The sequence below is a fragment of the Chelmon rostratus genome, chromosome 1 (assembly GCF_017976325.1).
Source record: "Chelmon rostratus isolate fCheRos1 chromosome 1, fCheRos1.pri, whole genome shotgun sequence".
Taxonomy (NCBI): domain Eukaryota; kingdom Metazoa; phylum Chordata; class Actinopteri; order Chaetodontiformes; family Chaetodontidae; genus Chelmon; species Chelmon rostratus.
In genome coordinates this window covers 24,918,667-25,040,201 of record NC_055658.1, presented here as the reverse complement: position 1 = coordinate 25,040,201, position 121,535 = coordinate 24,918,667, and the positions used below count along the sequence as shown (strand labels likewise).

Here is a 121,535-nt window from a genome sequence, read left to right as displayed (position 1 = left end):
TTCACCGTTTGTACATTTGAGCATCAGTAAAACCCTGCAGACACTTTGACGACTGTGTCCTAAATTGTATCTTCGAAACGGTTTTCCAGGAACCAGCAGGGCAAGGGTCTGGATGAAAAGAATTTCTCATAAACCTTCAAACACTTTCAATACTAAAAGTAACAATAACAATAATCATCTCTGGCCAGGAGAGTCTGAGGACATTCACATGAGATGGTCGATCGCAGACTGAGAGCACGAGGTTTCTAACAGAACAGAGGCTGAAATCAAAGGTGCTTCGTCTGACGCCTCCTCTTATAAACTCATAATATTCAGGTGTTGTAAAGACTGTCACAGGTGTTCATTCATTGCAGAGCATGTACTTTGAGGTGCTGATGCAGTGAGTTGTGATTTAGAAGTTGTTTTCTACCAAATGAAATGACTGCAGAATCCACTGCATCTGTCCTTCTGTATATTTGTCCTTCTAGAGCTCCTTCCAGACTACGACGTGATAAGTTGCTGCTCATTTCACACAGAGCCTGGCAGAAGCAGCACAGGAAAACAAATGGGACTCTCTTCACAATCACAAATTCTCCCATCTTCCACGCTGCAACTGTCATTGTGAGCCTCTGTGAGAGCTTGCTCATACATGTAGCACACAGACAACAAAATGATCATTCATTGGTAAACAGTATATATACCAAACCTAACAAATGATTTACAGTTGTTTAAAGGCTGAAGAAGGGAGCAGTCATCAGTAGATCAAAATGAAGCACTAATGGCTAACGTGCAGATCTGGAAGATTAGGCTGTGACCTGTACTTGTGGGGTCATCAGCAGGTCAGTTTGGCTCCTTCCACAGAAAGCCAGACACAACCAATCACCTCAGGGATCAGTCAGCCTCCTGTTTGGATCCGTATGTGCACACACCTGACCCGACACAAAGTCTGTATGCAAGCTTCTTCTGTAAAAATGATTAAGCGATTTATGACAGCTGTGAAGTGAACTATGTGAAACCAAAACTATGAGCTAAAAGAGGCTAAATAGCATGTAGCGCTGCCGAGTTGGTGATCATTCTCCTTTGAGTCGTAGCAGACTCCTTCAACATTACTGTTATTTGTCTGTACGAAAATTCGATTGTCAGGCCTGTTAATGCTGATGCATGGGCCTAATGTGTTTTCAGCTCAAGATGACTGAAGAGCACAGCTGCATTTGTGATTATGATTTACAGTAGTTGCCAATACATGCAGGAGAAGAGTCAGAAGTAACATGTTTGCTTACCAGCTCAGAAGCTTCAAAAATGACCACTGGGGGGAGCAACCTGCACATTTCTGAGCCTCACCACAGTGATACTGTGGAGTCGCCTGAGTCCACCAAGAGCCAGTTAAAAAGACAGGCACAACATTGCTTTATTGAAGTACTATAGTGGTCATTCATTATTAAACACATGCAACTCTTACAAAAGTCAGAAAACCAACTGTTTACATGTACAAAGATCATTTTTTCCCCCAGAACAGATAATAAAAATAGGCTTGATGTGTTCATAAAAAACATCTCAAAACTTCAATTTACAATGTAGGCCTTTAAAGGTTGACTCATCTCACCCAAATTTAAACATTTTGTGATTTTCATTTCACTTACATTGGTCAAGTATAAGGCAGCAGCAGTCTGTACAAAGAGCAACCGGTTTAAACAATATCCACACGATCCTTTGTCTTTTCCCAACTTCTGATATCTTCTGATTTTACATAGAAAAATAAATAAATACACTTTGTGCTTTTGGTCCAGAACAACTGTGAGAGTCTGACCCTTGACCCTGAGCGAGGGGCGGCGGGCAGGTCAGACCATGTCGGCGTGTCCGAACATGGGCTGGTCGCGGCCGGGCGGGAACTGCTGCGTCCAGTCGATGATGGCCGGTTTGAAGAGGCCACAACAACGCAGCTGGAAGAAGGAAACCAGGTTCCGCACGACGCCCAAACTGCAGACAGACAAGCAGAGACCATTCAGAACTCTTTTCCTAAATGAGCAATGTAAATGAGTTTCCTTTTTTTGTCTAATTGTTGTTTATGTGGGATGTGGGTATTGTGGGAAAGAGTGTTTATATATCTGCTTGCCTCAACCTGCCAGTTGGGGGATAGATTCAGACAAATACTGAGATGGGTTAATGGAAATTAAATGAGGACTTGACCACTGAGGATTCACTACCAGAAATTTGAAATGTGCACAATTTATTTTCCGATAAGTGAATAATTTCATTCATAACCACTCTTGCAGCCCAGGAAAGTAGAATCAAAACCTTGACGTCATCGACGCCTGATGGACTTTCTTTCACCTGAAGTCCACGTCCCAGACAGAGCCCTGTCAGTTCAATTCCCTGCAAACTAATAAGCTAATAAAAACTGTATCACCTCCAGTCAATGCTCAAAGAACTCCTTTGACTCACTGCAACTGTTTTCAAGTCAACCCTAAGAAATACAGTTTTTCAAAGCTGCCATTCTGGGACTCCAAGTCCTGATCTCCAAGGCCCCATTCCTCTTTCAAAGGGCATCATTTATTGCAGAATGCAATGAAATCTGAGAACTAGCTCATATTCATGTAAATGAGCCACTTTCAGATCCTTGCACATTCACAAACCTCTCAGTGGACGTTAGCAAACAGCAGCTTAAATATGTTCAAGATGATTTAAGTCAGGGTTTTCCATAGAGACTAATATGAGGTTTGGCACAGAGGTATCGGTAATAAATCAGGATAATGCACAACGAGCCGCTCATTAATGCACAAGACCATGACTGAAAAGCATAAAGCTCCCCCTGCATCATAATTACAACACAGCCATTAAGTAAAGACATTAATACTCTGACATCAAATATTGATTGAGCAGCTGACATTAAGACAAAGCATTATAGAGCTGCACCGATGTGCAGAATAAACTGTGATGTGAAAAGAAGCTTGCAGTCAGGCAACAACTTGGATGCCAATAAAGACAAAAAACTTCTTGACCAAATATTCAGAAGTAACACACTAAATAACCACGTCACTGATATCAACTCACTTGTAAGGATTCTGTCTCAGGGAGGTGGATTGTCGGAGTTTCCTTTGGTGGAGTATCAGGTTCATGCGCTCTGCTGTGGTCAGTCCCAGGAAGGCGATCTGCTCCGACACAAAGGAAACACATCCGTCAGCACGAGGACAGGTAGGACGCTCGAGTGTGCATGAACACAGCACATCAATGGACCGTAAACAGAATGAGACTTCATGAACTGGCTCGACAGGTCTGGCCTCTGCGGCCGCTTCCAGCCTGACTCTCACATAAAATGAGCAGGTGGAGTTCCATGATCGGACAAGTTAGGGGATGAAAACTAAGCTGTGATTACAGTTTGGTTGAATTAAAACAATTTCTTATGTTTAATGTAGCAAAAGTAGAGAGAAAGTCTTTTGAGACATCTAGAATTCTGCATAATTTCCTCAAAGGACCCATAATGAGAGCTCTGGAAAGTGGTTCACAGACTCCGAGCAGCCGGTCACCTGGTAGAGCTGCACCACCAGGGTCAAGCCGGACCAGGAGGTGTGATAGAAGGCCATCAGGAAGACGCTGAGCAGCCAGGGAGAGCAGCTGACCAGGGCGGAGACCATGCCCCACAGGCCCTGCTCCTCATAATGCAGCACCCTGCGAGTGGACCAGTCTGAGAACACACACAGCACAGACATGTGAATCCAGTGTCAACGTAAAACTGCTTCGGATTCTGTTCTTGAATCTGATGGCAAGCCACTCACACACAAGACAACCGTAGAACATCCAGGCTCCCATCAGCATGAGGGAGAACAGGAAGAGGATGAAGTAGTGGTGGTTCCTCGCACCTGGAAGACAACGAACATGTCTGATGAAAGGCGCTGTCTAGCATCAGTGTTTGCTTTGTTCATTCTGACCTACTATAGAAACATGGCGGACTCTGTGGAGGCAGACTTGCTCCCTCTGTATACATACACACTTATTCTAAGGTAAAGAACAGTGCTTATTTTAGGTGATTAAACACTAATGAAAATAGAACTATGAATATAATTTTCCATTTCTGCCAATATATCCCCCACATGCTACACACTGGATCTTTAAATAAAAATAACCTATAAAACACAGGCCCTGGCCCAGTCTCACCACTATGTGTATTTTGATGATGAAACATTTTCAGCTGTTAATCAAATGACAAATTTTGAGGGCCATCTGCTGTCGAACGAGACAGAAGTTTCAGGTTTTTCCTGCTCAATCTGTCGTACCGATGCAGCCGTTGGTCCACACAGAGTGGTGGTCCTGCTTGGCCACACAGGCATCACAGGAGAAGCAGTGGTTCGTTCTCACCGGTTTCTTTGTCTGTGAACAAAGCAGTTCATAAAGGTATTGTTTGCAGCTGTCTGTGTTAACGTAACAGTGCTGTAAAAAGTGAAGGTTTCGTTTGAACCTCACCATACAAGACGTGCAGAATATTCTGGGGTCCAGACAGCCGGCTTCAGCCAACACCAACACATTCTGGTGACACAAACAAATCTCTGCTCATTTCTGCATAAACAGGTACATGGAAGATAATCTTATTTATCTTGGTTAACTGTTAACGGTCCACCCACCATTTTCTTCTCTTCCTCGGTCGCCTTGACGAAGCCTGGGTCAGTCCTGCAGGCGCGGAGGTAGTAGTAGAGCAGAGCAGTGGCATTTAGAGTGAACAGGACCTGCACTGTGGCGCTGTGCCCATGTGGGGTCGAAGGTTAAGAAACTCTTCCTTCATCGGATCAAAGGCTAACATATCAAACATGACACCGAAGGAGCTGCTATGTTTACTGGCTAGTGATCACAGTGAATGCGTCACTGCACTTAAATCCAACAGGGTTCGTTCAGCGGTCACATGTCTTTATTGGTTCCTGTTTCTCAGATAATGATGACACACCTTTCTCTCAATCTGAACAATTAAACTCTGTCTCTGCCTTCATCTAACAGAGACGTTCTACACTTCCCTCTAAAACAAATCCTAATCATAAACTTGCCTTTTTCAAATAAAAGCATGAATATGAATTGAAATATAGCAAACTAACCATGAATGCATTCTGCAGTCTGGTCTATTTTACTCCTGTGAATGTAGAATAAGGCCTCTGAGCCTCTTCTCCAATGTTACAGACAGAATCTGATCCACTGGCCTGATGTATCACGGACAAAGGATCACTGATGTGTTTTTTTCCTCAAATCAGTCCTCTAGAAGTGAGAGAAACGGCCAGCCTACGACCAGACAAACCCTGATGTGCAGTGAACATCCGACATAACTGTCTCGTTTCCTTTGAAGACGAAAGGATATCTGGCAGGAACCAGAGGCACCAGGTGACGAGCATCCAGAAGACTGAAGCCATGAGAGCTGTAGCAGGTAGGAGAGACTGAAAGGCTGGATTTGGCAAGTTCCTGTTCGGACACAAACATGTATTATTAAATGGCTATTGAATGGAGAACATCAAGAGAACAGCTCAGGGGGAATGCGTCCTCACCTTGAGGCCACATTGATCACAACTATCACACAGGCCAGCAGGATCCCTTTGAGCAACCAGGACTCTGAGTTCATATCAACTATGGCGCCCACACTTCCAAACATGGCAGTGCAGAGCAAAAACTGCAGAAAGACCTGGAAAATGCGAACAGGATGGTGATTCTAGAGATCGCTGGAGACTTTTTGTGTGTGACTAGGAGTTTTAAGCTGGTCTCTGATATGCGCATACCCTGTATCTGTTGACGATCCGCAGGCAGCGAGAGTTGGAGCGAATCCTCGCCTGTTTGACGTGGTTGAGCATGTGGATGAGCAGAGGGCTGTGCACCTGGTGGGCCAAGTCGATAGGCGTGTGACCCTGAAGAAGAAGCATTAAAAGCACCATGAAGACAAGCACTATTACTGATCCAATTCAAAATGTAAGGCAAAAACAAGTGTTTATGATTGCGTTCCATTTAAACACACTGCGATTAACTGCACAGATGGGTCTTTTCATATGCAGAGAAACTCTCAGATTTAACCTGCATCAAGGTCTCTAATCAAAGATCTCCTCCAGGCATGTTTTAAAATGTGTAAAAATAAACTGCTCTGAATAACAATATCTGATATGTTTCTTCAACTCCCTCTTCCTTAATGAAAAATGCAGAAGTTCTGAACATGTTGCCAAGACGTCTCCTACTTCACTGAATGTGCGTATGTGCCCTGGGAGTTTCCACATCACACATTTAAGCTGCATTCAGAAGCACGATTAGAGAGTTGTCATAGGTGTTAAACTAAGATTTAAGGTAAGCACAGAGGAACGTGTGAACTGCAGCAGCTTCGGCAGCGTGAAAACAGCCTTGTAGTGTCAAACTCTGCACAGTGAGGCTCAAACATCCAAGTGAAGCAACAACAAGACAAACTCGTTGGTGGAGGAGTGGAGGACTTTTTAGCTACTTTTTATCTCTTTCACCCCAACTGTCAAAGCTGTAAAATTAAACCAACGCTTTTGAGATAAAGATTCCAGCAAGAACTTCAAATAAATGCAGAAAACCAAGAGCAACATAACAGATTCACGGTTGATGCCAGATGTCACACGAGTACAGCGACAGCCACCTTTTCAGACTTATTGCTTTGGCAGCAGGAATTTTGTGACGCTCACATTTATGTTTTCTGCGTCCACGCTGGCCCCGGCCTCCAGCAGGATGTGGGCGGCGTCTACGTTTCCTGCCAGCACAGCGCAGTGCAGCGGAGTGTTCCTGTTCACTTTGTCCACGGCATTCACGGAGGCGTTATTTTTGATCAAGAAGTTTGTGGGTTCGGGCCTACAAAAGAAGAACAGCATGTGCTGCTTATCTCTTGACCTCATCTCTAGACACTGAGGGAGGAGGCTGCGAATTAACTTCAAGTTTGTATTAGATACTTAAGCCCGTCTACACACTAACAGACTCCTCATGCCTCAAACCAGGATTAAAATGTCATTCTGGATTGTTCAAACGTTGTGCTGTACTGTTTCTTGTATTTCCGGCAATTTGTTTTTAATAAATACACAAAAACATTAAAGAAAGCTGAGACACATCACATCACGACACATCATTTACAATTTGTATAGGCTTGTCCTGAATTTAACACTCTTTCAAATTCTTACATTTAAATGCCATTTTTCTCTAATCAAGACAAATAAGAGTCAAGAGATGCATCCCAAGAAAAGTAAAAGACCCTGTTCTCTTAATACAATAAAAATGACTTTATTTGTAATGTAGATTTCTCTTTGGAGATTAATAAAGTATCTATCTATCTATCTATCTATGATGGAAAATACAATTTACATATACTAATTATACAACACAATGATTTCAGGTAAAACATGTAGACAGACAACAGACATGTCTTCCAGTCAGTGTCAATATTCAAAAATATATTTACTTACCCAATGATCTTCTGGGCTGCTAACATCAGCGGCGTCTGTCCGTTGCAGTCAGGCCCATCCACTTCCTGCAGGCAAAGATGCAAATGTGAGGATTACCAACCAGGAAAGTAAAAAAAGAAAGAAAAATAAAGTTGCACAGAGTGAAAGGGACTTGCACAGATGCAATGAGGAAAGACTGTTGCAACCAATGAAGGTGTTATAGAGAGAGAGAGAGTGTGTGTGGAGTCTGACCTGCCCCTTAGCCATAAGATAAGCTGCTATGGCCATGTGCTGGAAGAGGATGGCCAGGTGGAGCGCACGGTATCCTTCTCCATCTGCGATGGAGGAATCTGCTCCGTATCTCATCAGCTGGATCACCATGGGGAGGTGGCCCTGCCTCATCATTGACAAAAGCCACCGACAGCTTTATAGAGGAAGCACTGAACTAGCCACGTTTCAAAACAAGTCTACATACAGTACAACCCTGTACAAAGCGCTTCGGCCAATCAGAAACCAGATGCATGACTCGTCTTATGTTTCATTTTCATTGACACAGTTGAGATTATTTGTCCTGAATGTACTTTTTAATAAAATATAATGATGAAATACCTGCTCATTTATAAACGTTTTTAGCCTAAAGCTGACAATAAAGGTGATGTTTGGTTTTAGCATTTCTCTTGACAGGTAAATGAAGTGTAAACAACGGAACCAGGATTTATCAAAATGTGAAAAAGCAAAGCAAAACAAACTCGAGCAACGAATCCCTTTCCGGTCATTCAGTCACCTTATGGCCCAGTGAAGAGGAGTAGAGTTCAGGTCTCCTCCAAGCTGATCCACTATCGCCCCTTTCGAAATATAATACCTGTCAGGAAACATCAGGGAAGATACAGACAGCAAATCAGTGTCAGCTGCTCCGAACACTGTGTGCTGGAGCTTGTCCTATTTCAGTTCAGTTGTCTCTATTACTTTTCTGGGTGTTTTTGATGAGGCTGTTTATTATTGATCAAAGTACTGTGCTTCTTCCAACAATGAAAAATAAAATAAATGAAGTGAAGGAGAAGGACTGACTCTACTGAAGCTGCTTGATTTTAATATGATGTTCAACTGACAGCAGCAACACCGATTTATTTACTTTTATTTTACTTTGTGACTCTAAATTCATGTCATCTTTGTTAACTTACAGTACAGATTTTGACTTGAAAGCAGTTCATATGAAACATTTTTAATATAAGGGCCCTGTATGTATGAACAAATTACATTAATTTTGAGTGTTTTGCCAAATTTCACCTAAACTGCAAGAAGGATCTCCAGAAATGACTGAAACTTCATAAGAGTGGATACATAACAACGTCTGCAGAGGAGATACACAAGTCTCCAGAATTTACACATAAAATCAACAAAAACAACATCCTCACATTATTGACATACTGACTGAGAGAGGACTACAACTCAGACCGCCTCTGTGTCTAAATATGGTGAGAAACCTGCAGTGGAATGTTTCTATGTTCACATAACAGGTTCTTCATGTCTCTCTGGTGAGTCAGTAGAGATATGTGCAGGTCTTACTTGACCAGCTCTGATCGGTTGTTGATGGCCGCCCAGTGCAGCAGAGTGACGTTCTCTTTGTCTGGCTGCCTGACGTCATATCCTGCTTCCACCAGCTCCTTACAGCGCTCGAGGATACCGAATCTGACAAGATAGCACAAAGAAAAACACTTTATGAACACACCTTAGTAATAACTAGCTGACTCATGCCTTAAGGTGCTCCAGTAAATAAAACGGAACCCTGAATAAAATGAACAAAAGTACAGCCAAAGCAAGGACGAATCAATGAAATAAAAAGCCAGCTGACAAATAGTAAAGTCAACTGTTGATTAATGTAGAAAATCAAGCTCAGTGTCAGACTGTGTTCAGAAAATTATGGTGACATGAATAGACAGATAGGAGCGGCTCTGCAGATTATTTTCCTTTGTTCCTGTTTGACCTTCGATCTGCTGCACCTCAGCTCACTGATCCAATGGCAAAAGCAGCCAGTAGTTCCGTCACCTTTAAGTACTTTTTTTTTATCATGACTGACTGACTGACTGCTTATTAAACACAGAGCTCTGAAAGCCTTGGCACATTGCTTGAGTTTTGTTGTGCAAATATACTGGTCAAACACTTGTCACTGCCAGGTATTCGCATGAAGAAAGAAGGTGTGTAGTTACTACTACGCCACATAGTTGTGGTATATTTGAAATGTACATCATCCTACAACACAGTAAGAATTGTGTCACTATTTTACACTTTTGAAAACACTGTACAGGCCTCAGTGATTGGCTGAAGAGCTGCAGCACAAAACTTACCGAAAAATAATCAAGGAAAGAGACATACTGTCCACTGTGGTTGTCGTAGCCGCAGTGGTGAAATTTAGCATGCTATATCTGAAGTATATCTTGTTATACCACTAACTAGCTTGCTGTTTGGGAATCAATCAACCAGCCAACGCCATGATGCAATCAAAGCTATACCCATACTGCACAGCCAGGCCATAGCCAGTTTAGGCTACAGTTAGCCAGTTGGCCTCCCCTGCCTTCCATCACTCGTGGCTCGTAGAGAGTAAATGTTATTTATACAACTTTGATTTGTACCATTATATCATTTATTGTTGCCTAAATTCAACATTATTTGTCATGATACATCTCAGCACCATGGATCAGCGGGTGAAGTAATTTGGCAAGCTAGCCAACTAACACTTCCATTCAGAAAAACAAGCTGAAGCTAGCTAGTCGCTGTAACTTAGCTATACTGCACGGATCTGGCGTTGGCTGCATCATAATGTTTGCTGTAAAGTAATTTACAAATGGAAAACTAGCCAATTTAGCAGCCAGATCACCCCAGGAGTCTGGATTAATTAGCTGAAGTAATCCACATATCAAATCATTACATTAGGTTGCACAACACACTGTGTAAAGATACTATCATGGTTATGAAATATATCAAACATTAAAGGAAAAATCTAGTAATTACTATTTATTTATTTTTGTAGGTTGGGCCATAATTTAAATCAGTGATAATAACATTTTCCTCACTAAGTTAATTTCTCAGATCTGGAAACACATCTGAAAAGAAGCCACATGGGGGGAGATGACTTGCAACTGCCCAAGGAGAGATTACAGTAATTTAAAGCAATCACAGAATATTATTTTACTGCCTATTTACCTTCTTTGACAATTGTAGCATTGAATGAAATCGAAGTACACACTGAAACGTCCACCAGCTGACACACTTACTGCGACGCCTTGACGATGTCCCAACTGCTGCTGTCATCCATGTGCGAGCGTTTCTTCGGCTGCTGACTGAGGTTCATCCCCTGATCCGTGCTTTTTCCAAACTGTCCGTGAAAACCTGTCATGAAGGGGTGCGCCGCTCTCGGCCCGTGACTGTGAGAATGACCTGCATGTCCGTGGTGACAGCCGTCATGCATGTGACCCTGCGACGCATACACAAGGAAAACACACAGATTTGGTCCAAAATGGTCCGTGTGAAAACCTTAAATTGGCTGAGAACAGTAGCATCAGTCATGCAATCAGACTCCCGGGGCTTTGAAGGGATGACAGCTGGTTTAGTGACTTGTGGAAATTGATGAGTTTATTCGAGGAAGCATGAGGATGCACAACATCACCGCATCAAGACCAGCCAAAGACCATTGTTACATGTCTTCCCCATGTCTACATTACTTCCCTGTCATTTCCTGACACCTCTCAACTGCCTGCTATCTAATAACAACTAACATCCCCCAAATCACTTAAACGCACCAACACCAGATGGCCAGGTATTTGAGATCTTAAACTATAAAGAAAAAAAAAAAAAAAACAAGACCATCAAATACACAGCGAGTGTCTGCAACAGCTACAAAACATCTGGACTAGGCAATATGACAACCGTAGGGTGATATTACCAACCATAAGGAAAATGTGCAGCATCATAATATATCAATACTGTGATATAAAATTTAGTGCTGGAAAGATTAGTGGACTGACTGTTTGATAATTGATTAAGTGGTTTATTGAGCAAAGATGCCATACTTTCTGCATTATACACTGTAAATTGTGGAATCTCAATGGGCTTTAGGAAAATGTAAAGACCATTTTTCACCTTTTCTGACATTTTACAAACTGAACAAATAATTCATTAGAATAAACAATAGAAAGATGAATTGATTATGACAATAATCATAAATTGCAGTCCTAAGACAACTGAACATACTGTGACACACACTCTTAGTGAACTGACTGTGGGAAATACTCCACATTATATTGGAGATGTAAATAAAATCATGTAATAGTTCAAGCAGGCTTGTATTAGACTACTTGAGGTCTATTTCTGTGTTTGGTGGTTCAACGAATTTCAATGGAAATCTTACAGCCATGCATGTGAATTGAGAGGCTAATCTTGTATTTTGGGGTGGATTACTCCTTTACCACGACAGCATCTGGCTGCTGTCCTCCATCCTCTGGGATAGATATCCTGGAGCCTTTTTTTCCAGCCTGGCTGTTGATGCTGATGGTCATACTCGGGCTACGCTGCCTCGATCCGGACAGATGGCTAACTCAACAACATATGGCAAAAGCTAACCGCTGTCTGGCTGTGATGAGTATAAAAACATGTGGATTTGGATGAACACATGCAGCTAATGACTTGCTATCAGGATAAAGCGAGTTAAGCTCAGAGTTGAGCTCTGAGAGAGAATTAACGTTACACTTTGGTTTTAATACGCGTGGATAACAAAGATAACTGCGCCACGAAATGGTGAAACACACGTTGGCTGTCAATGCATCACCATGTCAATCACACTTATCAAACAGACTTTCCATTACGTGGACATCAAGACCTTAAAGCTACACGAAGAACATTAGCAAAACCACACCGTTGAGTAAGAAGAGAGATTAATTAGCCAGCACTGTTTCACACCAGGTAACTAGCAGCAGGCTAGCTACGCCCACTGAGGCTAACAGACTACCTGACAGTTGATTAGTCAGTGTCGATCAGTGCGGACAGGTTATTCCGCGTTACAACAACCTACCGACATGCTAAAATTAAACATTAAGCTAGCTAGTGACTGCTAACAACCTGCTATGCTAATATTAGAATAAACTATGTCAACCAGATCTCCATCAGATGATACAGTAACGCCACAACACAGGCGAAAGAGGAAGCTAACGAACATAACGCCGACTTACACTATCGTCCTCACTCCAGTCCATCTTGTTCTGAAGGAACGAAGCGAAAGTTCCTGCTGCCGGACAGGCCAGAATCAACGTACAACTTCCGCTACTGGGTTTTCAAAGTAAGAGTCGCGATGAATCACTTAACAGGAAACAGTTGATGGTGAAAGTACAGGAAGTTCAAATTCATAGATTATTTAGAAGCTAATCAAAAATTAATCCCCGCTGTATTTCTGTGCATTTTCTTCTGTTTTCTAGTGGTGTGTGTCCATATATGTGCTGCAGGTCTAGCTTTGTATAGTCCAACATTTGTAACTTGAGTTGTGAGTGGGTCTGCTATTTGTATTTGTGCAGTCTGTGCAGAAGAGTGGATGCAGTTGTTGCATCAGATTGATGCCCATGGTTGTACTAAAAAATAAGATATCCACTGCTTTTCTCATTATAATAGTAAAGAGCTGATATATTATTTTGAAGGCAAAAGCGTTGAACAGGAAATGTTGTTTCTGGCCATTTTTATTTCCTTGATGTGTTTATCTTACTCCTTTCTTCTTCCTGGAAATTAAACAGTGCTTCTCATTGGACCATTGTTTCACTCGCGCCTCCAGGCCTCTCCTGATGTTCTGCATTATTCAACAATGAAAATCATTTTTTAAAGCTTCAATGTCCAAGTGGAAATACAGGGGAAACCAAGGTTTGTTTTTGTTAGAAGAAACAAAACATTTGTGTTCAATAAAGAAAACTCAAGCATAATATGATAAACTCATCAGACATGTTGGATTTTATACTGTCCTACAACAAACCGGTCTGTGAATAAAGACTTCGCTTGCATCATCATCACTTTCTGTTTGTAAAATCACAACTTCCTACACTGGGCGCCAAGAAACAGAAACTTTGAACGGAATAAACTGAAATGCATAGTGATAAATGTTCACAGTTTTATGGTTATGAAGGAGACTTTTAATACAACTGTTAGTTAGAGTTACACGATCAAAAACAAACCAACTGAGGTGCCTTAAAACGTAAAGCACCTCATTTTCATAGACAAAAATCTGTTAGTCATTCAGTGCTACTGTGAGTGCAACCCTCTTCTAATGTCATTCAAACCTTCATCATTATACTCCAAATTTTAGTCAAGATATCAAAATGACCAAAGTCAGGGTGAATTTTAGGGAAATGCATATAAAACAATCGAAACCTTGAGTGCCCTGTTTTTATTTACATTTGTACAAATTGTAAGATCAGGAAGAAGCTGACGTCTGTGGTGAGTGAGCAGACGGAGCTGCAGTCAAAGTCATGTAGTCACTTTAATATTATCACCCAGGAAGTCAACTACATTTTTACATGAAAGCCAACTGCAAAGAGTCCCAGTTGGCTTTCTATTAACTGTTAGATATGATATATTAAATACGTACCTAAAAACTGCATTTAAGTACAGCACTTGAGTAAATGTACTTAGTTACATTCCACCAGTGTACAGTTTACTTAACAAATGACCAGACTCATAGCTTTGGCATCGAGCAGGTCTTGCACTTCCAGATGAGATGCAGTAGATGGCGCCATTGTTCAATCCACGTCGTGTTGTCAGTCTCCATCCTGACACGATCATGCACAAGTCATCTTAGTTTCTATTCTGTGGTGTGACAAATAAAGACACAGATAATCCATCACAGTGAACATCAGATCTGCTTTTACTGTCTTGTTATTGTTGCATGGGGATGCAGACTGATTTGAGATGTCTGCACTGTGTTACCATCCAGTTTTAAGCCCCTAAAACTCAAATTCTGTACCAGACATGACTGGAACTAACACCTGCCTGAAGGGAAAAGGTAAACATTAAAATATCATAGTGAGCTTTGTAGTAGATGCTGGTATTGTCTAACAAAAAGCTATGCAAACAGGTAAAACACACACGTTTCAGTGTGTGTGCTGCCCTCAATGCCAAAGCGTCATAATTTAAAGAGATTTATTCTCAATGTGACTAACCTGTTTAAATAAACTGGTGAAATAAGATGCAACCTGTCACGTGTACTGCCATCTTCTTTAATCGTCCACTTGAGTATTATCGGCCATCTTGGTGATGATCCTGCCCAGAGTTTGTCACTGAGTATTATTTTTTGGAGACACTCAGTTTTTCAGGAACAAACTGATCTCAATCACATGGTTAGACACTGACAAGTTGAGCTCTTTCCAGTCAGATACATCCTGGAATCAAACTGGCAACCTTTTATTCATGAGTCGAAATGTTGATGGAAACATTTACATCAGGTCAAACCTAAAAAAACTGCAGGACTTAATAACCCTGCTACTGATGCAGCTACTGGGTTTCATGCATCTCAGTGTGGGTGTATTTGATAGATGAAAAATAACAATACATTTAAAAATATAACTTGCATGTAATGTGCATCACTCTGACACGAGTCTTGTGAGATCAGAGGACATGTGCTTGTTGGACTTTCAGCTTCTTTTGTGATTGACTTTTAATTAAAGCTTGCCACATTTTTTTCTGTTGTTTTTTCTCTTTGTAAAGTCTTCTGAAACCTGCTCTCCACATTAGGTGCTCTTCATTTTTAATTAGACAATGATGCCAGTCATCTGTCAAATGTTAGTTTTGTTGTTTTTTTTTGTTTAATTCTAATGGCATAAAATTCGATTTTCGATTGATTTGTGCTACTCTGATCATTCATTTTGGATCCTTTTTTCCAACTTTGAAAAAAAAGTAAATTTCTATTCATTTAATTTTCAACTAAAATCCGTGAAATACATGCGGCGTATGTCTAGATAGCAGAGAGCAGCTTGAGTGCATGTGCCAAGCAGAAGTAATTGAGCTGTCAGGAGGAAGTTATAACAGTGTAGAGGACTAAGGGTCAAGATTAGACGTGAGAGCAGGAGCTAAATGAAAAGGAATTACAGCGTTTTTATGAAAGGAAAAGGAGGATTGGACATCGTCATCAACGCATTCGGCTTTCACCTTCAGTATGAGTTCATGTTCTTCAACCAGCAGACACCGGGGTCACGGAAAATGGAGTGATTAAGGAAGCAGGGCCATCCAATGAAAACATGTAGAGGATGTGTGTTTCACAGCTGATAGAGCAGCAGAGCGAGCTGTATGAGTGGACTGTGCTCCCATTAAAGCCTTTGTGGAATAATACTGATGTGTGAAAACTTCATTACTCCGCTTTGCTGTATTTTGCTCTTTACATCTACAGAGGGCTCAGGTTCATGTTTCTATGGCAGCCTAAACCAAACACTGATTCTAGAAACTGCCTTTTGTTTTTTTACCGGCCAACGTAGGTTCTCCTACATGCTTGCATGGTAGGGCGAGGAGTTTTCAGTTGGTTGCAGTCTGCAACCTCTCCAGAAGATGCCATTAAATCCTACACACTGGACCTTTGATGCCTGGAGATGCATATTATATCTTTGAGTGGGGAGTGTGAAATGATCCTGCAGTTGTGGATCATCACATGAATATTCTGTCTTTTCGATTTATGTAAATATCTTAAAAGTTGTATTGACTGATATGTTGGCCAGTGTGGGAGCAGCAAGGGTTTGCACCACAAAAATCAATTCCATTGTATTCAGTTAATTCAGTTTTCAATGTCAGAATTCAGACCAGGAGCCTCCTCAGTGAGCGACAGTCCTTCAGTTTCATGGTTGAATCCTTTCAACTGTCATCAATGAGCCTCCCGAGAACAGGTGCTACCACAGGTGTCCTCAGACCTGCCTCACAAGAAACACCTTCCCAGTATTAAATCCCACAAGTCTATCAACTAAGAGCAATACTATACAATCGATCACAACACATATACAAGCAAACACAGCTTTCTAAACTACCACCTCAACAACAAATGACAAAGCTCTTACAGCCAACAGACGATTGCCCGTCTACACACCCATTGGAGTGATGTTTGTGTCCACCTGATGAACCTAAGGAACATTCAGTCTACTGAAACAGCTGCTTGATGATAGCAGTGACACTGAGCCTGAAACACAATGAGCTGAAAGAGGCTAAAACGCTCTGTGGCGCTGAGGGGAACAGTCACTCTCTGTGAGTTCAGCACTACCATTCATACCTTTCACATTACATAGTGATTTGGTTCATTGTTAATACAGAAATATTGCTTGGCGCAGGCTGAAGGAGACAAAGCTCACTGCTGTTTCCCCGGATGAGACAAAAATTGAATTGGATTGAAGGGATTTGTCACTTTTCAAGAAGGATCCCCGTTACTCGAGAACGCTTCTCGTCCTGAACCCGACACCAGACTGTTTTCTCATAATGAGAACGAATAAATCAGCGATATGCTGAGCAACCTGCTGTGTTCGCACTGAGCTTTGCTCAGACTCTCCAGAGATACTTGCAGATATGAAAGTGAGAAGACCCCAGCTGATGGAAGTTAATTATGGTAATAAAGTGCGGTGGCCGGTGGGACTGAACAATGCAGCTCTGTCTGTTGTGGCTGTCAGACTCTCTGTTTGTTGCCTCGTAAAACAAAGGAGGAAGAAGCATCTCAATGTGTTCATTCGTTGTTTGAGATTATGAGATTGTGGAAGAACATCCAAAAATCTGTAAAACTGAACCAGGACTACACTCACTTTTTTCAGGATGAGTTTAAGTTATATTAAGGGAAAATCCGCTTCACAATATGTTCTGAAAACAGCTTTTGGTTGTAAGTGATGTGAGACATTTAAAGCATCCATAGTATACCAGAAAACTCTCAGCAATGTCTAACATCAATCCGGTTTTTGTGTCAGTCGCTCCAAATCCAAAAGATCAAGGTCTCGAGAACTTCTCCGAAACTCCAAAAACTGTTGAACCAGATCGTGCAACACCCAGAGCTACTGTATGTCACCATAAATTAGCTTATTTATTTCTAGTGCCAAATTGGCTTCAATTTTACGAACAGACTCACATTGCTTAATAAGCATGGTTGTGTAATTAGTGAATTTGTATTCAAACAAATTCATTAAGATTAGAGAGACTTTCTAACAGAAATTAGTCTCTAACCAAGAGGATGTTGTTTACAGTATTACATTCTGGACAACAAGTACGAACCCTTTATACACAATTAAATTGTTTTGTCAGTTTTGTTTTAATGGGAAATGTAATTGCAACCTGAATTATGTCCACTGGCTACAGCATTTCCAGAGAAAAAGGTGGCATGTTTTCGTAAGGAGGTGGTTGAGGTGTATGTTGGTGCAGGACTGTGATGTGATAGATAGTTCACATCCTGAGTCAAGTCAGTTTTATCTATATGACCCAATATTAACAATCTGTGCAGCAACAGCCTCTATCTGAAGATTTCTGACCTGGTTCAGTGGGGGTAAAAGCAGGAAACCACAGGAGGAGCAACAGAGGAGGGATGCAAGAGATGGAAAATCATGATGAAAATGTTACAGTTAGATTACAAACACAGATGAAGAATATGTAGGACATCAAGCATCCCCCAATGCTGCCACTCAGGTATACAAATATCAGCATAAACCTTGCAGGAAAAATGTAGCTGGAACTAACTTCATTTTCTTTCCTGCATCTCGTCACCAGAGAACGATAGTCTGCTTCTTAACAAAGAGAGAAAGAAAGAAAGAAGGAAAGAAAGCGTTGGGTTCATCCAGTTTTGGCACGGTGGTGACGATGATGATGATGATGATGATGATGATGATGATGGCGTGCTCCCCCTGGCAGCATGTTTGAACAGTGTGTAGGATCATAACGTTTTCGAACAAACGCTCATTTCATACAGAAATAATTTGAACGATAATTTGATTCCCTCTCAGAAATATACGACACTGGTTCAAATGACATATTTTCATGACCGACTAACTCCTGGAATGCACTGAACTGAACCGACTGATTATTCCGGTCTTTTTTAGAGGAAGACTGGTTGTGCTGAAGAGGTCTGCACACATTTCACCTCCTCACATTGCCCTTTAAAACCTTCCCAGGTATGCTGTCAAATACACACAGTAAATATCTGACACGTCTGCTGACTAAACGCACATTTAGACAGCATCACTGTGGAACAATGAGAGCAGCAGCGGAAGCAAGAGGTACTGTAGTCTACTCCTCTCACCCTGCCCCCCACCTCACTGCCACTCCCCCCTCTGGGAGTTCAACGACTGGGTCACGGTCTGCATTTGAACCCGAGGAGCAGCGGTATTCAGGGTCAAAGGTCGGCCCCGAACACTGCCGACTATAAGAGCGAAGGTCACTAACTAAAACCCTGCTTGACCCGTCTCGCGCCCTGCATGGTAATACTGATAGAGGGCTGGAGGTTGGGTGCTTGTGATGTTTAAAATGAGCCTGTTTTAAAAGACAGTTACAGACACATACAGGAGTAAATCAGTGCGAACGTGGGCCGTTATATGCGCGTGGAATGAAAGATTTACAAGGCCAGAGTCGATAAATGAAGCCAGAAAATCAAGACACTTAAGAGCGACACTGGGTGGAAGATACTCAGGGTGTCGGTCAGGGTTCAGGAGCTTAGTTTTGCTGCTTCGCTCTCTGAGTTCAGGGACAGAGTCAAGCAGCAACATTACATGACGGGCATGATGGGATAGGATAGGTCAGGGAGCGACACTCGACAGAGGCTCCAGGCTGCATTAAAACAAAGGTTGTTGCAGCTAAATCAGATGTGTAATAGCATATATGCAAAGGTTAATACATTCCAACAGATTAAAGAAAGATGCACGATGATATGCTGTTTAATGAGCTGTCGATGATCTCTGTGCTGTGCCTTCAGCAGCGGAGAACCGGTTCCTTCTGCAGCTCTCAACCTATTGCATGGTCTTCATCCGCACATGGAGTCTGATCACCTGTCATGGAATAGCTGATGATCATATTTGCCTTCATTTCTGAGCGGACTTCTTGTCCGTGCTGGACTGAGCAAACTCCATCTGCTGATGAAGATCACGTCATATGATCAGAACAGCTGCTGAACAGACCCGGCGGTGAGTTTGTTTTCTCAACCAGTAACTGTATTTTGCTGCTATGTTTGCGTTCTGAAAGATATTTGGTGATAGTCATACCATCTGTGAGAAAAAAAAGGCACAAGAAAACCTAAAAAAAATATGAACTCATCTTGAATTTCTTTACTTTTCACTCCGCTAACAAGGTTGCGTTTAAACCCTTTTAGTCAGTTTATCTCTCTGGCAGCAGGATATCTGAAACATCTGAAATTTGCAGGAAAGTTGGCAGGCAGATCGGCCTCCTGCCAGCAAACCGACGATTTGATTTTGGACCTGTGATTTCTGCCATGATTATGAAAGCAACATGATAGAGACTTGACTGCGAATCCTGAGAGGACGTCTGCAGATCGGAGCAATCGATTCAAATCTGAAAATAAAAGTAATGGGACTCGGTTCGGGTGTAGCAGGAGGCTGAATTTGGTCATTGCTGGTGAAGATTTGTCCTTACCTTCAGTTACATTAGTGATATGAACTTATTCTGTGTTGTTGCTGCCAGTAAGATAAACCCTTTTTAAAAAATTGCATATTCACGCAGACCTCAAAGCTTAAAAAAATTTTCTCTGCCTCCTTCTCATCTCATCTCGCCTCTGTGGTTACGTTTTCGATTTTTCCAGGAAATTGCTGAACGCCAGTGGCTTTAACCTGGATTCACCTCATCATGTCCTTCATTAAAGAGAGAAAACACCTCCATTGTTGGGTACAGTCGGTGTGTGTTTGGCTGAATTTGTGTGTGCTGTGAAAGTGGGCTGCTGAGGGGAGGTTTTCTGCTTTCAGCTCGCCAGTGGATGGCCTCTCTGTAGCAGTGCCAGGGCCGGACGGGCGGGTGAGGAGGTGAGAGGAGGGGATGCCGGGGGAGGGGTCGAGTTGGCGAGGGACGGACATCAAAACAACAAAGGGCAGCGGGGGGTGATAATCCCACCTAATGCCCCCTGTCTGCCCCATGTCTGCAGTGGCTCTCTAGTGAGTGGCAGATTGAGTGCACTCATGCAAAAGGTTACTTGGGTGATCAAGTGCTCTTCTCAGGGGTGGGGGCAACACAGTCTGCATGTCTTCAGCGGCCGCCGTGGGCCCTCGTACGCTCAGAGCAGCAGCGGCGGCGTTTTTCTGCCGCTGATTCAGCAGAGCTCGGCCCGCCGTGTCGCCGGTGGTCATGCATTATGTAACAGGCCTGTGCTGTCTGGACAGTAAACGCTCGGGACGGTCAGGGATGAGACTGTAGTGGGACTGTGGTCCAGTTTACAGAATTATTGATCCTTTAGCTCGAAGCGTTCTCTGTCTTCACTCCAGAAGTCCTGCTGTCACATCAGAAAAGGACCTATTACTCACAGCTGGGATCTCAGCAATCTGCATCACTGCTGTCTGTTATTGGATTTTGAGAACTATTTAGAGAATATATATTTGTAGATGCAAAGAAAAAAAAAATTAAATAGTTCCGTATTTCATGTTATAACAATACTTCATGGTTGTTTGGTCGCCATCGAATGTGCCAGCTCAGTTTGTGGCATGAGGAGGATTATCACTTCAATATTTTTCTATAAATATTTCCCTTTTTTTTCCCAAAATATCTTTTGGGAAAAAAAAGATTTTGCTATTTTTATCATACAGCTCTACTTATTCTCATTTCTCAATAGTTTAGTATTCAGCATAATTCAAGACATCAAGATGGTAGAAAACAGATTTTTAATGTGTAGAAACAAAGGGAAAACATTTATAACCAGCCCGACACAAAAAAAACTGTGTCTGTGTCTTCTGCTTTTTGTGTAGCACTGATGATATCTAGTGGTTAGTGAAAGGTATTGTGGGAAATGTAGAACATCAGCAGGGTGAAACAGACGTTGCAGGCTGAGTGAAGGTGGGTGCAAATAAAATGAAACACGTCTCTTTAAAAAACCTCTGGGTTAACCTGTCTTCATTCCCAGGTCGCCAAAAAGTGACATTTTGTCACGTCGCTCGGCGTCTCATGCAGACAAACAGGTGCCCTTTAGCATCTGCGGCCTTTCCGCCGGAAAGCCCTTCTAACACCTCGGTAACACTGTGAAACGTGTTTGTTTATGTACGCGAGGTAAGTTAAGAACGTTACAGAAAGCCTGGTTCTGGTTTCAAACTGGACACAAACATCTGAGTTTTATTCGTCTATCCACAAGTTCTTCTTTAGGGTACGACCACACCTGCATGAAATTACAGAGGCATGTGAGCAAATTCGCATCTTTGCTGTGCCTGGAGTTCAATGTGCGACTGTATGCTGATGCACATGGATTTACACTGGAGGTAGCTGTTCTCACATCGATGCTACAGAGTACCTTGTGCATCTGCATGAGTCGCTGAGGGATGTCTGACGACCCATGCACGAACCCCACACACCAGTAACAGTGTCAGATACCTGAACGCAAACTTCACCTGTTGCAGCAACCTCACAGTCTCCACATTTATGTGCTGATAAGCAGCTCGTATTAAGTCCAGAGGACGTGAACCCACTCAGCAAAGTAACAATTCCCTTTAGCACCCGAAGCAGCCAGAGATGCTGATCCATTGCTACCTCATCTGCTTGACTTGCTTTCATAACAAACATGTTTTTGTGGGTATGTAAATCCTCTGCAGCGGAGCAGGCTGTGCGCCGGCGTATGAGGTGAGCTCAACTCGACGGTTTTAAAATGCCTTCTGTGAGATAAAGGAATTTTTAGCTGAGGGATCTGAGTGAAGGGTTGGCAACTATCTTCACTGGGCGCCATTCAAGTTGTGTTTAATCTGCTCATGTGAACTCCGTCGCCGTGGCCATCTGCTCGCAGCCGCAAAAGCAGCGATGCGGTTCAGTGCAATATTCAAATTTCTCACATCAACACCAGTGGTTTCATGAAGTGGATGTTTTCTGTCATTATTCCCTCGCCCACACAAACATGGAGGCTTTGTTTTGGCAACTAAAGGAGAAATGAGCCAACACTCTTCATTTCAACGTAACACTGCCATTGTCGTGCAGAGAAAAGCAGGATTTTGTGAATAAGACTCACATGAGCAGAAGCAGTCGATGCTGTCAGGTTCAGCTGGAACTTTAAAGCAACATACAGGTAAAACTGTGTACTTGTAGTACTAATATTCACTTATATAACATCTCATGAGAGTTTCTTTGAATGTTTCTATATGAAAATGAATCAAAAGTTCTATCATAGTGGCCTCTAACAATCTGACTCCATCTAATAATTAAAAGCCAACAGAATAATGATGCACAATGAAAGTGTGTTTCTGAAACTCTCAGTAAGTTGAGCTTTATTCATGCTCGTAGTCGTATCATTATTTTTAGCCAACAGAAACAGAAACAGGGCAGAAATGAATAGACTCAGTTTGTTTCAGCTAACTCTTATTAATGGAAAGGTATCTCCACCAAAACAGCAGTGTCTTTTTTTAAGTTAGCTGGATAAAATGCAAAAAAATTAGCACCTTAGTCCTTAGTCCTAGCGCAGAATGAAAATGCAGTACGAGTACAAGAACCTCAAAATTGTACATAAGTAGAGTACTTGAGTGAATGTACTTAGTTACTTTCCACCACTGCTGCTGTCAAGCAAGGAAGCACTGAGTGACCAGTGATTGGCCCACCAGCGCCATGTGAGCTACTGACACGTCTTTTAACTTCAACCTAAAATATAAAACTTTTTATTTCGTTTTTTTTTTTTTTTTTTGCATTTTCTGTTGTATTCTCTCCACTTTGACTCCTGCGTAAACTCTGCTAATTCTTGGAGGTCTTGGAGACCTTGTGTGGTGGGGCGAGGCTGTGTTGAGTCAGCTGTAGATTCTCACTCCGGCCACGACTCTGCGACTTTGGGCCATAACTCCAGAAAACAGAGCAGCGAGAACATGGTCTCGACGTCTCGACCTTGATCGGTGGCTCGTCTCCACCCAGCGAGGCCCGCCGACCGGCACGCTGTGGCACTTTATGGCGGATCGAAGGTGCTCAAGTTTAATGTGTTTGTGGCTGTCGCAGCTCTGATAAAGGGTGCAATACATAACACAGGAGTAATAGAGGGGGACAAGCCAATCAATACCCAGAGAGGCTGTTTGACCCTCGCTTTAAAAAGACAAATCTCTAGCCTCGCATCACCGAGAGCGTCTCTGCTTTCAACGAGGAGGGACGGCGGGCAAAAACAACCAGAGTGGACAGGAAGAGGCATGCTTTCACTGGCACGCCTTACAGCGTGTGTGTGTGTGAGAGTGTGTGAGTGTGTGTGTAAAATCTCCATTTCAGGTTCAATCTGAAAAAGTCCAAACTGGCAGTAAGAGTCTTGTAAGTAAAGGCTGGGGCCTCACCTGTGAAAAGAGGCTTTTGTAGGAGCCGCCTCCTGTTTCCTGGCAGATAAAGCACATGTGCTTTAGCAGGAGATAACACCGTGCATACACTCACACATCCCCTCTCACACTCAAGCTCACCTTTTCTTTACCTTCCCTGCCCCCGCTCTCTGCTCTTCATTCATATCTATTTCTGTAATTCCTTCCTGCCGAAGCGCTCCCCTCGTTTTCTTTTCTCCCTCCTCCCCTCATTTCTTCTCCAGTCATCTCCCCGTGCAGCAGCCGCTCCTCTCCGCCGTCCTCTGCTCTGTTATAACATGTGTCGTGTCTCCTGTGGCAGCCGGTCCTGGAGATTACCCTGCCCTGTGTCAGGGGGCATCCAGATGAAGGCCTCAGAGGGAACTACATGCTGCTGTTTTACTCGCCGAATGAAACACGATTAGTTCAACTTCTAGAAAGCTAATAATGAATCTTTGGACCAAACCTGTTTGTCCTGTGATCAAACACAAAGAATTAATAACTTGCATTTATGAAACTTGATGTTGCTGTTGAAACTCTTCCTTTACCTTCAATCGGCTAAGAAAGAAAAATTCAGTCTTCAGTTATTTTGCACATTTTGTTCTGTTCCAGCTCTTTGTTTTTTGTTTTAGCACATTTCAAAGCAACATTTCCAATTTTCCTAATGCTAACATGAACTGCTTATGATAATGAGCATATCCACGAATGTGTGTGTGGAAACAATGAACACACCCTTTTGACATAAAACTACACCAGCTAGTGTAGCTAATGTTACCCATCCAAATACTGTGTGCTGCTGCAGCATCCCTGTTTCAGTCCAGCTAATCTTACTTAGCTTATTTAGATTTATCTTATTTGAACTGTGTCTTTCTTTGTGGTGAACTAAGTAACAAGACAGTTTTAAATCTCATCAGTGTGTTGTTTCAACTGCAAATACAGGAAATTACAGAATTAAGGCAGCAGCTGCTTCCTTGTGACATCAGTGCAACCACATACTGACACTTCCTGCTTGCAGGGTGGAGAGTTTTATCACTACATGATGAAGAAAATATGCTTCATCCATTCATCACTGCTGCAGTGCAACAGCAAACAAAAGAACAAAACAGCTCAAAACAAAGAAAAATGCCCCAAAAAACAATCACTCAATGAAATGTTTCCCAAAACTCAGCGATTCTCCTTTCAAACAGCACTGAGGTGTTTTGAGGATATCTACATAAGTTATCACTTGCAGCATGTGTAGAATTTTATCATCTAGTAATCAGGTAAAAGATATCGTCTCCGGTCTGATTTAAGAGAGCAAGAAGAACATGGCGGCCGCAGTAAATCCTCCTGAGCTGCAGCCACTCTGCAGGACATTTACTATCAAGCTCATTTTCCAAGAAATATCTTGTCGTGGATTCGTCCTGATGTAAAGCAGCAGCTCCTCTTTTTCTCCTGCAAAGTGAAAAAAAAAGCCTCCCCTCCCGCTCCTCCTCCTCGTCCTCCTGCTTTGTGTTCAGTATAGATTAAAGAGGGGAAATCAATAAGCTTTTACCTGGATTCACCTCATGTTGCACCATCTTGTATTTTAAAGTGCAGATTCAGTAATACCTCAAGGGTTTGGAAACTTCCGCTTCTTGGGAAAATTGGCCAATATTTCAGCTCACATACTTTAAGAAAGAGGAAAGACAAGAATATAATTATATACTTGGCGAGTTTAATATTCAGTTTTTCTGCTCGCTAACGTCTTAGGCTCATCGCATAGAGGTTTTTGCCATTTTGACACCAAAAATGAGGCAATAATGTGAAGGCTGTGACAGACATGGGGACTCAGTGGTTTATGAATTCAGAGGACGAGGCGACACCACAGTATGTCTGCTTTGATCGCACAGCGAGCATTTATAATTTGATTTCACAAGTGTTTGGAATATAGGTCAACCTTTTCTGCTAATGACGTAATGGAAGCATTTTCCATATTTTTCATACTTTCCTCTTCCTCCAGCAGTATGAATATTCTATATGTGCTTTCAAGTGAAGCTCATTGGGTTTGCGATGAAGTCTGGAGTCATTTTGGGGCACTTGATTTGATTTTTTTCGAGCACAGAATAATTTATGTTTTTCTAATATTGCCAGAATGATTTCACAGAGCAACATGTATCTAAAATTGATGGACTTCTTTCTCTTTTTTTTTTAATCTCAGCATGTTTCAAAATGAGAAATAAAGAAATTCTCTTTGCTTCGTCTGAGGAAGAAACTACAGCAGGGGACACAGAGGGACATGTCAGATAAAATAAACGCAGCATCAGAGCGTAACATTGATTCGACAAACAAGACAGAGGCACAGCCATTGATTAGAAAATCCACTATTAATGACTTTGGCTCAGCGCAGTACACAGTGTTATTGCTGCAGAATCACACAACGAATCAAATCGGACAAAAGCAAACACAGTCGGGTTTGAGTGACTTTCACTGTCAATAGATGCAGAAAGTGTACGTCCAGTCGTTTGGTGACTTACATGTTTGGAATAAAATCGGTACACAGGCTCGTGGGTGCTACACTTCATACTGGTGCTGTATGTAAATACGTCTCAGCGTAAATGCAGATACTGCAGGTTTCCTGGTGTGCAATGTTGTGATGAGGGATGGAGAGAGGGCGAAGTGTGAATAGGAGGGGGTTGAAGGTGGGATTGGGGCGGGGGTGAGGGGGCCGGTTGGAGAAGCTCATTCATCAAGTCATTACGGGAGGTGGCTCCTGTGGTATTTCAGCCTGTCCATCAGTGGAGGAGGAGGAGGATGGGGAGCGATTCCCAGAGGAGGACCGTGGCTCCGTCGTCCTTCCTCCATCTTCCTCCGCTCCCACCCCGTCCTCCCCCACGGACGTCCCTGCCCTGCTTCTCTTCTGACAGCTCACCTTCTGACTGCTATTACTCCCCCTTCTTCCTCTCCTCCATCACACGTCTTCCACTTGATCTGCCACCTCTATTACATCTCTCTCTCTCTCACACACACACACACACACACACCTCCTCCCTCCACATTCTCAGTACTTCCCTCACTCTCTTCCTTTTTACATTTCTCCCGGGAGGCAGCCCTTGACTCTCAGATGTCCCTCGCATGCCAAAAATTACTATTGACATTTCAATTCAGTGGGGTTTTTTCTCTCACTGCTCTCTGCTGATGCCTTATAGCAGGAGGACATTTACATGTCAATGGGCCAGACAAAAGCGAGGCAGAGTGTGCCCGCTCCCGTGTCCTTAACACAGTGCCTGTAACACTGAATTTGTGGCTTCTGCGGTGAAGAGGCTTTTTGTGCTGGATCTCTGCATTAGTAAATGGATTATTAATATAGAACTGGCCTACAGTGCCACATCATCAGCATTTTCTTGATGAATACTAGTTTTGCAATTTGTAGCTGTAAGTCAGTGAACCACATTTAGCAAAACATCAAACTTTCAGCAGGAAAAACAGAAGCGCGGCCTGGCAGCAAAAGTACAAACATAGCAATTAATTAATTAATTAATTCACATTCTTCCTTAAAAGATTAAGAGCAGGGGTGTCTGGGAGGCACGTTGCCAAAACTCTTTTTCACCACCATTTGTTTCAGAGTTTGCGGATGGGAAGACAGGGAGGGATCATGCTTTTTTTGCCATACCTCCGACTCCTGCAGGTTGGTCAGGCTGCTTGCACAGATGGATTAGGATCTGAGGGGAAAGTATTGACCTCCAGCACATCCACCTGCAGCCCCCCCAGCAGAACAGTACATTTGTGTTGGACCACTTGTTTAGCACACAATCCGACATTCACACCTATTTCATTGGTCAGCTGTGTGGAAGTGAGAAATTAAGCTCTTGTTCACTCTCTTTTCATTCATTACACAACTATTTCTGTCATTTTTCACACGAACAACTGAGTTGTTGACACTATGATGCCTTCCAGGGGAGCCTGCCACATTTATCCCCACGTTAAATGATGATAACATCTCCCGTGTCTCTATGACATCTGGTTTTTCACTACAGAAGAGCTATAAACACTAAAAAATGTTATCATCTGATCAACGCTCTGCACTCTTCCACACGGCACTCATGCAAACAGGAAATAAACAAACATGGCGGAGAATGAATGTGACACAGAACGGGTCACTTCGAATAATCTGGTACCGCAGGAGTGCTTGGACTGGGCTTAAGTAGCCAGCGCTGATTGGGCTGATTACTGTCAGGTGTGGTAGTTAGCTTCGCTCCTGAGGAAGACCGGCCCCGCCCCTGCTCATGCACCTGTGGGCAGAGGGAGAGAGAGAGAGAGTGAGCACAGGACAACAGGACAGATCGTAACATTACAGCCTTAATACCAATGGCAGCATTTCAAAGTGTAGACATTCAAAAAAATAATGATGGTTCCAGGTCAACATTCACACTGACCGTTGCAGAGACTTGGGGTCATGGATGAAGATGTGCCAAGGTCAACAAAGGTTTCTCACTTCCTGGTTTGGTTGTGTTGTGTTTGCTCCTGCTCAGCCAGTACATATATAAATAAATGCTCTAGACTCTGGGGGAGGTTTTAAAAATACTGTATAAAACCTTCACGTGATAAACCCCCCCCCCATCATATAAAGGGTAATAATTACCTTTTTGCAGTTCAAACGTCTCTTTAATAATGATGGTCTATGGGGAAAATCTTTTGTTGCGGTACTGTTGTTGGCCTTTAGGACAAAATGGCACCAAGGACTGACTCGCTGTTCCCAATCCAGTTTTCTTAATGCTTCGGGGTCCCCTCTGCCTCGGCAGGAATCCCAGTGTGAAGCCAGTTAGGGATCACTACCTTGCCGTTGCACGGGTGACTTCTTCTGGTTGGCTGGGGCATCTGGGGTATCTCCCATGCCCTCCTGGTAAGCTCCTGGCAGGCAAGAAAGCACCAGGGGACACAGTTGGACTATGCTTGTTGGGATTAAGACAAAAACATTAACAGCATGTCAATAGAAGAAAAAAAAACAAAAACATAAAGCTGAATAAATTACCTCCAAATCCATTTTACCTGGGGCACCATATGACTCATGTGGGGCAAGATAGGGATTGAAGATATTGATTGCTGGCTGAAGATGAGTCGGGGGTGGTGAGCTGGTTGTGTCTCTGCACCTCAAACATGTGAGGCATGATTGCACTTCTGGACTCATAATATGAGAAGTAGCCTGAAATGGGCTGCGTTCATATATGCAAGTGCGTGTGTTTGCGTGTTTCCAAATATGCACACACGCCCGAGTGTATTACCCTCATAAGAGGGATTTTCAGACATGCATCTTCATTTCTAAAGGCCCGTAAGGTATCACCACCTGACTGGTCCCGAGGCGCCCGAGGCTCCTGCCTTGCTGTGATTATCTTAAAGGAGATGCATTGCATATGTAAATGTCCTGTTTTGGAGAGAGCTGGCTGCTGCTCAAGTGAAGGAAAAAAAGCCCCTCAGCATTGATCTGCCCTTCTGCATTTAGTCTGGGTTAAGTGTTCAGCTTCCATTAGGACCAAATTCATGCAGGGGTTTGTATAATTATGCCAAAGTCAATCCCCATTACTCCTTAGCACTATCGAGCAGCTGCTTTCTTTAATAAAAACACATGTCAAATTCAGGGGGAAGAGCTGCTGCGTATATCTGTGTGTGTGTGTGTGTGTCTGTTCGCCAGCGTGTGTGCATATTCTTGTGTTTGCACATAATTTGAATCAATGCACACAGGAAGGAGGCATTAAAGCTACTAACCAGTTGCAGGCGGCACAGGCAGCAAACGGACCTCATGCACCAAATGTTCTGTCAACTCCACAATCCTTTCAATCAGTGCAACAAACAACTCTTTCAACGTTTGTTTCTTTCTCCCCCAGGACACGATTCCTCTTTTCTGTCTGCTTACTGGAGACCATCAATCTGTAGCTTCTCCCTGTTGCCCTTCTTTCATCATTCCAATTTTTTTTTTCCCTCCAATGAGAGCTTTCAAGCCCGACCTTTGTGCACTTGGGAAGGACCGCTGCGGGTAACAAAGACCGTCAGCCAATCACAGATCGGTCTGAGTGGCCTTGGGTATGTGAGCCTCATTCTTAATGACAGAAGAAAGCCTGAAATGTTTTTTAGGATAGCTGGTGATATTTCCGCACTTGCACTCACATGCAAGCACATGCTCAAATATACTTCGTAATAAGTCTTTTATTTCATAACTGACCGCATCATCTTCAGTTGATGTTAAGAATGGTTAACTTTCATTTGGACTTGCTGTCTCTTTGTTTTTGGCAGCAGCTCAATGCTTTTTTTTGTTTGACGGGAGCAATAAAGTATGTAACCAAAGAGCCATCACACAGGAAGTGACATGCAAGTCAACAGCAAAAGAGAGAATATTGATGGAAGAGTTTGACATTTTAGATCGTACATCAACAGTAAATGCAATTAAAACCATTTAACTATGAAGCCTGCTTGAAACAACGTTCTGTAGAAAACACAAGAAAAGAAGAAACGCCAGAAACATCGATCTGAGGCAGCACAAACACCAAAAGGCCAAAAACATTGCTCAAACGCAAGGTTGAATATAGGTTTCGAGGACTTTGCATGGTGGAACAGTTTAGGATGAAGGTTTGGTTAAATTTGAAATCACAGTATTCCTGATGACTATTAACATCATATTAGCTGTAATATAACCTGCATTCACTGTGTTACATTCAGTTTCTAACCAGTTAAATATCATTTCTTCGCCTTTAAGGCGAAGACGATAGTGATAACATCTAACATAGCTGTTAGCTGGCCTTCGGTTGTCTTTGCGGTGTGTTCGTGTGCAGCTTTTCAAAGGAAATGAAAGCGTTCAGTGTGCTCAAGCTGCCTCTGTCTGCCTGAGATCTTTAAGGATTTAGGTTTAAGAACTTTTTCAAAAGCATTCTGAACTCTTCGTCCACCTTCTGGGTTATAATATAATGCAGAGAAACAGAGGGACTGACAGTTTAGTATGTGCATATGTACGTGTTCAGGAGATTCTCTAGTGCAATGGCTGCCTGTGTGAGTGTCTTTGCCATTATTCTGATCCAGTGGAAGAGAGAACGAGCACTACTGCTGATGAGAGAGAAAATTCGGATGTTTTATACATGGAAGTGTGTGCAGAGGGGTTGCCAGGTGCAGCACATACAGAGTAGGTGGAGTTCAGTGAAGTATCCACGTGTGAGAGCGATCTTTGTGGTCTCATCCTTCCTCTCTGCCACTGGAGACCGAGCTGCAACCAGCTGCACTGACAGTCCGGTGCAGAGCGACTCACCTACGTTCATCAGAGGTTTGATGCCGCCGCCGATGATGATGATGCTGTTTCCTCTGAGAGTTTTAATTGCAGATTAAGTAAGATGAAGATGAATCGAGCATTTGTCATTGAAGAAGTCGATGCAATAAATCACGACCATCTGTCATTTGTGTTCTGTTATTAAGTCAGAGGCTTTTGGAGATTCTGTTGTTTCCTCGTCAGGAGAGTCGACTCTCTGCAGTTGCACATTCGCCACCAAAACCAGCATCTTTTGTCAGGCAAATTATTGGTTGAACACATTAATGTGAGGAGGTATAATTATTTCTAAAGTGTTGATTTGAATCTTTTAATCAGTTTTATGTGGAAGTCAGTAGACCAAATAGAAAGAGAGCAATTATCTCAGCGCTGTGTCAAATCTAGTGCCACGACAACAGACTAGAATTTCATTCAGTCGGTTCAGTTTGACATAAAAAGGATCGTGAAGAAAAGACTTCAAACCGAAAGTGGCTGACCAATCAAAAGCAGGGCTGAGCTCAGAAAAATGTTAATTGTTTTCTGATACTGTGCACGAGGTAACGTAGGTCAAATTTAACGCAGATGCAGCAAAATCTCAACAATAACCTCAGACCCTTATTTCACTTCCTCTTAACTGTCTTTATTTTTAACACCCTGATCCTCTTTGTTTCTTCAGGTTAGCTAGCTGAGGCTAATTAGTGAGTTGCATAGCAACAAGAACAATGATGAACGATCCTTCAGCCCTTTGAGCTCCTGCTCTCTCTTTTGCGAGTGAACCTCATGGCTGAGCTTTGTGAACGAGGTGGAAAAAACCCTCCGATCAAATCTCAGCCATCATGATGGTCATTACACACTCGGCCCATAACCCCGTGGCTCTGCTAAGTATGTGATGAATGTTGTCTGCACTCATATAGATCCATACTGCTCCTGAATCTCTCTTCATTTATTTTTTCATGACATTCTCTGCAGTGCCATAATTACTGGAGATTTAATTAGTCAGAGAACAAAGGCGACTTGACCTTCTCTGCAGGTTCAGGATAGTTGTGTACATCACACAGACAGGAAACACATGCCTCGTATTTTCCACCAGCTCATGTTCTTCCTCAAAAACTAGCTTTGTAATCCTGGACCAAACATACAGATTAGATACCTTAATGCAAGCTCACATCTGAGTTATAGCGCCTTGTTAACATGAGGAAAGACATGATTTGTGTTTCTGAGCATCACAGGTTTGCTCACCTTCTGTGAGTCTCAGAGGAGGAAGGGGGGGTATCTTTACTATCTCCCTCGTGCTCACAAAGACAGTAATTACACAGAAGGCCATTCAATTAAAGGAGGCCGTGCACCTACATGGCTTGTCAAAAAAAAAAAAAAAAAAAGAGAAAAAGAATCATGGCTAATTAAATGATTCAACCCTGGACTCAAGGCCACAGCACTGAGGGTGGAGACGCTGTGGGGGAGAGCCAACCTTCAGCTGAATACTCGAACGATCAGCACCTGAGAGACACAATGCGCAAAAAAGCAATTAAGAGATTTTTTCGACCTGTTATGCACAGAAAAGTGTGCGGGAAGTTTGATACCACCAACATTGTGTGGCATAATTAACAGGGCCAACAGGACTGTGGAGGCTGCAGGTGGATGATTATGATCACAGTAGCAGTCGTCTGTCAGCGTCTTCCAAAAAGTTTCACCTGACAGGTACAAAAACAAAGTCTGCCACTTCTACGAAAATTTGATGCCAAAAATAGAGATAAGAGTATGGATCCAGGAGGACATTGAGCTGCTTCAGGTGTCACCAGATAAGGAGAGCCTGAGTCACATGACCTCCCCTCAACCATGGAGGTATGGAAGGAGGAAAGGCCACACGAACAGAAGGAGGCAGCAGCATTCACACAGAGAGGAGAGAGAGAGACATGATAGCATCCAAACCAGAGAGAGAGGAAAGAGGAGGCAGAATAACTCCTGGTTTGTGTACATGCAGCATTTACTTGATAGAATAAAGAGCTACTCAAGAAAGACTCCTTCACTCACCTAATGGAGACTTCAAATACCTTCACATTCTCTGGTCAAACGTATTGAAATTCACCGCGCGTGTTGGAGAGCGGCTGGATAAACAACTGTGACACGGAGGTTATCATACTCAATTAAGCCGCCATCGGCGAGATAGAAACAGATCTTTTGTCATGAGAAGGCAGAGGGGCCGAGGGCGAGGCGGCGTCTCATGTCGAGTGGCTGCTGTTAACTCCCAGGGCAAACACAATTGACACTGTGTGCCAACTATAACAGCTGTAGTGTGTCTGAGTGAGTGTGTGTGTAAGTGTGTGTGTGTGTGTGTGTGTGTGTGTGCGTGCCACAGGTTTGCGTCATCGGGGTAAAGGAAGAAACACTGGCGCCAACTGACTGTTTCACAGGACAGAAGGAGAAATTCCACAGGATCCTGCTCAGATACTCTGAACACTGTTGCATCTCATCGAGTTTTGATGCCGTTTGCGGCAGTTTTCCGGAGAAGACGTGTCGTGTGCTGTCAGATATTTGCTTGTGTTTTAAATGTTTGTGTGTGCTGGACTGCTGCTGTGTTAGTGCACATTTTGTAAGAAGAGTTTTACTTTGACAGCTCCAGGATCAGTTTATTTAAGTACAAAAATGCTACTTGAACTCACCATATTGAAACCAAAAACTCACAAATTCCAATTAAAGGCTGTTTTTTTGGTGTACTTTGCCTCTTTTACATACTTTTTTAGCTTTAAGGAGCCCACAAACAATGGAAGTGAAAACTTGGATTAGATTTACAAAATGTAGCACTCAGATCCATTACTACAAGTAAAAATACTCCTAAGTCCTTACTTAAGGGAAAGTACAGTATAGTAAAAGTATTATTAGCTATATACACTTAGAGTATCAAAAGTTAAAGTACTCATTCTGCCGAACCATCAACTGTAAGTTATTATTAGATTAATGCTTAATCTATCTATCTATCAGTCTCTTCCAATTCAAATTCTAATCTTTTTTTTAAAATAATGCATTTTTTTTTTTACCACTTTTGACCTCAGTTATTTAAATGAAACATGTCTAGTTTAGAGGTGAACTAGCGACTCACAAACATGGTGAGTGGTGATGATGGAATGAACTGCAGGTGAGGAGTGGGCGGGGAAGGCCAGGTAACTGCAGGACTGATGAGAGGTGGGAACAGGTGTGTAGGTGAGGGAAGGAGGGAAAGTCATCTGGAGGAAAGGTGGAGGGTCTGTGGAGCACAGGCCTGGGAGAAGTGAGCAGAGGCTGGAGACGGGGAGCAGTGTGGAGGGCTGGTGATGCCTGTGCTCGGTTCATGATGCAGGCTGGGGGACACTTTTCATATCAAGTTTTTGCCAAACCTCCTGCCTCCCCCGGCCTCCCGTCTTGACCCTCCCAGTGCTGCGGTTGGCATCCTCGGCGCTGGCTGCATCCTCCCAGCCAAAGCAGCCATAATGCTCCCCCATATGGCAGCCAGCATCTCCCGCTGAGGGACTCCTTCACTTCTATTAATACGCACAGTGTAATAAAGGGCTCAATTGAATTAATCAGCTTGAAGACATTAATCAGACATTAATGAAGTATTGACCTCTGCACTGCACTGCTGTTCACGGTGTCTGCCTGCCTGTTTACGTCTGGAGTCGTATCGACCCGCTGAAAGGTTTGCTGATGATTGTTGAGAATCTTCTGCTTTCCACCAAACTTGAAAGCTGAAGCTGCTGCAGTGTTTTCTGTACGACCAACAATGGCTGCTGGAAGCAAACTAAAAACCAAGAGAATCCAGTAAAAGTTGATATATCTGCATTAACAAACAGACATTTTCAATGCATATAAAACCTTTTTTTGTTGAGCATGAAAACTTCAGTCTGAAAAAAGATTCTTAGCTCAAGATTAAAGTTTTGTCCTGAGCTTTTAACATGAAATGTGAGAAAATGAGTGAAAGCTCTAGAAAAAGCTAGTAAGTGTTCCTGAGGTGGAGGACACAGAGAAGGAGGTGCAGCAAAAACTCAAGATTGAGTTGAACATCAGTCAGACATCTGTCCTCTCACATTACGTCAGTCATTTGAATCAGCTGAGTTTCTGAGTTTGTGAACTCACATAGGTGGAGAATTTATCTGTAGAGGGTTTTCAAAGTAAAATATCTTTGCATTAAATTCACTGGTAGGAAGCTTTTAACATTTCTGATTCAGTTGTGATTGGATTTGACAAAAGCTTTATGGCCTCTCTTGGCTTCTATATGTATGAGATCACCTGGAGCAAATCTGGGAAGCACTGAAGTGTGAAGGATCCTGAACAAGAGCCTGACTGAACTGCACGTTTGTGAACACCAGACCAAAACCAGCCACAGCATCAACTGGGAAGGGGTCAACGTGATCGGCCAGGAGGTACTGGTCTCTGTTACGCCTCCTCCAGGTGTCTGCAGGGCCATTGTGAAGCTCAGTGACAGTGACTTCGGTGCCTGACCCTTGAAGAAACCTAACTGCTAGGTGTCACTCAAAGCAGCCATGCCTATAATCATGCATAACTTTCATCTTAAACTTCAAATATTAAACTTTTAATATAATTCAAACGAGTGAGCTGTATAAAAATTCACCCCTGCACAGTTGTCACGAATGGAGAAATCAGAAATAGAGACCAAAACCATTTTTCGTTCCAGGATATAAACTGCTGTAAAGTTGGGCATTTTAATATGGAGGTCTATGGGAACTGACTCACTTTTGGAGCCTCTAGTGGCCATTTGAGAAACTGCAGTTTTTAGTTCTTCCATGTTGGCTTCATGGAGAACCAGAGAAACATCAGTGAGAGCAGACACATCCAACACCAGGACCATCCTTTAACCGACTGCCCCCCCTGCACACACAATTGAGCTTTGAGTTGAGCTTATTTGGTCACACTTAAAACTCCTCTTTGCATTAATTTGAGTCTTTTCTGCCTATTATTTTAGTCCCAAATGTACATCTAAATAAGCATTTAACTGAACATTTTTTGTGGAATTTGGAACATAATGTGTTTAAAACCTCAATGTTCGCATCTAATTATCTGCTCCAGCGAAGTATTGTTGGTCACCAGTACTTCATGATTTTATTTATGTGGAGGTTTTACCATCAGGGGAAAAGCTACAGTGACATCCGATTGTCAAGGATTTTGATTGTCCATTGAGCAATGTTCTTGATTAGTGAATAATGGGGTAATGGTGCCCCATAACTGTAATTACGTTAATTTCCCCAACTCCACACAACTAATTAATGAGTCGCTTACAAATCAGCTGCAAGAAAAGAGAGAGACAGGAGAGTGAAAATCGTGAAGGAGGTAAATTATGTACCATCAGACAAATGTAGCTTTTGTCTCAGCGGCAATGTAAAGAAACAGCGGAGATACTAATCATCTCCCGCCATTCAGCCGATCCACTAGTGATAATCATGCATTGTTATCTGGGTTGGAAGGTCAATTCTCTTCCAGTTCAATCAGCTGTCAGAGATTATTTTAAAACTCCGAATGTAAAGAGAAATGACAGCATCAGTCGGCTCTGCAGGGGAAATAATTGTGTAGAAAAATAATTAGGAAAGCTCTATCATTAGCCAATGAACTTTCAATTTAATTCAATCAAGTTTTACATTTGGAACTGGCTAAATTAAAACTGAACCTGCCTGATTTGCATATGGCTGCGTGTATTCACAGTGTGCTCACATTTCTGTCAGAAAATGCTTAATTCCATTTAGATTTTACAAAAGCCTTCAGGACCTTTTTTTAAAAAAAACTCAATTTCCAAATATTTTCCTCAAATAATGTAAACTGTAATAATCAAATATTTGGTCTAAAAAAGATGTTAAGTGAGACCACATGGGAAAGATGAGCGCATGGAAAGCATGAGTCTGCATGACTCTGATTCAGAGAATTATTTCATAGCAACTGCACTTGTGCCAAATGAGCTCCAGATTACAATAATACCACTGGCGGGCAATTAAGTCCATATAAACAGTGCATGCAGCGTGCTGGCACCAGAGTAAGCCCCCCCCCCCCCCCCCCCCCCCCCCACACACACACACACACACACACACAGGTTGATATGGGTGCTCAGGCTCTGTCAGCCTTCACCGCGTCTTGCCCCGTATCCATCAGCGGCAGTCGAAGGCTAACCTGACAAACACCCAACACCAGCAGCAGCTGCCTGTGCAGGGATAATTAATACAGCCAGCAATGTGGCAGAGCTATAAACGTCCTGACACTGAGACATGAGAGGGTGACGGATGGCGAGACTATCACTAGCAGAGAGAGAGAGGAGCGCTGATAATCCACGAAGCATAACAGATTTCTTTGGGACGGACACACAGTCGCTAATAAAACCAACTGTCAAAGGAAAATTCCATAGTATACGAACATTAAAGTCTTCATGGTTGAATCATCAGAGAGAAAGATGCTATGTTAGCCAAAAGCCAGCGTACAGAAACATCTGTGTTATGTGTGTTAGCCTCTTCAGGTCTGGCTGCAGCATTTAAAATGCGTTCAGTTAGCATGCTTCACAGGTAGTAATCATTTAGCTTGTAAGCACTTAGCATTCTGATGTTTATTGAGTAGTTCACAATGTTAGCATACAAGTAAATTAAGATTAGTTTGGGTTAAGTTCAAGCTAACTCACATGCTAATCTTAACCAGTGTGAAATAAATGATCAATTATACATTGAGACTTACACAAATTACTAATTTTAAAAATGTCCCTTTGAAATTCCCTGAGATAATGTAATGTGATTACTCAATTTCAAATTGTAGTCCCACTACTCGCTACTGGAAAAAGTAATCACATTACTGTTGCTGCCCAAATTAACTAACATGCTAATGCTAACATGTGAACATTAGCATGTTAACATTTAGCATGCAATGTGTTAAGATTAAGATAAAATTTTACCTTATTAGTAGCATGTATCATATTACCATGCAGACTAGCATTTCCTGTTTCCTCGTTAGCATGTAATGTTGACATCTCTAGCATGTTAACATGTGTACAGCACGTGAACAGGAAGATGTTTTGCATATAACATTTAGCATGTATTAGCTGTTTGTTGCGCTGCAGAGACACACGAATTACTAATTTAAAAAATGTCCCTTTGAAATATCCTGAGATAATGTAATGTGATTACTCAATTTCAAATTGTAGTCCCACTACTTGCTACTGGAAGAAAATAATTATATTACTGTTGCTGCCCAAATTAACTAACATGCTAATGTTAACATGTGAACATTAGCATGTTAACATTTAGCATGCAATGTGTTAAGATTAAGATAAAATGTTATCTTATTAGTAGCATGTATCATATTACCATGCAGACTTTCCTGTTTCCTCGTTAGCATGTAATGTTGACATCTCTAGCATGTTAACATGTGTACAGCACGTGAACAGGAAGATGTTTTGCATATAACATTTAGCATGTATGGGCTGTTTGTTGCGCTGCAGAGACACACGAATTACTAATTTAAAAAATGTCCCTTTGAAATATCCTGAGATAATGTAATGTGATTACTCAATTTCAAATTGTAGTCCCACTACTTGCTACTGGAAGAAAATAATTATATTACTGTTGCTGCCCAAATTAACTAACATGCTAATGTTAACATGTGAACATTAGCATGTTAACATTTAGCATGCAATGTGTTAAGATTAAGATAAAATGTTATCTTATTAGTAGCATGTATCATATTACCATGCAGACTTTCCTGTTTCCTCGTTAGCATGTAATGTTGACATCTCTAGCATGTTAACATGTGTACAGCACGTGAACAGGAAGATGTTTTGCATATAACATTTAGCATGTATGGGCTGTTTGTTGCGCTGCAGAGACACAGCATGTGCAGCGCTAAAGTGGCTGCATGCATTCACACCCACACTAAGAGGTTGAGCGAACGCCGCAGAGCCAGAGCAGCCGTGTCTCCTCCTGCTCATCTGTGGCCTATGTTAATATGATTAGGCTGGATTATGGTAATGTGCAGGGGGATCTGGTGGGTGTGGGGCGATGCTTTGCTGCTCTCGTTTCGGGGAATAGTTAATTGGTTGGGTTGCTTTGATGTTGTGGTGATGAGAGAAGGGGGTTGGTGGGAAAGGCTGGCAAAGGCGCCCCACAACTCAAGCCCATTTTATTTTTGGCCTACGAGGGATCTGTGCTGGCGAGTGGTGAAAAGGAATGAAACCTGATGAAACCAATGAAAAATGCAGATCTGGAGGTGCAACATTGAGATAAGAAGTATGGGAGGAACACGAGACGTACATTTACTCTCTCATGCTGAGTTGAATCAACTGTTGATCTGCTCTCATTGAGCTTCATTTGTGATCTGTGTGATTCTTTGACTCTATATTGATTGGCACATTTACTGTGGACTAAAGTGTCCTCTTGTGAAAAGCTTGTCGGGTGCCACGCATCCTCTTTGACAATAAAAAATAAAGAGAAATTTCACACCGTATTCTTCTACATGTACAATAACAACACCCAGCACTGGATGCAACATCACCAGCATCTTCAGCTTTGCAGTAGTTCATATAAATAAACAGCAGCCTTCCACAGCTGTAGTTCTAACATCATCATTTAAATCATTTCAAATAGCCCTCACAGCTGGAGAGGTCAACAATGTGCAAAAACTTTTACATTTCACATTTCACAGTTTTCATCCACACTCACAGCGGGGTAACAAAGCCGCTCCGCTTTTATATTCAAGACTTTTAAACATGTTGCTCTTCTGGCCTCAATGCAATCAGGGCCAGCAGGTGTTCTGCCTGAAGAGGAAAAACACCTGCTGGGAAATCGGCCCATACAGACGAGCATACATTCATTTACTTTTTAAATATACATGTAAGAGGGGTTGATGTAAGAAAATTAATTGAGAAAAATGGAAGCGATGAAAATGCATATTAACTGAAAAATTCTCTGTATCTCTCTGACTCTGCATTCAACATATCACGACTTTTTTAATTAAATCGGCATTAGATTATTCAAATCACTTGATATTTTATTTCACAATTCACACATGCATGTTCATCACCTCCAGTCTCATCCGTTATCTTCTGCTACCTCCTCTCCTCATGCAAGTATACAAATGGATCTCATAAGTAGGCCAAGCCTGCTTGCAGCTGTGTGCACTGCTTGGTCCAAACCAACATCAATATTTACATTACGTGCTTACATGAATTTTAAATGTACTAGTGTAAAAAGAGCCAAATGTAAATGTGGTGGTTACTTGAAGTCAAACTAATCGTTTATTATTCTATTAGCGGGCGTCAGAAAGCCAGTTTGGCTTCCTTTACAGTGCAGCTATATGGAAGTGTATCAGCCAGCTTGGTCACATGACAATCATACATCAGCAGTGTTTTCCAGAGGTGTGGACTTGGACTCATGAATGTGATGACTAAATGAAAACATACTTGCGACCTCGTATTGACTTTAACACCAATGAATCATGACATCACCTGGACTTTAGCCGTCCGACTTGGAAACAAACCCGCTCAGCGAGCCAACGCGTCCTTTTCCCTACAATGGCTTGACCTGGAATCTGTACCCGACAGCAGCCAATCACGCTGTGCGAGTGGGAGGGAGAGGAGCGTTTGGCAGTACGGACCAGATAATACCTCAGGATGCCACAGTCAGATTTAAGGACTCTGCAGTGGTCAGCAAAAAACACAAGCGACATGCGAAACATGCCAGAAAGTACAAATGATTGTAATTTTGTTCACAGGATAAAACACCAAAGCGCAACTGAAAGGGGAAACGCCAAAACCCAGACGGTCCAAAAAATGTCCCACTGGGCCGAAAGCCCGCTGCACCGAAGGCCTGTTTTGATGAAAATACACACTAATATCTTTGTGTATTTGGACACGCAGGTTTGCAGTTTGGTTAAGTTTAGGCATCAAAACTATTTGTTGAGGTTAAAATATGTGCTTTAGTTATGTACATACATGTATTTTCAGAACAAAGGGGCTTCGGACCACTGGAGCAATTTGAACTTTTTTTTCCAGAGTAGTCGGCTGTCGGACAAATGGGCTTTTCGTCCAATGGGACACATGTCAGACTTCTGGAATACCGGGCCATCCGACACCATCTGATCATACTACTGCTAAATGCTATCAACTGTGAAACTGATGAAGACAAATTTGAAAAAGCAATTCTTCTCCTTGTGGAGTTACTGTTACCCAGTTTAAACATCTAAAAAAAGCATTGAATTTGGTGAAGGACACATAATGACTTGTGTAGGACTTAAGACTTATTTGTGACTTTGAAAACAGTTACTTTAGCCCTCCTTACTTCTTCTGCGGTGGCTTTGATGTGCAAAATGCAGCTTTTCTGAAAACCAAACGAAACACAGCAGCAACTCTTCTGTCGCTTTGTTTGTATTAAATAATGTTGTGTTTTGAACCCCACCTGATTTATTGTCTTTTGAGAATTTCACAATGCTCCATTTTCCATGACTGACATTCAGGACTCACCCTGGACTTGAGGAGTCATCTCACTTCAAAGATTAAATCGAAGACAGAGCTTGATAAGTAAAAATCTTGCAATTTTATTTGCATATAAAGGCAGCTAAATATATCACAATGAACTGAAAGAGAGAACTAACATTTCCATGAAGAGGGATACAATCAGAGAAAGAGCGAGAGAGGAAGAGAGCACGGAAAGAGCATTTACAGCGGCAAAGTTGAGACAACTATTGGCAACATTTTTTTTGTGCTAGCAAGATTGCATTTACACACAGTGCAAAATTAGAAAAAAAAAGCAATAAACACAAATACGATCAGATTTACACTTTAAAGGACAACTTAACCATGTTTAGGCAGGTGTGTTGTTGGGAACAACCAGCACCTGTTGGATTGTGACTGACAAATTTTCCTCTCTCATCCAAAATGAATGTCTACCCTACCGGGAGAGTCGATAGAAAAACATTAAAGAAACCTCTGAAGAGCATCTGATGGGAGCATTAAAGAAACATGTCAATCATACATCGGGTGCATACAGAAAAAAAAATGCACCAGATTTTCTTTTTTTCGTCAAACACAACTTTTAGTACAGATGTTTTACAACATGAATATATAATATATATATATATTTTATACATACATTTTCCAAATCAGATCAGAAATCCATAACGGGATGTTACAAAGTGAATTTTCCGGGGTTGTAATTTGAGAACTTTCTGTCCCTGCGTTAGTCAGGTGTTGTTTTGCGGGGATGATGGGTAATAAATAAGGACTTTTCTCTGAGCTTGCAGAGAGTGGGGCTCTAGCTGAGAACATTAAAGCTAGTTTAAGGCAGCGTCCCTGTCAGCCAATAAGAAAAGAGGAACTGACGAGAAAACAAACAAACAAACAAACAAAAAGACCTAAAGACAAAATATCAGATGATACAACATAAAACAATGGCATCCATTGTCTGGCCAATGCAAACCAAACATGAAGAAATTGTACAAATTCACAAAGCATCATTTATCTTACAGATCTGACCAATATTTATCAAGAGCAAGATTGTTTAACCACAAAATCCCTCTGAAAAAAGGAGAATACCGGCGCCACTCATAGCTCATTTTTACATTCCCCCCAGAATTTTGCATCGCAGACTGTACTTATTTATACTTTAAAACTTATTTTTCAAACTCTCAAAATAAGCTAAGACACGCAGATGTGATGTGCTAATGTACGGAAGGCCGGGGAGGACAATAAATATTCCTTGTTTGTTTTCCTGTGATCATGAAATTGCAGAAACTTTTGTTTTATTTTTTAATAATCACAAAAAAGGCTGCAAAATAACACCAAATATTTTCCTATAATAAAAAATGTGAACTCAAGAATATGAGCTTGCTGTTTTGAAAAGGCAACATATATTTGAGGGATTATTTCCTGGATGAGATTTCCATTTCTTTCCTGTGTCTGTCAGGTGATTAACAGGAAGTGGAGCATAACAATGAGTAGCACCGATATAAAAACTCTGCACGATGGAATCAGAAGAAGATCAGAAGTTTCTTCACGTTGTGGAAGCTGTTTGTCAGACTGAAGCCCTGATATCTGCAACTACGCTGACAAAACTCTGCGAGGGAAACCTGCATTGTTGGCACAAATAGAAAAAATAAAACACCGGTATTCTCCTTTAACCCTCCCAGACAAACTCCCCTCCCCAGCCCACGTCTCCAAACCTCCTCAATCTCAACAACAGCGTGGAGAAGACCAAAAGTTTTCAAAGAAACACTTAGAATTTTTTTTTTAAACTTGACATATTTATAGAAAAAAAGTAGTTTATCCTGCCCGTGACCCTCCCCACCCCCGTCCTCTGGTCTCAGGAGCTGGAGGGGTTGGGCAGGTCGAACACGATGGGGGGGTTGGTGGGCTGGAAGCTGACGGTGCAGGTCGACGCATTGATGAAAGTCGTGTAGCCGTCTGTCATGATCCCGTAGCCTGAGGGAGGAACAGGCGACAGTCAGTCACTATCGACGCTAGAAAAGTTTCTGATTAATTGTTCCCGTTCTCGTCTCAGCTCTGAATAGCTTGAGTTTAATAATAATTTACATTTTAGCTATTAAGCACAATATTGAGTCATCGATTTCTTTGACACGTGCACTCCTTCCCTGAACTTATCCAGACATCACCCGGAGGAGCTGCATGTGAGAACGCAACCGAATCAGCTGAACCGGACATTAAACAGACTTTATCCAGCCAGCTCCTGGGGACGACGTCCGTTTAATGTCTGACTGAGCACATGTGAATTAGAGCAGATCGTTGGTGAGGGTGAAAAGGAAGAGTCTGTTCCACAAAACACCAAAGAAAATGTCTACAAACTAACTAACTAACTGGAGAGATGACGAACTCCTGAACTACAATCGGTAAAGGGCACGACAAAATCACGAGTTCATGAGGAAACCTATGAATATATGTTTTTCTTCTACTGTGATACATTCATATTTATCTACTGTGCAATAAGGTGAATTTATCCATACCCACCCCGTGCAATTTTTCAAATCCGTTTGCAATTTTCTTTTCATATATTTTCCAAATATGTTTATTGGGTTCAGGAATTCGTTACCTGAAGGAGGTCGATTTTAAGTTGAAAACTTGTGGGTAAAAGATCCTTTTTCTGTACTTGTAAACCCCAAATCTATCATTCAGACTACAACTCCAATTCCAAAACAGTTGGGACATTGTGCAAAATGCAAATAAAAACAGAATTCAATCATTTGCGAATGAACTGTGTCTGGTCCGAAGTGGTCCCTCTGTATGTCAGTGTGAAGCTCTGACCCCTCCTGACCCCTGACTCTGGATTTCAGCCTCAGTACCTTCGTGAATGCCTCCGAAGGCATGAAGTTTGGGTCGCACCCTCTTCTGGACCGTGTTGAGCAGCTCCACACAGCCGACCCGCTGCAGCTCCTTAGGAACCCAGTCTCTGAAACCTACACAAACACACACATTCAGATCCTCAGTTCCTCTGTTATGCCTGATCAGTCGTGAGCGATGGATGTACACAACTTAACCACACGAACTAGATGAGTAAAATGAAGCAGCAGCAGAGAAACCCCACTGAGCATCAATGAGGTAAAACTGTGATGACCAAAGTAGTATCCAAACATCTGGATACTCTGTAATAGATCATGTCGATGAGCTGAGGTACAATACAGTTTAGCGACTCCAGTAACGTGTCGTCACCCTTTGTTAGCAATCATTGGAAGTTCAGACTTGCATAATATATGTAGGGAATGTAATAAAAGGTATTCAGTGTATTTGTTAGCGAAATGAAGGTTGTCCTTATATTATATACACGTATAATTCCAGTGAATATTTCCAGTAAGAAACATGCTGTCCTTACTTCAAGACAGCGTAAAGTGGACTGATAAAGAGACTACAAAATGAAAAACATGGCTGCTTCTCACACACATTCACCTAGCAGCACAGTTTCAAGGTGGACGCCCAAGATTAGTGCCACCAATTCAGTATCTGACCAAATGTGAAATATGGTCACAATCTGCCTTCTGTTCCTGAGTTATGCTGCTGAATAACGGCCAGAAAAACCTTATTGATGAATATTATGATGTTGACCTTTGACCTTTCGGATATAAAATGTCACCACTTCATTGTTTTATCCTGTGAGACATTAGTGTGTGAATTTTTGTCATGATTAGCAAACCAATTCCTGAGTTATGGCCAAAAATGCATCTTTTGAGGTCACAATGACCTTTACCACCAAATTGCAATCACTTCATCCTTGTGTCTAAGCGGACGTTTGTGACAGATGCCATGAAATTTCCTCATGGCCTTCCTGAGACATCGGGCTCACCAAAATGGGACGGCCGTACAACCCAAAAACATGATTCCTCCAGCAACAGCGCAGAGGATGGCACAGAGCCATAAAAAACGGTCTTTCTTTATATCATCTGCAGGAGAGGCTTTGTCATACTGGACTTCCTCCGAACTACTTCTGTGCAAAGATTATATTTTTGCTGCATCACTCAATACTTGACTTGACTGACCCTAACTCTTACTGTGGTCTGCCATATTGTGAACAAAGGCACAGTTTCTGATGACGTTACGGAGGAAAATCGAAAGAAAGATCATTTTCAGAACGTAAAAGGACATTTTTGAACACATTCCCAGCCCATATATCTTTGCAGCCTTTTCTAATTCAGAGCCAGTCTTGATACTGAACACAGTAAATAAGAGAAAACCTCACAAATGTTCATTTACTGCCTTTTCATCTGAGTTTAACAGCAATCGAAACACATTCTGACAGGTGAAACCTGTTGTTGATATTTCCTCTACAGTTGTGTGATTACAGACTCTTTTTTTTCCCCTTCCATTTTGTCTCCTCTAGTTTTGAGTAGCTACCTAAATCTTCAACTGCCCCCTCCCCCAAAGCCCTGCTCTACTCTCCCATGGTCTCTCTCCAATTGTTTGCAGCGTCTGTCACACTGGTGCAAAATCGAGTTTCCATGCAATCAAACGGCCACAGCGGCTGCCGCTGCAGCAACGGCGGCAGCAGCCCTCCGTAGGCGAGAGGGAAGGAAATCACTCAATACGGCCAGATGGAGAGCGCAAGAAAAAAAAAAAAAAAAAAACAAGCCGGGCGAAAACAACTGGGGCCCAAACAACTAGAAGGAAAACTGAATCAGTCAGTGGTGAAAAAAAACAACAAACAGTTACGTATTTTCTTTTTCATAAAGCCAAACACAAATATTGAATCATAGAGCGTGTTTGGGGTGTTTGCTCCGGATACTGTTGGATTTAGATGAAAACAGTGTTGACTATAGTGCACACACACATCTACACACACGGCCTGCTGCGACGCCTGCAGTGACTTCATACAGATTTTGAATAATGAGGCACAACCTCATTAGATATGGTGATGAGGGGGCTGTGATTGGTTAATTGGACTCACCGAGTGGAGGTCCGTGGGTCATCAGGATGTCGATGCCTTCAGGGACGAGGTTCCATTTATCCAGCAGAGACTGACCTCGAGGCAGGTTGAACCCCCAGCCGTTAAACCACGGAGTCCTGCAGAGACGGAGCGAGACAGAGGACGTTAACGCTGCTCAGAAGACGAGCTCCCCCATAATGATGACATTTAACTAAATCTGATATCAGAATTTTCTTTTTTTTCACTGAATTCAAGCACTTTTTCTCTAGCATGCTATTTCTTAAAAATCTGCAAAGGTGTCCTGTGTCCTTATCTACTAACTTCAATTCATTAACAGTTTTTACAGTTTCGTTCAATATCTGGTTTTAAACCAAATGACTGCAAACAAAACCAAAGTGTCTCCACATGACGGATGCTGATGCACGTTAACTAACAGGGTTTTACGACAAATTCATTAAAATAGCTTACATTTCTACATGAATAGTAAATTCAAAGGCTGTGCATGTGTCAAGCATCACAAAAACACAGGGCTGAAAGCTGTCAGAAAGCAGGCTCATACGACATTAATGCAAACTTCAAACTCGCTGCTGCTTCACTGTAAAAGGCTTCAAGGGAATGAAACTGGTTCCGGTTTTTACTGTAGAGAGCTGCAGGAAGTTTAAAGCCAGCCTCAAACATAACTTTGGTGAGTCCCTGTGTTGTTTATCTCAGCATTCGAACAAGCATCCACTCATGCAGATGATGCAATACATGTTCCTGCCAACGGCATCACGCTAATCCACTGGTGGCGGTAACACGCCAAGATATGAAGCAATGCGCCAACGAAGACAGGGAAGAAGAAGACTGCATGCTAGTAAACATGGATACAGGATTTAAAATACTTAAAAACTCAGTTTTATGAAAAAGGAAGAAAAAATGTAAACAAACAGGAAGTAAAAACCAGAAGTCAACATACATTCATCAGAAACAAAGCAACTTAGCATTCATGTAGCAAAGCTTTTCCACTGAAAACACTCACTACTGGAAACAAGGTTGATGGGAGACTGAACCAAAGCTCTAACGATGTAAAAACAAGAACTAAAACATGCTAAAAAGCGACATAAAGCTGAGGGGAACTGCAGAGTTTGGTACTAATTTTTACTACAAGCGAGCTCTTTCATATAATATATAGCTATTCAATCTGTTGCTAATATAAAAATATTGATTACTGTGGCTTTAAGGCTGTGAATGGCTGATGTGCTTGATACGTAACAAAGTTCACCAAATACATATTTTTTAATAAACATGAAAATGAAATAAGACAACACCACGACGGGATGCATTAAAATGAATGTTGCTGTGGTATGCTGCAGTACAATGGCTGAAACAGACACGTGTGATTGGTCAGGCTGTTTACCTGTAAATAGGCGCTTGGTTTGATGCACCAGAGCAGGCGCTTTAAATTCTAAGAGTCACAATCAAGTCTAATTAAATTTAGAAGCAAAACCTATATGGCTGACTGCTCAGCCCTACTAAAAAAGAAAAAAAAGTGAATTTCTAAACAGTAGGGAGCCACATCATGTGTCAACCCCCATTCCCTCTGCAACGCAGGCTGCAGATTGATTGACAGCAGCTGGGCCACCTCCGGCAGCCTGGATGGGAGTCTGCAGCTCCAGGGTGACAGGCAGCATCTCAGCCTTCCCCAGCAGACACAAAGAAAGCCTCGATCTGGCTGAGTGGGAATGAGGGAGGGAGGGATGGATGGATAGATGGATGGATGGATGCAGGGGGGTGAGAACAGATGAAGAAATAAAGCGAACCATGCAGAGGTTAGATGTAGGAGCGGGGGCGGGGAGACCGAGGGGAGAAGAAGAAATCGAGTAGGGCCTGGTTGATAAATTGAGCCTTCATTTATCACAATAGTGGTAATGGCAGAAGAAGGCTGACAACAGAGGAAAGGAAGATAGATTATCACCACATAATACCTCAGTATATAAGCTGACCTACTGCAACAAGGCTGGAAAAAATTCTTTTAATTTTAACTTGTGTTAAGCAGCACAGAGCTGCAGAGAGTTACTCATGAAAAGATGATTTTGGCTCTGTTATTCCCGGGTTACTTCGGGACAGACCGCTGACTTCGGCACAGCTTCCAGTCACTTAGCGATGATGCTGCATATGGTATCTGACCGAGGGGAAATCAGGGCTCCACAAACATCAATTGCTTTGTTACAGTGAGGGATGAAGCTCTGGCGCTAATCAATACTTACTGCTGGTCAGGCGGGCCGAGAGGGGCTAACCGGAGCCCGAGCGGACTCAAGATGTGTAAAACATGAGATCTGAATCTCTCCTGGTTCATTTTAAAAACACAGCCAAGCTCTTTAAGTATGTCTGCTGAAAATAAGCCACAAAAAAGATATCCTGTTAATTCAGCATGGTGAGAGACCAGGTCTAAGCACCAGCTCAGCCCGTTTGGGTCTGGTGCTTGAACAGTATCGAGTGCTTGTGTGCTCGGACAAAAAAGGCGGCGGCGGCGGCAGACCTGCAGCTCGCTCTTTGATTTGCTCGCTCAGTCGTTTCCTCGTTCTCTCGCTCGGTGGAGAGCTGAGAAATGAGGTTAAAAATGAAATGTGAGGAGCGTGCAGGGGAGTGAAGGCCACAGACTGAACTGATTAATTAGAACTAATCACACAAATCGGAGCTAATGGAAGTCTAATGGATTACTGGGAAGACGCGGCGCTTCTCAGATGGAAATAGCGCTGCAGAGGCGGCCGTGGAGAGGAGAAACTTCGAAAGCAGTGAATCAGAGAAGGGCTGGCCTGGTCGGCTGGCTGCACACTGAAAGCACTGGCAGGGTATTTGTCTGGCTCTAGTTTTGACTAATAGCGACATGGCCAAACTTTGAAAAATGGCCGAATGCATTTATTTTCCCCCCATTCAGAAAAATAAATCGTGGTTCCCCGCAGCAGAAATAAATAAACAGCTGGAACGTTGATTTTGCTCCGTGTTTCACATGTTTTCTCCCACATAAACACATTCATCTAGGAGATGAAACATAACCCCTGACATGAGGCGTGGATCCGGAGCCAAGCAAAAGGTCCTGACTGAACGCAGAGCAGGACGCCTCAGCTCGACGCCACAATGGCCCCATTGTCGGCTGTCTGCCTATGAAATATACCTTCCATGCAAGTGCATTTGTTAACCTCTGCCAAGATTAATGACATCCTGGTCACATAAAGGAGAGACTGTTTCCTGTGTGCCTGTGACACAGGTTTTATTATACTGTACTGCTGAGTGTGTGTGTGTGTGTGTGTGTGTGTGTGTGTGTGTGGTGGGTTGAGTGTCCACCAGCATCTGAGTAGGATGTGTGTCGAACAGAATGTACGTTGCCAGGGTCTCAGTCTGTTCTCAGTGTGTATATATGTAGACCAACGTGTGTGTGTGTGTGTGTATTGTGACAGGACTACATTCGGAGCCCAGTCCTGCCTTGACACTCGCCATCTGGAACACGTCGCCGTGGCAACAAAGGAGAAGCGTCTGGAGGCAGGCACAGTGGGAAGTAGAGCAACATCACAGAAATAGAAGCAGAAGTAAGAGAAAAAGGAAAAAAAAAGTAGGAAGGAGGTGACGATTAGAGTGAAGAAAGAAAGATAAAAGGGAGGAGGAGTTCTGCGGCGTATAATAAGGGAAGAGATGTCAGACATCACGTGTTTGTGTTAAATATCGCCAAAGCTCCCTGCAGCCAACAAGAAAATTTAATGGATGAAAGCGAAAAAATACCGTCTTTAACTCAAACATCAGCGGCTCCAAACGACGCCACCCCCACCCACAACCCCACCAGGGAATCAAACAGTGGAAACAGGTTAAAAATGTGCAGCTCGGGCCGGCAGCGGAGGTGAAGCAGACAGAAGCCATTTAGCCCTCATGTGCAGAACGTCAATATTCAATTAGGCCGGTGGACATCATTAGGACGGCGGCGCAGCGTCTCGCTGGGCCTGACACCGCTCTTAACCCCTCTGCTCCCCCGAACTGCTCTCTCTGGGTCCCTAGACAGACTAAGATACCCCCACCCAATACCACACACACACACAATGAACGCTCCACTCCTCTCATTACACCTTCTAATTGGACTCCTCCCTCACTTTATGGATTATTTTAACCATTTTTTACACCTCACTGAATTGAAGTTTTACTGGCTGATTTTGTGCTGCTGTTCCCAAAATTATTTCTTAGGCCTGAGCAATAATTCAGCATCCTATATTGATTTGCAGTGGAACCGTACTGATATGATCATATCGTGTTCTTGTTTTACCAGATTCTGTTGTTAAATTAAGATATTTGAAGACCCTTGAAATCGATAATTTCTCACAACTTTCTGTCATTTTATAGACCAAACAAACAATATTCTGCAGGTTTATCTTTAACCATCATAATTGTAGCCCTGGCTTGCAGAGAAGTCGTTCCTTTTGTTTAGTGACTTTCAGTTGAATCTAATCATATTGATTACACAATCATGGTGTTTGGACATATCATATCGTGATCGTTTTGCAAAATCCTCATGTTTACATCAATGATTCAGAGGAAAGTCTAATTAAAGCAGAATGAGTTTACAGGTGAAGAGGTCACTGGAAGTCAGCATGATCATTTAATGTGTGATTGTGCCAAAATGTACCATGTTGTGATATACACCAGTTACATAATCCCCATTTGCTAAAAGTATATGTAGTAGTATGCATGTGTTGCTTCTTTGGTATTCATGAACTGTTTCACCTACTCTTGGACATTTTCTAGTCCAGATATTTTCAGATTATTTAAATAATGCAGTTATGATCCCAAACCACTGGTTACTTAGCTGGGAGGCTCTGAGGTGAACAAACTCAGGTCAGCCTCGTTTATCCTGTTCTTGAATCAGCACACACACACACAGAGGTACCTTCGTTTACCCTGTGCAGAGCAGGATGTTTACCAAACACGGCGCAGACTCTCAGCCACCACTGGTTGGGTGTAATTCAACAGACAGCTGAAACTATATCACTACGATCAGATTTTAATGTGAAATTGGACTTTTAATTTTCTTTAGTGGATAGCTTGATGAAATTTTGACCTGATGTTGGCACTAAAAGGTCATCAAACGCATCAGGAAATATCCTCAGGAGACCATATCCTTAGGACACAATGAGTGTTTGATGGAAATCTGGCCATTGGTTGTGAAGATAAACTGCAGGAAAGTGTCGGACAGATGCATCAATGACTGCCAGCTCAAATAAATAACATCAACGTTCGGAGTTTGGTGTCAGACCCTCAGAAGCAAAGCCTATTTTTGAGCCTCCATTTGCAAGGTTGAACAATCATACAGGGAGAAACCCAGAGAACAGCCAGCAACCAGAATGGCAGGAAGTGGACCAGAAGGCAATGCAGCCAATTACAAGACAAACTTATATTAAGAGGCTTTGTCTCGACCATAGGTGGTTAGCTAATACATCACACTCACCAGTGAAAATGTTAATTATAATCCCAAAATGCATAGAAAAACTGCTATTTTATTTTCTCAATGTCTCACTGGTACCAAATCTGGGCAATGAAGGTGCTATAAAATGTTATTATCGATGGGAATTATGTCCAAATCTATGAAAATAAGAGCCAGAGTGTTAAAGAGGAAAAACACTAAAGCTGGACTAACCCTCAACTAGACCCTAAAAAAAGTGAGAACTGGCAATAATCCTCACATTAGAGGGATTCCCTCGTCCCTGTGAGCACATTTGGTCTGCAGAAGAAGAGCAAAAGAACAAACACACACACACACACACACGCACACACGCACACACACACACACACACACACACACACACACACACACACGTCCCTGCAGGGCGAGACAGAGCACTGTGTATGTGTGTGTGTTTTGGCCGTGTTGAGAGCAGAGATAAGATCGAAACATGTCTCAGGTAAAGTATGATCCTCCACCTAAAAGCTGGAGAACAACTGCACCCTGGGATATCAGCCCGGCGCTGAACACATGGTGGGACGAACAAGCTGCACCGTGACCAGCCCACAGATAATAGGAGAGGGAGGGAGGGAGTTGAGAGTGTGTGTGCAGGTCCAGCGATCCATCGTGTCTGACCTCTGAGTCACAGTGGCCCCGGGGTCGGGGGGGGGGGGGGGGCTAATTGATCAACCTGTCAGAACCAATGAGGAGGGCCATGTTAATGGGACTTTTATAAGCCCCGCGGGACGCACCACCTGACACTCAGAGCTGTATGAGTATGTGCATAGCAGAGTGCATGCCCTGCATGTGTGTGTGTGTGTGTGTGTGTGTGTGTAATCCCAGAGCCCAGGTAGCCTTATTAAAAGGAGCCAAGTGGAGACTCTGGCTGGGTTTTGACAAATGGCCTCTCAACACCAAGGCCACCTTTGCAAACTTTGGGGACGAGGTAGAAGGCGAAGCCACAAGGGTGAAAGGGTCCGTGTATGTGTGTGTGTTTGTGTGTGCGCTCTGCTCTGCTCTGCCCCGGCACTAATAACCTGTGCCCAGTGACTGATGGAGTGTGGAATGGATTAATCTCGCTGAAGTCATGCTGCCAAACGCAGAGGCGCTAAGGGTTAGCCACCAGACTTAGCCCGCTTAGGAAAGGCTACAACCATGGGGACGGGTTCTCTCTCACTCACACACACACACACACACACACGCACACACGCACACACACACACACACACACACATACTCTCCCCAGGGTTTGTCTCCACGCTGAGATGCAGCCAGCTGCAGTTTGACCTGCAGCCCGCTAATGTAAAACAACCGCTGCATCAGCCAGCAGACACTTCGCAGCAAACACAGCTGCTCTCAGCGACCCGGCAGCTTCCAGCGATTCACAACATACAGGTCTGAGCGCATGTGAAGACAGTGAGTGGAAGAAAGACAAAAAAAAAAGAAAGGAAGAAGAGAAAAGTGCAAGAGCCCAACATTGCAGCAGGAAATCAAATGAGAGCAGAGATATTCAGTGTATCATTACATCTGAGAGACTTTCTCCATAACCATCCCCCACTCCCTTCAACGCACACACGCACACACAGAGAGAGAGAGAGAGAGAGAGAGAGAGAGAGAGACAGAGAGAGAGAGAGAGAGAGAGAGAGAGAGAGAGTCTCTGCAGCCGGAGATACACTGGATTAGCACAGACATCAAAGCTGTGAAAGACTACAGTAACTGAAACTGCCTGTCTGGAGTGTGACTCTGTGCAAGCATTGTGTGTGTGTGTGTGTGTGTGTGCGTGCATGCAAGCGTGCATGCATGCATGCATGCATGCCTGTGGTGGCTGCGAAAACTAAATTGGAAAAATTAGAAAAACACTGACAAATACATCTGCACCACCACACATGTCAGACTGTCACAGGCAAGACAGGTGAACTTTGCTTTCTAGGCCTCCGGTCACATTTTGTGGCCATTTTTTGAGACAGTGTAAATGTACCACAGCACTTGAAAGCATCACATCGGCTCCACCAAGTTTCACCAAGTTTGTTCCATTTTTCTTCACAACTACAACAACAAAACTGAAAGTACGCCATCGGAATCATTTGAAAGTTGTCATTATCTCATAAAAATCTTTGCATAGAAGCTTCAAGGATACCAGGATACTTCAATGTCATGCAAGTCATTTAAACGAAAATTGGTGTCTTGGGAAGCCTTTGCTGCAGAACAAAAACCACTTCAAAACAAATTAACCCTGTCACCAAATTAGCAAGGACCACAGGTGGTGAAGAACAGCTCACAATATCTGAAGCTGTGGCAGTTTTTTCTGTTTGCTTTTGTCCTGATATTTTCTCAGGCAGGAACTGCTTTGAAATGAACACGTAAGGTTACATCAGTCTGGTCTCCCTCCTTAGTCGGTTACATAACTGACAAACGAGACCTACTGATATTAGCTTATCACAGATATGCCTGTGTCAGCATCAGCATGTCAAAGTTACTGTAAAGGTAGGAATGCAAAATTAAACTGCATCATGTGAATGAAAGGAAGCATTTTAGCATTCTCGCTTAAATTTGCAACTAAGGTTTACTTTTATTTATCGATTTATCTGCCTATTTTATCATTTTGTCAATAAAATAACAGAAAATAGTGAAAAGATTGGAGGATTTGAGTGCCTGTGAGCTGCATGTGTGATCGAATGAATGTGTATGTTAGAGGTAGTTGTAGTACTTGTTGTGGAAGCACTAGCACAGAATGAGCTGTGGAGGTGGCAGGTGGGGTTTGGGAGGAGCAGTGAGGTGTTATGGGAACACAGATGTGCCTGCATGTGAACGCGGAATATAAACACTTTGAAATATGGATATGGACCATCAGGAAGTCGGGCAGGTCTGAAGAAACTGGAGACCAGGAGAATAAAAAGAGGGGGAATCAGGGTCCTATTCAAAGAGCTTGTATGCGGGCTGGGGGCAGGGGCCGAGAAGCATTCAACCTGACCTGAGACACAGGGACAAGGGTCCCATTACCCTCTTGCAGCCCCGACCTCCATGAACTTGATCCTGGAGAACAATGTAAGAGGGAGGAGGGTGGAGGGCGCGAAAGGAGCGAAGGGGGGCAGAGGGGAGGATAATATCTCTGGGAAATAAGTGAGCTTTCCTCTGTGACAATAACTGACAGGCAAGGTTTCATTTCCCAGCTCTGCTCCAAGGACTGGGGGCCACAGCCTCTTTTCTATGGATTTCAAACAGGACAAGGTGATCTGAAAATCGAATGAGCGCACTTCGTTACACAGGTGTGTCTTTCAGGCTGTTCACCCTCTTACTGCTTTTCTTCCTCGGCACAAAGACTACAGCTCCAGGTCTGCAAGTTAATTGAAAAAAAAAAAAAATATGAAAAAGCTCAAACTTTCATTTATGACACACAATACTGAGAGCAGAGAAAAGGATGAAAGAAAATTATTAAAAAGGACCCTTGTGTGTTTTGGCCTCTGCTCGTCATTGTGCCAATTCAGGCCCAACGCTGAAGGTCTGCTGCTCTTCAGATGCAAACTGAATTTTAACAGAAAGAAAAAAAAAATTCAAAACAAATTCAGATGGTTTGACATAAATTAGCCCGGAGCGGTGACAAAAAGTCCAATATTTCTCTCTTCTCCTCTGGAGAGAAATGCTTCATTGTGCTAGCCTTCTTTTCCTGCTTTTAAAAGAGTACTCCAACTATTTAGCATCACCCTGCTATAACATTGTCGCAGATGTGGACGATGGACAGTTTGAAAGAAACAATCAAAATCGATGCAGCAGAACGAGAGATATCGTCTTTTTTATTACACATTCTTCTTCTCAAAACCCGGTGCTTCTGTTACACAGAATGTCTGGTGTGTTATGCTAGCAGCGGCTAATGTAGCCTCGAACCTCTGGCGTGTAGCACAGATGAGGGGCGGGCTACAGAGGTCTGGTAAGCTCACTTCTTGCTAACTCCACACCTCCTGGCTTTGTTCATTTTCAGACTTGTGGTCTGAAGCTGACTCAAGTGACATCACTTGAGTTGGTTTAGCAGACTTCTTATCTTATCTTCTCTGGAGACGCTAAAGGCTTTGTACAACTTTTTTTAAACATATGCAGCAACACTCCTCCGTAAACAGGATTCGATGAGTAAAATATAAAATATGCAAACCTTTCCTTTAACTGTTTTTGCACAGATCATATTTTGCTGCATGAGTTAGTAACCAAAGATTAATATTAAGCACGTGACTCTGGTTTTAATATTATTTTCTGACACCAGAATGCCCTGGTTTTGTTTCTTCATCACAGTGTTCACACTAGTTGGCTTTCCTTGTCACAGTAAGATGAAGAGGAAAGTAACATCATCAATAAAGGACACTGCAAGCTGTTAAACGACATTACTGCTCTGATTATATTAGCATTTGTCTGCTCTGCAGTGGGGAATTACTCTCCTCCTGAGAATTATGAGGAAAGAAAGCAGCAGGTTCTCACAGACTCCTGTCAAAAAGCCTGGAGCACACTCTGCCTTGTTCTGACATGACAGGCCAACCAGCCTTTGCTGCAGAGGCCAAAGGTCAAGGGGGAGGGCGAGGAGGGGGTGTTAAAGGCAACAGGAAGGACCACAGGGTCAAGCCAATGCAGATACATGGCACTCTGTTTGCGGTCATTGTCTCGACCTTACAACGAGTGGATGCTAGCAGGGGCACAGAGAAACACTGACAACAATAGGCACAGGAAAGCACACAAACTGGCATTGTTAGTCTCATGGGTTTGTATACAAAGAGCCGGAACACAGACAAAACAAAACACACAAGGCTGAACAGGGCAGCCTGTACAAAGGAGCTCAGGAGTCGTACAGACGCACCCATAAAGATTAAACCAAAATACACAAAGCTAATGTGAAACGCAGTTCTTCCAGGGAACAAAAGATGTTTCTGAAATATCCAGCTGCACAGTAAGCCTGGCAGCTCCCTTTAGTGCTACTATTTTAATGCTGATTAATCAATCAGGATTAAAATAGGATCATTTACCAAGAAAATGTGATATTTGATGGTTCATAAAATGTGAGGATTTGTTGCTTTTCTGTTGCACATTACTGGGTGTTCTGTGTTGTCGAAGTTTGGACAAAACAAGCTATTTAAGGACGTCATTTCAAGAACTGGGAAACTGTGGCAGATGTTTCACTATTTTTAGATGTTTTATAGACTACATGATGAACCAGGAAGTGATTAGTAGATACAGCAGATAGCAGATTTCCTAAATATAACTGAATTTTGTTTCTACTGTTGGTTGTTTGAAACTGCTCACTAAAGGAGGCCAAAGTTTGACCACCTTCTTATTTACGACACCACATCCCTGCTGACACCTGGGTGTTCCTACCACCCACGTCGGGTGTCTAAATCCAGCAGGTGGAGATAAGCTGAGTCCTGTCCTTGCCACTGAAGCTGTGCAGAGGTCAGCAGGAAGGAAGGGAAGTGCTGCAGGACGGCGTGAATGCTATCACCACCGAGCAGAAACGAGTAGGTAGGCTGCCCTTCTGTTTATGGAGCTGTCGTTACCGCCGTGATTGATGGCTCGCTACAGACAATCCACATCTCCCTCTGGGGCCGCTCGGTGTGGTGGGAGACGACGTCGGAGAAGCAGAAGTGTGGGAGAGAAAACCAGTTCCAGCCGTGGTGGAGGTGAAGTCCACTTTTCAGGGAGCTCTGCTACTCCATGATTTTCTATTGATTTGATTTGACGACCATCAGTACCAAATTCAATAAACTAAGGCAGCATGGTAGATGGACAAAAGTACATGGACACCTGTACATTACAGCTAGATGTGATCTTGAACGCCTCATTCTAAAACCTCGAGCATTAATCTGCTGCTATAACTCCTCCAGTCTTCTAGGAAGGCTCTACCATTAGGTAACATTAGTGAGGTCCAAAATACTGGATGGGAGCAAGTTCTTCCACACCAATCCACTTCTTTTTGGATGTGGCTTTGTGCAGGGGGACATTGCAATGTAGAAGCAGGAGAAGGACTTTCCAGAAACTGTTGCCACAAAGCCAGAAGCACACTATTGTCCAGAATATTACTGCATGCTGTAGCTCTCTTAACTGGAACTAAGGGATCCAAACCATGATCCCAGACCCAGGATACACAAATGCACTATACATGGACAGCAGTGTCCACACATATGGTTCAATTATGAATTCAGTGTAAATCCTCACCCGCTGTGATATACTGCATAGAGAGAGCTGGAAGTGTAGGCTGCTTTAAGAGGATGCCAACTGCAAAAAATAACACCTTGAACACTCTGACTGAGCATTTGCTTCATCTTTTCCAATTTCACTCCTTCATCTTAAATCATTAATGTTTTCTTCCTTCTAAAACTTGCAAGAAAACTCAGTGGAGCTTGTACCTCTTTTCTCCCTATCAAAAACCATCCAGCACTTAGCATCTCTACTGTCGAATGCAGACTTGTTGTCATTGATGGTATTACTTATTCATCCGAGCTTCAGCTGCGCCAGCACTTAGGTTGGTGACCTTTCACACCAAACTCTGAGGAGAATAATGGCCAGGACAGTTAAGATACACTCTGAGCTGAAATCTATGTTTAGGCAGAGAAAAATAAGTCACTATGGTAAAAGACACAGCTAATGCAGGGCTTCCACACCTCAGGCCACAGCAGCTGGGGACACAGGGCTTCCTCTGCTTTTCAAATATTTATCCCCTCATAGCGTGAGACACAGCGAGGGACGGAAAACAAGATGGAGTCCTGCTGGGCCCGGGATCTGCCAGTGTACACACATGCACACCCGGACAAACAGAGCAAAAAAAACAAAACAAAACAAACAGATGGGCAGATTCAGATGTCAGAGACATACATGCGCCCCCTTTGTAACAACCACCGTGTTGATAATGATGGAAACCCACTGCTGCCTGCCTGGAGTTTTTAGCATCGTCTCTGTTGAATGAGCAGGTAGCCTGAGGTCGGGTTCAGGGGTAGAGCAGGGGACCGTCTGCTGACAGATCGCCTTTACTCCCTGGCTGGTTGCTGAGCCATCTTGGGCTCCCTTCCAGGGGATTGTGATTGCATTTTATAGCCTCGAGCAGCCTCCTCATGTCATATATCCCTCCTCATGTCGCAGACATCTGGTTAGCTCTGGGCTCTTCTGGTCTCCCCTGTGCTCCCCGCTGCGCTAGATCGTTTGATTAAGCCTGCATCGCTCGTAATCAGGCTCAGAGCTCCTTCCATCCCCCATACCTGCAGACCTGCTTTCTAACTGCCTCAAAGTCACATGGCAACTGCAATTTGCCTCCCTAATTTGACACATTTTCAGCTAAAACAGGAAGTTTGGACGTTAGGCAAATGAAAACACCCACAAGGAACAATCATGGTGTGTTAGGAAGGAAACAAGGTTTTCAATGTGTGACTTAATGTTTTTCAAACATGTGTTTTTAGTTAACAGACACAAACACAATGCATCATGCATATATTATATTATTTAGGTACATGTAGCACATGCTGATCGCCTGTTTGTTGCAAAATGTGTTAATTTCACTTCATGTATTGTTTATTTTGCTTTGACAGCGCACAAGACATGAACTTTACTTCCATTGTTTTATATATATGTCATTTTTAGCTGTATTTTATATATATTGTTTTCAGGGCTTCTATGTAAAAGGGGAGCTTGCTCTCAATGGCCATCCCTGCTTAAAGAAAGGTAAATACTGCTACCTTTTTAGGTCTGTTGTTTCTACCTGCGCAAACACATTTTCAGTTCAAAATAAAACTCTTTTAACACATCATACACAAATTGATGACATGTCACCAAACAGCGTAGGATGGACTCTGATATTCATTTGCATTGGCTTGCCTGTTAAATTCTGAGCAGCACAGAACCTATTTATTACCACTTGCTCACCTGCCCCATCACTAAGCTATTCATTATCAAGGTGACTAACCTGCATAGCCATTAGCTGCAATACTATTCATATCCTGTTAGTTAGCGCAGGTATGCTGTTAACGGGTGACGTGCCATTAATTCTGCAGGTACAAAGGAAGACGTGACCCCGTTTCAGAGAGCCGCGGTGAGCCTTTGCACCGCCAACACACAGCCGCCGTGTGTTTAACGGGCCTCATAGGGGAAAGAGACTTACAGTGTGTTTACACAGTGGCATCTCTGAGCTGGTATTAATAATAGAGCCACTTAGCATTCAGAGGCACTGGTCTCAGCCACGCTGTTTGTTTCACAGGTCATTAAATTTATGCCGCAGCCCTAATGTTCATTACAGCAGCAAACTGGCCAGGGGTCTGTAACACTCGCTCACTGTCTTTAATCCCCCGCTGTATTCCAAACACTGGCTTTCTTTTCATCCCTCGCTCAATCTGCCTCTCTCACATCTCAGTCCATTTGCTTGACAACAATCTTTTCCTGGTTTAATTAAAAGGATTGCACCAGTGTTTCCAGGTTTCTTGTCTGTTTTCCTCCCCTGTCCTGGCTATCTTTGTCAACCACTGCACGCAGGCAAAAAGCTTCACTTCAAACAAACGCCTGGACAAATATTCTAATGTGGATGGCATGTTTGTGGAAAAACTACATCCTTCAGAGATGTAGTTGTTCCACCTGTGAAAGCTGTAGCTGTTGCCCAAAGCTGCTGCTGTGAGGCCAGTGTTGCCAGTTTCACCTTCGTAGGCGATGCTGGCCAGAGGAAGCTGATCCCTGTGCAGGCTTAACGGCTGGTAATTCCACTTCCACTGTGAACACACCAAAGTCACCGTGCTGCAAGCTAACAGAGGCTGGAGGTCAAAATGATAGACAAAAGGCACACACAATGTGAAAACTAATTAAGGGCTTTTACAAGGATTTTAGGAAAACGACGAGACCTGAAAACAGCAGGGATTTATACAAGCTAACAGGGAAACATGAACAAATGGCTTTATGACACTGGCAGCTTTTTTCTTCCTTCCTAGTCGTTATAAAAATCATTAACCTTCTCTGTATTATACCTCCATACTCTACTCTTCCACCTGAGCATCTATTCTTTGCCTCTCATCAGGTGCTCTGCCGAAAAACATCAATCTTAACCATCACAAACATCAAAAAGCACGATGCCATCAGGCAAAAGCAGCTAAATGCAGCAGTCCTGACGGGGGGCAGATTTAATGTGTGGGCCAGGCGGGGGGCACGTTTAACATGCACACACATTGTAAATCAACACTGTGTGGATTCACATTGCAGTCGCAACCAGCAGCTTGGTCCCACAGGCTCCAACCGCCCACCAATCCCTTCATTATTTCTTAATGCGACTGATTATTCTCTTTAGAAAAAAAACAAAAAAAACAACACTGACACACAGCCCTGCAGGAGGAAACACTAACACTTTAAGGAGCGAGCAAACACTCTGTTTAATCTAATTAATCCTCTTGGAAATATCGCGCACTTTTCAGGTCTCGACTGTAGAGCGGAAAGCAGAAATGATTCCTTGTGGGAAGAAGTGTTGACGTTCAGATACTGGCTGTTCATGCCAACAGTCCTCTTGACTGTTTCGACCAAGACTCCCCCCCAAAAAAAACAAAAAAAAAGAATGCAAGGACGAAATACATCAAAGCTCCAGCTCCAAAACTTCTGTCAACTAAAATGCACCCAGGATGGACTAAAACCTTTTTACAGGGTTTACAGATCCTTAATCTGTTCTGAACGAATATTTGAACATTTGTACATCACAAAATAAAAACATGAATGTACTGTAATACGTAGTAGCCTTACAATCATACATGCCAATACCACGATGGCATATATGGAAATGACAGCATGCAAAAAACCTCTAGTGAGAACCAAAACCAGACCAGACCAGAAACCTGCAGACTGGACAGAGTCTTACATGCATTCAGTACATCACTGCGATAAAGACACGGCCTGCACTACTGCTGCAGGAATCACCGCATGAATCAGGATCAAGTGCAACCGTGGCAATATGATAGCTCTTATTTGGCATTAGATGAATTAGCTAATCATCAGACGCATAGAAGCAAAATTATCAAGAAGCAGCCCCACTGACCAAAAAAAACAAAGCAAAATAAATTTAATGATAAACCAGTAAGAAACTAACATCACATGAAAACTGACTCACAACTGTGCTGATAAAGAAGAGACGTCGTTCAAAACCCAACAAAATGGAGACTTTCTTCCAAATTTTACCCTTCATTAGTTAGCAAGTCAACAAGTCATGCCCTACTGGATGTCATTCATATCCATCAGGTACCACAGCCATTGTTGCAATGCCCCAAAGCAAGTGCCTCAGCTGATGATGGCTGAATGAAGGCTCAAACTGGCTATGATATGGTTTATTCTCCATGTCCCCAGCTTGATGTCATCTCCCTTTAAAAATGGCATAATGTAGATAAAAACATTAAAAATGTTTCTTTAATTTTGGCATTTTAATCACAAACGCCTTGCAGATTATGAAAAAGGTGTTTCTTGTTCAACACATTTTGGTTTCTTTGACAAGAACCAGGATTCAAACCAGAATTAATAAGTACAATTAGAAACTGTGCTGATAAAATTGAAATTGTCCCGATGCTTCTCTTGGTGTCCTCTCTTTGGGAACTGGATTGTGTGTGTGTGTGTGTGTGTGTGTGTGTGTGTGTGTGTGTGTGTGTGCGCATGTGTCTGTCCGTCATTACATGCATCTGTCGTCCCTTCTGCCCGGCCCGGCCTCAATCTGAGTGTCTGCAGTGGAGGATCAGAGGCTCTGCACAGCGTCCAGTCATGTTGTTCTCTAATTAAAGCTGACGCTGCCACTGAAGCCCGCCAGCGCCTGGGTCAAAGGTCACCACGCAACCACTGACACGAGCAGGTAGCCAGCCGCTGTGAAACAAGCTGAAGGGCAAGTCGCCACCACCAGCCTCCACCTCCTTACCCTCCTGCCACCACCAGCCTCCACCTCCTCCTGTCCTCCTGCCCTTCTAGTCCCTGCGTCTCCTTTCCATCCCTCCACCTCTCCACACCAAAGTTCTGTCCTCTCAAGAAGAAATACACCCACCTCCACACATTTATCCACTCAATGACATGGGAGAGAAAGAATAGAGACAGAAGTAAAAAGAAGAAAGGCTTTCAAACAGGGGCAGCAGAACATCTATAGGAAACTTGCACTTCAGAGCCCTTTCAGCACGATCAAAGAGCGGGAACGCTGCTGCGAAGGCACAAAGCCATCATCGGAGGGCCAAGCATGTCACTGGAAGAGAAAATACAGTAGGTGGAGAAGTCAAGTTCCCTATGTATCTCATATGAATGTTGCTATCTGTTCACTAGAATAAAGACATGCTGTTGACCTTTGCAAGTCTGTTCTTTTAGAGCAAAGTGGAACTGGACCTTGGTATGTTTTCCTGGAGAGAAGGAAAGAAAAAGGTCTTCAAGGACGCTGGTGCTGAGGTGGAGGAGGCAACTGTGCTGAAGAAAGCCATTTATCATGCTCACAATACAAGTAAAAAAAGGTCTCAAGCAGAGTAAAAGAATCCCTTGATGTATTTGGTCAAGTACAAGTGAACCAGAGCTTGTAAACAGAAGTCACACAGGCCTCTTGTTTACAGATCAGAGTTGTAGCAGCATGTCAACCCCGGAGGTCAGATGCTGCAGGCTGCAGAGGAGGCCAGTCGACGGAGTAGTCCCTGCAACTCCATCGACAGCGTCCTCAGGCTTTTTTTTGTGCTGTTTGGCTTTCCGAACACGAGGAACTGCTGTCTGTCAGATGTCAACATTCACCTCCTCCTCCTCCTCCTGCTGCTGCTGCTGCTCAGAAAGCCTCGCGCTTTTAGTTTCCTAGAGTTGATTGGGCTTCCATGCACATACTCGTAACAAACTGTGCTGCTGCTCTTCTTCTTGGGGTTTATTTGATATGGACACACACAAATACACACCAGCAAACTGAATACACAATTACGATGTATCGTGTCAGATGTGGCGCTCATGCTTATTTGAAACACCGATCCCTGCTAGAGCTTTTGCATTAGCATAAATACAGAAAACACACAAGAGTTTAAATACAAGATAAATAATATTTACAGAAGTAGAAATTAGTGAAAATGATAAAGTTAGCATGTACATGTTTTGATCATCAGGGCTCGGTATCATATCAGAAAAATACTGGTGTTGATAGCAAAATGATGCCTTAGTCATTTTTCATTTAACAAAACAATTCTGAAAATATGACAAATTGTGAAAACACAAGATCTTTGCCAATAAAATAGTCAGAATGTCTGATAGACAATATGATCCCTGATGTGACCAGTCTGACTAATACTTTTGGTGGTACCAAAAACAAAAACAGAGGTGAAAACTCTGCAATCTTTGTCATATAGTCAGAATTTTGCATCTTATTTCTGTGCAAGAAAGAGAAAAATCAAACTCAGCTGGCAGCTGGAAGACACTGACAAACATGTTCACAGTGGAACTAAATTACGCTGCAGAAGAGACGAGTTCCCTTTTAGCCTGCCGTGAAAAGTCTCGCTGCCACAGATGGATGTGTGTTCTTCACACTTGTGAAAAAAATCTAGGGCTTCCAGATAAAAGGTGGAAACCACATCAGGTGATAAGAGCCGGGCAACTCGTATCGCTGCCAGTCCTGCACTTTTACGTCACAACATGCAGACAAAGAGCAGCAATTCGGTGGCTTGAAAACATCCCGTTATGAGACTGTTCAAGCCTTTTTTCATGCACATTTTATATCCATTAGTTTGGTCACACAGGTAGAAGAAGAAGAAGAGAGACAGCGCTCCATATCTGTCTCTCTGTGTCCCCATCAAGTAGACGAGGCCATCGACGCCTCAGACAGAGTCGACCGAGCTCTCAGTCTCTCAACAACACACACAAGCACAGACATGCAAACCGACAGCAACAATTACACCTTCCAGCCGGAGGCTGTGTGTGTACTGTAACCACAGTCTGTCCACGCCGTCAGGGACAAACACCGATCCGACCTCAGAGCCGCGCTAACAGTCTGCTGCGCAACCAGAGAGCAGGAACACACCGCCGGCTGAAACACAGCTGTCTCTCTCCATTATCTCACATTATTACTTTTATTCACAGAGTGCTCCATCTTACATCACACTAAAGGTGGGAATCCTCACGGGAGACTGTGCTGCTGACACAAACAGATTTAAGACTTAAAATTATTCATTATCCTTTGATAACGCTGGGAGACGAGCAGAGCGTGAGGTCAAATTACCCACCGAGGCCCATTTATTTCTTTAACTTCCTGAAAAATTCTAATAAACACTGCAGCGAAAAGAGACAAATGGCTACAGGGGAAGAAATACTACACCCTTCCAAACCAAAATAACAATCAATACAGTCCAAAATTCTGACATCTACTGTTTCCAAATCAATACCAAACTAAATGACTAATCTTTGTTTTATTGGATCCACTGAAAGTGTCAAGAAAATGTCACTGCAATTCTCAAAGTGCCTTGATTTGGAATGGGAAAAAAGGGTGAGTGAAGATGAAATAGAACAAAGCAAAAAACATGATTTTACTCTGCTGGAAGATTCATTTTTCTTTTCCTGTGTGAGGAAATATTTTGGACATGATATGAGATTATCCCAACTGGGTGAGATCATCCCGCAGTTTTGAGACGCAGTTTTAAGTCACGGTAAATCACTTCACCTGCATCACAATAATGAACGGCAGCTCGAATGGACAAAAGATCTGGACTACAACCCCCAACAACAACGGCACTAAATGACTTTATAAACTGGACCATTTTCCCTTTTTTGGCAGTAAATTTGTGGCCTGGATCCAGAGCAGGGTTTTGGCCGTGTCAGCCCTTTTCCGGAATCGGGAGTGTTTGATGGAGCTGCTGGCCGTCGTGTGCCAGACCTCCGCCTGCCCGGCCGGTGACTGATGTACACGGGGGCCACTGAGGAGAGCTTTATTAAACGACGGCGAGGACCCATCACTCTCCTCCTGACATATATGGGGCTCACCTTGGGTTGGAGGGGTGGAGGGTGCACGAGGAGGCGTCAGGGAAATATGAAACATTTAGTGCGTCTGCATTAACGCACCCTCGTGATGATGAACAGTGGGTGTTTGTTGGTTTCCAGTATGTTGCACTTTTGAATTTTGACTGCGTTTCATATTTTTCCTGCATAAGGGCCATTTGACAAACATGCCTCTGTGTGTGTGTGTGTGTGTGTGTGTGTGCGTGTGTGTGTGCATGCGTGCAGGCTGAGTCATTTAGCAGGGAACGCTATGAACCGTCATACTGCAGAGAACGAGGGCGCGCTGACAAATCCATCATTTAACCCTCTCATTCACTCCTTTGACACACGCTGGGGAAACTTTACACACACAGAAACACACACACACACACACACACAAACACAAATGCACTGCAGCTGCAGACGTGGACAGCCCTCCTCCTCCTCCTCCTCACCCTAGCCTTCATCGCCAGCTGCAGGAGGCTCCGTACAGTCTGAACAGCCCTGCATCTGTAACCCGATGATCACCTGCAGCTGCACCAGCACCCATGGGTGCACCAGGCAGGGCCAACGACAACAACGGTAACGCCCAGACTCATACGCAAACATCAGGAGCGCCCACCTCAATCCAGCCCCGTTAACAGATGCTTGACGATTTCCATTTTACGCTCCATTAAGTAAAGGTGTCACATTTTAACATCGATAAATCATTATCTCATTAATTCTGAAATATTACTGTAATTAATGTCACACTGCTGTCAACTGAAAACATTTCATTTCAAAAAGGTTTTTCAGGAAAACAGAAAAAAGAAAAACTTCCTAGCCGTAACTTAACAAGCTTTTTATTAATTGGTTTATGTGATCGCATTATGAAAAGGTTTCCTCAGGCACAACGGCAGAAAAACTTTCAACATGTAATCCTCCACAAGGGGTAAAGAATAATATTGATTCAGTTACAAATCTGCATCTTATCACTTTTTATTTATGTTTGTTTCATATTCATCTGGGGCTGCAACTAACAGGCTTTAATCAAGTGATTGTTTTGCTCATAAAATGTCAGAATAAAAAAGCCCATTATAATCTTGTGTAGTAATTTGCCGTGCTTAATGTATTCAAATTAGTTGTTTTAACGGATCAAAACCAAAAAGATTTCAGTTTACTATCATATAATGCAAAGCAAAGCTGCTCATATGTAAGAAGGTGAAACCAGGGAGACAAATAATTGGTGATCAAAATTGTTGACTAATTAGATTTTCTAGAAACAAAATAAACTTAACGTCAGTGGAACATTATGAAACTGACGTACGGCATGAAAGAAAAAGAAAGAAGAGAGTAAAAACTTTCTGAAAAGTCACACAGGACAGATATTATTCAGGATGTCTCTGACTGCCAATAAAACTACAAATGTTCACCCACAATCTTCAACTTATTTTAATTAATAAAACAAAAAATGCAATTTTCTGATTCGATAAGATCACAATTTTCTTTTAAAAGTGGAGCAGTGAGTGGAGCAATGTGTAAGTAGAGAGAAGAAAGGAAGACATCGCTCCTCAGTGATTTCATGGTTTTAATGTGACTCTTCAGAGGTTCAGAAAGTTTCCTCAAACTAACTTTTAGCAGAGAGAAAGAAACGAGGGCAGAGCGACCATGAAGCCCTTGACTTCTTGGTGACGGACATTTGTCAGGGCCCATTACCTCATCGGAGGTAACGCTGCCATGTGCTCACACTCTGACTCTGTGTGTGTGTGTGTGTGTGTGTGTGTGTGTGTGTGGTGGGCAGACAGCCAACACAAACTGACGGAGGCTGGCGCCGGCAAAGAGGTGACTTAGGGGTGATTAAGCTAAAAGCGGCCGACACAAATGTCAGATCTTGGTGACACAAACAAATGAAAACAACAAGAAGTTAAAAATGCTTGTATTCGCTTTCACTCGAGTGTTATAGAGCTGCCAAACATACAGACTACAGATCTGAGAAGAAGCACAGAAGCAAAGCGAAAATGTTTTGGAAGTCACAGAAATTCAAGGCCTATTTTTAGACACACAATGAAAAAGATATCTGTTCACGGGTAAATCAGATATTTGATCTTTCAGCTCCATAAATGTTTCTTATGTGACCCTGTTTTTCTTTGGAAAAGCTTTAGAATGTCAGTTCAAAATAAACAAGTATCACAGGTATAAAATGAGTCGGGGTCTTCTGGAAGAGAGCTTTTTCTAACAGGTGAGTGAAGCACGTCAAGGAGAAAGATTCTTTTAGCTGCACTGAGACATATTTTCATGAAGAAATCATTCTGGTCCACAGAATACGAAAAAGGTAAATATGGAAAATATATGTTGTTTGATGAATAAATAGGAAACAGGCTAAAGAAATAGAAGAACAAACAGAAGTTATGCTACATCGAAAGGTAATTGTACTGGATCAGTTCTGTTGATATTAGACATTAGCAGCTACAACACACTGTGGGCGGTGTGTGACTGTCACAACAAAGGTCCAAATAAAGTTAATACGCTTTTAAAAAGTTTGTTACCTTGTGGTCTCTCGTTGTTTTGCTTCGGTCTAATTTATTCTGCAGGTGTAATAATGAGGACACAACTTGTTTTTGTCAGATGAGAGATTGAAGTGTTTATACATCTTTTAGCAAAGATTTTAATAAACAGTTAATTAAAAGAATACTGTGAGCCAGTCGTTTCAAACAGTATTTTCCCAGAAGAAGAGTAAACTGTGCGTGTGTGTGTGTGTTGAGGGTCAGAGGTGGTCTTTATTTTACAGCTTCAGGATGTTCATTCAACAAAAGGCCACTTCCCGAGAGATAAAGTGTGTGTGTGTGTGTGTGTGTGTTTGTGAGTGAGAGAGGTAAGAGGTTTTTTTACAGTCATACACTACATGGCCAAAAGCATGTGGACACCCAAACATTACACCTATATGTGAATGATATTCCGAAACCATCAGCTGATTGAACAGACTCCAGTCTTGTAGATTCAGGTTTTCCACCAGATGTTTGAACCTGCTGCAGGTGATTTGCTCCCACTCAACGCTGACATTGAGTTATAAGGTTTAAGTGCTGGATGGGGTCGGGGTTCTTGGATCTGGGAAAATATTTCTTCCTGGAGCTGCTTTGTGCACGGTGACAGTATCATGTTGAAACAGGAAAGGATCTTTGCCAAAGTGCAGCATACTATTATCTCACATATAATGGCAGATTATTTCTCCTTAACTCAAACTAAGCCCCGGACCACTGACGCTGAGGTATCCACATACTTTTGGCAACACAGAATCGGCAGAGAGACAGACAGATAGATGGCAGGAGGAGGGAAAACAGGAGTCCAGAGGAAAACAAACCTCACTGATCTCTGCCCTCCTCGTAATGAAAACAACTGAGGCTAAACATGCCGATATTCAAACATCACTTGTGTGTATCACTGCTGTCTCCCCCCTCTTCCTCTCCCTCTCTCTCTCTCTCTCTCACACACACACACACGCAGACAGCTGACCTTTACAGTGAAAACTGAATACATGAATAAAACTAAAATCTGCAAATGACAAATCTGCATTTGGCCCTCCAGGTTTCCCCTGAGGTGAGCTTCAGAGAGTCAAATGAGGGCAGCTGGATTTAATCTGCCGCCTCTGGAAGGCAGACAAACACACACATGCACGCACGCACACACACACACACACACGCATGCACACACACACGCATGCACACACACACGCATGCACACACACACGCAGACTGATTTGCTAAACACACCGAACACTGATGGCTATTTCATTTGTTCACGGGAACCAGAGGAAGTGCTGCGATGAAAAGAGGAGCAGAGAGGGAGGGAAAATAAGATGTGGGGGGGCAGAAATGAGAGGACAAGAGGCAGGGAGAAGAATGAAAAGAGGATGAGGAGAAGGAAAGAAAGAGAAGTGGAAAGAAGAAATGAAAGGAGGAAGAGGAGGACGACAGGGGAGGAAGTGAAAAGGAGGGAGGAGGGAAGAGACTCCCCAGCAGAGAGGAGGCCCTGGCTGGGAGGAGGCAGCAGAGGGAGCAGCAACAGTTTGACATTTGACCAGGCAGTTAAGTTGTGGTCAAGTCCAGAATCACAAAGCAGGTTAATCCCTGGAGACGCAGCGTCCTTTCTCCCCGCTCGGACGTCTCTGGTCTGAATCCGTCAGCAGAGCTTATCGAGTCGGCAGAACCAGCAGGATTCCTCACATATCTGCACTCACCCCTCCTGCACTGTGTGTGTGCTGCAGCTAACGATCATTCTCATGAGTTCTTTGAATTGATTCACACTTTCGTCTATAAAATAATGACCACTGCCGATGGCAGGTTCCCCCTGAGCTCAAAAGAACTGCTTATTTAGTCTGACCAACAGTCCAGGAATCAAAAAGGATTCAGTTTACAATGATTGGAAACAAACAAAAGAAACAAATAGGCTGACCCTGTGACGGCTGAGATGCAGAAAACATGGAGAGAATCGCTGAACTTAATGCAACCAACTGACAGAAATTAACAAAATGTGGATGCAAATTATAAAAATGAGGGATTTTCTGAACAGTAAAAGGGTTTGTCAGAGCTCATCACTTCAATAAACTCTCAGACGAGCAACCACATCAGCAGACGCAAGATGAGTGAGTTCTGGGAAGACTTCGTGGGTGTATGCATGGAGTCTGATATTCTGTTGGAATAAATAAAAAAAACTACGTCTGCTTATGATCTTACATCAAGGAGGAACATTTCTTGAGAGTAGCCTCCGTCAGACCCACTGACCCAGTGTGACTGAGCTGTTGTTACATCAAATTCATTGATATCCGTTAAATTTTTAATATTTTCTTATTGAGTCGTCGATGTTTCATTAATCCACCACATGATTAGACGCTCTTTCTGAGCACAAAATGTGGTTCAGTTGCAAAAAACTGAAAAAAATGGAAAACCTAAAAATTGGGAAAATTAAAACAACCTTGAGAGGGGCCCTAGATTGGGACAGAAAATACCTGAATGAATGTGTAAAAAAGGAAAGCATTAAACAGCAAAGTTTGTGACCAAGTCAATTAACTTATATTGATTGTTGTTGATCAGCGGATTTGCACACGGATTTATGAGATGGATGTTGCTGAGTCATGTACTCCAGTGAATGTCAGTTAAAGACAGTCTCACCTGCTTCAGTAAACAGTGGTACCAAGCAGAGAAGAAACCACACGTTTGAAAAGCTGCGACCGGGAAAAACTTCAAATATTTAGTTGATAAATGACTCAGACTAACATTTCAACACAGATCAAAAAGCTGTCAGGCTGGAACAGCACTCAGCTTTTTACCATTTACAAAGGGCAAATTACAGAAACTCATATCCCGAGATTAAAGGCAGAAGATTAAAAAGAAGATGAATAAACACATTGAATGGAAATTAAAACTCAGAGAAAAGAACTTTGCCCAAAATCTTCTTGCCTGGAGCAGAAAGAGTTAACAACGTGAAAAAAATCAAAAGCTGTCCGGCTCCAAGAGACCTTCAGCGCCTCTTAACGAGGTTTGATTGACAAGGTGCAGAAGCCTGCTCATCGTTCCACTGTGTGTGTGTGTGTGTGTGTGTGTGTGTGTGTGTGTGTGTGATGGAAGAGGAGGTTTAGGTATTCGCTCTGTTAAGCATCTGTCATTAAACAGTGTGTGTTATGTGTCTTTCATGGTACACTGCTTTCACTCCACGCAGGAGTGAACTGAGTCAGAGCAGAGTTTTAGAGTAAAGTATCAGCAGCAGTGGAACGTATTAACAAATGTCTTGTGCATTATTTGTTCGATTGAGAAAGTTAGTGGGAAAACGAGCTTCAGAACATGATGATCTCTCACCACTGATTTGTCCTTCAGGTCATAAACTCATTTGGAAAACTGCAGCTCAGATTTCCAACATCTGGGGCAAACCCCCTCCCAACACTGAAGTTTCTTTTCAGATAACTGTTTTTTCAGTTACTCTATTGAGATTAATTAACTGAGGCAACTTGTTGGCACATTTTCAATGCAGACACATATTTAAGAAACCAAAAAGCTGCGTGTGAGAGAGCTCGGCCTTGTTCAAATCCACCTCGATCCCCGAAGAATCGAGTTCAGAACAGGCTTAGCTTCCTCAGTTTGATAAAAAAAAAAGTTGAAACTATTGGCGTGGGAAAGCGCAGATCTTCACTGATATGATGTGAGACCAGGTTTGGTCTGTGTGTGCGTATGCGAGGACGGCAGACGGACGTGTCCGATTCTTTTAGCTAAAACATATTGCGCTGAACGACCTGTTCCTCAGTCTAAATCTTTCTGCTGTAAATGGCCACAAGTTGAACTGATAAAATGGATTATGTTTGAAAAGCACTGCAGCAGGTTGTCATTTTCATCCATAAGACCTTTAAAACAGACATTAAAATGATAGATTGATTAAAAAAAAAAGGCAATGGGAGCGGGAGCAGCGGTGGAACGAAGGATGAAATGTTTCTAATCAGTCAATCACAGCAGAACGTTTCCTTCCATCTCGCACAGATGAAAACCTGCAGCGTCGTCATGTATAATTATTGTGCATAAACTGCTGGAACCTGCTGCTTCTCAACAGTTTACGAGAGAAAACTTCAGAGTCCTGCTTGTTGTTGTCATAGAAATCGGACTAATTGATCCAGGAGTTAATGTGCTTTCAAACCTAAAGTAATTATTTTAGTGGGTTTCATGAAACACAACTGAGGAGTAGTAAAGAGAATACTAAAGCTGTAAGTACTGTGGTTTGGGCTGTAATATGCACTGAAAAGTGTTTTCATTCAAAGTGGGAATAATGCTTGCGCTGCTTTTCCATCTTACATGCTGAGTTGCTGAGAGCAGAAATGAGCAAAGCTGATGTCTTGTTAAAGTGAAAGAAAAACAAGGGAACGTCCCTTTAATGACATTTTGTTTCTGTTGGTGACATTTGTCAGTTTAAGCTCGACGTGGATGGGACATAACGCGTTCTGATGAAAAGTTGTAAAATATGTGGCATTTAAGTAAAAACTAAGAAACAAACAACTATTGGTTGGTAATTTTCTCTTGTACGCATCATAGCCAAGACAAAGCAGTACTGAAATTCCAAAACAGTTGGGACGCTGTGGAAAACATAAATAAAGCAGGTTCACCACTTTGTGAAGACATGATTGGATCAAGGTTTTTTAACACATGGACTCAGGAACACTTCGGAGAACTGTTGTTTTACACAGCGTCCCAACTTTTTTGGAATCAGGGTCGAGGTACAGGCATTATTTCCTTAGTTCTACTATAAATATTATACTCAACTTCATTATTTGATTGCTGTAAATCACCACTTAACCTGCAAGCAGACAATTAAACTAAAACATGATGCATTTCTACAGTTGAAAGAGTCAACGGGATATGGAACAGGCCAAAAACTACATTGACTTTCTATGTAGTCAAAACACAGTTTTAATGTTTGGGCAGGTGCGTCACCAAGTTTATCCTCAGAAAACAGAAGATAATTAGCATTTTCAGTTAGCATTCGGTTTAGTTCTTTAGGAGACCTTCTAAATTGTGGTTATTATAAGAAATCTGAAAATCCTTTTTTGATCCTGAACCTGGTAACATGTTATTTCATTGTGTTTTTAAAGCAGCAGCAGCAGCAGCAGCAGAGCAGCCCACTGCAGCTACAGCAGCGTTTATCAGGTGGTAGTTACACGCTACATTTCCTGAGTGATGCCGTCGTGTCCCGGCCTGCAGCAGCAGACCGCCAAGGGCTCGGAGGACCTCGGCCACCCAGGCGGCGAGCTGGTGAGCTGTTGATGAAGTGAGGGGTCACTGCAGGGCTAAGTGAGACCTCACACTGGACAAGCAGGCCAGACCTCAGGCCACGGCGGCATATGGGTGTGAAGGAGGTGAGGAAGCCGAGGAGGAGCGGGGGCAGGGGGGGCGCCAAGCTGTCCACTCCGCCTCTCACGAGACCCCCAGCTGTCACAACAGACACTTACCAGCACTCACACTAAACACCCACCAGGGAGAGGGGGGCTGCATCCTTCCTCTTTCAAACAGAAGGATGGAAAAGAGGAAGGATGGAGGGAAAAGAGAGGTAATCTCTTCTTCCTGCTGCTGTGATGTCTGAGGAATGCTGGGATCTGGCCCCGACACCGTCCTCCGCCACTTCTGAAGCCGGGCGGCAAACCTGCTAATTATAGCCGCTAAAGGATGAAGGTGTGACCTCAATGGTTATTTTAAGTCTGGAGCTGACTTGTGAGAACCGTTGCACAGAGAGAGAACAGGCCGTCGCAGCAGAACAAGTTCCAGCCACGACCGCCACACGACAAAACACACAGCTGCAGTGCAGGCGAGCCGAGGTCAGACCGTAAGACGGCTCAAGTCCTGCAAGACGACGGCAGGTCAGAGTTCAGGCTGAACCACAGGGCTTCCTCTCTACTGGACTGCTTTAGCAAACGTGACTGAGGCAAAGAGAGGAATCACACAGATGAAGTTTTGTACCAGCAAACTGTCGGCATCTGTCTGAGACACTTTGGACAAATGTAGGATTTCAGTGATTTTTGTGTCATCTAATAATAATGCTGAAACTATTAGTCAGTTAATAGAACAGTTAGTTAATCCATGTGGGAATAATCCATTTTAAATTTGATCACTGATTTAGAGAAATCTGGTTAATTAGTCTGGATAAATATGCTAATTTTACCTTTGCTAACATGAGGAGTTCTTGGTCAATATAAATGAGCCATATTAAGAATATAATTAAACTTTTAAAGACTAAATCATTAACTGAGAAAAAAAACCTACTTACATTAAGTAGTATTACAGTATCATTTGCTCTACTACAAATTGCAACGGTGATGTTTTTACCACTGATGACTGGATGCACTCCAGGTTTCATGTGATGCTGAATGGACATTGTACTATATGTGATTTTACTAGTAAAATTTTAACACTTTGGCATTTATCTCACTAGTTTCACGTATTTTATTGCGTGTTGTGTATCTTATCTTCGCGTCTGTGCGAGTTTTATCTTTCACCTTCCTGCAAGATAAAGTTTCATTGCCTCTAAAGTAAAACAGGCAGCTGTAAAAACCTAAACTGTTGTGCACCTGCAAGTTTTCCAAGTGCAAAAAAAAATTATGCTATTTCTTTGTCATATAGGTGTAAACACTGAATATAGAACCATATCCCTACCAGGAATGAATTTTGAAACAACACTAACTCATGAGCACAAGTTACCATTATAGTGTATGAATTTTTGACGTTCATAAATAAAACTACATGAGAACTTACACACCCATGAATGCAGCAGTGATCTCAGGAGTTTTCTTCCACTGTAACCAGAAGAACTTTCTCTGCACAAACACTTCTCACTTTAACAACACTCCCACCTGCTTCCGTTTGTCGAATGCATGCTGCTTGCACCATTCCTCGACCAAACGCACCCTCCATTCCTGCTTTCTTTCCACACCTGAGAGCCTATTGACAGAGTGTCCCGGTAACACGCGTATCACTTAACCCCGTGTCAAAACACAGGTGTAACGTAAGCCCGGGGAGCAGGCGAAGGTCCTGAGCTCATAAAGGAATGTGCATGCTGGGAATAGCACCCTGCGCGGAGGAGAGGCCCCTCGCTGAGAGCGAACAGCAGAGTACAGAGTTACTGCAGGGACGAGAGCTGGAAAACAGCCAGACGCTGACAGAGGGAGAAGACACACCTACACCTCAGGGAGCCACAGCACAACTAGACAGAAATGTGACTCAGCGATTATGAACGACAGAAAGTGATGAGCAGGTTAGGGTAAAAGAGAGAAAGTAGCTGTGCTCTTACCACGGCGCCCCGTATATCCGGAATCCCTTTATGGTGACGTCCGAGTCCTGCAGGTAGACACAGTTTGTGAGGAGCGACTGGACATTGTCAAAGTCCTCCGGTTTGAGTTTGGAGACTGAGGGGAATCGGTAGTAATCCTGCTTCACCAGCTCGGCCATAAAGTCCTTATCGAAGGTCAGCTCGTGGTTCCCGGCGATCACCACCTTAAACTCGTACGGGAGGCCACCTAGAAGAGACAGGAGCAAGCAGGGAGAGGGTGGTGAGGTGAGGTCTCATGTCCACAGATCTACCAACTGAACTGCAGACGCTGCAGTTACATCATTTGAGTCTGGCCTTGATGCTCAGTATATTTATATAGTTTTAACCTCCTTTATATGCATAATGTGTTGCATCACTGCAAACAAATAAAGATTTAGATTGACTCTTAACTGAGCAGCGATTTATTTTATCGTTCTGATAAAATTCAATAAGAGTTCAAATCTGTTGCTGGACGACACCATTTCTGAATCTATATTTGCACAGATTTTACTTCATGTTGTCAGCAAATATCAGTGTATTATTGAGCGCACACTGAAATTTTGATTTCATAACACTGTAAATAATTCTGAACAGCGAACAAATTCTTCACACGCAGCATATTTTCCTCCATATTGTGCAGCTCTGCTCTCTTTCAAGCAGTATTTTATAAAATCACACAGGGGTTGTACTTTCTAGCTGGTTGGTGTATTTCTACAGAAACAGCAGGTTGTCCTAATGTTTTGTACATGGAGCATACACTCCCTCAGCAGCTCCCGGTATACCTAACCCTGAGCACAGATCAGGACTGGAAAGAAAACTCAGATAAGTGGAGGGGGAAAAAATACCCTCAATTCAGACAGTCAGAGAGGTTACAGCCACAGCTGACGGCTCTGCTTGACCCTCGCAGACCACTGTCCATCTCTGCTGACGCCAGGCGGCTGGGAAAAGCATGAACCTGAACTAAATAGAGAAGAACATCTATTACAATTCTCATCCCCTCATCTTTCAACTTCTGCTGTGCCCTTTTCGCTCTCCTCTGTCGGGGTGATTTGTCCCGGTTCCCCTTTGCCATCAAGAAACTGACTTACTACTTTATTCCGGCCGATTGAGCACTCAGCGAAAGGGTCTGGCCTTCGTCACCTCTCCATTCTCTCTCTATATTTCTCTTTTTCCTCTCCTGGATTCTGTTGTAGGCTTCCTGTTGAACGTCTTCCAGTCTTTATTCCTTTCTGTCCTTTTTAGCCTGCTCTGTTAGCTTTCTGCAGGATAATTTATGTGCAAGGTTAGCTGGACCAAAGCCATGGGTGGAATGGGTGCTCGGGGCGCTGCAGCACTCCTGCCCCCAGTTACAGCACCCACAACCAAGGCAATATAATGCATGATAGGGCTGCATCTAAAAGTTATTTTCATTATTGATTAATGTGCTAATTATTTTCTCAATTGTTTGGTCGTTAAAATGTCAGAATACAGCGAAAAACGCCAGAATTTCCAGCAGCCCAAAGTGCCGTCCAACAGTCCACGAAGCTAATTTTTCTTCACTTTCAATTAATACAAAGAAAAGCATTAAATCATAACAAGTGATAAGCTGGAACTATGAATGTTTGGCATTCTTGCTTGAAAAATGTCTTAAATGATTAATCAATTCTGAAAATATTCAATTAATTTTCTGTCAATCAACAGAATTTAGCTGCTTCAGCTCTACTTTATAATACTGTGTGGTTTCATTTTGATTGTTTTATTTTGGCAGGATGGTGCTTTGGAAGCTCACAGTGACATGAGTGATGACTGAGTGATGCGCTAACAATTTCATCCTGATCGCTAAAGATCATTTCTTAACATGCTATCATTTTGTTTGGTCGAAGATGTGGTGCTGTCAAGATTCATATCATTGCATGGACCCAATACTGAGCTGGTCTGCTGCAACAAATGAGCTGAATTTAGTTGTGAGGTTAAAGTTTAGAGGTCTAGATTGTACATATGCTTTGCTAAATGTTGAAATATAGCTGCCGATATGACATAACTACACAAAAGCAATGCACCCAAATGAAATCAATGAATTTGATCAATGAAAACTTTGAGTCTGACTGCTAGGAAGGAATTCAGCTTCCCAACATCAGCTGATTGCCCCTATTTGTGGAGTGCTTTCTGCTTTTAGTTCCTCCGCTCCGTATTTCTCCGGCCAGGAATAGCAGAATGTTATAATGCATGCCAAGAGGGCAAATTGAATAAAATGTTCAATAAAGAATCCAATAAAACTTATTTGTTGAATAAAAATGCTTTTGACTCATGACAGTAAGTGAAAGAAAAGATGTGAGCCGCTCAATTTTGCAGCAGTGAAGTTCAGAATTGGAAATGAAACTGAACTAAAATAAACTGAATAAAATAAAAATTCAGTCAAGATGTGCTGGCACGATGCGGATAAATAAAAAGAAAAATCTAGTGTGTGAGTGTGTGTGCATGCAAGACACAGTGTGTGTGTGTTCTCTAATGCCGAAAATGAAAGAATCATGGTTCCCCGGTCTATAGGTTTCATTCCCGCTACTGTAAATTAGTTCTTGTCGCGTCTCAGGATCATAAATTCCAGTCTAACCTTATATGAGAGCGCCGTCTCTCAGTCCCCTGGCACTCTAACTGGATCTCTCTCTCTCTCTCACACACACACACACACACACACACACACACTCACACACACTCACTCACACACACACACACACACACACACACACACACACACCAAAGCGAATCATCCCGGCAGGGAAAAGGTGGGGAAAAAAACATAATTACCATCAAACAACTCCATCTCCATTACTCTGCTGGGAATTTCTACTGCTTTTTATTGCCACTGTGATACATCTTACAGAGGGTTGGTGGAGTGATGCACCGAGATTTATTTTTTATTCTTCGCCCACAAACAGGGGGTATGAAAGACAGGAGGAAAATCAAACCGAAATCTCTTTGAAGAACAAGAGCAAAGTGTGCAGAGAAATGTTTTGTCATACCTCTCAAGAAGACAGACTTCTGTGTAAGACAAAAGAGCTGCACCTGCATGCAGTTTTTTCCAAAGTGCAATAATAAAAATACACTCTCTTTCCAAACATTAAATAAAACCATGTTGCATTCCTTAAATTAAACAGGTCACGTCTCCTCAAAATGAATCCTTGAGAAAACCCAAGATCCAAATCAACACGTGTTTTCTGGGTTTCTGCTCTGGTGTTACAACCTGCAACTTTATTGTTCTGTTTGCTTCCTGCATTAGTCGGCAGCTGTTTACAGGAATAACAATCTGATAAACTCACTGTCCAGAAACATGACAAAATCACAGCTGTAACTAACCAATATTTTAATTATCAATTAACCTGACAGTTATTTTTGTGATTAATCCATGATTGTTTAGATCATAAAATGATGGAAAATAGCAAAACTGTTTTGTCCAACAAACAGCAAACAGTCAACCCAAAGATATTCAGGTTATTATCATATAAGACAAAGGTAACCCGCAACTTCTCAAGCAGAAACTGGGTCATTTTTGCTTAAACGATTATTAAAATGGTCGCCAGCTTTTTTTTTTTCTTCTATGAGCGACTACGACATTCAGGACTGCTGCATTTTAGTTGTCATCAACTAGTCCCGAAAAGTAGTCGACTAGTCAGTTAATCGCAGGAGATAAATCTTATTTTCTCACCTAACAACAATGATCAAGTGTTAGCTAATGTAGGCGAACCAACCTGCGGGTAGGAGAAATAGCCTCGTTTGGCTCTTTACAAATGAGCTGTGATCTGAAAACCACAGGTTTGAACCAGTCGAATATCTATTTTGCGCATTATGCCCATAAGAAGGCAAACTAAGACAATGAGAGAAATACTTCTTGTATATTTATTTTAACATAAATTTGTCCTTTAAATGATCTGCAAACCTACACATTGCAAAATAAACATATAAAATAATGTCCTGCCAAATATTATCTGTATTTAGGGAAACTATTTTCCCATGTTTTCTTGTCTAAGTGAGTATTGGGGGCTACATCTTTTTAACCTGGTCTAGTATTGAGTATTAAGTGCTGCAGCCTGCAGCTGCCAAATGGGCTGCAATATTAATCTCTTGGGGTGTTTGTGCACTGTCAATGTATGTCCAATGTATGTAGTGTAGTTTTCTTAGTGTTTGAGAACATTATGGAAATGACCCTACAGAGACAGACCTTGTAGTTAAAGAGTAACATCTTTTTTGTTTAGCCAGAAACACCAAAGCTACCAGACTCCATTTACAAAAACAGTAATTTTATCATCGTAGAAAACAAAACTCACTAAAACCGTCTTGGTTTGTCTCTCACTGTTCCAGCAATCATCACAGACTCTGGTTTGGTCAAAATAAACCCTTAATTCACCAAATCAAGAAAGAGGTAGGACGATATTTGCCTAATTTTTACTTCACATGATTTACTCTTTAAACAAACTGAAAACAAAAACAGGAAGTAAATTGAACGTCCTAGAGTTAGCTCTCACTGTTGAACACATATAATCAACTCCTGTATCAACACACATTACACATCTGGGCTCAGACACAAACCCACACAGGCTACTGAGGCCTGTGGGAGCAGATTGAAGCAGCAGATCAGAGCTGGTGCGCAACCATCAGACACGCTGGGTCAGGGAAAGCTCGTTCCTCTGCATCGATCTCCAATGATTTCCCTCAACAGGCCAAACATCAGTCGATGGCCCGGACAAACTGCTGCCTCCTCCAGAGTCTGAGAGGCAGCAGAGGAGCACAAACACGCCACTCTGAAGCTTTAAATCTGCAATAACAACCTCATCCAGCCCAAAGTTTACACTATTTGGGAAGCATGTGTGAGCAGTCAGTCCACGCATTGCAACCCTCAGAAAAGCATCCACATACAGCATCAATTACTGTACTAATGTGCCTTCAAAATGTCATTTTCCCATGTGGTTTTCATCTCGCTGCCGACTCCCGACCTCCTCCATGTCTGACTCAGTCGCTTCCTTTCTTAGTCTCTCTCTGCCTTCATCAGCAGACAAAAAACAGCCTTGGAGGGAATACTGAACCTTTCACATGCACCTGGGTTTTCTTTATTGGAGCCCATTCTGTATGTAAAGCTCACACCTACACGGTAAAATCCACATCATGCATACCTGCAGACTGTTGAGAGCTGGCTCCCCTCACAACAGTGGAAATGAAAGATGCAGGCTAAAGCATGCTTTCACTGACTTAAAAGCTTCTAAACTTTAGCAGCTTTGATCGTCTGAAGGCGGTCCTTTGCACAAGCTACAGAAATAAGAAATAATATCTTTACTACAATTTCACCAATATGGATACTTGAAGCCAGGACAGACCAGACCAGAGTGATGTTTAAATTTGACCAATTACAGCTGAAATTACAGCTTTAATATTCATATTATAACTTTTTTGTCAAACTTAATCAAAAAAACCTTTTATTCCTCCATTTTCGACAAGTGTTTGTAATATTTTAGTTGTAGTTTCTTCCCTTTCACCCACAGAGTTTGATAACCAGGTGTCAGCTCCACACTCACAACCTTCAACAGGACATTAACAGGCAAGGTGCTCCCAGCTACACTGAGCCATTTTCCACTTTGCTCTGCATCGATTCCCCATTATGGCCGATATCGCTGTTTTCACCCCGGCTTAACAAAGAACAAACACACACTCACAAACACACGCACACACGCGCTTGATGTAGCTGTCTGTGTTGATGGATGGAGGAGTTTGATAGAAAAGCTGACCAGTGTGTCCTCCTGGTGCTGGCAGGTGCTGTATTCGCAGTGATACTGCAGAAAACAGAGGGGAAAGAAATGGGGCATATGTGTGTGTGTGTGTGTGTGTGTGTGTGTGTGTGTGTGTGTGTGTGTGTGTGTTTGTGCATCAGGAGAATTAGGGCACAGCACCTGGCAGTACAGTAAAGAGTCAGCCTGGAAAAATTGGGTTCACTTACTGTGGCAATTCAACAACTGAAACTTCAGGTTTTAAAGGTCTGTGTATAAAACAATATAAAGATATGGAGTGTTGAATCATTGCAAATACACATCAAACCTGTATCAGACTGCAGCAGTTATTACACGTTTTTATCTGTGAGACCAGTTAAAAAGCTCTTTTTTTTCCCTTCTAAATGTTGGAGTTGTGTGTGCGAGTGTGCTTTCTATCCAAACACCCAAACACACCCTCCCATGTTTATCCGTTAGGTTCTGACACGACTGTGCATGGGGATTGAGATGTTGTTAGCTAAATTCTGACGGAACATAGCGAGCATGAGGACGGACAGTCAAGATTCTGCTGCAGGAGCGCTTTGAGAAGTTTCTAAAAAACTGGATGAATGTTGGAATCCAACTGCAACTGCTGTGAATCCAGACTGACTGCAGCTGCTGTCATCTGTGGAGCGGCAAAACTCTGACAGCCACCTTTCAGCTCTACAGGGGGTGAGCGTTTGATACTCAGAATATAGATTTTGAGAAGGGTTGACATTTTTTTGTAAAACTGAAGGTTCCAACTCTTACAATAAAAATAGGTCAGGCTTTCTGAAAAAATACTCCATTGTATTTATTAATTGTTTAGTCTAAGTCTAACAAACTTAGTTTTCATTATGGTAAAATGAGACACGTTTACTTCCCTCTCAGCAGGCCCCGCATCATGAACTGAAGCTGGATTTTGAAGGTAAACATCGCTGCCAATCTTCAAGTCCCTCAACGCTTTTTCAGCATCAAACCACTTCCTGTTCCTTGTGGTGTCTTCATCCACTTTTTGTACAAAGGCCTAACTACAGAGAGAAAAGTGCCGAGGTGCGTCCAGAGAAAACACAAAGAGAATTTTAACCTCAGCCGCTGGATTGTTTTTGCAGTCCCTGTTTATTCACCCCCATCAGCCAATGAGAGACATCAGGCAGAACTAGCTGGCATCATGCACAACAATCGTGTGTGTGACAGCTCCATTTTGACTGAATGTAACACTCACAAGGAACTCCAGTTCTCCCTCCAGTGTCCTTTTTACTCTCGTCTCCATCAGCACATGAACTGGAGTCATGAGGCTTCGGGATATGCACAAATTTCCCCTCGTGCTCAAACATTTTCAACACATGCAGACATGTCTTTGCCTCCATTCGTGCCTCCCAGGGCAATTTGTCAACTTGCGTCTTTCCGTTTGCTTTATATGCAATTGCAATGCAGCTAAAATTGCATTCAGTGCATTCAGTCTTTCAGACTGTTTTAAGAATGCATTTCAGACATTGTGCTCATGCCTTTAAATTTGGGGTGAGTGTGGTGGGTGGCACTTATTGATTTATGCACTTGGTGAGAGGGAACGTCAGACTGCATGTGTGTGTTTTTTGGAGCGTGTGTGTGAAACCTGACTACATTAGAGGGACAGAAATGCTTCAGAGTCACTTCATCTCTCGCCTGGAGGGTCTACAAATGAAACACTGGCTGCTGGGACAGACACACACACACACACACACACACACACACACACACACACGCACACACACACAAACACACACACACAGCATGGGGCCAGAGGGAGAGGTCAAAGGTTAACTGAGCCAGGGTGTTAGGTCAGAAGGGTTAAACTGGACACTTTAGCACAGCAGTTGTGGGGTCAGCGGGGGAGGGCCAGGGGGAATCACTGTGTGGCCCAGTTTCTAGTTATGCGTGCAACATGTCTCGTGCCTTGGCCCGTCCCCCTGCTCACGAAAGCCTGCGCATGTCAGCTTTGCGCGAGTGTGAAAACAATGCGTGCGTTCCAGCGGCGTGCGGGCGAATGTGTGTCTTAAGCGGCTTAGTACCTAGCCAGTCGTTGAACTTCTTAACCTCGGAGGGCAGGCCCAGCTCGGTGAAGTCACCCATGTGAAGCAGCACGTCGCCGTAGGGCATCTGGATGCCGTCTGTGCGCGAGTGTGTGTCTGACACACACACAAACCTGGTGTGTCCTGCTGGCTTGGGAGTGTCATAAGGAATGGGGTCCACCCTGAAGAGACAGAGAGAGAGAGAGCTGTTGAGAGCGGGGTTGAACAATGAGCCCTAAACTTTACGTCAGGACAAACAATGTGACAATCAATAATGACACAGTAAACAACATTTCATAATCCATCAGTGGTGGTTCTTAATTCACATATATTTATTTCGAATTATTATCTGGCAAGTTAAAGATTCTTCTGGACTGTGAGCTAATTGGGTGAAATTCTGGTCAGCTCCTGCTCACAGTTTAATTATATGCGATTTTGACTTTTTATGTATAAAAAAGCTGTATATGAGGCATCCGCTGAGCTTCGAGTCTGGATGGGGGCCTCTGTTGCATGGGGTCCCCCCTCCCTCACCCTAATGTTGCCTGTCTGACTTTGCTGTCCCTTTTAATAAAGGTTACAAAACACAAACTGGAAAAAACAAACCGAAACGGTAATACCAGTAAATCATGCATCGCTGGGTTGAGATTTATAATGTCAGTGACTTTGTTTCACTGAACTCAGGTCAGTTTGTTGTACATCCCTGTGTGTGTGTTTGTTTGTGTTGATGGTTGATGAAAGTGAAGACATGTGCATGTTCATTCATTTTACTGCATTAACAACAGCTTCCACATACCAACGTAATCAATGACTTACACCAGTTTTATTATGTTGAATGAACTTTATCGGTGCTTCCTTGGAAATACTCCTTTAACAACATGCTGCCTCGCAACATGCAGTGAATTCCATGTTATGTTTGAGTAATATTAGTTTTTATGAAAACTGCTGTGACATAGGTTATGGATTATGTATGAAAATGTAAAGCAGGCAGAGATAAACTGGCTGTAAAATATATACAATAATAATCATAAATAATAAATAAATATATATTATTGCTGAGGAGCAGGAATTGCAGGTGTTTACCCTCAACTTCAGAAGCTGTTGACACAGTTTGTGAATATTTTCAGCCCTCGAGGTCGTTTGCAGACATTTTAATCGGTAAAAAATGTCTTTAGCACCTTAGCTGTGACTTTCTCAAAATCCCTACGAGGCGACCAACACTGCAGCTGGACGCCATCAATCTGAAAAGGGCTGTATAAATTCTAAGAAACCGATTTCTTACCCATCAAATGACAATGTCATCAGTCAAGTATGTTTGATTCCTTTTCATCACCAAGAAAAAGGACCAAACTCAACCCATCTTGCAAGCAAAGAACTTTTCCACTTATTCATAAGACATCTGCCCATGGTTTCATTTAGTCATTTTATTATTTCGAACATTATTCTCAGTAAAAAGAGCTGCGATTCAAAGAATGTGCCCTTTTCCCTCTTTGTGATATTTTAAAAAGGTACACTTGATCCAGAAGCATATTTTTAGGAAATGTATGCTAATTTCATACCAGATAGCAGAGGGGACACAGCTGAAGACTGGAACCTTAAAAAGATCATTTGTTGTGCAAAATAAATTACATGGTCCACAGAATAATGCATGCAGCACAGCAAAATGCATCTCAAAGAAAAGAGGAGACAGTTACAACAGTGAGAAATGTGCAGCTTGGGCTGGAAAACAACCAGTGCTCGGGTTGATTTGTGCACACGGGGAGGGCAATGGCTGTTTTGTGGCATCAGATTGGCTAAAGAGATGGTGAATTAAGGCATGCCATGTCCTTTCTATCCATTATCTAAAGAAAAAACACTTAGACTCAAGTCTGGCTGGAAGAAGCCTTTTCTTCAGCCTTTTTGTTCGATGTGAGCACGTCTGTTAAAAAGGAAGAAAAACCTGTACTTTTTTCTGACTGAAAGGAAAGAGGAAAAAAAAATAATCTTGTCTGTAATTGAAGTCTACAATGTGCAATCTTCCAGCACTCTGCCACTAGACCATTATTTCATTAGAAGGGATGTCACTCTGTCGACAACATCAGACACATAATCAACGCTGCAATCTCCAACCTGACAAGCACACACACACACACACAAACACACACGCACACACACACACATATACACAGAGTTAACTTGCATGTGTGCACAAACATGGCATAAAAACATCCACAGAAGAAGATGAAATCAAAAGGTTTCAGACTGGAGACGACGTCGTTAACAGAGACGGAGAAAATGGGCACCTCGGCACAAAAGAAAATATTAGTGGGGGGGGGGCACATTGCATTTGAGGAGTTCTCATTTGGGAAGCAATTTTCCTGTTTTCCCATTTCTAGGGCATGCTGAGCAGAATATTAGACACGGGAAAGCTTCACAAACAATAACAGAGCAGTAACGAACACCAAGGGTTGTCGTGAGGTGCTGATCACAGGAAGTAAACTTGAGTAGAAAATGACTGTGGATGCTGAAGCACCCCTGAGGGCTGAAATGTCATCTGAATAAAAGAAACGCACATGAAGCCAGATTGTGCAACACTTCTGTTCTACTCTAAAGCTTCGCAAACAGCCTGGAATCTGTTGTTGTTCTGTTTTTGAGTTGAACTGTCATCTGCAAGGTCTTGTTGGTGTAGGACAACGGTGGACAAGCTGGTGACCATCTGCAGCGTGTAGTCACTGTCTGTAGCCTGGAGTCCAGCCACCATCTGCAGTCACTATCTGTGGTCAGAAGTCTGCAGCAGGGGCGGCGAATTGGATAAAATCCTCAGTCGTGATAAACAAACGGGTGACTAATACTGTTGGTTCGCCATGAACCTGCAGAACAGCTTCAATGCTCCTTGTCATAGAGCCGTCAACTCCCTGAGCTCTGTCTGAGGGATGGGCACCCTTCATGCTCAAGATATTCCCGCATCTGGCGCCATGATGATGGTGTTGGGGAGCTCTGGCTGACATTTGCTCCATAAAATCCCATCACTGTGCAGATGAGTTGATCTGGCGACTGAGGGCCACGGCAAATTATTCATAATCAAAAATCACATCAGTCACACTCACTCTGATTTACAACACTGACCTGATACAACCATACAACATTGTTAAAGGGATCGATACATCAGTAGTAACAGCGTAGCTAAATCTAATTGACAAACTATGTCACCATAATCACACAGCTCTCTTTGTCTAACCACCATTTGGAGTCCTCATCAGGAGCTACTGTCTGCAGCAGCTCGAGACTTCCACAAGTGTTGCTTCTGCCTCTGCACAAGTGGATGAATTGAAAGCTGCAGGGCAAGAAGAGGCTGTTTAAGGTCTGATTCTGACATGCTGGATTCAGACAGACAGACAAAAACATGTAACAGCCTCTTTAATTTGAGTTAGGCAACTGTTGAAAATCTCTGGCAAAAATATGCAGGATTCTCCGGCTAAAAAGTTTAACCTATTTCAATTTTTGCAGCAACGTTATGTGACATCATCTGGCAAAGCACTGCACTGGCCAATCACATACGTGCAAGCACAAATCCTGGAGATTATGTAGCATGAATTCCTTATTTCTAGTGTTTATTATGCAATCATTGCAACGAAAGCTGAAACTAGTGCCTCCAGAAAACTGTCCAGAGCAATAAAATCCTTTTAAATATCATTAACCACTGTGCAGTGTTTAAGTATCTGTTAACGAATGGATCTGCAACTCAAACTGGACTTCTTGGATCATATCTTTCTGGCACCTCAAGCAACATGGGCTGTTTGTCTGAACACCTGAGCAAGCATAAAATTTACAGCGCAGACATAAGAGACTCTGATCCTCAAAAAGCCAGCACTGTTTAGAGAAGAGTGATTAAATTCTGTTTTGTTGTATATTAATTTGTGATAATTTTTCCTCATCGGTGCATTTGAAGACCACAGACTTGACAGAAGACTTGTAACTAGAAAACAGAATCTCGTCCGTTGCCTGTGGCTTGTGTTTTCTCGTCTGTAGCAGTCAGTAGTCAGTATTTGGTAGCCATTAGTCCGGTCCCTCCTTTAAAGCTCTTTCGCTGCTCCAGCTGAAAGATCTCAGCCTCGCTCTGAGAAAGTGGAGCAGATCGAGCCGCCCTGGACTCCATATTCAACCCACTGGACAAAATGAAAACTAGCTCCAGAGAAAATGATGTTTACTATTGACCGTGTGCATTAAATATGTTTCAATGCACCGATACGCACACACACATTAATGTAAGCCATCAGAGCAGCGTATACATAGCAGTGTAGCTGGTGATTAGATTTGGTTCTCTGTGGTGCCTGGACGTCATGCAGCTTTACAGGATTCGACAGTTCTCTTCATGGAGGAAGGACGAATGCAGAACCACATGGGATGGCCGAACACCCAGCCACACACACACATATATATATATATATATATATATATATATGCACACACACAAGCATGCATATTAAACAAAGCCAGGAGAAAAACAACCTCCATCTCCTCCCCTTTCCTTTGAGATTTAATCCACCCTGAGAATGTAAGTAAATACCAGCAGCCCCTATCAATTAAAGCAGGCCCGGGCCAAGAAACCTTCATGATAGTGCTGCATAGGTCTCTCACACACACACACACACACACACACACACACACACACACACACACACACACACACACACACACACACACACACACACACACACACACACACACACACACACACACACACACACACGCAAGCACAAAGAGAGAGGGCCCCTGTCCTTCCTGTTAACATATGACTGTATAACAATCCAGAGGTTCATTAGTAATGTATACAGGAGTTCAGGAGTTCAGCAGTGCAGCAGAGAGCCTCTGATCTATTGTAAACGGAGACAGTGAAAATGAAAAAGTCTTCTTGTGCTCCAGCAGCAGGTAAAAGAATATTCTCCAGTGACGGACTGAGCTGTGTTAGCAAGAAGGTTCGTGTTAACATGTCTGAGCTTCGGCGTGACATCAGAGGGAAGACTGTGGAGGGAAAAGAGTGGGGGAGAGGAGAAATGCTAATGCGCTTGAGGAGGGCAGGAGCACACTCTCAAATCCGCCATGACATTGGAGCTGACACAAAACCGAGGTCTGTGGCTGCAGAAATATCTGCTGGATGAAGAAACGTCTGTGATCCTACAGAAACCTCACTGCATTAACTTCTCCTCACCTACGGCTGCAACATCACAGCAAAATAAGCTTTGAGGTCTCAAAACCATGATTGTTAATCACATTCATCAGCCTGCATTTCAGGATTATATTATTGCGCTTCTGCAACTTCACATCCATTTTCACTTTGATCATGAAGTGCAGTAATTCTTGAGCTGACACCAGCCAGACACTGTTTTCATTCGTACTGTTGCGCTCTTCTTGTGTTCTTAATTACAAAATACAAAGAAAACAGACGATGCCCGTTCTTTGGGAGCTAAAACAGTGTTTTCTCTCTGAAAATCGAGCCAGCTTGTCGTTTTTCACTTTGCTCGCTCTGCCTGTCTTCTCTAGTGTTTTATCATCTCAGGCTGCCGTTTATTCACATCACACAACCCTTCAGATTCAAATGTTACTGTGCAATTCCAACAAGGACTTTCATGTGAATTAAAAAAAAAAACCTTCAATATCATTTTATGGTGTAATCATTAACATTAGAGTCTGCAGTAATATCAAAAAAGCCCTGCAGCCTTCATAAATCACATAAATAGCACATCTATAATATCAGCTAAAATAAGACTCAAGCTTGAGGTGCCCTAAAAATGTTCAGAAAACTATACAAGTTAAATATGGAACGCAACTAAATCCTGGAAAATCAGATTGATCCCATGCAGTTATTGGTTGCATGTGTCATATAGAGGAGAACAACAGTGAGGGAAGTATAAATCAGCATGGGAGAGACAGAAGGAGGGAAGGAGGAGTGCTCTCTGATGTCTGTAGGAGGATATTCAATTTGACTGAGCACACTTGGCTCTGTGGCCTTTTGGAAAACACACAAGTAAACGGGGTCAAAGTTCAGTCTGGGCTTGCTTCTTCAAACGTGACACTTTACTCGCAGCAGATAAGAAGGTCGCCGGTTATGTCACGCTCTGTCTCGACAAGCTCTTTAAGGAAGCCACATAATCGTTGTGATTGATTACAAAAAGTCCTCGAGTTTGTTCTGAAACCCCCCCGAGTCTTCACGTCCCCCAAAACAGGCCGAGGCTGTTTGCTGCCCGGCCAAAAAACTGTCCAGCTAAAGAGCTCTCATCATACGTTATAGCAATTGTTACATTTAAAGCCTGCTATCCATCACTATAAGAGCTAACTTCATGTATACCTCTAATGTATTAATAAGACCTGCAAAGAAAAGAAAGTGAACTTTCCTCTCTTTTACTGAGCTCTTGGAGTTAAAACTAAAAGTTTAAATGATGCTTTTGTGGTGTGCTGACGTGGAAAGCTTTTAAGTTTCGATTAAGCCATTTTAAGAATTACCACAAAGAAAGAAAGAATTAGTTTTGAAAACTAGCCTAAACAGAGCTCATGCAAGCTCAAATTGAGCCATGTTTTGGGTCAATTATTCTGCTGTTAATCACTTCATATTACCGGTACTGATTTGCAATAATTATGATGGGAGGAAAACAGGTGGCGCTATGGGGCGACAAAGCGAATCTGAGGAGGAGGTCAGGGCAGATAGAACGACAAAACACGGGTATCAAACACAGGAGAGCGCTCTTTTTTAAAGCATGACCACGATTGTCCCCTAACTTCAATTACGTAACGTGAGGATTCACCTTGCCAGACTTCAAGTCTATGAGTCCTATGAGGAACTACTGGCACCTACAGGTGGGAGACTGACCAGAACTGGAGAGTATTTCTTCTTTGCACAAGCGGCACTGAGGGCTTTTCTCCATGGAAAACACGATTTCGCTCTTTTCCTGACTGGCTTCAGCCTTTTGATCTGACTAGTTGAAGTCAGCCTGTGATGGGCAGATGGTCCATCCAATCACCTGCCAAGTATTTTTTGAAAGTGCCTGCCCTTTCCCAAACAGCAGATGACTTCACAGATGGTTGTGTGTAACAAACCATCTGACCCGTCAGGTTAATCGAATATGATCGTCGTGACTGACGTGCAGACACTACTCTTTCTGTTGTCATGCTTGAGAAGATCAAAAATATGTTATCATGTATCGAAATTGTGTTATTCCACATTCCATTATACTGTAGTACTGCTACAAATAACATATCATGTGTATACTTAGACACAGATTCAGTTTGAAGAAAAATGTGTTTTTTTCAGCCTCTCAAATATGGAGATTTCCTGTTTTTCTCTGTTTTGTATCATATTAAACTGAATATCTTTGGGTTTTGGACTGACAAAACAACATTTAAATACATCACCTTGGAATCTGAGGAACTGGGATGGACATTTCTCACTATTTTCTGACATTCTCTAACACACACACAACTAATCATGAAAGCAACCAGCAGATTAATCAACAGTGAAAATAATAATTAGTTGCAGGCCTACTCTACAGTATTTCATATATACGCGACTTGGCCACAAGTGCATGAATAATCGATGAACGAATATGAACGCCTGAACATTACATCCATACATCATTCTAAAACTATGGGCATTAATCTGCTGCTTTGACAGCCTGCTCTCTTTCTGAGGGATCTCGGCTGCAGGGATCTGCTCCCATTTGGCCACGACAGCATCAGTCAGGTCAGCCACTGACGCTGGGTGAAAACGCCTGGCTCGGGTGCTGCGTTCCAGTTCATCCCTAAGGTTCTGAATGGGGTTGAGGTCAGGGCCAGTCAAACTCTTCTACACCAAACTGGGGAAACCATTTCTTTACGAGGCTGGCTTTGAGCAAGGGGGCATGCTCATGTTGAAACAGGACAACAGCATCACTGCAGCATTAAGATTCATTTAAATTAGAACAAAAATAAATCATGAAATCAGTTGATGATCAGAAAGGGTGTCCACAAACTTCATACCTTGCAGTGCACCATAGCATAGAAGATTGGGTTGAGTATTCTGCCCCCCGTGTCCAGGCAGGGTTAATGGGGTCAACGACCTCTGAGCTGCCCACTTGTCTCAGACAGAAACACATGTCAATCACAGGCCGGTCAGGATCTCTACCTGCCGCCACCTGCTGCAGAAGGATTAGCCTCCAGCTCCTCCTTCTCCCTCTCCCCTTCCTGCTCCTCCATTGTTAATGATTTCTCATCAATAAGACGACCAGCGGGGCCACAGCCGCCTAAAACGTCCAGGGTCAAAGGGGAAATGTGGAAATAGACTGCTAATCAACTAAAGCTGCCCTGTCTATTCATGAAAAACAGGATCAAGACTTGTAGACTCGCCGGTTTACAGGCCGTCAGAAACACAAAGCTGGGATCAAGAGACTCTACAGGCAGTGATTTCCAATGTGTGTGTGCAACTGCAAACTTTCCCTCATGATAAATTCAAACACCACATGCAGGAGGATTTATTTTCCCTGTGCATTTATCAATACAAGCCAGCTTATTGTTATAATCACATCTAATATTTGTTTAACATTCTTAATTCTTAACATAATTTAAATCGTGAGGAAACAGAATATCTGTGACTTTGACGTCCAGAATTTGACAAATGTCTGTGAGAACGACGACTTTCTGGTATAAAACCACAATGTTTTAGAAAGAGGAAACAGTGTGAAGGAATTACTGTCTGTAAATCTCCCGGTAGAACAATGATGATTCACAGAACATTCATCAACAACAATTTAAACAATCAATCAATTGTTTGAGTCATTTAACAAATAAATAAAGACATTGTCTGGTACCAATTCCCAAATGTGAGGATCTGCAGCTTTTCTTTGCTGTGTTTGATTTGTTTCAGCCTTTGTCACCATTTTTGACACGAATTGATCAGAAAATAATTTCCCCTTGTTCAATAGTCAACGGCAAATATCATAATGCAGACGGTCGGTTGCAGACAATCAGTTGCAAAATTAGAAAGTTTCATTGTGGCTTAAATCCATCACTGCACTGACAAAGACTATTTCTAGACAAAACACAGCTTCAGCTGTTTGTGGACATCTGTGCTTCACCGCCTCCTCGTCGAACTTCACAACAAAGACTGTCGGAGAAAATGTACTGTTTGTGTCCACTATACTAAAAGACTGGTACATTTAAAAGATAATCGCAGCTGAACTGGAGACAAAATAGCTGCTGTTGTTCCACCAAGCTCACACTGTCTTTATTGCTCTTTCAGGAGAAACATCAAAACACAATGCTCCCCATTTCCTCTGTCTATAACCTCTGCATCAGTTCCCCTCCCCCTCCAATAGACTAACTCACACACACACACACACAAACCCACCGCTCACTCATCCACGGTGCAATACCATTTCTCTGAGAGGAGCAGAGAGAGCACCTCTCTTATCTTCTGCATTTCAGCCGTCTGCGCTAATTCAATAAACTTCAGAGGAACAAAATGAACACAGGAATAACGGAGAGGAGGGTGAGGGTGGTGGTGGTGATGGGGGCGGGGGTGCACCAGGGACCAGAGAGAGAGGCAAAGGTGGGAGATGAGAACAAGCAAACAAGAAAACCCAACAGGAAAAAAGGGCAAAAGCACAAACAGGGTACAGATGCAGGATGATAGAAATTCACGAGAGGAAAAAAACATGAGTACACTGTAAGAAAAACATGCAAAAGAGAACTGATTTTAAAGAATGGTGAATGATGCTCCCCCCTCCTCACTTCATTTGCTCAGGCAGGGTGCGTCCGCCTCACCCCTCCCACAATGGCAGAGCTAGGCACACAAAGCCTGCATTGGAATATCAGCACCAGAGGAACCTTCCGGCGCTGCGCTGGGAAATAAATTGCTTCTGCTAATGCCCCTTTCATTATGGCACAGCCTTTAATTGTGCTGCTGACAGTCCACCTGGCTGCAGGGCTGATGGGAGAGAGGCTGAGGAGACGGGTACAGCGTGGCCCCTGGGGCCAAACACAGACCGGTCGACTGGTGGAGGAGTGTTCACCTGGACAGACACTGCTCAAACAGAGAGGACGCACCTTTGAAAAAAAACATGGCAGCTTGACTTTATGGCAACAAGCCATAAAGCAGCTTTTCCCTGTATATTTATATAACGACTATATATAAAGATCTATTTAAGGGCTCCAAAACCAAAAAAACAATCATGCTTTTAGACAATATTCTCGCACAACTAGGACTGAGTACTGAACCCCAACACTGTTTTGGTACCGATCACAAACTTTTAAGAACCCTGTCTAAGCATGTAAAGCTAGCATCTGATCAGATTCATGATCTCGTTTACACATTCTTTAAATCAATAATTTAACCAATTTCTAAACAAAAAAAACCCCGAATGATTCGATGTGAGAAAAGCAGCTACCGTATAAAACATTTCAGCTTCGGTTAAAACACGAAACATTGATGGAAGTCGAATTATAAAAGCTTAATGAAAATCACCCCTCATCTCTTTTTCATCAACATGAATCTAAAATCCTCACAGATGCTTCAGATGGGAAATGTTCCAGAAAATGTTCACGTTTAGCTTTTAAAGATGGGAAGGAAGGGTCATCCCGCTGACACTGAGAGTGACAACAACTGTTTCGTCTCCCTGACCTCCCACAGGAGATCTCGATGACGTATCGCCATTCCTGAAGGCGGGATTCATTCACCAGTTTCTACAAAGAGTCTCCATGAAGCCAATAAAAAGACTGTTTAAATGAGTCACGTGTATTATAAACAAAACACTGATTGCTGGTAAAGGCAAACACACTTTAAACCGCATAAATAGAGGACTTGTCACGTTGAGAAGTTCCAGGCTCGGGCAGCGTTACCTCCGCTTCGTGTCAACGGGGAGGTGACATCATCAGATTGTGCCCCGCGATGCCAGGCTCCGGGGCTCCGAGGCCAAAATCTCAAAGACATCAAAAGGGCTTCAATCTCAAAAACAGCAGACCTGCCCAATGTCAACTGTCACTTAACCCCCCACCCCCCCCTCCAACACCAACAACTCCACCACCGCTTCCACCAACCCGCCGGGCTCCAGCAGCAGGTCAGGGGTGGAGAGGGAACTTAATCAAGGGTTCTCCTGTTACAAAAGCCCCTCCACTCCTGCCGGCGAGCGGCGGCAGGCGGACAGAAACAAAAGGCCACGAAATGGGACTGGCTCTTTGTTCTCACGAGAGACGAAGCCCGACTGCTGCTCCTCCACAAACTGTTTGGGAGGAAAACGTGAGGCCACGTTATTAACTAGAAGTGCTTTTTTTTTTTTTTAACCTATGCACAACTGATTAACAGTCATAGATTTCCAGGCTATTGAGGTGTTTTCAGTTCCAAAAAAGTCGGATTGTGGTGCATCAACAGGCTGATAATCAAACTGAATTGCTACTTCGTTTTAAGTTGACATTGTGTTCAACGTTTTTTGTTTCAGGAACGAGGTTATTTTGCTCTTATTACAGTCTGACGTATCCGTCCCAACGTCACTTTCAGCTCACATGATAACAGTCGCTAAGTTGACTTAACGTTTCTTATGATGATGAAGGAAACGTGATTTAAAACAGTCTAAAAAGCTGACTGACTTTTCCAACCTAACTGATCAATGAAAAAATGGAAGATGGGATTTAAAGTGCTCCGTTGCAAATGACTAATCACCCAAACAATCATAAAGTATTATAATAGCATCATAAATATCTGCGGGAAAAACACAGATCAGACGAAGATTAGAGAATAAAAGCCTGAACATGTTCTATTTCCTACAAGTGGATCATATGTCATCTGGAGACACTTCGGTTTAAAACCAGACGACCGCAAACAAGAACAGACCCCGAGTTTAACTGAAGGTTGTAGCTGCACCACAAACTAATAAAATATTGTCACAATTAGAGTAAAACAGTAACAGCCAAAACCTTTAGCTGCTGCTACTCTGGGAAACACTGCAATAAAAAAAGCAAAAACAAATGTTTGAGCTCAAACATTAAATTCAATATTGTCTTCTCGGGTCCTCCAAACCGAGACAAATAAGTGCCACTTGTGGTTGTGAGGAAAACATTTAGCAAAATGAGAAAATAAGTGGAAGGAGTGGAAACACAGCAGAGCTCCGTCATCCCAAACGACTCAAGAGCAAAACACGCAGCAAACGCTGATCGGCTTGAAAAGGAGGAACATTTGGTATTCTTTGCTTTTCTATCTGAGATCTATTAGCTGCGACCAACGCCGGAGGAGAGGGTGAAAAAACTGACACTTGTGCTGCGCAGCGATTTCTGAAATGTCCACAATTCGGTTTTGAAAGTCACACGTTTTTCCGCAATTAAACCATTAATTATTTGAGGATTTTCATCGTCAAAGCAACCCCCGCTGCTGCTGGGTTAGTGTAAACAAGGTTTTGCCTTTTTATCCACAAAATGATACTAGAAAGACACAGAGGATCCCTTCTTGGATAGTCTACTTGGTGTTGAAAATGAGCGGCAAAGCTACTATTACGAACACAGTGGCGGAAATGTCTAATTATCGCCTGAGCACCTCGACTGGTCTAAACTGTCACGTGACGAGTCGATTTTCACCGTGCACATCTAGAACAACAACAGCCGTGAAAACTACATCCTATAAAATCACAAATCCAAACTGCTTCCACATTTATAGCACAGTCCCACCACACGAAAAGAAAACATGAAATATTCTCAAGGAGTTCATTAATAAAAACCAGGACGGCGTTAAACGTGCGAAGGCCGCGTTCTGTGCCGCTTCCTCACAGCTCGTGTCAGAACAGCCACGTGTGTGGATGCAGGCGGCGGCGTCATTAAATGATTCATACTTACGAGCTCCTCAATTATTCAGAGGGCGGGAATAATTAACAAGGCATCTGGAGGAGAAGGAGTTGGTTAAATGTGGATTTTTTTCGGGCATGTGGGGGTTCAAAGAATTTCCATTTCCCTGTTCTAGAATAAATGTATTGAGCTCAGGTGTCTTGAGGGAATGATGTTTTAGAGAGAATGAACAACAGCCTGAAAAGGAAAAAAGGAGAACATTTTAACACTGTATCTTCTCCGAAAGCTCACCATGCAGCTTCTCCTCTTTGTTTACAAGTGATGCTTCTGCACCATGAAAAATACTTATTTCTGATTGGTTGCTACTTGTCCACTTAGTCCAGTTAACAGTTTTTACACCGTTCTAAATCAGATAACGACGCCGACATTCTGCTGCTTCGTGCAACATTACTCTGAGGTGTGCTGATATAGAAAATGGCTCTTTGCTTTGCAACATTTGTGTGTTTTGAAATCCAAGTGTCACAACAGAGTTCTGCAGGATTGAGTCCTAAAACATGCTAAATGAGTTAGCATTGCTGCACTTCCGGTTCTCTCGCCTCCAGGTCGGCGCGTTTTTTGGTTAGATGCCCGAAATAATAACAACAGCACGAGCTTAAGAGACAAGAAGATAAAATATGTTAGTAAATAGAGCACTGGTAGCTTTTACGTTTCTTCAAAAAGTCTGTTGCTAACAAGTAGCTAAATGAGATGACGCAAGTTCTCGGGAACATTAACCGTAATCACACACACATCAACATGGAAGCTCATCTAGTCGCTAGTCCTGCTTTACAGCCTCGATGTGTTTATTATCTTGCAAACTACTTTAACTCAAACTTCCCAAATTGTAGATCAGTTTATAGTAAACTGTGTAGCAGGAAGCTTTGCGGTGGTGATGCTGAAGTCATGTGACCATGGTGTAGGTGCAGTTCATTTATAGCCTCACGTTTTTTACTTCCAGCAGTTGCAAATCATAAAAGTGGTGTTAATTTATGAAGATTATCTTGATGAACAAAAAGATTATATGCGGCAATAATCTCAAAGCCAATGGAAAAATCCCATTGGCTTGTTGTCAAGGGAACCAGGGTGATGCTCACTTCCGGGTTGGCTTACAAAAAGACGTCATCCCTGCAGCACTCGAGTCTTCTATGTTGCAAGACAGATTTTGGGTCAATACTTTCTCAATATATACTGTAATTCCCTTGAATCAGGATAAACCTGAGTGTCCAAATGTCTTCTTTGCTACAGAAACTATGGCTGGTTAGCCCCCCTCAAACAAAAACCACCAAGTACAGAAAACCTCTTAGTGTTATTTATTATTTCATCGGATTCAATCATAGGTTTGCTGTATTCTATTGTATTCAGGCAAAGCTGTAGCTGTTTTGTGTTAGGACAAAATGAAACAAAATTTGGTGTATTCTGGAGGTTTTATTATATTATATATTTGCAGAAAAATATTTCTATATTCCTCCTGTAATAAGCTCTGTTTTGGCACCAGAATCTAAATGAAGGTAACTTCTGAAAAATGTCCCAGCTCTGATGGAAACATCAAATTTAGATCCCAGTCACTTCACAGGATATCTGCAGTCTGGTGGCAAAAGCAGGCAGACTGAGAAACTAAAAAGAACAGAGTCCTCCAACAGCTCTTAACTCAGCAGAGTCTCACTTTATGTCCCATTTAGAAAAACAACAACTTGGTGGGCCGGGTTGCTCCCTCCAGTTTGTCCCCCCATCGCTGACCCTGGCAGCCCCGGCAAAGTCGGCTTTCTCCGCTGACTCCGTCCTGTTGGCTTGCACAATGTGCACATCCAGTGGAAATTAAATAAATTAACACTCTACAGGCGTTAAAGGCGTAACGCAGTTAAGTCATCGAGTGAGAAATGCCAACACATCTGCGATCAAGCACACAGACATCATCCCCTCGCAATCTGATGTGGTGCTCTTATTAACTCCACAGTATTCAGGGTTTGGATCACTTTGGTCCCTCAGCTGCTTCATGAACACATTTTCTCCACTTTCAACAATATTTCATTTCAGCAGGTGTCTGAACTGCTAAAAAAGTTTAAATAATAATTTTCATCATTATTAAGATCCTCCATACCTGCAGTCAAGGTAATGTCAATGTCACCTGACATAATTTAAAGTTCAGCTTTATTTGTAAATTATGACCATGATAAGGTTGTTGGTTGTATGTAACGAGATGCTTCTGGAGAGAATAAAGACAAGCTCTGTTTCTTCAGCTCAAACAGCAAAAATGTCTCCCACCTTGATGTTCTACAGGTAGTTGGTTGTTCAGCTTCAGATTAAGGTTTTAACTTTTTTACTGAGATGTTCAGTTTAACAGTTACCCAGTGTGACAGGTCTATTGGCTGATTAATCAGCTATCAGCTTTTTCCAGCTCCAAATCGGCCTTTAAAAATCCACTTTTGGTCGACCTCGATATTGATAATGAAAATAATCATTATTTGCAGCCCGATTAGGATTTAATTATAAGAGAAAACATCATAATTGATGTTCTGAAGGTTTGAGAATACGGTCCCAGGAAATTTAACGTTCAGAGAGACTGTGCACATGAAGTTATTGTTAATATGATTTACTGCTAAGCTTTTTCTGGAGTCAAATAACATTTTATTTCTTGAATTCAAGACATTTTCAGACGGTTTAAAGGAAAATGTTAACACAGCTCTGCAGCCTAGAGTCCCTATAGTTTCAACCCTCTGTCAGTTTGTCTGTCTTGAGTGTCGGACCTTCCCGCAGTCTGGCCCAGATCCTGCTCAAATTGGATTTGAAGCCATTAGTGTCCCAACTCGAAGCATATGTTCCAAGTTGCTGAGCATTTCATTTCACGAGACGACGACGAGGGGGCTGAGGAAAGAAGGAAAGAAAGAAAAAACAAAGCACAGACGGCGCAGAAAAATAAACCAGGCGCAAACAGCGCCGGACTGAGGCTGTCGCTCACTCACAGACAGAGACGGAGACGTCCACACTCTGAAGAAAGCCCACTTTGACTCCAGGGTCACGTTCCTGAGCATTAGCCTGTAACTGCCACGGCGTGTGGGTCTGAGTGTGTGTACATGCTCTACATGCATGTTTTCATATGTGGTTCAGAGAGTGATACCTAACACACCACACAAAAGGCTCTGCTGTGCTCCATCACAGAAATCTAAATATTCTGTCGTTCAGAGAGGGGGGGGCACATTAGAGCAGGGATTGTATTTCAAAAGGTAGGCAACCCCCCTGACTTGAGCTTTTTTTTTTTTTTCCTCGTTTGCTTTCAGAGAAGCAACAACTTTATTTATGCCTAGATTCTGTGGATGCAGTGAGTGAAAACCCCCAAGCAAGTCGGATCATTATCTCTCAAATCTAAACAAGCCTTTACTTTCCCAGAACAGAGCGTGTATTCTATAAGCACTTAAACATAGCGGGGGGATGGGCTTATAGGAGTGTGAGTGTGAGTGTGAGTGTGTGAGTGTGTGTGTGTGTGTGTGTGTGTGTGTGTGTGTGTGTGTGTGAGATCCCGGGGTTCCCAGTCTGAGTTTAAGAATGGCAGGGTAAAACACTGCAGGCTCTGTGGAGGCCAGGAAACAGCCTAATGTATTTATCCAAACACATATCTGCTGAGAGGCCCCACGGCTTCGACACATCCCCTTCTTACAGGGGCTTCACCTCCAAAAGCTACCACGGCGAAAGTGGAAAAAGCAGCAGGACTGTCGAGCACGGGCAGCAAATGATTGTACTGATTATTAAGATAAACAGTTTTATTATTTGTTGCAAGTTTACAACATTTCTGCACCTGAAACCCACATCGCTGTTGACTTTTCCATTGCTGCAGGACCTATATCGTTTTCACTCCTGCTGCCCGACTCTTAATACATCATTTTTTGCTACAATACACCTAATAAACAGCTACTTTTTTTACAAGGCAAACATCATCAACAATCTGTTCTTGTTTTTCATTGTCTGGAATAAAACTAAACTGTCTCCAGATGACAAACGACGATCCGCTTTTAGAGGCGTTTTCAGGATTTTCCTCTTAAACATACGCAGACCAGATATTTTCCCACTTTGTTTCTTTCTCCATTTTCCTACAAAGAGATTTCATGTCAGGTTTCTCTGCTGCTTCTCCAGCTGAATTTTGCTTATGGCCAACTGGTGCAACGCTGCGGAATAAAAGGCCGAGATGAACCACACCAAGACCTTACAGGGAACGGAAAACAAAACCTGTCAACGTGAATCACAGAAGCATAAAATAATAACAAACAAAAAAATCGTGAAATAAGCAGATAAATTTCAGCAAAACTGGAACCTTGGCTTGCGGAGGTCATGTTTTAAAGCCTGAAAATGTCGTTTGTAGTATCTCCTTTTTGCCTTGTCAAACAGGAAAATTGAGGCAGCCTCTTCTAACAACAAACCAGAAGCTGTTCTGGTGAATCCTGTGCTGTCTGGCATGTGTTAACCTTGATTCATATTGAAGCATTTGGCCTGATTTATTGCCGTCTTTGTCAACCATTAAAATGGACTGACGTAACACAAACTGCTAGGTGACCTCGTCTCCTTTTCCACATTCATCGACACTCGTCCTGCTGGCAGCCTCAACACAGTGGCACAATAATGCGAACGCTGCAGACACCGGGAGGAAGGTAAGAGTCACATTTAGCTGTTTACACGAGCCCATAATTTGATCATCTCCACAAAATAATCCTGTTTACATGAACATGATTATCCAGACAGAACTGCGGGAATCTGAGTGTTTGACGTAAACAAAATAAAAACAACTTGTTTGCCAGATGTTGTTGCTCTCAGCCTGCACACATTTTACGCAGCTTCCCAAATCTTCCTCTAGCTGTAGTTTATCTGAAGTTTGTCTAAAAGCGTCTCCTTTATTATGTTTGTGCGTATGCATGATCTCACGTCGACCCCGGCGGCTGCCATTGCTTCAGCTCGCTGCAGACGCCACTTCACCTCCACCTCAAAGTAACACACAAGCAGTGTGAGCACCGTTCAGGACGAAGGACTAAATGAAAAGACTTGAAGCGTCTCCTACCTGATGTCCATTAATGCCAGTTAAACTACAGAACTCCACTTACGACTCCTGTGCTGCTTAATTTAACTTTAACCTTACGTTCATTTTCAGAAAGATCAGAGACAGAAGTAATTATGCAACAAGAGATGCAGTAGCTCAACTTGCGTTCCTCCATTCAGGTTTAGGGATTCATTGGAAAAAATCTGTAAACTGCTGCTGTTTTCTGGAACAATGTTTCAGGATCTCCAAAGAAACGAAAGAGTTTTAAACTCATACTTAGGACAGTCTTTATTTTGGCCTCATTAGCTTCCACAAAGTGTTCGGTAGTCTTCCTGCAGTCTTCATTGACACAACAACCAAAAACACAAATTAATAAGACCAAAAAAAATGCAGCATAAGCCATGCATAAAGATCAGGAAACTAATTATATATGCTTCACATAAAGCAACAAACAGCGCCCAATAATAGAAAAAATGTCAAAAACACACAGTGCCACAACATACATAAATAACAAACAAATAGGCACTTATGTTTTAATGCCTTTTAGAAGGAAACTATTTTTGACCTGTTTAATGCTGTTAGGGAGCACGTTCCAGAAGAGCCTCTACACAGAACAGTTCTACTCATTTAATTAGTACAAGGACTAGATACGATCAGCTGAGCAGAACTCACCTGTCGTGTGTTATACCCATGAGAAATACATGCATGTACTGGTTTTTCACAGAAAAAATGCGACGTATCACTCCATATCACAGCTTGCATGAAAAACAGAGTATGTTTTAATTTAGCCTCCACAGTTGGCCAGGACAGTTGTTTATGCAGCTCACACACATCAGTAAAGAGCTAATCTGGGAACTGTTCTGTACAATCTGAAGTCAATCACGAGTTTGTTTTGCATCTTTTCTTAAGGTAACCTGACAATCTGTAGAACGACTATTTCCCCTTCCTAACAATGGAAATAAGCTTTGAATTTCACTGTGTTTTTAACTGCAACTAATTCTGTCAGATTTTGAGGGTTGCAGTCTTGTATTTACATAGCTTTCAAATTTGTCTATGACAGACTGTAATGGTACTCATGCAGTTACTGCATGGTGTTAGTAGGGGCTCTATTTTCCCACATGAATGCCTGTTTGGTGTGTGCGTGACTGTGTAAAACTTAAATAACGCTGTTTGTTTTGAAGCGTAAAATCACCGCCGACATGCTTCAGATTTAATTATTTTGGTAAGATATTTAATCTATTTGTTGCACTTGAAATATAGAAAATGTCAAAGAGAAATTGACAAGGCATCAGGAATGTGTGTAGACTCATCTCCAATACATACAAATAAAACTGTAATTACCCAGCAAAGCATAAAGCTCAATCACAGAGTAAAATAAAGCTTGAATCACTCCCGCGCCTGCTGCAGGTTAACTTTTTACATTCTCAGCGAGCAGGAAAAGTCTCAGGCACGCAGTGCATGTAACCGCAACCAGCAATCAGTCACAAATCTTTTACAAAAGCTCAAAATAACGTAATTCGGAGAAGACACAAAGCATGCAAACATGCAGCTCTGTGTTAATATCCGTCCACAGATGAAACACACAGCACTGTGACGAGTGTGTGTGTGGCGAGGGCTGACAGGTCACTGCGCTCTGACCCACTAATGAGAGGCAGAGAGTAACCACACCAGACAAGAGCAACGCTAAGTAACTGGTCTGATAAATAAATAAGGAGAGCGCCCTAATGCGGACAAAGTGTTCATGCACCGCAATGACAACATGGCACAGATGATAACGGTCTCGGAACGACCACGAGGAACAGCGGCGAGCCGTCCGCAACACGCGGCAGGCTGGGAAAAACCTCCTAAGTCAGAAAAGCTTTGAGTCAGATCTGTGAAATGCGGCGAGCACTCAGTGTTCAGGGTGTGATTCGCCGTTCAGCGTATGATACGGCTCACCTGCCACTCACTGCAAACTTTAACAGTCATCTTTAGCACAGAACATTCGGAAGTTTGTCCTCACTGGCCACCGTACACTCTCAGAGCTTGAGCCAATTAAATCAGAGTATAAACAAAGACTCTGGATCAAACCGGAATCTGATTGGCTTCCTGTTAGACCTATAAATGTCTTAATTTCTGCTTTTTTCCCCTCACTGAAATTTGTTTGAAACCAGCCTGAAACCATCAAAACATAAAATAATCCTAAAATAAATAAATCAAGATAAAAAGATTTGAATGAGTGCATGTTTAAAAGTTGCAAATTTAATGAAAACTATAAATGAATTAATTTTGGCAGGAAAAAATATTCTGTTTTAGCTCATGGCAGATGATCCACATCCACTGTGTGTGTGTGTGTGTGTGTGTGTGTGTGTGTGTGTGTGTGTGTGTGTGTGACTGCAGCGCACTCACATGTGGACATGTGGAGGTTGGAAACGGCTCTGGTTGATGTTGTAGTGTGTGAAGGCCTGTGTGGGGTTGGAGCTGTACTCGTCCACCGTGATGGTCACTTTGCCATGAGCCATCCTTCCGCCGTTTGGACATGAGACGCCGTTCGTTCACCGGGATTCAGCAGCGAGCCGTGCAGCGGTCATCCTTCAGAGCCGCTCAAGAAGCCCAGGAAGTCCCCCAGCAGCAGCAGCGGCGGCAGTGGCGGCAGCAGCAGGAGCAGCAGGGACCCAGCCGACCAACTCGACCACGACACACTGCAGTCTGCACCGACAGGAGCAAAGACATACACACACACACTGCTTAAACAGGAGCACAAGGCACACGCCAGCCTCTGAATACACTGGTAGGAAGGTCTTTGACATAAAGACAGTAAAAACCTCTGTGAATAAATTTATAGACATTTTTACTGTTCAAAAAATAAAATGCACAAGCAAAAACAGGTGGCTTGAAGAGCTAAAATGACTCAGTGGAAAGACACAAATTCTGTTCTCTTCATTTACAATCACAGTGTTCATTTATATACTTGTATGTTACAATTAGTTTCCTCATTTGACATCCTTTTAGCTGTGTCACAATTTGAATTTGGGAGAAATAAATTCCTGCAACAGCTCAAACCATTCTTCATAAAAAAAAAAAATCCTAATTACAGAAAAATGCAGTGAGGCAACTTAAACATAATTAGTGGATTTATTCTACCTTTCCACACAACATGGCATTTCGTTAAGACAATAAAAATTATTTGAGAAGCTAAAACGCTGGACTGTTAAGGCGACAATTTACAATCTGGAAGGCACGTTTTTAATTGCTGCTCTGCTGCTCATAACCCAGTTGGTTTTAATGCAAACTAATATATTCAAATATAAAAATTACTGCAGGCATGGCCTCTAAGGCATTAGCCTGTTGAAATTAAACCAAGCAAGAAAAAAAAAGCTGCATGTGGTGATCAAATTGTTGCAGAGCCTTCAATAAATTGAGAATTCTTCACAATGCACGAAACCGGTCTGAAAATGACCACAAAAATGATGCAAAGTTCTGTTTTCATCATTCCAGGCCTGATGCTCGAATGCTGTAATTAACTGAACCGCTCCGCTACCTTTAACATGTGAGCATAAACGTACAATAAAGACTGAATCAGGTTAAAAAACATACGTTCACTCCTTAAATCCTGTCAGGAAAAGCAGCCAAAATGCTGCACAACAAGTGAGGGTTTGCATTTGCATCCTCAGAGCTCACTCACCGGGCTTCGCTGTGCGTCTCCTCGCACCCTGAGCTTCCCTCCTGTCTGACCTCCCTGACTGATAGTGAAGTGGCCACTGTGGGCTTGACAGGCTTTTTATACCAGACCTTCTGATGCAGCCAGGAGCACAAGAGGGAGAAGGGGGGAGAAAAAAAAGGGAAAAAATGCCCTCAATTTAACAGGTCTGTCATCTTTTTTTTTTGGAGGGTAATGAGCAGCTCCAGACTTCAGTGGATGGTTAAATCCTGTGATGCAGTAAGAAAAAAAAAACGTGACCTCCAGTTGTTGAATATCTTAAAGCAAACAACCTTCCAACTGAAAGTAAAAACTGTCCTATTTTCACAAAAGCATCGATCTATGTTTTCTGGGTCAGCTAGATGCTGATCTGTGATATGTGCAATGCATTTAAGTCACAAAGATTTATGCCAGCCTAGAAAAAAAGGGTGGGTAAACTCAAATCCTGCAAAATGAAAAGAAAGAAAAAAGAAAAAAAGCTCCTCCACACAGGAGTCTTTACACTGCGAAGTCTAAATTAAATTACTCCAATGAATCCTTGCTGCAGGCTGCACAAGAAACAAGTTTGCAGGGCCTTCAGAAAATAATTTCACTTCAATTAAAAGCTGCCCAGTCAGATGCCTTGCGCACACTTCACCTCAGCAGTCATGTCTCCCAAAGACAAATGTAAAACCTGAACTACTGCTGCTGCTTCTCGGAAAATGCGCTCTTTTCTGCAAGTGTAGGCCGAAAAACTAAGCACGGATCTATGTGCAGCATGCTTCACGGTCCCCTCGCTGTGTGTGTGTGTGTGTGTGTGTGTGTGTGTGTGTCTGCTGAAACTCGCCTTGCTCGCCTGTCTGTCTCTACCTTGTGGCTACAGTAGCAGCAACTAGCTCTCTAGCTTAGCCTGCTAAAACCTGCCCTGGCAGAGGATTTTTATTATGCAGGCTGTAGCTTCGCACTGAGCTGCTTTCCTATAACGGCGCTGCACACACACACTGGCAGTCCTGTCGGTGAATATATACGGAGCCCTGATTCACACCGTATAGCTAACTTCGCCAGTGGAAATCACTCCGGTAAGCGGAGGGGGTAAAGGCGAATAAATTGACCCTTTCTGATACCATGCATATACGCGTTGTGTGCTATCCGCCGCTTGCTGTTAACACTGCCGCTTGCAGAAATGTACACAAAAAGAAAAGCTCCGTGCGATCCTGAACTCTGCTCCTGGAATAATAAAAAACAGCCAAAGGTGGTCAGTGTCACAGCACCGCCGCGCTAACCTCTTGCTCGTCCTCGTAAATGACAAGCCACCTTTTAACCGACGGCTTTGTGTCAAGAATTTCTTTTTTCCTCCCCGTCTCCCCTCTATCCCCTCCCTCCCGCTTCGGTTCTCAAAGCAAAGCGGAAATGTTGCTCTACCTTCGTCGTGTGGGGTTTTTTTTGTGCGTTTTTTATCTGGCCGGAGAAAGAGTCTCGGGTCGGGGTCGCCCTCTACGCGGCGGTGGCGGCGGCAGCGGCGGCGGAGGGACGCGGGTCCATGCGGCAGCAACAGGGGAGCGGGCAGGTTCGTACGCGGCCGTCCGGGGGTTGCGGCAGTCTGGGCGTGTAGGGCAGAACCTTCGACCCGGCGGGACCTCGGCTGGCTCCTGTGGAAAGAAACCAGACGAGAGAGCGAGGGGGAGAGCGCCGGAGAGGAGGAAGAGAGACACTGACAGACAACAGGGAGAGAGAGAGCAGACTCAGTGTGACGGAGGGGGAGCCGGAGTGCAGTGAGTCGGAGCTGCCACTGGGGTCAGAGAGCAGAGAGAGCAGGAGCGAGCACAACCCCCCGCCACCTCCCGAGCGCGCGCCCTTACCGGCGGGCACACGCGCGGAGAGGCGCGAGCGGGAGGGAGCGGAGGGGGGGAGGTGGAGGTGGAGGAGGAGGGCGCTCACGCAATCCCGCGCTACCTTCGTGCTGCATTCACTTGCTATCGGAAATGACACCGTCCGGTTGGGATACACAGTAGCGACTTGGGGCAAAAATGATGACACTGACCCCGAATCCCTTGAAATACATATTAAAGCCAAAATACTTATATACAAATAGTTTCATTTCTGATAAAATAATAACACCACTGTCTAATAATGCACTGAAATAAAGGGTTTACAATTTGCAACTAACAACTAATAAGTTGTAATAGCTTTATTAATGGTTAATCGATTTTCAGAAGTGACAACAAACCCAGCGTACATGTTGTTTAATAAAATCAAAATGATTAGAGTTGCAACGATTAATCAATTTGTTTAGTTATTTAGTCTGACTAATTTTTTAAGAAAAAAAGTCAAAATTGTCTGATCCAGCTTCTTAAATGTGAATATGTTCTTGTTCTTTACTTCTCTATGACAGTAAACTCAATATCTTCGAGTTGTGAACAAAACAAGTAAAAAAAACACCTGCTGGTGTGTATCCTCCTCCAGACTCGCCTCATCTTTTTAGCTAAACCTTTAGTTTGTTGAGAAGCTTACTCCAATGGACTGTTTATTCTCTTACTGTACTTTCTGAATAACATTTAGAAACTGCAGACTCGACAGATTAGAGTAAATGGCCATCACTTGTTTAGATAGAGAATTGCAGATGGTTTGCTAACGTTTGCTGGAGGATGATGGACACCAGCCTGGGGGATTTTTCACAACCTGGCAACCTAAAGGCTGTCTTATTACTGATCTATAAAGCATGAGGAAATTATTTATTAACTATTTATAAACTAAATTTAGAGAGTAGATTATTTGCACTTCATTTTTGCTTAAAAAACGGGTGCATGAAGTTTGATTTCTTAAATTTGATCATAGCCCCCAATCAAGTCCTCAGCATCCACCCCCCTGATTACTTTTACCATCTTGGAGGCTCTGAGAACAAAAACATCCACCCGAGCACCCAAATTGACTCTTTTCTTCCATCTCTGTGTGTCTCCTGTTGGCCCTGAAAAAATGTGTTACTGTTTTAGGTTTACTTCAGGCTGTGAGGTTTCATGACATGGCATAATAAGAAGGTTATTGATTTTATCCCATGAAATCTTATGCAGTATTCAATATTTTGGCTGCTGCACCTTGAACTCAGCATACACTGCCTCATTTGTAAACCAGCACGTGTGCTGAAACTAATTGATTTTCTTGGTCACGACGGAAGTGAAAGTCCTGATACAATAGATGCATTTTTAAATTGGACTTATTGAAATAAATGGGGCATCTGAACAGTGCAGACTTGAGCTGACTGTTTATTTAAGCACCAACTAACATATAAGTTCCCATATTGAAACACTGTACATTAATTCAGTGCAAATGCTGACCTGGAATATTTCTTCATAAGATCACAGATGTGTGGGAAAATGGTGCCAGAATAAAGAAGGTGTTGTAAAATCTATGATTAGAAGACAACATGGCCCTTTGGGTTCACAAGTAAACAATACTAATGAGTACCTGTGGGAGTCCTTCACACAACCTGAAATGGGGCAGCACGGTTTACAAACTGGGGAAAACCCTGCAACTTAGATGACTGGGTGTAAAAATGGCATCCTGATCATCAGGGTTTAACTCCTTGATGATCAATTCACTAAATTATATATGAACTCTGGGAGAAAGTTGGTCCTGATTTTGTCTCATAAGTGTTGCAATGTCCCATGAAATGAACAAACTTTGAACTCATCATATAACTGTTCATCTTGGAGTTTTTTCTGAATGCTTCTTTCTCAGCCATTTATCACTTAGCTAATAACAGAGGTTCATATCGGAATGAAGCATTTATACTTGCAACAATGCAGCTAAAAAAAGGTTCAAGCACTCACTTGTTTATATATGTAACAAAATCTTTTAAGCCCAGAAGGTTGTTTAGCTTTTCAACTGTTTGACTTCAGGTTTGCTGTGATGGAGACGTTACTGCGGTGGTTCACAAACTTGTTTGATTTGTGACCCTAAAAACAAAGCGGTGTCTATGAGTTAACCCCCCATAATCACTTGCATATATCTATCAGTGGTCAGCAGTTCAACTCAAGACTACTATGTGTTTAAAATAGTCTAGAAGCACCCAGAATTATCCAGTAATCTCCAATAAAAAAGATTTGAGAGGCTGAAAGTCTCCGACCTCTCAGATTTAACTTGTGGAGACCCCCAGTTCGTACCCCCAAGGTTGGGAACTATTGCCTTACAGTGTTGAGGTTGCATTTTACACAGTAAGCAGATAGCTTTATATTTGTCTGTGATCTCTAGGGATGCTAAGTGGGTCACACTGAAATATCTCAACAACTGGATGGAGTGCCATGAAATGTTGTTGAAGGGTTCATGATCCCCAGAGGATGAAGCCTGCTGGCTTTGATGATTCCATGGAATATCCCTCCAATGGAGGTTGATATTTTTGGGTTTGATGGACTGCCATGGTGCAGATATTCATGGTTCCCAGATGTTGAAACCTGAATACTTTTTATTTGGTGCCAAGGTTTTCACTTGTCAAGTGAGATGATATAATACGATAACGGAATTGACTTGATGGATTGGCACAAATTTTGGTGAAGACATTCATGTTTCTCAAAGGATAAATCATAATGACTTTATTGATCCCACCTGACTTTCCATCCATGAGGTTCGCAGTTGTGGTTCAAAGTGAAATGTCTCCACAGCTGTTGGATGGATTATCATGCGATTTGGTGCAGACAGTCGTGATCTTTGTGAACTTCGGCGATTCATTAATACAGCAGTTAACAAAGCGCATTGCAGGCTCCCTCAGTCCCGAGTGTGGCTGTAGACTCGCAGTCTTGTTCCATCTTACAAACTACTCCAAACATTACTTTTTAGTTGGTTTGGCATCATGATTATCCGCTCAGCACGGCCCACTAGTTTACTCCACTTTGTGCTTGATGAAGAGAGCAACAATAACATCTGCTGCAATACAAAGAGCGCAGTGTTCATTCTGTCTTTTTGCTGGTGAGGTCCTGTGTCTCGGGTATACCAGCAGAGATTTTAAGGTGTCGGATGGTTTGGTGCTAAAGAATTTGACTCTAGATTTGGTTGATCACTCAATGTGATGACAACTGAACGAAACAGTTTTTTAGCTGGCAACCAATCACAATGACGTAAGCATGCCAGCTGGAAGTTATTGTCCACCTCTGAAACACAGAGCCCCAATAGTACCATAGTTAATGATGCACCATATCTACAACACATCCACAACTGTTCCCCACATGTGCATCAAACATGCACAGAAAAGCTTTGAACTTAAGTATGCACCCTCTGTACCTGAAGACAGAGCTAATATATGTGTGTCCATGCTGTTCATAACAGTGCTGATATCACGAATGGTATCCAGCTCTCATTTTCTGTTTTTTCTCATGACTAAACTTGATCTTATTATGTTAAGTACGGCTTCTTAATTAGTAGTTAAGCTTGATCTCAGGATCTATTCATGGATAACTCGCTGGAGAAATCAACGTAATCGTGGATGAAGCAAAGTTTAAATAACGGATGATGATTTGAATGCTGCCTCTTTCTTTCCTTTGCTGAGCGACCACGATGTTAGTGTAATATTGGACTCACAAGCTGCCCTGATATCCAAATAATCTTCTACTAGGAAGAGATGCCACTCTTCTTCTCCTCAGGTGTTCTTCTCCTGCTCAGGTCACTTCATCGTGGATTATCGCTTGCTTGCGTCAGGTGAAAGTTGCCCCTGTTTATGAGCTCATGCACACAGTGCTCATTTGTCTGCTGTAATCCTTTAATCCTGTAAAACCTTTTTACTGAGTGTTGCTGTGCACGACCTTTGCTGGTAAAACAGGAAAACAATGCAAATGAGTTTTCCCCCAAAATGACCACAGCTGATTTTAAAACTCTTGAACTTACAGCATACAAGGCAACTAAATCCAATGACTGCAAAAGAATAGTGGTGCTTTATGTAGTTTAGGAGGTTACATACAAGAACTTACATACTGACATGCATGTTAAGAGGACTCATTGAGGAACTGAGGCATTAAAATCATCACTTCCTGGTGATGTTTCAATGTTGCAGCATCAATGCCTCATTCTCTAATGTGGATATGTGTTTATGTATATTAGGTTTATGTTGACAGTATGGAGCTGCACGGTATAAAATCTGACAAAACTGATATTTTCAAATGAAATGATGTTCTCTATTTTTTCAGATCACATCAGCACAATATTTGTTAACGTCATTGATTTAGAAGCACAGTCGTATTCCAGTAAATAAGCTTTTCTGTAGGATATTTCTCTGCCGAACGAAGATGAATGATAAGACTGAATTGCTGCCCATCACTGAGTTCAGCAACGATTCAAATCAGTCAGGGAAAAAAAAGGAAGAAAGAATTAATTTGTCAGTTCCAAGGCTATACTTTTTAATACACTGATGGGATTTTTGATGAGAAAAGGCTGCGTGGGACGGTCCATAATGGACTCATCTGAGGGGCTCTGCCACATTTACATGTCTGCCAGTCGAGGCAGAGCTGGCTTTTTCTAATTTTACTGACATACTTCAATTTCCCGGGCCCATCAGCACGCTCCCCACTGCCACAACAGCCCTGCGAGTCATTTCCATTTGACTTTTCTCTTATCTGTGCAAAAAAAGCATTTCCATCTACTAGCCAGCGGGTGTTAATGTGAAAGCAGGGTTTGAATTTTATGTGGAGAGGCCACATTTAAACATTTGACCAGCGTTTGTTCTCCTGGCTGCATATAGAAAACTGATGATAGATAGGGGACCAAATGTCACAGAAGAAATGGCTTTTCCCATGAATGTTTTATTCAGCCCCGTGTCGCCGTGATCACATTCATACAATAGAAAATGTAAATGTAATGCAGAGCGTTAAAAAACACTATATATTTTATGACCTTCTATGAAAGAGGGCAAAATGACTTTCCATCCAAATAAGGCAGAAATGAAACACATATTTAATGGCAGTGGGAAATAGGAGTGTGAGCTCTTTCAGGAGGCAGAGGGTGATATTCACTTAACCTGCCGGCCGAGGCGGTTCAACGGCTCTAACCTGCTCAGATTTATTCCTGTCTGTGGCAATGCCTGTCTCTCCTGTGGATGAATAAAATGGAGGCCTGTCTGTCTGAGAGGCCCATCCACAGACAGGCAGGAGTTGGGTTTTTTAAATGTTAATGTCATTCAGATTTATGGGAGGCAGATAGACGGTTGCTGAGGGTATGGCGGGCTGGATGCAGTTTATGTCACTGAAATGCACACAGACAAAAATGTTTGCCCCTGAGCATCGGCAGCACTCTGAAGACCAAGCTGCCGCCGGCACGAGGCGCGGGTTCAGAAACGAACAGAAAACTGAATACCGCCTCCAGATTCAAGTTTTCCTTTTTCGCTGTTGTGCTCAACCCGGTTGTTATCAGCTAGAAAGAAAATCAAAGCTATATACAAGCTAATTTTATTAGCACACAAAGTGCTTTTGTCCAGCGGAGCTTGAAGAGACAGAGAGCAGGAGAGAAGAAAGGCGAGGAGAGAATACGCTGGCATGAAAGCCAAGTGTATTAATTCTCCTCCTATTCTCCTGCTGTGTTGTGATAGACTGAGTAATGTGCAGGCTCACTTTCTATGCCAAAGGCTAGATGAAAGCTCACAGGAGAGGACTCTCTGACTCAGTGTCTCTCTGCCTCGCTTGCTCTCCAGCTCTTCCTTTCCAGCCCTTTAAACTTTAGCAATGTTAAACTGTAAAAATAAAACAATCCCTCAGTTTTCTCCTGAGATCCAGATTTACCCACAACCATTCAGCACACTCTGCCTGCCTCTGCCTCCTCTCTCTCTCTGGCTCTCTGCATGTGTGAAAAGCGGTCAATACAGAATAAATTAGGAGAACGCTGAGCCACGCTGGCTTCCGTGTGGAGTGACTCTGTATTAAATCACGTTAACTGATTAGCTGGAGTTCAGAAGAGGACAACACTGGATTGCACTCGGCCCTCAGCTGCTCTGTTGAAGTGGCTCCTGCTCGTTTCAGGTGACGACCTGCGCACCTGAGCACTCTCAATTAATCCACTGTCGACTTCTTTTAGTGCTGTGGCGACTCTCTCACTCTTGTGTTTGCCAAGAAGCTCCATATGGAAAACCACGACTCAAAGCCTGAATGTATGTATGCGGTACACAATGCTTCAGCGCTGCAGGCTGCATTTAAGCAGCAGAAAAAGAACTACTCACAGTCGGAAAATTAATTAATATTGTATGTTCATCAAGCAAAAAGAAAAAGTCTGAGGCTTTTCGTCTTGTTACCTTTAATGACGGCACACTGCAGCTGTCGAAAGATTCCGTTTGATTGATGTTTGTTGGCTCACATCTTGATTAATTTCCTTCAGTGCAAAATGGTAAGAATGTCATAGACTCCCTGCAAAAATCAGTATGTGATGGAGATTGGCATAAAGCACATACTGTGCTGTGTTTGTTTGTGGTGCAGAATATCTGCAGTACAGTATCTCTTTTTTGTCCTCATTGAGCTGTATGTCTTTTTTCCCATGCAAGTCCTTGAATGTGCACACATGCTTGGTCAATAAAGCTGATTCTGACTGTCAGATTGGAATAATGTACAGTAGCATGCACATCCAACCCAAGGAAGAGGGTACTTAAGTACTATTGTTTGTAAAGTATTTGTACTTTACTTGGGTATTTCCATTTTTTATTTTATACTTCTACTAATTTTCACTCTGCTACATTTGTTTCATAAGTTTAGGTTACTCTTTACTTTGCAGGTTCGGTTTAATAATTCAAAATATAATCAACAAATACATTGTGATGTATTATTAGTAGTATTATAATTAGGTCCACATTTACCAGCTGCAACATTAAAGTAATGACTACATCAATGCATCAATAACTGTAATATATACATTGTATTATTCTGCATAATAAGTACTCTTACTTTTGGTTGTCAGTATATTTTGATGCTGATACTTTTGTACTTTTAATTACAGTAAGTAAACATCTTAATGCATAATGTTTACTCCTAACAGGGTATATAGATAAATATGATTATATGAAAAATAACTGGATGTGCACAAATGTAAGGGAGGTGAACAAAAAGTGCGTGTGTGTGTTTGCATGCGTGTGTGTGTGTGTGTGTGCGTGTGCATGATTGGTTCACCACTACACTCATGTCTGCTAGGAGTGAAAAGAATAGGAGAGAATAACGATGGAATAAAAGCATGTCAGCAGGTCAGCTGGTCAAGCAGTGAGGGCTGAACTTCCAAACACTGAGACTCACCCAGAAAACAGAGCGACAGAAAGAGGGCAGAGACATCAGATACAAAACAATGAAGCCAACAAGCGCACAGAGAGAGGAGGAGGAGGAGGAAGGAGGAGGAGGCACTCAGTGGAGAGGAGAAAAGGCAAAAGAATGTGAATAACAGATAAATTCACCCTGAAACTTTGGTAAATCAGTCGGTGGACATGCGCTGAGTCCACTCTGTTGTTTGGTGTATTTCTGGCTGAGATAAAGGAAATGCGAACACTCTGATGTCGTGTGATATAAAATCTAACAGTAAACATCAATACCAAAGATGGAGGAACAAAGCAGATTGTAACGCAGCCTTGAGATCACTAAAGAGTCACATTTTGAGCGGTGAGGATGTATTTGAAGACCTGTGCCTGAAATCACTCTCATGGTTACTCATTCATCATGGTTACTCCATGATCAGCAATCGATAGTGTGAATCAGCAGGTGCAGCATAACTGTCATTTTTACATCTAACAAAGGCGAAACGTTGCATGATGGGATTTTAAGCAAAAAGTAATGCTGTGGAGACTTTTTTTCCATTTCAGTATGAGAATTTCTTACATCTGGCGCAAAAGTGTCACACAAACAAACCCTTTTGTATTTTAAGAAAGTGTCATTTAGAACATTATGTTGTTTTTGAGAGAGAAGCCACCAGTCTGATCTGTTCACCGCTGAGCAGCTACACTGGACCAGCGAGGTCAGCAGTGCTTTTCTATACTCCTACACCCATCATCCATGTGGTAGATAAATGTAGCTCTTCATCCAATCAAAAGAACGTTTATTTAAGTTATTCATATATAAACGACATTTTCGAGAGACGCAGTTGCAACAAATATGCTTTAAAAGGAATGAAAAGCCATTTTGAGTTTTAATCACTATGTAAGACAACTAACGTATTCTTTACATGTAATACCGTGGTTGGCCACTAGGACAGAGCTGTAGCAAGACCAGCTCGTTGTGCAGTATCAACCTCTCTTAATGCATCCATGGTTTTCAGTAAGACATAGATCACTCTGTTTTCTGGACTGGAAAGTGCCACTACATGATACAACAGGTCCCTTCCAAGAAAAACTGTGGTCAAACACAGCATTTCCCCAGAAAAGGGCTTCCTGTGAACGCCACATACTCATTTGTGGCTTCTACTGCCAGTGCGTTCTGGGTATCGGAATATGATGTGGCCACTTAAAAGAAAGTGAGTTCACAACAAAGCAAACTGAACTTCATATGAGAGAAGAATGTGCTGTTAGCATATTTAAAGGGGGAATGTGAACGAGTTACCTGAAGAAGCCGCTCCTTGTTTCAGACCCGAGAGGAGCAGAGTGCTTCCTGCAGCATGCTGCATCCCTCGGTGGCGTGCATGAGTGTGGCCATCATGTTGGACTCTGATAACCTACTAGCTTTCTGAGTAAATGTATCCACAGTGAGTGTGTGTGTGTGTGTGTGTGTGTGAGCCAGGTACAACAGTCTGGGATGTGTTTCATTGCTCTGTTCCCTGCTGTGAAAGTTGATGGGGTTTTCCATCGAAGACGTGTGAAATGATCCTGGCCAGTGATTTATGTGTGTGTGTGAGAGAGAGAAAGAGAGAGAGAGAAAGTGAGGTACACTTTGCTGTATAATCTCTGACATTCTGTGTGTGTTGTGAGTGTGTGTTACAATTATGCTTGAACAGGTGAGATAGGGAGCGAGTCTGATTGAAAACCCAGGCGATGCGGTCTCACGCTGTGGCTCTCATTTTAGCTCACAACTGCTTCGAAACCCATTTGATTGTTGCTGTGTGACTCATTTCAATGTCTGCCAATCTCTGAAACTGTCTTTCTTCTACTCAGACATCCCTCATCTCCCTGCCGTAAGGTGGCCGAGAGAGTCTGGCACTCTGCAGCTTAAATACACATATGCAAATGAGCAATATGCAAGTAAATGAAGAAAAAAAAAACATGCTGACACGTGATCTCTTATCCTCAAACACACATCAGCGATGTTGGAAAATTAGTGAAAATGCACAGTATTAGCATTATTGGAGTTATTATCGGTTGATACTAACTTATTGCAGACATATCAGTTAAGGCCTGCATGTCCGAAGTTTCAGCATGTAAGAACTGCAGAACAAAAATGAGGCTATGCTAATGCTATCATTAACAGACTTGCTGTCAGGTCTGTGTCTGCAGCTATCTAGCTAGAGGAGGTGAGCTGTTCTAACTGAAGGACATGTCTCTGTAGAGGAGACATGAGCGGAACAGTTAGCACAAACCATCGCTACATGGCTCGCTAGCGAGGTTGTGTTAGCTGTGGGTGAAGAGATAGAGATAGCCTCAGAGCTAAGCTAACAGGACAAAAATCTACACTGAAGTAAAAAAACAACTTCTCCCATTAAAAAAAGAAATCACTTCAAGTTAAAGTGAAAATTACCATTTGAGAATAAGTAACTGGTTAATAAATTACTAAAGTTCCTTCCCATTATTTTTTAAGCCATGCAGCCTGGTGCAAAACAATGGAAAATAAGCATTTTGGCTAAAGCTTGAACATAACGTTAACAATGAAGTTAGCAATACGTTGCTTTCTAAAACAATTTAAAAGCCCGACAGACCTCCAGTGACAAGATAACTTAATGACATTATCATGACATCAAAGATTAATGTTAAACATGAAAAATTTATGTAGCTAACGTTAGCTAACTAGCTACATTTTCAGCTATGTGCATGTGTATATTCGCTTCAATGCACACCTGTCAACATTGTGATTTGAAAGTAAGGGAAATTTGCTGGGTCGTCCATCACCTTCTCCGCTGTCATCACACCCGTTACATTTAGATAAAGGGGACACAATGAATCCTAAAATCACCACTTGCTTCATAATTTCAGAGCAACTAGGATTGGGCTAACGATCTCCTAGGTGAGTGCAGTTAGGTGGTCAGAGTCAGACACCTGGTTGAAAGTGAAATACTGTGAACGTCCCTGCATTATTGAAATGAAAACACAACAGGGCACATAAACTCAGCACTAAGTTTAAATATGTATTACTTGAAGAATATGTGCATATTATGCTTGATAGAAGCTGCTGGCAGGTGAGACAATTGGTAGCAGAAGGTGGTTATGAAAATGGATGTTACTATAAATACAGTCATTGGTGGAGCATGTTTCTGCACCTCTTTTCCCTCCGCGTGATACGCTAAAATCTGTGTGGCATATTTTACAAAAAGCACCACTTTGACTGAAGTTCAGGTGAGCCCCCTCCCATTTGGTGAGATACTTGCACAACCTTTTAGCCTTGGTGGCAGGTGCTCCATCCCTCTCATGTTCATCCTCCCTCTTCTTCTTCGTGTTTTATTAGTGGGCGCAATTTGAGTGAATCGTCATTGGATGTTGCAGCTAATGTTCTGCACACTCCCACCTGCTGTACCAGAGGGGAATTTAGCAAACACATGAAACTGAGAGTTATTCCTCCCATCAATGGTACGTGAAAATATTCAAACAGGATGACAGCAGGAGAGACGAGGATCCTCGGAAAAAATAGAAGGTTGACAGGTCTATTCAGAGTGCCTGCAGGGTTTTGGAGAATTTCAAAGATGATTCCAGCACAGCAAACACTTCATCATGTGTCTTTTTCAGATTTTGGTGTCAAACCTGTGGCCAGATGTGGCCTCTTGTTCTGTTTCTTCCAGGCAGCTGCAGTAGAGGTGTTCCACCTGACATGCGACCCTGCATTTACAGCCAACCAGTTGTTTCGACGTATAAATGGCAAATGTAGCAAGATTAAAAAAAAAGATTACTGCTTTAGAAATATACTCGAGTAAAGAAAAAGTACTCCTTCCTTGAGAACACTTCTTTTTAACTTGTTACTTGTAATGCATTACGACCCACCGTAGAGTGTAACAGAGGGGACGTGTAAAAGAGTGAAGAGATTAAAATCAAGCAGGAGAAAGAGAAGACAGAAAATGTGATGCCACAATTCTCTAAATGTCAAATTTGTTATATTTTTACATTCAAAAACAAATATCGGTGGGTATGTCAGTACATGTTCTAGCTTTCACGTCTCCATATCTGTGGTGATCCTGCATGAGCTGGGCTAGAGGTCTTCACCAGTCCACATGAGAGACCAGACAGACGGATGGTTAACCCGAACAGACCCAAACAGAAAACCAGACCGTTTTCACAGCGGCCCTGATGATACAGCAGGAAAAGCACATGTGCAAAGAACGAAATGAATTATGTCTGAATTCCATTTAGCTGCTTCAGTTTCAGGGTCCTAGTATTGTGCACGCTGGCTCGCTGTCACCCTGTCATGGCTCTCTGGGACACTTGAATTGAGCAGAGCTATTGTTCATGTTATTAGTAACACCTGTGCTTTTCCTGCTATAACCAGTCAAAATGTCTGCTTTGAAGAGGACGTTTAAATGTGCAGCGCCGGTCGAAAAGAGCAGCAACTCGTCGTGTTTCCTGTGTTTCATAGTTCAAGTTGTCTGTCTGGAAAAAAACACATTGTGCATTGACGGACAGACCTGAAACCGAGGGCCCCGTCCCGACTGAACACCGTTTGGACCCAGTTGGGTCCTGGTTGTGAGATGTAGCAAAGACCTCTAATTTGTCTCCAGTACATTTTCTTCCTCTTCATATTTTGTGCATTCTTCTGTCCACATTCTCCTGTTTTAAGGTGTTAGTTTGAGATGATTAATGTGTGAATGAGTCTGTCCCTCCGTGCCTCTCCACGGAGAAGATGGTGTTTTCTGGAGGAGGCGTGCAGCGCTCAGTGCGGAGAGTCCGCCTGCCGCTGCATGTTTTATCTTCTGTCACTGAGCTTTCAGCGCTGTGCTCCGCCCTTCACTGATTTACTGTCTTACAGCAGCAGAGGAAGTGTGTGTGTGTGTGTGTTTATGTGCTGTGAGAGATATATGAGAATATATGATGTGAAGAATATCTGTTTAGGGACAAATAATATCCTGAAAACTTAATTTAATCGGCACCAGTACAATATTGACTACGTGGACTTGTAAAGTGTCGTTTTCCCGAGAGGAGCTGGCCACCACTCAGGATACAGTCCAAGAATTAGATTTGATTTCATGCAATTGAAGGCGAAAAACAGAATTTGTATCTCATATAATACAACTCTGCTATTGTATGATTATTGAATCTGAACCAGTCTTTCATTAAGCTGAAGGACAGAGAGGCAGGCGGTAGCCATGATGTCATCCGGAGACAAAAATCCTGGAGCTCCTCCATGGATGGTGAATAATGGAGCGACTGCAAGGACACAGTGACAGCAGCCATAGTGGTTTAACTGGGATAAACCTTCCATTCAATAAAACTCGCCAGGATGGACGAGAGGCGGTGGGCAGCTTTATATCGGCCAGTAACGGCTGGTTTGATTTCTCCTACAGACAATGTTCGATGTCCATGAATCAACAGTGCTTTATGACATATACAACACATTTTCCAAAGAAAGCTAAAAACTTAGCTCTTCATTTTAGCCTTTAGCTAGCCATGACGTCCTGATACAGGTCTGCACTTCCTTTAAAATGTATTTTACTCGATTTTCTGCATTCTGTGTATCTATTTTTACCCAGATTGTACTATTTTATTCTGTGGTCTTGTGCATTGTCTTTATTTTTATATTCATCCTTATTATCTTAATTTTACAATCATTATCAATTGTGTTTTATCCTCCATCTTATTTCAAATTCATTTTTTATCCCCCGATTTTATGTCCATTCTTTCTTTTCTAAGTGAAGCACTCACTTGGTTCTTGTGATTTCTTTGTTGTAAAGCAATTTGAGCTGCAATTCCTGCATGAAAGGTGCTACACAAATAAAGTTTATTCTCATATCTATAACCAGAAAAATCTGGTTCATAACAAGAACATACAGTGTGTGTGTTATTGCTCTGTAAGTAACTATGAGTCCAGAGAGGAGTCCTGTAACTGAGTTGGTTACAAGTGGAATTTAAAAGAAATATAACGGTCTGTTTTTTGCTATTCACCAGGCACTGCTGTCCCCGAGTACATAAACTTACCAACTAAATGGATAAATACAACTCAGGTCTTATTCTTGGAGTTGGCCGTTCATTTCTATCAGTCGTGATAACATTGTACTCACTGATCGAGTTTCAAGCACATCGCTGTCAGGCCAGGAAACTCCTGCAGAATCAGACTGGTTGTAAACGAGCCAACAGTGTGGACAGATTAGCTAAACTGTTTCATTTGGAGCTGAAACCTGAAAACAGTAATAAACCCTCATTAAAAGCCTACAACAAGAACATGAAGTCAAAGGTGAGGACAAACGTACAGATTTGTTGAAAACTTCATCTGACTGCTCATGACTTCTTTTTTAGTGTCTTTTTAGTGAGTACAATCGTATTACTCCACTGAATGTCCAGAAAAACTTCTCCACGGTCGCTTAAATGCACTTTTAGTATTTGAAGTAAAGAATCTGCTGTTTTCTCTTGTTTTATTTCAGGTTTCATTCGTTTTCATTGTTCCTGCACATTTTTCTACACTCTTTAATCGTCTTTTCAATCAATTCTGCAACACTTTGTAACTTTTGTATTGAAAAGTGTTTTATAACTAAATGAATCATTAGTTACTTACTGACTTTGACATCAATCCATGACTACGGTGCAGTGTTGTGTTCCTGCAAATGAATAGCAAAGAATAAATGCACTGTTTTTTGCTGGTAGTTTGTCATTTCCTGTGGCAAAGACTGCAAGCTGGATCAATAACTGTGTTATTGATGACAGAAGAAAATCATCCATAGCTCAGGGAAAAGGGTCCCTGTTTTGGAATAATAAGTTCTTTTTTACAGTGAACATTTTAAGATTAAATATATTTTGTGTAGTGTATAAATTGGAAAGAAACATGCTAGACACTGTATTTCCTGTATTTTCATCTTCGTTTTTAATGGTATTTACTGTGTTTCCTCACACATGTTGCGCGTAAAGCCTGTGATACTGTAACTAACTGTGTTCATGTTTCTGTTTTCACACAACATACATGTCTGGTGCACACAGTCAATGTGAACTCCTCCAGCCTGGCTCCCAGTGAATCAGATAGGCTGCCCAGCCCCCATGAAGGAGATTACACAAATTTATGCAAAGCCTGCAAATGATTTATACTGCAGAGCACAACAAAGGGCTTTTTTACAACACCGCGGACAAGACGAGGAGAGCGCGAGAGCGAGAGACACTGACACCTGCAGTAATCCTCACATTCACAGCCACATACGTCTTACTGTGCCACTGCCAGCAGAGGAGGCGCAACAAAACATGATGGAATTTGTGCATTTTTTTTCATAATAGAACTAAGAGCCTGCATTCAAGGCATATTC

General features: G+C 42.5%; 2 protein-coding genes across 3 annotated transcripts; both read right to left on the bottom strand.

Annotated features, from left to right (window-relative positions):
• Positions 1-1,369: 1,369 nt before the first annotated feature.
• Positions 1,370-12,678, bottom strand: zdhhc13 (zinc finger DHHC-type palmitoyltransferase 13). Its single transcript, XM_041933859.1, has 17 exons — positions 12,605-12,678; positions 10,655-10,854; positions 8,949-9,071; positions 8,167-8,244; positions 7,635-7,779; positions 7,404-7,468; positions 6,636-6,798; positions 5,727-5,852; positions 5,499-5,632; positions 5,315-5,415; positions 4,596-4,720; positions 4,438-4,500; positions 4,251-4,344; positions 3,753-3,836; positions 3,504-3,661; positions 3,031-3,128; positions 1,370-1,956 (listed from the first exon to the last, which is right to left on the bottom strand). Exons 1-17 carry the CDS (start codon positions 12,626-12,628, stop codon positions 1,818-1,820), a joined length of 1,920 nt encoding a protein of 639 aa, XP_041789793.1. The 5' UTR covers positions 12,629-12,678; the 3' UTR covers positions 1,370-1,817.
• Positions 12,679-41,630: 28,952 nt separating this feature from the next.
• mpped2a (metallophosphoesterase domain containing 2a) lies at positions 41,631-106,793 on the bottom strand. Of its 2 annotated transcripts, XM_041934693.1 has the most exons (8): positions 106,389-106,793; positions 104,973-105,082; positions 103,697-103,996; positions 83,479-83,660; positions 75,660-75,885; positions 46,487-46,602; positions 44,394-44,507; positions 41,631-43,518 (listed from the first exon to the last, which is right to left on the bottom strand). In XM_041934693.1, exons 3-8 carry the CDS (start codon positions 103,807-103,809, stop codon positions 43,400-43,402), a joined length of 870 nt encoding a protein of 289 aa, XP_041790627.1. In that variant the 5' UTR covers positions 103,810-103,996; positions 104,973-105,082; positions 106,389-106,793; the 3' UTR covers positions 41,631-43,399. The 2 variants fall into 2 exon arrangements, with proteins under 2 accessions (XP_041790627.1, XP_041790618.1); XM_041934684.1 differs by lacking the exon at positions 104,973-105,082.
• Positions 106,794-121,535: the final 14,742 nt, after the last annotated feature.

Coding starts and splice junctions, on each gene's coding strand:
- mpped2a (XM_041934693.1), bottom strand. CDS start 103,809: ATGGCTCATGGCAAAGTGACCATCACGGTGGACGAGTACAGCTCCAAC. Junction 75,886..83,478: donor GAAGTTCAACGACTGGCTAG/GTACTAAGCCGC, acceptor TGTCTCTTCTAG/GTGGCCTCCCGTACGAGTTT. Junction 46,603..75,659: donor CGGATATACGGGGCGCCGTG/GTAAGAGCACAG, acceptor CCGTCTCTGCAG/GACTCCGTGGTTTAACGGCT.
- zdhhc13 (XM_041933859.1), bottom strand. CDS start 12,628: ATGGACTGGAGTGAGGACGATAGT. Junction 7,469..7,634: donor ATCTTATGGCTAAGGGGCAG/GTCAGACTCCAC, acceptor CTTTGCCTGCAG/GAAGTGGATGGGCCTGACTG. Junction 6,799..7,403: donor GCAGCCCAGAAGATCATTGG/GTAAGTAAATAT, acceptor CTTCTTTTGTAG/GCCCGAACCCACAAACTTCT.